The 144,179-nt window shown below is 42.7% G+C and overlaps 7 protein-coding genes, 1 long non-coding RNA gene and 2 pseudogenes across 9 annotated transcripts in view; 6 read left to right on the forward strand and 4 right to left on the reverse strand.

Moving 5' to 3' along the window:
* The window catches only part of LOC115143804 (haloacid dehalogenase-like hydrolase domain-containing protein 3), an 815-nt pseudogene extending 342 nt beyond the window's left edge, over positions 1-473 (forward strand).
* A 13,077-nt stretch (positions 474-13,550) lies between these two features.
* LOC115143670 (protransforming growth factor alpha-like) lies at positions 13,551-32,202 on the reverse strand. Its single transcript, XM_029684145.2, has 6 exons — positions 31,720-32,202; positions 26,165-26,320; positions 23,067-23,181; positions 22,149-22,298; positions 20,540-20,649; positions 13,551-19,115 (listed from the first exon to the last, which is right to left on the reverse strand). Exons 1-6 carry the CDS (start codon positions 31,760-31,762, stop codon positions 19,108-19,110), a joined length of 582 nt encoding a protein of 193 aa, XP_029540005.1. The 5' UTR covers positions 31,763-32,202; the 3' UTR covers positions 13,551-19,107.
* Positions 32,203-35,199: 2,997 nt separating this feature from the next.
* On the forward strand, positions 35,200-47,406 carry slc2a11a (solute carrier family 2 member 11a). The gene is made up of 12 exons (XM_029682902.2): positions 35,200-35,358; positions 35,799-35,897; positions 36,083-36,243; positions 37,298-37,422; positions 37,700-37,829; positions 38,034-38,182; positions 38,424-38,611; positions 41,331-41,441; positions 41,871-41,972; positions 44,884-44,959; positions 45,302-45,429; positions 46,238-47,406. The coding sequence occupies exons 1-12, from the start codon at positions 35,248-35,250 to the stop codon at positions 46,454-46,456; spliced, it is 1,599 nt and encodes a 532-aa protein (XP_029538762.1). The 5' UTR covers positions 35,200-35,247; the 3' UTR covers positions 46,457-47,406.
* Positions 47,407-48,801: 1,395 nt separating this feature from the next.
* Positions 48,802-74,816, forward strand: LOC115142975 (solute carrier family 2, facilitated glucose transporter member 11-like). The gene is made up of 12 exons (XM_029682903.2): positions 48,802-49,486; positions 65,419-65,517; positions 65,743-65,903; positions 65,999-66,123; positions 66,254-66,383; positions 68,290-68,438; positions 68,661-68,848; positions 70,196-70,306; positions 70,631-70,732; positions 72,327-72,402; positions 72,548-72,675; positions 73,279-74,816. The coding sequence occupies exons 1-12, from the start codon at positions 49,463-49,465 to the stop codon at positions 73,471-73,473; spliced, it is 1,488 nt and encodes a 495-aa protein (XP_029538763.1). The 5' UTR covers positions 48,802-49,462; the 3' UTR covers positions 73,474-74,816.
* On the reverse strand, positions 55,117-62,487 carry LOC135560284 (uncharacterized; annotated as a pseudogene).
* Positions 74,817-76,164: 1,348 nt separating the features above from the next.
* LOC115143671 (uncharacterized) lies at positions 76,165-81,438 on the forward strand. Its single transcript, XR_003865691.2, has 3 exons — positions 76,165-76,334; positions 79,670-79,819; positions 80,044-81,438. It is a non-coding gene; the product is annotated as an uncharacterized LOC115143671 (long non-coding RNA).
* A 2,497-nt stretch (positions 81,439-83,935) lies between these two features.
* LOC115142978 (POZ-, AT hook-, and zinc finger-containing protein 1-like) lies at positions 83,936-100,434 on the reverse strand. Of its 2 annotated transcripts, XM_065001755.1 has the most exons (6): positions 99,078-100,434; positions 98,833-98,896; positions 97,517-97,688; positions 95,861-96,013; positions 91,897-92,094; positions 83,936-87,378 (listed from the first exon to the last, which is right to left on the reverse strand). In XM_065001755.1, the coding sequence occupies exons 1-6, from the start codon at positions 100,295-100,297 to the stop codon at positions 86,858-86,860; spliced, it is 2,328 nt and encodes a 775-aa protein (XP_064857827.1). In that variant the 5' UTR covers positions 100,298-100,434; the 3' UTR covers positions 83,936-86,857. The 2 variants fall into 2 exon arrangements, with proteins under 2 accessions (XP_064857827.1, XP_029538769.1); XM_029682909.2 differs by lacking the exons at positions 91,897-92,094; positions 95,861-96,013.
* Positions 100,435-101,135: 701 nt separating this feature from the next.
* Positions 101,136-116,614, reverse strand: LOC115142977 (eukaryotic translation initiation factor 4E transporter-like). Its single transcript, XM_029682904.2, has 19 exons — positions 116,303-116,614; positions 115,253-115,430; positions 115,088-115,161; positions 114,831-114,958; positions 114,344-114,603; positions 111,195-111,387; positions 110,172-110,371; positions 109,150-109,288; positions 108,213-108,392; positions 107,674-107,999; positions 106,736-106,816; positions 106,360-106,543; positions 104,712-104,815; positions 104,219-104,358; positions 104,043-104,115; positions 103,609-103,723; positions 102,936-103,214; positions 102,545-102,700; positions 101,136-102,355 (listed from the first exon to the last, which is right to left on the reverse strand). Exons 2-19 carry the CDS (start codon positions 115,376-115,378, stop codon positions 102,156-102,158), a joined length of 2,958 nt encoding a protein of 985 aa, XP_029538764.2. The 5' UTR covers positions 115,379-115,430; positions 116,303-116,614; the 3' UTR covers positions 101,136-102,155.
* A 13,432-nt stretch (positions 116,615-130,046) lies between these two features.
* Positions 130,047-140,269, forward strand: sxph (saxiphilin). The gene is made up of 17 exons (XM_029682911.2): positions 130,047-130,382; positions 130,727-130,890; positions 131,043-131,142; positions 131,564-131,740; positions 132,297-132,459; positions 132,539-132,603; positions 132,744-132,901; positions 133,137-133,323; positions 133,443-133,591; positions 133,704-133,794; positions 133,899-133,958; positions 134,038-134,220; positions 136,226-136,373; positions 136,537-136,619; positions 136,805-136,989; positions 137,116-137,302; positions 137,411-140,269. The coding sequence occupies exons 1-17, from the start codon at positions 130,328-130,330 to the stop codon at positions 137,452-137,454; spliced, it is 2,199 nt and encodes a 732-aa protein (XP_029538771.1). The 5' UTR covers positions 130,047-130,327; the 3' UTR covers positions 137,455-140,269.
* The window catches only part of sirt4 (sirtuin 4), an 8,627-nt gene continuing 2,736 nt past the window's right edge, over positions 138,289-144,179 (forward strand). Inside the window, exons 1-3 of the mRNA XM_029682912.2 lie at positions 138,289-138,378; positions 143,348-143,838; positions 143,957-144,179. The exon at positions 143,957-144,179 is cut by the window's right edge and continues 72 nt beyond it. Of these exons, the coding sequence (XP_029538772.1) occupies positions 143,348-143,838; positions 143,957-144,179 (714 nt within the window). The 5' untranslated portion in view covers positions 138,289-138,378. The remainder of the gene's footprint in view (positions 138,379-143,347; positions 143,839-143,956) is intronic.

Raw genomic sequence — 144,179 nt, forward strand, 5'->3', positions numbered from 1 at the left:
CGTATACCTGCATGCATTAGACATGTTCTATTCTAAACCATTCTCAATATCTTACTATTGAACACCTGATTGGCATGGTTTTGTCCAGACTCAGGGAAGACCCTGGAGAGCATCTCCTCCCTGGGTCTGAAGCAGGGTTTGGTGTCCAAATTCGACAATCGTCTGGAGGGGATTCTAAGAGGCTGTGACCTGCTGTTTCACTTCAGCTTCCTGTTCACCTCAGAGGAGGCCCGGTATAGCCAAACCTGACCCAGCCATCTTCCGCCAGACACTAGAGAAAAGTGGTGTGCCAGCCGCCAGCGTAGCTCACATTGGGGACCACTATGTCTATGACTACCTGATCTCTCAGTTGCTAGGCCTCCATGGGTACTTGCTGGGCAGACAGGGCAGGGATAAATACCCTGATGCACCCCACAGCATCGATAAAGACATCGTAGGTGCTAACTGCACGTCTCCAGAAAGACATGGACTAAATGTTATTTATTACATTTACATTACATTTAAGTCATTTAGCAGACGCTCTTATCCAGAGCGACTTACAAATTGGTGCTTTCACCTTATGACATCCAGTGGAACAGCCACTTTACAATAGTGCATCTAGGTCTTTTAAGGGATTACCCAAGTAAACTCAGGCCGGGATTCAAACAAACCACACCAACATCGTCCTGCACTTGACTTTTAAAGGTCATTTTGTTTCAATCCCAGTTCGATTTTCAGAGTTGATTTACTAGTTTTTATTTAGTTTCAGTTTGATAAAAATGTTTCTATTTAAAAAATATATATTATTTAGTTTCAGGTTTAGTGTTAGGCACAGAAAGTAGCCTATGCGTGGGAGGCTAGGAGCCATTTCTGTGTTGTAGGCATATAGTTTGTGTCACGTCCTGACCATAGAGAGCCTTTATTTTCTATGGTGGAGTAGGTCAGGGCGTGACTGAGGGTTAGTCTAGTTTATTATTTCTATGTGGGGTTCTAGTTTTGTTTTTCTATGTTGGTGATTTTGTATGATTCCCAATTAGAGGCAGCTGGTAATCGTTGTCTCTAATTGAGGATCATATTTAGGTAGTCTTTTTTTCCCACCTGTGGTTTGTGGGATATTGTTTATGGGTAGTTGTATGTCAGCACTCCATTGTTGTCATGTTTCGTTCTTGCTTTATTGTTTTGTGCTTTTCACTAAATAAAGATGTGGAACCCAGATCACGCTGCACGTTGGTCCAAGTATGCTTCTAATGATCGTGACAGAATATCCCACCACAACAGGACCAAGCAGCGTGCCCAGGAGGAGAGGGTAACATGGACTTGGGAGGAGATTCTGGATGGGAAGGGATCCTGGACTTGGGAGGAAATCCTGATAGGACAGGATCGCCTTCCTTGGCGGGAGACGCAGGAAGAGAAGGGAAGACAGTGACGACGACGGGGTTCGCGACCACAGAGAAAGCCCAAAAGACAGCCCGAACATATTTGGGGGGGGGGGGTATATGGGGTGGTCGGCGGAATTGGAGAGTGAGCCTGAGCCTGTGTGGGAGTCGATAGAAGAAGGTAATGAGAGATACCGGAGAGAGGTTGTGGAAAGGAGTATGCTGCAGTGCAGGCGCGGCGCCTTCTCAGCCCGGCACAATCTGTGCCAGCTCTATGCCCCAAGTCTTTAGTACGCCTTCACAGCCCAGTACGTCCTGTGCCAACTCCTCGTACTCACCGTGCGAAGTGTGTTAAAGTTCTACAATTAATGCCGGCTATACGCACCAGGTCTTTAGTACGCCTTCACAGCCCAGTACGTCCTGTGCCAACTCCTCGTACTCACCGTGCGAGAAGTGTGTTAAAGTTCCGGTACAATTATCCAGTACGCCTCCCCAGCCCAGTACGCCCTGTGCCAGCTCCACGCACCAGGCCTCCAGTGCGCCTCCCCAGCCCAGTACGCCCTGTGCCAGCTCCACGCACCAGGCCTCCAGTGCACCTCCCCAGTCCGGTACGTCCTGTGCCTGCTCAATGCACTCGCCCTGAAGTGCGTGTCACCAGTCTGGCGCCACCTGTGCCGGCTCCACGCACTAGGCCTCCAGTGCGTCTTCCCAGTCCAGTGCGTCCTGTGACGGCTCCTAGCAGTCCGGTACCACTTGTGCCGGCTCCACGCATCAGGCCTCCAGTGCGCCTCCCCAGTCCAGAGCTTCAGGCGATGGTACCCGGTCCAGAGCTTCCTGCGACGGTCCACGGGCCGGAACCTCCTGCGACGGTCCACGGGCCGGAACCTCCAGCTCCAGGGCAGGAGCCTCCAGTGCATCTTCTTTCTTGCTTTATTGTTTTGTGCGTTTCACTAAATAAAGATGTGGAACCCAGATCACGCTGCACGTTGGTCCGAGTATCCTTCAAACAATCGTGACAGTTTGCTAGTTTGGGATGTCACTTCCTGCCACTGGGGAAGAAGTAATACATATGGTGATGGGCCAGGACATAGGTTTGGTTAGATTTAAATTATAAATCAATCCTATTGTGACTTGGATTTAAAAGAATAAGCACCTAGACTGGTGCAAGAAATAGGGTGGAAGGAAACTCTTGCCCATGTTTCCACCAATCCAATGTTTTTTAACTTCAGTAGTAGATGTAAGAAGAATCAAGTACCTTTATCTGACAGAAAGAGGAAAAACCTACAAATGAAGTCATGGCACATCTGGCATGTTATGCTTATGTATCACTGATTAACCCCTTCAAATAGGTTTAATAAAAACAGCCGCAACAACAACCATATAGCAGTTCCCAGCCAGCCAGATTGTGTGTGTGTGGTTTATCTTAAAGAAGATGGCGTTACAGAAAGGGGGTCTTTCGGTTTCTCTGTTTTCTCTCTAAGAACACTTGGGATGGAGTGGCAGAAACCAGATCTAGTGCCACATAGCGCAGCTTTGGATCAAATCAAAGGTAAGGTCTACACTTGTTGTATTTGGCGCATGTGACAAATAAAGTTTGATTTGATCAACAGCCATCCTTGCCTGCCAGAACTGGAGGTGACTCTGTAAACATGCCACCCTTTACCTATTCCAGGTATTTCCTCACCTCACACGGAGCACTTTAATGCTCTCTGCCAGGTTGACCCTCTGGCTGGACAGTGACCTCAGACACAATCTTCAATGTGAGGAAGCTATAAGTACAAAAGGCTCTGCTTCCCTCATCAGTGGCTCCATCTCTGTTGTGCGAGGTACCAGAGACACACTTGGGTCCATCAGCTAAGCTGCATGTGAGAAGTGCTCACACAGTGACTTCAGGAGGATCTGTGTCAACTGTTTTGTCAAGTGTGCCTCAAGTTTGAGAAGGCACGGCACCACATCAGACAGCGACTGTCAGTTTGAAGGTGGTCAGTGTGAATTTTGAATGGCTCCAGCAACGTCACAAGCTGCTCTAGCTTGGCCCAGCCAAGTTCTGTGCTCGCCCTCAGATTTCATCCCTGTTACCTAGTGATAGCTAGTGATAGTGATCCACAAACTAGGCCTCTTTGAAACATCGCCATCTACTGGCAGTATTAGAAAAAAAGCTTAAATCCCCAGAAATGTAGGAAAAAACTAACTAATCATAATCTATGTGGGTTTTTATTTTATATGAGTTCGTTTTGCAGCAAAAGGTAATAGTTTCAGTATAGTTTTAGTTTTCCAAATGTTTTTTGTTTTTATTTTTATTTCAGTTTACAAAATTGATTTTAAAATTGTAGTTTTTATTTTAGTTTCAGTTTTTGTTTTCTATAATAACCTTGCTTACTATCAATGTTAGTGAAACCAGCCACAAATTATTAACACATGACCACTTTTAGATTGTCTAAAACTGGACTCTCCCCTCCGTATGTATTTGGACAGTGAAGCAAAACTTTTAAATGTGGCTCTAAACACCAGTATTTTGGATTTGAGATGAAATGTTTTACATGAGGTGGCAGTAGGGTACAGTGGGGTAAATTGAGCCAAAGGGGTAAATTGAGCCATCCTTGTTTCTAGGAAACCATACAAAATGTTTATAATTTGACCAAAAAATCTGAATTTCTCAGAGTCTGGAAGGAAGAAATCACATGGAAAGTGTGATAAGCAAGTTAGATCCAAAAACAGATTTTCACCAAGTTATATAAATGTATTGCGTTAGAGGTTCCATGATGCTTGTATCTAAACCAAAGTAGATACTTTTAAGATTGTTCTATACATTGAACAATTGGGGTCTCTATAAGCTTCAATATAAGGTCCTAAACCTAACATGAAAGTGCATCATTGTAGCTTTATGGGCTAAATATAGTCAAAATGTTCACCTTGGGGTAAGTTGAGCCAATGGCAAGTTGAAAAATGTAAGTGTTTTCTTCCCAGGTGTAATGCATTATCGCTGTGATATGAGTTAAGAACAGGGATTGGTCTATGTTAACAGTGTTAAAAAAAACGTACTAAGTGTTTGTTATATGTTAAGCCTGTGCTAAGAGATGGTTAATATGATTAAAATGCAAAAAAATCTATTGTGATTGTGTTGAATTGTGTTTGGGAAATAAAGATAGACATGGTTTTTAAAAGGTGGTAATATTTATTTCAGTACAGAAATATGTAGGAGGTTTAGCTTACCATCAACTTAACCCAGAGTAAGCATACCCATAACATGATGCAGCCACCAGTATGGTTGAAAATATGAAGAGTGGTACTCAGTAATGTGTTCTATTGGATTTGACCCAAAGATAAACCTTTGTATTCACTATTATTGCACACAGAGTGAGTCCATTCAACATATGTGACTTGTTAGGCAAAGTTTTACTCCTGAACTTATTTAGGCTTGCCATAACAAAGTGGTTGAATACTTATTGACTCAAGACATTTCAGCTTTTCATATTTAATTCATTTGTAGAACATTAGAAAAAAAATATTTCACTGTAACATTATGGGTTATTGTGTGTTGGCCAGGCTGTAACACAACAAAATGTGGAAAAAGTCAACAGGTGTGAATCATTTCTGAAGGCACTAAATGTCTAGGGCTCCCGAGTGGCACAGCAATCTAAGGCACTGCATCTCAGTGCACGAGGCATCACTACAGTCCCCAGTTCGATTCCAGGTTGTATCACATCCGGCCATGATCGGGAGTCCCATAGGGCTGTGCACAATTGGCCCAGCATCACCGGGGTAGGTCTTCATTGTAAATAAGAATTTGCTCTTGCCTGGTTAAATTTAAAAAAGACAAACAACAATGATTGCAAACTTAAACAAACCATACACCTTGTTAATAGTGAGTGAGTAGATAAGATGCTGATAATGCCATGATTACGAAAAACAATGCATCATGAATAAAGTTACAACAAAACATGCTAACCTCTCACCAATACCAGTAACAAGGGAAGAGCGGGGGGGGGTTGTTATGATATATTTCCCTATTTCTCACTTTTTATCATTCACAATTCATTCATGATTATGCATAATAATGTTATCTTCCACATGAATTTATAGACATGTTCATAAACATTCTATTCTTACTTACAATAAAAGTGACTCCGAAAGGCCACACTACATTATTCACCATTCACTTCCTATTGGGCAAAACAGAATCTGAAACACAACCAAAACAAGCTGTGAATGCATCCAAACTGTTTGTAAAGTCACAAGCGTTATGTAGTCAATGTGTGCTAGGATTATGGGACCAAATACTAAACGTTTTACTACTTTAATACACTATAAGTGAATTTGTCCAAATACTTCAGTATTTTACATTTGAAGAAGTCATGAACCGTAAAACAGGCATGTATTTAAAAAAAAAAAAATTGAATAAAAGATGACATTCTGTAGTGTCGCCTCAAATGAAACATTTGATCTCAAACCCTAAATGCTGGAGAATAGAAACCAATTCAAGTGTTTAGCTTCACTGTCCAAATACATTCTGAATCATTTATCTAACATTTTCCGAATACACTTTCTGTCAAGTTGTTGTGACAGCCTTCAATAAATGGAGTATGTTCAATAAATACAAATGTCTGTCCTGCAGCCAGTCGTGCTTTCATCTACCACCGACGATATTTCATCAGTCGACCTCCTTTGTTAGTGCTCTGCAGCGGCATATTGGGACACTTCAGCTCATATCACATGTATCATCAATCATATATCCCAACTGCATTATGGGAAATAAGAACAGTCACCATTACGTTTGTGTTGACAATAAGAAAGACATCTCATATCATGCTTACAGGCTTGGCTACAGCCCAAGTGTCACACATGGAATGGATCAGAACTTACAAAACAGGCAAACCCCCTAAACCCTCTAATTCAATGCCCTGGACATGCTCCTTATCATTCCAATGCAGACTTGAAATCCAACCACAAAATGTGTGCCTGCAGTGTGTGTTAATTGGCATGTAAAGTGTGCCAAACTGCCTGACGAGAGGAGGGAGGAGTTTGACGTTATGACATTGTAAGAGGGATTGGATCATCACACAGCCCACTGGAGCACATGCATTATCATGAATCTGCTGTGAACCAACAGTACCATCATTGGTCAACGCTTACTGGGAAAGGAGTTAGTCTGTGGACTGGAATCCCTTCTCCCAGATTAGATTGCGTGAGATTCTTCCCTATACAACGAGCTTACAAAACACTAAGAATGCTTTCCTAATATTGAGTTGCACCCCCCCTTTTGCCCTCAGAACAGGCTCAATTCGTTGGGGCATAGACTCTAAATGGACACCGATGCTTCCCACAGTTGTGTCAAGTTAGCTGGATGTCCTTTGGGTGGTGGACATTAACTGGTCTCCTCCCCTTCACTGATTGAAGTGGATTTAACAAGTGACATCAATAAGGGATCATAGCTTTCACCTGGATTCACCTCGTCAGTCTATGTCATGGAAAGAGCAGGTGTCATTAATGTTTTGTACACTCAGCGTGTACTGCGTCAATGGAAGAGTTAAGCTGTTACTGCGAGAACAGTAGATCCATTTTTTTTTTTTTACAAAGAATATCCCATTAAAGACCATCTATGTTTATGTTGAGTGCAGATGTCATTGGGTGTTTTATTTAATGGTGATTGTGTTTGAGCAACCAAGATGTCCAAGGGGGAGAGAGGGAGCATGGGCCCAGGAGGCTGGGAAGCCAGTTGGGGAAGTAGGAGCTTGATCACTTAACCCTAATACCCAAATACTCTTACTTCTAGCCTAGCCATCTGCTCCGAGGCAGATAATGGGAATGTTGGGTTAGGATCAGAAAGGAGAGGACAGGGGAGCAAGCCAAAAATGAGAGAGGAGGGGGTCCAAATTATGACAATTGAAATCAGACTGTCCCGAGGGGTATACTACGATGCAAGCTAGTTCTACTCTGGGTTTTCTAATGCTAGCCAGCTTGTAGTTAGCTTCACATTCCAGCTTAGGCTTTTATCTATATTAAAACAGTGAATATTGCTAGTCCGCCTGCCGTTAACTCTAGGAGGCTTGAAACTGCACATGCATGTCGGACGCCAAACTCTTCACTGAGACAATGCTGAAACATCAATCAATGGTCGAGTGAATGCCACATTTCCATTTGTGCCGAAATCAAAATTGAAAGAAAAGTTGTCATGCAAATTCCGCAGGCCTATGGTGTGAAATAGGTTTGTAGGAGGGCTGTCTTTATTTGATCAGTTTATTGCAATCTCTGGTGTGCTATTGTAGGGTTGCCCAGCCCCCGAAGTGACTCATCAACACTATATGCAAAATCATTTGTCTTCTCAGGAATTCAGCATTCTCTACTATGCAGAGATGTTGGGATTTAGAGAGGGACTGACCGTCTCGAGTCTACTTGCAGCATAAAGTAGATTAGGAGCTTTCTCCTAAAATGTAGGATGTTGATGATGTGACGATGATTTGTTAATTATTTCGTCCCTTGCAACTCAATCATTTCTACATCCATTTGTGATGGAGATGTAGGTTACTTTTGAGAATGTGCTTTTTTTTATGTATACAGACTGCTAGACAAAAGGAACTGCCACCTGTTACTCACATAATATTTGCGAAGTGCATATGGCTAAGTCTTATCTGTATGTATAGATGTGCGTGTGCTATGAGTCAAGTCATTGCCTTGTTTCTAACAAAATGGCCGTAGAACCTTCACCACTGGTATGCTAATGTTGGGTGCTGTATACTGAGATGCTAATACATTTCATTTTCAGTTGCCCTGAAGTCCTGATTTAACTTCAGGAATTGTTCTTGATTATTTAAAAAGTCTGGTTCTTTTGTTTATTTTCTCATTTTCAAGGCTATTCCATTTTCTCTCAAAGGGAGGAGAGTTTTTAATTTCAAATATTCTTTCTTATATGATGCAGTGAGCTTTGATGTATTTTATATTAATCTGACTGTTTTGATAAAACTACGTCTGAAGTTGCTATTGATCAATCCAATCAGATAAACAGACTGTTTTATGTTCAGTGAAATGTGAATTAATCTGTGATTTTGCGATGCACCTTCAGTTCTGTGCTTTGATCTCAAGGGAAGAACAGAGCATTCCTTCTCTAGCTTGCTTGCAGAAAGGTGTTACCTAAGGACATTTGCATGTCTAAAGCAGAAGACAATGGTACCACGCAAATGGACACCACTGAAGTGATGCTGCTAAAACCATGACCTGCTGGTCTGAAGATTGTCTAGTGACTACAGGGCTGGCCGTCCAGTTTTTAACACTTTTATCTGATGCAGAATCAGATCTGTTCCAGGGAGGATTTTGTAGGGCAGCCTATCACCCGAAGTGACTTATCAACCCTCTATGCAAAAGGCGTAAAAAAAAGCCTTCACTGTGTTGATCTCACCATCCCCCATTCTGTAAAGGAGTAGGTGTTGTTGTCTATTCGTCCTGTACTATAAGGTCTAATATCTGATTGGAGGTTAACTTCACAGTAATGCTATTGGTCAACGACTCAGATTTTGAATCCAAACAACTCGGATGTTTAAAAGGGTCTTAGATTCATTGTCTCTTTCTATTTTTGTTCCTGACCTGTGCTGGTAAGATACCTACACCCTTGGGGGCATGGATACCTACACTTAGGGACTCTTTGGGCATGGCATTTCCGGCTATGACCTCCCTCTCGCCCTATTCCTCCCTTTCAAGGGCTTTATTGGCATTGGGAAACATATGTTAACATTGTCATTACAAGTGAAGTAGATTATAAACAAAAGTGAAATAAACAATACAAATTAACAGTAAACATTACACTCACAGAAGTTCCAAAAGAATAAATACATTTCAAATGTCATTATGTCTATATACAGTGTTGTAACGATGTGCAAATAGTTAAAAGTACAAAAGGGAAAATAAATAAACATGAGTTGTATTTACAATGGTGTTTCTTTACTGGTTGCCTTTTACTTGTGGCAACAGGTCACAAATATTTCTGCTGTGATGGCACACTGTGGTATTTCACACAGTAGATATGGGAGTTTATCAAAATTGGGTTGGTTTTCAAATTCTTTGTGGATCTGTGTAATCTGAGGGAAATATGCGTCTCTAATATAGTCATACATTTGGCAGGAGGTTAGGAAGTGCAGCTCAGTTTCCACATAATTTTGTGGTCCTCTCCACTCTTGAGAGCCAGGTCTGCATAAGACGGACTTTCTCAATAGCAATTCTACGCTCACCGAGTCTGTACATAGTCAAAGCTTTCCTTAAGTTTGGGTCAGTCACAGTGGTCAGGTAATCTGCCACTGTTTACTCTCTGTTTGAGGCCAGATAGCATTCTAGTTTGCTTTGTTTTTTTTGTTAATTCTTTCCAATGTGTCAAGTAGTTATCTTTTTTTTTCTCATGATTTGGTTGGGTCTAATTGTGTTCTTTTTCTCACTCTCCGATCATGCCTAGACTAATGCTTTGTAATGCTTTTTACTGTAGCTTAAGCGTATGTGAATCCATTCATTTAAACATTTTAATTAAATATTTTCTTAGTTCTTTCTAGACCTTTCTACTACTGTAACTAAACTATAGTCTCTTGCATATTGCTAAATAATCTTTATGGAGTCAGACAATTCATTTAATAGACTGTCAACATATTAATTTAATTGTCTTATGGGTCGCAGGTGAGGTATATATATACACACACACACACACCGTGCCAAACTATAGTATACCTTGCCAAAACTATAGTTTGCCAACAAGAAATTTGTGGAGTGGTTGAAAAACAGGTTTTAATGACTCCCACCTAAGTGTATGTAAGCTTCCGACACACACACACACACACACACACATATATACATATACACAGTTGAAGTTGGAAGTTTACATACACTTAGGTTGGTTTCAACCACTCCACAAATTTATTGTTAACAAACCATAGTTTTGGCAAGACGGTTAGGAATGTTCTTTGTGCATGACACAAGTAAACAGCACAAACTGGCTCTAACCAGAATAAAAAGAGGAGTGGAGGCCCCGGAGCACAATTGAGCAAGAGGACAAGTACATTAGAGTGTCTACGAGATCTGCCTAGAAGGCCAGCATCCCGGAGTCAACTCTTCACTGTTGACATTGAGACAGGTGTTTGTGGGTACTATTTAATTACGCTGCCAGTTGAGGACTTGTGAGGCTTGTCCTCTTGCTCAGTTTTGCACCGGGGCCTCCCACTCCTCTTTCTATTCTGGTTACAGCCAGTTTGCACTGTTCTGTGAAGGGAGTAGTACACAGCGTTGTATAAGATCTTCAGTTTCTTGGCAATTCCCTCGCACGGAATAGCCTTCATTTTTCAGAACAAGAACAGACTGACGAGTTTCAGAAGAAAGTTCTTTGTTTCTGGCCATTATTTGAGCCTGTAATCGAACCCACAAATGCTAATGCTCCAGATACTCAACTAGTCTAAAGAAGGACAGTTGTATTGCTTCTTTAATAAGCACAACAGTTTTTAGCTGTGCTAATATAATTGCAAAATGGTGTTCTAATGATCAATTCCACCATCGCTGAACCAGACAGGACTGGCAAAAAATGCTCTTCACTGATGAGTCGCAGTTTTGTCTCACAAGGGGTGATGGTCGGATTTGCGTTTATGGTCGAAGGAATGAGCGTTACACTGAGGCCTGTACTGTGGAGCGGGATTGATTTGGAGGTGGAGGGCCTGTCATGGTCTGGGGCGGTGTGTCACAGCATTATCGGTCTGAGCTTGTTGTCATTGCAGGCAATCTCAATGCTGTGCGTTACAGGGAAGACATCCTCCTCCCTCATGTGGTACCCTTCCAGGTACCCTTCCCCCCAGAAATGTCCGGGAACTTGCAGGTACCTTGGTGGAAGAGTGGGGTAACATCTCACAGCAATTACTGGCAAATCTGGTGCAGTCCATGAGGAGGAGATGCACTGCGGCACTTAATGCAGCTGGTAGCCACACCAGATACTGACTGTTACTTTTGATTATGACACCCCCTTTGTTCAAGGACACATTATTCCATTTCTTGTTCAGTTTATGTCTCAGTTGTTGAATTTTGTTATGTTCATACAAATATTTACACATGTTCATTTTGCTGAAAATAAACGCAGTTGACAGTGAGAGGATTTTTCTTTTTTTAGTTTATATATGTCGGCTGGATTTGACCTGGACTGTTTGGACTTAGCTGCTGGCGTTTAGACCAACACTACCGAGAACCCGATTCATGTACTGAACCCTGCTATCCTTGACCCCGGCTGCGGCCTGGGTGGACCAGGATGGAGGAACCAACACAGGTACTGTCCTGTTCAAAATAACTCTCATTCTGAGGTGATTTTGGTGATGGTCTCCCACTTCATTTGTGACAAACTCTCCTAACCTGAAGAGGTTTGTCACAATCCCCGTCCCCGCAGGAGGCCTTTTGGTCGGCCATCATTGTAAATAAGAATTTGTTAATTGACTTGCCTAGTTAAATCAAGGTTAAATAAATACAAAGAAATTAAAAGAAATTGTCTGTAGTGGAGCAGGTTGAGAGCTTAAGGTTCCTTGGTGTCCACATCACCAACAAACTATCATGGTCCAAACACACCAAGACAACACCTTTTCCCCCTCAGGAGACTGAAAAGATTTGGCATGGGTCCTCAGATCCTTAAAAAAGTTCTGCACCATCGAGAGCATCCTGCTCGGCCTCCGACCTCAAGGCACTACAGAGGGTCGTGCGTACGGCCCAGTACATCATTCGGGTCAAGCTTCCTGCCATCCAGGACCTCTATACCAGGCGGTGTCAGAGGAAGGCCCAAAGATTTACCAAGGACTCCAGCCACCCTTGTCAAAGACTGTTCTCTCTGCTACCACACGGCAAGCGGTACCGGAGCACCAATTCTAGGTCACAAAGGCTTCTTAACATCTTCTACCCCCCCCAAGCCATAAGACTCTTGAACAGTTCATCAAATAGCTACCCGCACTATTCGCAATGTCCCCACCCCACCCACCCATTTTTACACTGCTGCTACTCTGTTTATTATCCATGCATAGTCACTTTACCTCTACCTACATGTACACATTACCTCAACTAACCGGCTGCCCCGCATATTGACTCTGTACCGGAGCCCCCTGTATATAGCCTCGCTACTGTTATATTATTGTTGCTCCTTAATTATTTGATCTATTTCTATACATTTTTCTCTTAAAACTGCATTGTTGGTTGATGGCTTGTAAGTAAGCATTTCACTGTAAGGTCTACACCTGTTGTATTCGGAGCATAACATTTTGTTTGATTTGAGGGTCAGTTCGAAACAGACAAAGGGAGAAGGTGGGGATGAGAGAGGCTCCAAAGGGTTGGGGGAAAACTCCCCCTTATAGCACCCTAACAGGTGAGTTAGAGCTTCTCATTTTCCCCTCTCCAATCATCCATCACGCAGTAAGTCTTTTGTGTATCTTTAGGGAGGGATGCCACCAGAAGAGCTTAATTCAAAAGCTGGCTTTGGTAGCTTAGGCAGACGGCTCCACACAAATCCAATTGTTAACATAATGGGATTGGGAAAGAAAAACGCAGCACATGGAGGGAGAAAAAGAAAGGGTATAGCAAAGTGTAGATACGAGAGGAGGAGGAAGAGGTCAAGCAAAAACATCTACAGCGGGAAAGGAGAACAACATGGTGATGGATGGAATCAACTTCACGTCACCTACACTCATGCATTGAACAAAGTACACACGTATTTTGTTCTGCCCCGTGTTGGGAAATATACTCTCACTTAAAAGGGGACAAGCAAACAAACAAATATCTGTGAAAGTAAAACCTTTGCTTCCCTCAGCTAAAAAAAAAAAAGCACTCTAGACCGAGGCTCTTTGTTCAGTTGTGCCTGAGATTTGCGGTTTAGTTTTTCTGTTTGCATTCATTCTACCTCTAAAATATTCAGTAGAAGGAAAAAATAGATGGGCGGAGAGCTCTGAATAAAGAGTGTAACTGGTCTGTTAGAGGAGAGGCGGAAGAAGTGAGTGAAAAGGGTAGGCACGCAATGGAGGAAATATCTTTGAGGAGAGAGAAAGTCAACTGGGGAACAAAAAGTGGGTCAGAATGAAGGGTATAAGAGTACACTGCTTTCCTAACGATCAGCTTACTTCTCCTTCTTGGCCATTTCTCCTTTGTTAGCGAGTAGGAGTCCTAAGATGTTACTGGGCAACAGAAAACAGCAGGGAGACAGCCACCTTTGCAGATTTCAGTCTTCATTGAAAAAGAAATAAACATCCATACAAGTCAAGGACATTACATCATCATACAACTGGTTAGTTCACACGAGAATATCCAGAAACGTTGTACTGTTGATGAAGCTCCAAAAAGTTTATATTTGACAAGGTAAAGTCTGCAGTTAGACTCACATTGTCAATACTACTGTTATGTGCTGTACAGTCCATTATCCTTATTCTCTTCAAAATAAAAAGTGTACATGGATTACACACTACATGACCAAAAGTGTGTGGAGACCTGCTCGTCGAACATCACATTCCAAAATCACGTGCATTAATATGGAGTTGGTCCCCCCTTTGCTGCTATAACAGCCTCCACTCTTCTGGGAAGGCTTTCCACTAGATGTTGGAACATTGCTGAAGGGACTTGCTGAAGGGACTTGCTTCCATTCAGCCACAAGAGCATTAGGGAGGTCGGGCACGGATGTTGGGCGATTAGGCATGGCTCGCAGTCTGCATTCCAATTCATCTCAAAGGTGTTTGATGGGTTGAGGTCAGGGCTCTGTGCAGGCCAGTCAAGTTCTTCCACACCGATCTCAACAAACCATTTCTGTATGGACCTCACTTTCTGCAAGGGGGCAACCCGGATTTGTCTGTTGGACTGCCAGATGGTGAAGTGTGATTCATCACTCCAGAAAACGTGTTTCCTCTGCTCCAGAGTCCAATGGCGGCGAGCTCCAGCCAACGCTTGACATTGCTCATGGTGATCTTAGGTTTGTGTGCGGCTGCATGAATTTCCCGACGAACAGTTCTTGTGCTGAAGTTGCGTCCAGAGGCAGTTTGGAACTCGGCAGGGAATGTTGCAACCGAAGACAAGCACTCAGCGGTTCCATTCTGCGAGCTTGTTTTGGCCTACCACTTCACAACTGAGCCGTTGTTGCTCCTAGACGCGTCCACTTCACAATAACAGCACTTACAGTTGACTGGGGCAGCTCTAGAAGGGCAGAAATGTGATGAATTGACGTGTTGGAAAGGTGGCATCCTTTGACTGTGTCACATTGAAAGTCACTGAGCTCTTCAGTAAAGCCATTCTACTGGCAATGATTGTTATGTAGATTGCATGGCTGTGTCCGCAACAAGTGTGCCTGAAATAGCTGAATCCACTCATTTGAAGGGGTGTCCACATACTTTTGGCCCTGTAGTGTATTTCATTTGTATAGTTTACAACTTTACATTGTTCAGTATGTGTGTTGTCCATGCTTACCTACATGACCGTCAACTTTCACTGTATACACAGATATCGTTGCTTGAAATCTCATTTTCAGTTCATAACCAGATGTTGTTAACAGAAAAACAAGAGTAATATCTGGGACACAAACTGTTGTATTGAGGCTTCTAAACAAAATATTCACAATACAATGGAAAAAGAGTTCGCCCCTGTCTCAATCATACATTTTATTTCACCCCCTCTAACTTTCCCTCCTTATTCAATTCTCTTTTAGCATCTCTTGCACATTTTTCATGCACCTGAAAGTTCAAAATATTTATCTACTGATAAAAATGTGGTTTCTGACTGCTTTCATTTAATCAAATATAATTTTGTAGGCTTATGGAATAATAAGCATAGCCAAAATGTCTGAATTGAATACACACATTTACAAATAAATATAGAGCTGGTCTCCAACCCTACTTACTTTCCCTCAAAGTATTTGTATTTCAGCAATTCACAATTATTTTGTATGTTTATTTTTTCCCCCAGAACTGTACAAAAATCGCCATTCAGATGCTTCAGCTCTCTATTCCCATCATATGTTCTCTCCTCTTAAACCACAATTTACCGTTGTAAAACAACACATTGTAGCTAAAAGCTCTGTTTGTGCATATTTGTGGGGTGCAATAATATAAATACTGTGTTGTCATATTTGTTTCATATCTAGAAACAGTGTATTTTGTGTATGCACGCATAGGTGGATGTGCCCTATAGCATGTGTCTCTGCATGTGTAACTGAGCTCTATCAGACATGTAAGATCTTCAGGTGCATTTGGCATCTTTCACAAGTGAAGGGACTGCAACTTAAGTGCAGAAATGTGCTTCGAAGGAGTGAGCAGTCTTGCTATGTAGTGTACCCCAGGAAAACATTACTATACAATAAAGTGTATGTCTAGAAAAAGTCACGAGAAGAATCGCATGCATACAATGTTCTCAGTAACATGTATGCAGTGTTGAGATGTTAAAATGCAATATAGTACTTTAAGTAGATAGATCAACATGTACTTTACACTTTGTGTGGAAAGTAACACACTATATCAGTAGTTCTATAACTTTGTTAGTATCATGAAAAAAGATCTCATGAACTGTTGATCTCATGAACAAATGAACTGTTTGTTTGTCTGTCTGTCGGAGTGAGCAAGGTGAGCCGCACACGCTCTACCGAAGACAAACTACTTACTAACTCAGGTTTGATTACTAGTTTTCTCCTTTCATAGGTGGAGCTGCTTTCCTTTGCTAGTCTGAGCTATATATGAGCTGCTTAATTGGCCATATACAGTGCATTCATAAAGTATTCAAACTCCTGGACTTTTTCCACATTTTGTTACATTCCAGCCCTATTCTAAAATGTGTAAAAAAATGTCTCAGTCTACACACAATACACCATAATGACAAATCAAATACAGGTTCTTGGAAATAGCCATAAGTATTCAGACCCTTTTCTATGAGACTCAAAATTGTGCTCAGGTGCATCCTGTTTCCATTGATCATTCTTGAGGTGTTTCTACAACTTGGAGTCCACCTGTGGTAAATTCAATTGATTGGACATGATTTGGAAAGGTACACACCTGTCTATATAAAGGTCCCACAGTTGACAGTGCATGTCAGAACAAAAACCAAGCCATGAAGTCGAAGGAATTGTCCTTGGAGCTCCTAGACAGGAGTGTGTCGAGGCACAGATCTGGGGAAGGGTACCAAAACATTTCTGCAGCATTGAAGATCCCCAAGAACACAGTGGCCTCCATAATTATTTAATGGAAGAAGCTTGGAACTACCAAGACTCTTCCTAGAGCTGGCTGCCCGGTCAAACTGAGCAATCAGGGGAGAAGGGCCTTGGTGAAGGAGGTGACCAAGAACCCGATGGTCACTCTGACTGAGCTCCAGAGTTCCTCTGTGGAGATGGGAGAATCTTGCAGAAGGACAACCATCTTTGCAGCACTCCACCAATCAGGCCTTTATGGTAGTGGCCAGACGGAAGCCACTCCTCAGTAAAAAGGCACAACGGCCCGCTTGGAGTTTGCAAAAAGGCACCTAAAAGGACTCTCAGACCATGAGAAACAAGATTCTCTGGTCTGATGAAACCAAGATTGAACTCTTTGGCCTGAATGCCAAGCGTCACGTCTGAAGTAAACCTGGCGCCATCCCTATGGTAAATCATGGTGGTTGCAGCATCATGCTGTGGGGATGTTTTTCATTGGCAGGGACTGGGAGACTAGTCAGAATCAAGGGAAAGATGAACGAAGTATAGAAAGATTCTTGATGAAAACCTGCTGCAGAGCGCTCAGGACCTCAGACTGGGGGGCGAAGATTCACCTTCCAACAGGAACGACCCTAAGCACACAGCCAAGACAACACAGGTGTGGCTTCGGGAAAAGTCTCAATGTCCTTGAGTGGCCCAGCCAGAGCCCGGACTTGAACCCGATCTAACATCTCTGGAGAGACCTGAAAATAGCTGTGCAACGACGCTCCCCATCCTTCCTGACAGTTCTTGAGAGGATCTGCAGAGAAGAATGGGAGAAACTCCCCAAATAAAGGTGCGCCAAGCTAGTACCCAAGAAGACTTGAGGCTGTAATCGCTGCCAAAGGTGCTTCAACAAAGTACTGAGTAAAGGGTCTGAATACTTATGTAAATGTAATATTTCAGTTGTTTATTTGTAATAAATTATTGAACATTTCTTAAAGCCTGTTTTTGCTTTGTCATTATTGGGGTATTGTGTGTAGACTGATGGGAAAAAAAACAATTTAATGAATTTTAGAATAAGGCTGTAACATAACAAAATGTAGAAAAAGTCAAGGGTTCTGAATACTTTCTGAATGCATTGTAAGCCAAATATCTGTACATATTTCCTATATTTTCATTCAAAATCTTTCTCTCAGGCTGCCAGTTTTGGTTATACACCACATGCCGGCTACACAGACCCATGGAGATGTATAGAGGGCACACTTGTCACTAGACGGAAGAGATCAATGGCAAAGATCAGATGTGCACCCTCTATACATTTCTATGGACAGCAGCTGTCATGATTTCTCCAAACAGACTTTCTCCGCCTGTTCGAGAACTAAATGAAGAAATGAGCCGAGATCGGATCATGGAAACACGCGCCCGGTAGAGATGTTGATTCTGAAAGTAACTTATAATATTACCCAGTTTGAAAAAGTAACATTACTTAACTCCATTACTCATAAAATAATCGGATTACCTTGCATGTTACTCTTGTAACGCATTACCCCAACACTGCATGCATGTGCATAAAACAAGTGTTAGAACACAACAAAGTCTGTGCATCACTCACTTAGAAACCTAAATGTAATGCAGGTTTTGTGCAGGAATGGACAGAAACAACAAACTACATCTGAGGTGCAATGGAATTGCAAGACTCGTGTCAGGAATACTAATTTATGGTGTTATATTACTTGATTTACAAGTTACTAAGGACTATAGGTTGGCAATGCTTTGGATGCTTCACAGTCCTCTTAAAATCTACTCTTTTGCATGTATTTAATCCAAACATAATCTCTCCCATTACTATGTCCAAGTCCCACCATTGGTCCTTAATCCACAGTGGGGTTAAAAAGATATTGCTACTGGGACTCTCCCATTTTTGTCAGGTGAGGCATGTCAATATCCCTTGTTGAAAAACAGAAACGCAAACACTCTTGCTCCACCTTAAAAATCTCTGTGTGCTTTAAATTTGGATAATTATATATTGTGTTTAGCTTGTGTAGATTTTTAAAAGTGAGAAAAAAAGAGAGAGAATTGAGTTCCTCTGATTTCAAGTGAATTAAACAAAGTTATCCCTCAAATCCAAATCTGAAATAAATAGTTGCTCTCCTGCTCCAAAATCCTCAGAGGACTGCAAGTATTTTGTCTAGTTATGTCCAGCATGGGCTGTATGTTCCGACCATGTCCTTGGCATCATTATTATTACAGTCATTATGTCACACTGAGGGGGATCTCCTCACGTCAGGTTCCAGAGAGATCTTCCGGAGAGTTCAGTGTTTCTGAGAGGTCAGTTTCCCTCTCTTCTCTCCATGCATTACAACAGTAGTGAGATCACAGTATTCCAAGTGTGCTGAGGTTCTGTAAATCCCAGTCTGTGGAGAATATGACATCAAATATGACATTCAACTTCCCTTGGTCTGGTAATAAAGATACCCCTTTCAGTTTTGTGAGGATGTTATTAGCCAGGATGTCTGATGCCATCTTGTGTGTAGTCCATAGTAGTCCCAGTAGGCATTAGGGTTGAATGGACAGATGGGAAGAGAAGGCAGCCCATCGTGAAAATCCCTGGCGTTCCAAGCAGCGTTTTCTCTCTCAAACCACTGAGGGGAAACGATAAGATAAAAAAAGGTTTCAGAAAATAAGGAAATGAAATCAACCCATTTTGTAGAAACTTCCATGATGACAATGTGGTATGGAGACTTGGAAGTCAAGCACAAAGTCACTCTACATTCTACTCAATGCACATAAGGTTTGGGGATGATTCCATGACAATTGTCTGATCCCTCTTTTAAAACGAGAGATCAGTTTCCAGCAATTGTATGTATAACCTCAGATCAGGACTACACAAAAAACACACTATCCCACAAAACAGAGCTAGAGCCTATAGTCTAGACCATCTAAAATAGGATCGACAACAAAACAAAGCCCCAGTGGTACCTTCTGAATAAGGGACGTGATCTGACAGAGGACAAAGTAGAAAGAGAAAATGTCATTCAATTAAAATCAGAAAAGTACCTAATAATCTCAAATTTGTTTCAGAAGAAGTCCAAATTTCTACATGATATATGAAACTTACACGAGGGGGCAGACGTTAAGGAAATACTGGTCCTGGGTTTGCATAAGCATCGGATAGACCCATAGCATGCAACTGCTGGTTAAGAGAGAACACTGTATTTACTGAGTCTTTCAAGCATCTAACTACCGTATCTATCGAGGAAAGTAGTTTATCATTTGATTGACATTGCGGTCTGGGTGTGATCATCTTATTAGTGTGTACTTCACAAAAAGCACGAGCCAAGAGCATTCAAAGTTCATTTAGGGTGAGGTCGAGTACAGTAGTAAGCATATCTTTGAAAAGATTCACTGTAACTAATAGATCTATAGAGAATCCTGTTCTGATATGGTCAAGACTGTATTTTGCTCTCTTTATGATCTCAGTGTAGTGTTCTCATAACCCTTTAGAAGAGCTAGAGCGGCTCCCCAAGTGAGATCTACATGTCAATGGATGTTAAGGACAGGAAACATCAATTAGCGACAACAGTGTCAGCAACACCTCAATGGTTCCTATACATTAGTTCTGACAGCATGAGCCTCTAATAACGTCACGTTCAAACCAGATGGGTCCTAAATGCACAGCGAAAATCTTCAGTATGCTTCAGCAGCTAGGACACAGTAGGCCATTAAACCTACCTTAAGGGCTCATAGCTACCTTCTCCTGTCGATTACAAAAATACCCCTTACCGATTATCATAATTAGAACCCCTGGGGTGTATCCTTTGTACCGTTTCTGTTACAAAACGTTTTGCGACAGAAACAGTTTACTCCAAACAGAAAAAGTTTTGCAACAAAACTTCTGTTGGACAAATTCAGGTAGGTCCCTACCATTTGGTTCCACTTGCTTCCTTTTGGTTTCCCTTGCAAGATGTAATGAATACACCCCTGTAGTTTCCAATTTCAAACTTGATGAGAGTTTGGAATGTGAAACATAGACAAACTAGGCAAAAGTTAAAAAGGAAGTCTGTACCACTTTCAGAGTGACAGCAGGGACCTCGGCCCTTCAGCCTACTGTCTGGTTTCTCTGGGGCACAGTGGAGTCTGTGCCTCCGCCCCAAACCGTCCCGCCTCCACCAGCAACTGGGAGAGAGGACATGTTTCAATTACAGATGATTTCGGGTGAACACATTCATTAACCTTTAGAAAGACTATCAGTATAAGTGCAGGGTTTAATCTTACTTTATGAACAGAATCATGGTAGCATGGGCAGTAGGATTGGGTAATCAACTATGTGATTGACGCTGATGTCTACACAATCAAGTTTGTAGGTTCAGTGAACGGGCAGTGTCATGGTGACATTTCTGTTCACTTGTGTTCTTCCAATTGACCAGAATCAAGATATAACACCTTCTCCGAGTTGGGCATCTCCGGCGCGGCCCACGCTTGGATTGCGTCCTACCTGACAGGTCGCTCCTACCAGGTGGCGTGGCGAGAATCTGTCTCCTCACCACGCGCTCTCACCACTGGCGTCCCCCAGGGCTCTGTTCTAGGCCCTCTCCTATTCTCACTATACACCAAGTCACTTGGCTCTGTCATAACCTCACATGGTCTCTCCTATCATTGCTATGCAGACGACACACAATTAATCTTCTCCTTTCCCCCTTCTGATGACCAGGTGGCGAATCGCATCTCTGCATGTCTGGCAGACATATCAGTGTGGATGACGGATCACCACCTCAAGCTGAACCTCGGCAAGACGGAGCTGCTCTTCCTCCCGGGGAAGGACTGCCCGTTCCATGATCTCGCCATCACGGTTGACAACTCCATTGTGTCCTCCTCCCAGAGCGCTAAGAACCTTGGCGTGATCCTGGACAACACCCTGTCGTTCTCAACTAACATCAAGGCGGTGGCCCGTTCTTGTAGGTTCATGCTCTACAACATCCGCAGAGTACGACCCTGCCTCACACAGGAAGCAGCGCAGGTCCTAATCCAGGCACTTGTCATCTCCCGTCTGGATTACTGCAACTCACTGTTGGCTGGGCTCCCTGCCTGTGCCATTAAACCCCTACAACTCATCCAGAACGCCGCAGCCCGTCTGGTGTTCAACCTTCCCAAGTTCTCTCACGTCACCCCGCTCCTCCGCTCTCTCCACTGGCTTCCAGTTGAAGCTCGCATCCGCTACAAGACCATGGTGCTTGCCTACGGAGCTGTGAGGGGAACGGCACCTCAGTACCTCCAGGCTCTGATCAGGCCCTACACCCAAACAAGGGCACTGCGTTCATCCACCTCTGGCCTGCTGGCCTCCCTACCACTGAGGAAGTACAGTTCCCGTGCAGCCCAGTCAAAACTGTTCGCTGCTCTGGCCCCCCAATGGTGGAACAAACTCCCTCACGACGCCAGGACAGCGGAGTCAATCACCACCTTCCGGAGACACCTGAAACCCCACCTCTTTCAGGAATACCTAGGATAGGATAAAGTAATCCTTCTCACCCCCCCTTAAAAGATTTAGATGCACTATTGTAAAGTGGCTGTTCCACTGGATGTCTTAAGGTGAACGCACCAATTTGTAAGTCGCTCTGGATAAGAGCGTCTGCTAAATGACTTAAATGTAAATGTAAAATATAACATGATGTACTTACTGTAAAAGTGTACAGAGAAGCATCGTCAAGACACAGCCAATCACACACAGCACTAGCGCCGTGGCAACTGTCTGTTGCCTGTGATTGGTGGCCACCACGGCTAGCAGGTCGGCGTGCTCGCATCGCATCCCTACAAAGCCTTGGTGACACCTGTCCAACATGGAGAGGAGAAAGGACATCATACAGCAACGTGGACTTGTTCCTTCAGGGGTGTTTGACAAATTCACAGACACCATTTGCAATGGAGAGACCACAGCAAAAAAATAACAATCTATAAATATATCGTTGAAGTAGAATTAGTACACCTAAGTTTTAGGAATATTAGGTGGTAGTGAAGTTCAGTCTGCAAAACTATTTTGCATCAGATAAACAACCACACAATACCCTTCGTATTATGAACATGCCAAAAAAGGGTCTCAAGGATTCACTACTAAAAAGCTATTTAGTAAAGACCCTAATCCTGGAGGGAGTTCTCTACTCTGCTCAGTCAGATAGAAGTGGACTGCCGCTCTCTAATTCCAATTTGCATCATGCTTAGACCAGCTCTATGAACTGCAGCGAATCCGTGTACAAACAGAGCACTGGCAGAACAGATCCTAAACACATATTGTTCTGAGGAGCGTGAAAGAGCTGTTCAACCGTCAGTTACAGACATTAACACTGGGTGGGTTACCCAACAAATACTCTCGATAACTCAAAATATAATAATTAGGACATATGCTATGTTGTGACTGCACACCAGCAAGGACAGGTCACAAGTTCATGACTATCAAATAACAATTTCCCATACAGACAGAGTAACACAATGATTCATTGGATATTGAAATAATGACGACTGTGTAACGAGAGCGAGAGAGAGAGAGAGAGAGAGAGAGATCCTTGTATTTTCTGCACCACAGGACAGGAAGTTGAACTTACACACATGCAGGGGTCTCCTCCAGAATCAGGAAACGACAGGTGCCATGGAAACAGAAGTGGCTGTGCGAGTCAGGACAGTCATCGAAGTGTGATCGAACAGCTGCTGCCACAAACTCTGAGTCAGAGACAGGAGATACATATGGACATTTTTCAAGGCCCTGGGGCAGAGGAAACTTATAGTGCTTCAGAAAGTATTCACACCCTTTTTCCACATTTTGTTGCCTTACAGCCTGAATTTAAAATGGATGACATTTGTCACTGGCCTACAGACAATACCCCATAATGTCAAAGTAGAATTATGTTATAGACATTTTTACAAATTCATTTAAACTGAAAAGCTTGAGTCAGTAAGTATTCAACCCCTTTGTTATGGCGTAAACATGTAAAAATGTTCTTACCAAGTCACATAATAAGTTGCATGGACTCACTCTGTGTGCAATAATAGTGTTTAACATGATTTTTGAGTACCTCAGCCCTGTACCCCACACATACAATTATCTGTAAGATTCCTCAGTCGAGCAGTGAATTTCAAACACAGATTCAACCACAAAGACCAGGAAGGTTCTTCCAATGCCTTGCAAGGGCACCTTTTGGTTGATGGGTAAAAATAAAAAGCAAACAATGACTATCCCTCTGAGCATGGTGAAGTTATTAATTATACTTTGGATGGTGTATTAAAACACCAGGTCACTACAAAAATGTAGGCGTCCTTCCTAACTCAGTTGCCGGAGGGGAAGGAAACCTCTCAGGGATTTCACCATGATGCCAATAGTGACTTTAAAACATTTACAGAGTTTAACGGCTGTAATAGGAGCAAACTGAGGATGGAGCAACAACATTTGTAGTTACTCCACAATGTTAACTTAATTGACAGAGTGAAAAGAAGGAAGTACAAAATAAAAAATATTGCAAAACATGCATCCAGTTTGGAACAAGGCACTAAAGTAATACAAAAGCATTGACAAAGCAATTAACACTCTTTGTATTCAGGACAAAAAGTAATGTTTGAGGAAAATCCAATACAACACATTACTGAGTACCACTCTCCATATGTTCAAGCATAGTGGTGGCTGCATCATGTTATGGGTATGCTTGTAATCGTTAAAGACTGGGGAGTTTTTCATGATAAAATGTTTTACTGAAAAGAGCTAAAGGACAGGAAAACCTGTTTCAGTCTGCTTTCTACCAGACACAGAGATGAATTCACCTTTCAGAGGACAATACCCTAAAACGCAAGGTCAAATCGACACTGGAAGTTGATTACCAAGACACTGAATGTTCCTGAGAGTTTTGACTTAAATCTGCTTGAAAATCTATGGGAAGACTTGAAAATGGTCGTCTAGCAATGATCAACCAATTTGACAGAGCTTTAAGAATTAAAAATAATAATAAATGGGCAAATATTGTACAATCCAGATGTGCAATACTCCTAGAGACTTACCCAGAAAGACTCAGCTGGAATACTGCCAAAGGTGATTCTAACATGTATTGACTCAGGGGTGTGAATACTTATGTAAATAAGTTATTTTGGCATTTCATTTTCAATAAATTATCAACACTTTCTAAAAACCTATTTTCACTTTGTCATTATGGGGTAATGTGTGTAGATGGATTAAATAAATGTTTTTCTCATCCATTTTGAATTCAGGCTGTAACACAACAACAAACTATGGAATAAGTCAAGGGGAATGAATACTTTCTGAAGGCACTGTACTTCTTTTGTTACCTCTGAGTGACTTGGGGTTTGTCATGGCTTCATGTCAGGGACAAAGACCTCCGAGGGACAACCATGCATTAAGATGTGTCACATGCAAATGGACAAGTTAAACCCCAATCAAATCCCCAGTGCCACGACACAGCAAACAACAAGTCTGGCCATCATCAAACCCATTAGAAGTTTGGAGAAAGCACATCCCTGAAGCCAAGGAGTAAAATCCTCACTCTTTTCTTTCCAGGGCTTTGTCTGAAAAGATACCCGTCAAATCCTTGCTTCCTCCTTTGATTTCTGAATGACTCTCAAAGTGCATTTGAGGAGAAGATCAAAAAGGTCCCTTCTTCAGACCTCTCCTCCATTGAGCTTTGAGAGGACTTCAGGAAATAAGGACAGAGGAGGCAAGGATTTGACAGCAAGTAACCTTTTCAGACACAGCCCCCCATCCCTCTCCTGCCTCTTTCCTTCACATCCAATCAAACGTGATTTATTATGGCCAAACGATGCTGGAATAACAGAATGAATCTCCTGAAATAAATGAACATTGGAATGAGCTGAAGGGGTCAAGACTCAGGAGGAACACAGTAACCAAATTACAGAGTCTGGGCGAATTTCTTACTCATCAACTGTACAATGAGTTCCAAATTCCAACTGGACTGGCCCAAACAAAAGTTTGAGTATCTTTTCTCAGGCAGCCAAAACAGATGCCACAATGTGGCATTCAGAGAAAGAGGGAGTGAGTAAGAGAGAGAGAGGGAGGATGAACAGAGAGATAGACGGTTGCATTACAGCCGACCGTCACACACTCCATTCCATTGGTAAATGGCCGGTTGGATTCCAGCCTACATGCATTGTCCCTTCTCCTCTCTCTCTTTCAGAGCCTGTAAAAAGCTCTCTGTTCTCCCCTTAGGTATCTGCCCCAGCTACTCCTCAGCCCCTCTGGCAGCATCCCAAATGGTCCCCTATGGTCAAAATGCCATTAGGGCATTTCTGGATTTTGTGGTGACTCACAGATGATGACTGAAATGTGATCGGGGGTCGCCTGGGAATTAAGCTACAGGATTTTTATTTTAGCGTTGTTTGACGTCTGCCACACTGGCTACTTTCTATCCAAACAGAGGACTAGATTCATATAAAAAATTCAACTAATTCATTCATGTGCAGCACAGTGTCTGTATGTGTCCACTTTTGTAAGGCATTTTATGTTGCCATCTGACTCTTCACTAGAGAAGCCTTGAATTAACTTTGGCACCAGTCAATGAGTCTGAAGAGGTGAAAGATTCTCTGGAGCACCCTGTAGAGAGGTTTTATAGGGGCATTCATATTTAGACTGTCAGTCACCTGAAGAGAGACACATACACACACAAACACACACACACACACTTACTTTTAACTGGAAGGTTGGTTGTAGTAATGGTGCTGGTAGTGGTAGAAAATAGCATAATGTTTACAGTGGTAGTAGTCACAGGAGGGGTGGTGGTCATAGTAGAATTAGTAGCAATAGTAGAATTATCCTGTCCGGTTCCATAGGTAAAGAGTGACCCTGTTAAAAGAAACAGATGAAATGCTTAGGTATACAAATCGGTACTGATTTTAAATTATGATCAGATAAAGAAACTGTTGGGACATTGAAGAAGATCCCACTAGGCCTGGGGTTCCTAAACATTTCCACTCAGGCACCCCCTTCCAGTATTGTATTGGGGAACATCCCCCCTGCAATTCTATGAGTTTTGTCAATGTGCAGAGAAAATATTGCAGTTTTAAAGCTAATTTCTTTGCGATTCTATACATTTTGCCATGTCTAATGCATAGGAGTTTGGTGGCACCTTAATTAGGGAGGACAAGCTTGTTGTAATGGCTAGAGTGGAATAGTATCAAATACATGGGTTCCATCTAAAATGACGTTGGAGGTGGCTTAGAGTAGAGAAATGAACATAAAATTCTCTGGCAACACCTCTGGTGGACATTCCTGCAGTCAGCATGCCAATTGCACGCCCCCTCAAAACTTGAGACATCTGTGGCATTGTGCTGTGTGACAAAACACATTTTAGAGTGGCATTTTACTGTCCCCAGCACAAGGTGCACCTGTGTAATGATCATGCCGCTTAATCAGCTTCTTGATACACCTGTCAGATGAATGGATTATCTTGGCAAAGGAGAAATGCTCACTAAAAGGGATGCAAACAAATTTGTACAACATATGAGAGAAATGTGTTTTTTGTGCATATGGAAAATGTATGAGAAGTTTTATTTCAGCTCATGAAACATGGGACCAACACTTTACATGTTGCATTTATATTTTTATAAATTATTACATTTTTTGGGGTACCTAACAGCTCTCATCCGAAGTGACTTAGTTGACTGAATCAGAGAAACAAGCCATCTACAAATGACTTGTTGCTCTTAAAATAGAACTCATCTCCCAACTCACGGATCCCAGCAGAGCAAGGTGATATTAATTATGTCCCCACTGATCAACCAGAGTCCTATTCAGTAGAGAAAAGCTGACTGAAATTAAGGTACTACCTAAGAACACAGATTTTTGTTTTCCGTTGCCAAACCACTATATGTTAACATATCAGACTTACTTAACTTAAACCTCTTGGCCCCCTTGGGAGCATAGGGCGTCCATCTGACTCTTCTGTGTGAGGGCTTTTCCCTCCTGCCAGGAGATCTTAACCAAATATTGCACTGAAATGGTGTTATATCTTATTTCTAGTTCTTGCCCTTAATTAACCACTTTCCCTTTTTCTGTTGCATTGGGCCCATCGGGGGTTGAATCCCAAGGCATGTACAGTCCTCATAACTCTCACACAACTTTCCCATTTGTCATTATGTTTGGATTTCCTCTTACCAGCTTGTGTTGCGTATTTCAAGAATGACAATAGGATGAAAGGATGGACACACTACAATGGGTCTGTAATGGGACTAAGCTGGGATAGTCTTAATATAGACAGATCCCGGAGAGTGATCACACAATTAGAATTCTGTAAGGCAGCCAATGAGACACGAGATTCAGTGATGTGGAGATATCAGACAATGAAAGTGCTGAGTATCAAATTAGAGCTTCATTCTCCGGTTCAATTCAAATAATGGTTGAAAACACACTGCTCACATAACACAGGTTAATCCATATCAGTTGGTAATGAAGGAGAGGAGAACCACTGAGCATTTCATCAGTCAGTCAATCGTGACGTCCCTGATGTTGCTAAGGACAGTGTGACAAGGTACAAAGCCCAGAGAGAGAGACGTTGGATGAATCCTGTGTCAAGGCAGGCTGCGTCACAAATGGCACCCTATTCCGTGCATAGTGCACTACTTTTGACAAGAGGGTAAAATCAATTTGAATTTAATTACTTTTTGATTGAATTACTTTTTGACAGCACCCCTTTTGATTTGAATGAAACCTTCCGTACATATTTGCCCGTTGTAGAAGTGCTCAGAAAGTGACTTTTTGAACATGAATGAGAAAACATTCAAGGAGATAGAAGGTGCTCAAAGTTTACCCATGTTGCATACCCCACCATACCCTGAGACATCCATGTCTTCATCACTGGAAAATATCAAATGGTTGAGATTGATATCATTTAAAAGCTTGTCAACATATTTGATCATTTCTGTGAAAATGTTCTTTAATTTAAAAAAAAAATGTTTTTTTTATCTAAAAACGCCTAAACTCAGATGTTTTTCATATTCACATATGTTGTAGCTTAGACCCTATTTTTCGTAATCTATGGTTTTTGTGTTGTGCTGGCTTTCGTTTGAGACACCACAGTCTCTTGAATACAGGGTCAGTGTCATGTTATGGCTGATAAATGTACTAAAATGGGAATCAGATTGAAATGTCAACTTCCAAAGACATTTGGAGGTTCACCCATCAGAGAATATTGACTTGAATGGGAATATCTGTTGTTTTAAATTCAAACTCTCATGCCTCCATAGAAAACATATTGAAATCATAGAAATATAGATAGAATTAGACAAGACCATTTAAGTTGACATTTGACGGTGGGTGGACCGGCAGCCATCTTTGTGGTAGTAATTAGAAGTTATAATTTCAATTACATTTAAATGAAGTAGCCGTTAAATTGAAGTGATCTTTAGGGAAATACACTTTTTATGATTGAAATGACCCCCACCCTGTGTTCAAGAGCATGTTGTGTCTCAACCGATAGCGGGCACAACTCAAAAACCTCAGATGTTGTGAAATATGGTCTAAGCTGCGACATATGTGAACCTTTTTTTTTCTCAACAAATAATTAAATAGTTTGACAACACTGTTTGTAAGATTTTAAATGTATGCTTTTGTTAAGGTATCAAACTCAACCTTTAATCTTTCCCAGTGATGAAGACATGGATGTCTCAGGGTATGGTGGGGTAGGCAAAATGGGTCAACTTTGAACACCTTTATCTCTTGAATGTTTTGCCATTCAGGTCCAAAAAGTAACTTTCTGACCACGTCTTCCAAGGGCAATCATGTATGGAAGGTTTTGCTTAAATCAAAAAGAATGCTGTCAAACAGTGTCTGAATTCAAATGGATTTACCCCAGAGACCTACGAGCCCTGGTCAAAAGATGTGTACAATGCAGGACAGGGTTTCTCAAACTCGGTCCTGGGTGCCTCCACCCGAAAAAAACTACAGTCGTGGCCAAAAGTTTTGAGAATTACACAAATATTAATTTTCACAAAGTCTGCTTCCTCAGTGTCTTTAGATATTTTTTGTCAGGTGTTACTATGGAGTACTGAAGTATAATTACAAGCATTTCATAAGTGTCAAAGGCTTTTATTGACAATTACATGAAGTTGATGCAAAGAGTCAATATTTGCAGTGTTGACCCTTCTTTTTCAAGATCTCTGCAAACCGCCATGCATGCTGTCAATTAACTTCTGGGCCACATCCTGACTGATGGCAACCCATTCTTGCGTAATCAATGCTTGGAGTTTGTCAGAATTTGTGGGTTTTTGTTTGTCCACCCGCCTCTTGAAGATTGACCATAAGTTCTCAATGGGATTAAGGTTTGGGGAGTTTCCTGGCCATGGACCCAAAATATCTATGTTTTGTTCCCTGAGCCACTTAGTTATTACTTTTGCCTTATGGCAAGGTGCTCCATCATGCTGGAAAAGGCATTGTTCGTCACCAAACTGTTCCTGGATGGTTGGGTGCTCAGGATGCTTTACTGTTGGTATGACACAGGACTGATGGTAGCGCTCACCTTGTCTTCTCCGGACAAGCTTTTTCCGGATGCCCCAAACAATCGGAAAGGGGATTCATCAGAGAAAATGACTATCCCAGTCCTCAGCAGTCCAATCCCTGTACCATTTGCAGAATATCAGTCTGTCCCTGATGTTTTTCCTTGAGAGAAGTGGTTTCTTTGCTGCCCTTCTTGACACCAGGCCATCCTCCAAAAGTCTTCGCCTCACTGTGCGTGCAGATGCACTCACACCTGCCTGCTGCCATTCCTGAGCAAGCTCTGTACTGGTAGTGCCCCAATCCCACAGCTGAATCAACTTTAGGAGACGGTCCTGTCGCTTGCTGGACTTTCTTGGGCGCCCTGAAGCCTTCTTCACAACATTTAAACCACTCTCCTTGAAGTTCTTGATGGTCTGATAAATGGTTGATTAGGTGCAATCTTATTGGCAGCAGTATCCTTGCCTGTGAAGCCCTTTTTGTGCAAAGCAATGATGACGTCATGTGTTTCCTTGCAGGTAACCATGGTTGACAGAGGAAGAACAATGATTCCAAGCACCACCCTCCTTTTGAAGCTTCCAGTCTGTTATTCAAACTCAATCAGCATGACAGACTGATCTCCAGCCTTGTCCTCATCAACACTCACACCTGTGTTAACGAGAGAATAACTGACATGATGTCAGCTGGTCTTTTTGTGGCAGGGCTGAAATGCAGTGGAAATGTTTTGGGGGGATTCAGTTAATTTGCATGGAAAATAGGGACTTTGCAATTAATTGCAATTCATCTGATCACTCTTCATAACATTCTGGAGTATTTGCAAATTGCCAAACTGAGGCAGCAGACTTTGAAAATGTATATTTGTGTCATTCTCAAAACTTTTGGCCACGACTGTACACTTGACCTACACTTCCCGAGTTACGCTTACACACAGGTGTTTGCCGCATGCTTGATAGCACAGGCCTCTTTTCTTCCGTAAACAAACGCTGTGACATGGAGATAGGGTTAGTGCTTCCACACTGCCATATCAAGTTGTGTATCAATTTAACCTTTTTTAAACTATTATTATTTCTCGCTGATATGAAAGACAAAGGTCCTTAATGCTTCCATAATCATACTGTTGTTTTGATTAAGCGTCGGTGCTCTTAGCAAAACTCCCAATACAGAAGACCAATGACTTAGGCATAATGTAATGTAACAGTAAGTCGTGATCAAGGGAATAGGGTACCAGTTGGGACGTAGAAGAGTGACTGACCAGCCAATAACAGTAACAGGGTCAAGTATCCCCTGCTAAAAGGATGAGGCCATTAGAAACCTATGAATAGGTCTGCACTGGCAGCATACGCACGCCACATAAAATATCAATGATGGCTCATTGGTAGGTCTACCATCTTTGTTTCTCATAGAAATGTTAAAATATCACTGAGCCTGACAATGGTTATAATTCACAAACTGGAGTCAGATACAATCAAAACTGTAAACGGGACTTCCTGCTAAGAGTAGGGTAGGCTAGCCTATAGTCCTGGGGTTCTCAACTTTCTCCTTTCTGATGCTCACTAAAATAATACTCCTCCTTAAAATGTGATAAATTGAGGTTACTGATTACATTTTATAATTCAATTGTTCGTTTCCCCGCACGCCCCCCTCCCCTCCCCTCCATATAACATTTTACAATCATTCCCACTTTCTGCCACTTCGCTTGTAGTCTTTCAAATATTTTACCAACTGTGTTGTTTTTTCTTCTTCATAGAACTCACCAGTAATGAGAAAGATCACATCCCAGAATGCCCGATTCATCATGAAGGTTGTATGTTTGTCAATGTAATCCTCCGAAATGCTAGTGTTCTTTTCCCAAGTCCATAAACATTTGTATATGCTCGCATAGGTCAGTCAGGAGAGAGAAATGTGTTTGTATAAAATTAAGTAAATCCTTCTTCCATCACAAAACCCCTTCCGCGTATCTTAGACTATAGGCTACTGACAGTCTTCAAAAATGTTCCAAAAAATGCAAGTGCGTCGCTATTCGGCAACTTGATTAATTTCCAGTGCCATGTGCAAGCTGAGTTTCCTTGTCTGATATATCATTAATTTAACGTAACAACAAACAAGTCTTCAAATACTTTGTTTCGATTAATTTCTCTTCAATTTAAACGGATAAGTTTAGTCCAAGCGCTAAACAATTCCACCCTCCTCCACAGCCTAAATAAACGCTCTCACACATAATCCTTTCAATGGTTTCCCCTGAGGAGGGAGCGAGAGAGAAATCAATATTGCTCTCTCTCTGCCGGGCTCACTTATAGTTGCCTAAAATAACTTGTTTTTAGGGAATGTTGTAGAATTACTCTCATCACAAGAATCTCATTATGATAACTCAATCTTCAAGTTACCAGCTTTCATATTTCAATTTGTGGTAGCTTTTGTAGCATTTGTGGTAGCTTTCATATGAGCAGTGCCTGTATAGCCTAGGTCTAGTGCACCCATACGTGGGTGCATACTTCATATTGCTGAATTTTATTGGCCTGATTATGCCTTCCTAGGGCAAAAACAAATCAGCATAAAATATAAAAGGATGATGAGCAATCACTCCCTTTATGTTGAGCCAACAACACCCATGGATCTAATTCCAAAATCATCTCATTCCAAAATCATGGGCAATTATATGGAGTTGGTCCCCCTTTGCTGCTATAACAGCCTCCTCTCTTCTGGGAAGGCATTCCACTACACGTTGGAAAATTGCTGTGGAAATGTGCTTCCATTCAGCCACAAGAGCATTAGAGTTTGTGCTCTGATGTTGGGCGATTAGGCATGCCTTGCAGCCAGAGTTCCAATTCATCCCAAAGGTGTTTGATGGGGTTGAGGTCAGGGCTCTGTGCAGGCCAGTCAAGTTCTTCCACACCGATCTCGACAAAACATTTCTGTATGGACCTTGCTTTGTGCACGGGCATTGTCATGCTGAAACAGGAAAGGGCCTTCTCCAAACTGTTGCCACAAATTTGTAATCACAGAATCGTCTAGAATACCATTGTATGCTGTAGCATTAAGACTTCCCTTCACTGGAACTAAGTGGCCTAGCCTGACCCATTATTCCATCAAACTTTACCGTTGGCACTATGCATTGGGGCAGGTAGCATTCTCCTGGCATCCGCCAAACCCAGATTTGGACTGCCAGATGGTGAAGCGTGATTCATCACTCCAGAGAACGCGTTTTCACGGCTCCGGAGTACAATGGCGATGAGCTTTACACCACTGCAGCCGACGCTTGGCATTGCGCATGGTGATCTTAGGCTTGTGTGCGGCTGCTCGCCCATGGAAACCCATTTCATGAATCTCCAGACTAATAATTATTGTGCTGACGTTGCTTCCAGAGGTGGATTGGAACTTGGTAGTGAGTGTTGCAACCAAGGTCAGACCATTTTTATGCGCTACGTGCTTCAGCACTCGGTGGTCCCGTTCTGGGAGCTTGTGTGGCCTACCACTTCACGACTGAGCCATTGTTGCTCCTAGACATTTCCACTTCACAATAACAGCACTTCTAGTTGACCGGGGCAGCTCTAATAGGGCAAAAATGTGACGAACTGACTTGTTGGAAAGGTGGTATCCTATGACAGTGCCACATTGAAAGTCACTGAGCTCTTCAGTAAGGCCATTCTACTTCCAGTGTTTGTCTATGGAGATTGCATGGCTGTGTGTGTAGACTGAAGAAGGCTGTAAAGCCGAAACAGTCTGTGTACACTATCCCTGATGCAGTAAAAAAAATAATACATTGAATAATGAAGTACATTTTAGGCAACATATTTTTGACAGCAAACCCATTACAACTCTTCATTTTTCTAAATGTGTGGCTTTTATGCACGAGCCAAGCTTTTAGGAGAGCGCAATGGTTCTCTTTTGCTCGATTTTATCCACCTGTCAGCAATGGGTGTGGCTGGGGTGTCCACATACTTTTGTATATAAAGTGTACATTAGTTTACCACCAGGAAGTTAATGAGAGAACATCTAAAAGCCCATTCCGTCCATGATGGACTAATCAATTAAAAGTTGAATGTGTTCAAGGCAGGCAAGAATAAATAGTACACTATAGTGGCCAAGAGTGACAACAAACAATCATAGTGAAAATTAAACTTAAAATTAGATTAAGGGTTACATCTAACTATGACTAATTTCATACTAGATTTAAAGTTTTGTGCAACATGAATAATAGACAAACCTTGATTTAACACAGTTTAAGTGTTAATTCATGTTGGTGCAACCCACCCTGGTATTTTAGAACTGTGTTGTGCCTTGGAAGTATTGTATTGAAGACTCATCCTATGCAGTAATTTATAGGCTTACAATTCAGCACCATCTGCTGGCTAGACAGCGACATTTGAAGAGGCTGATCATGGTAGCCAGTGACAAATGATGATAGTATATGCCTCAATTCCATTTGGTGACGTACAGGCTACACAAACATCAACATGTTATACATTGATGTCAATTGGACATTTTCGCAAGGACGTGCGTTTGAAGTAAAGATGCAGCCCCATAATGAGAGTATAGGCTATAGGTCTGGTTTGAGCATAACTCCAGACATGGTCCAGCATTTGTAAATCGACAGGAAGCATGATTTATCGGACGTTGGCGACTGGACTAGAGCAAGCTGCACGCACCTGTAATGTTCGTTGTCGCGACACGGCATGAAAGTTGATTTCCAGAAAGACTGGGCAGATATTCTGCAAATGCGTTGCATATAATAATAAACTGCTATACAAACATTTGGTAGGCTTATGATGCCGCAATGTTTTGAGAACGATATGAGACAAATTCCACAGTATAGGTAAATGACTCGAGCGAGGTGACCGGTGAATAGCCTAGTGCGATTACATTTTTGATCTGAGGCAACAGCCCACTGGGCACACACTGGTTGATTCAACGTTGTTTCCACGTCAGTTGAACCAGCGTGGAGTACACGTTGAATTTACGTCTCTGCCCAGTGGGAGGCGATCCATATTCCATATCTGAGGTATTGTATAGAGAATAACAACGTATTGTATGAGACCTACAGTTGGATAACACCCACGTGAAGGTCAACGTTATAAACCTGACAGTTCATAAACCTGACAGTTCATATTCCCTTATGAACAGTTAAAAATTCCCTTAACATAACAGGAGTTGGGTGTCACACGAAACGTGACACACACACGTGCAGGGGGAGTGGATACTGTACTTATACAGTATTTCAGAAGGTTGGGGTTGGGGAGTTCGGTGATGTCCACAGTCCTGCGCTCTGCGTCCTGGCAACCTGTATGATTCAAGGATTTTGCAAAGACTTGAATAGGTCCGCTGTTATATTTCTACTTAAAAATACAAAATATAATTTTCGATTCGCTATGTCGCATGTTGGAGTGGATAAAAAGGTACAGTCATTTTGTTTTTATTTCGTAATAGGCTATATATTTTTTTATGGACCGTGTAATGTAGTGTGGTGTCGCGTTAAACTTATTTTAGCAAAATGCACCTTTTCCCCCATGTGAAAATAATGATAGTCACAAAAATGCATTAGAAAAATGTAATATGTGAACGTGTTTTTTTTGTTTATTGACATTTATCCAGTTAGTCAGACTATTCTGACTATTGGCATGTTCTTTTCGTGCACTGTTGTTCCCATTGCCTATTTTTCGAATAGGACCTGAAAATATAGGACTGGGGGCATAACACAGTGTTTCTCCTAATTCTCTTATGTAAATCAATACTCGGTGGCTAAGTACTGTGCACTATTGTACATCTCCAATATTTATTAAAGTGAACAACCTATCATTGTGGTTTCTTTTTTATTAATACTTGTTTGTACTGACAGGGCAATGATCTAAACTTGATGTTAATGGTGACGTCATGTGCCATTGGAGGCACTCTTCAGTATGGCTACAACCTTGCCATAATGAACGCACCCACCATAGTAAGGTTATTTTGACACACCTGTGTGTGTGTGTGTGTGTGTGTGTGTTTGGACCCCAGGAAGGGTACCTGCTGCTTCTTCTAAAGCTAATGGGTGTCCAAATAAACAAATACAATCTGTGTATGTATGTGTGTGTGCACATGCTCACTTGAGTGTATTTGACCACACTTGACCTTTCCTTTCAGTTCATTCAGAACTTTGTTAACGAGACATTTCGGGAGCGCTGGGACGTGCAGCTGAAGAACTACCAGGTCACTCTGGTCTGGACTTGCATTGTGTCCATCTACTCCCTGGGAGGGCTGGCCGGAGCTCTTATAGCTGGACCCATGAGCATAACCTTTGGAAGGTAATAATGTATTATTGTATATCTGGATCCATGATCATAACCATTGGAAGGTAATGTCATCAATGTCAAGGCGATGTCAATGTCAGATATTGACACAAGGATGTGCGGTAACCTTGATATGTGGCCCTCACTGAAAAGCTCACTATGTGCTTTAGCATTCAATATTACCTGGGATCTATCAGTGATATAATGTCTCAAAGAGAAATGTTTAGTGACTGATGAGAAGATTTTCATCTGTTTATGGGTCAGATGTAGAAGGGGGTTGCATCAAAGAGAGCATAGACACAGTGTCGCTGAAGACAGCAAGGCTACTTTATGATTTCTCTTCACAGTGGAGTCAGTTAATGAACAATGTGGTGGTGTTTATGTTTCTCAAGGCTGAAAGAGCACACTGAACCTTGCAGGCTGGCGCCAGGGCATATATGATATCTGGACAGATAGTAGTATTTGCATAAACGTAATTATAACATCATTACTACAGTATAAGTTAATTGATACTCAAGATTTACTTGGATCTACTCGTCTCCACTATATTCTACTCTATTCATCTCCACTTTACTCTATTCTTCTCCACTGTATTCTACTCTACTAGTCTCCACTACTTTATTAATCTCCACTCTATTCTACTATACTCACTTCCACATGTCTCCACTCTATTCTATTATACTCTACACTACACTACTAAATTCTACTCTACACTACTCTATTAAATTGTACTATACTCTACACTGCTCTACTATATTCTACTTTACTCTACACTCCACTGCTCTACTAAATTCTACTCTACTCATCTTCACTCTATTCGACTCGTCTCCACTCTACTTGTCTCTACTCTACTTTATTCTACTCTACAATATTCTACTAAATTCTACTCTACTCGTCTCTACTCTATTCTACTTGTCTCGACTCTATTCTGCTCTACTGTACTCTACTCTACTAAATTCTACTCTACAATACTCTACTAAATTCTACTCTATTCTTCTAAATTCGACTCTACTCTACACTACTCCACTATATTCTACTCTACTCTAACCCCCTTGTGTTGCTCCCACAGGAAGAAGACTATGCTGTTGAATAATATTTTCTTGATGCTGAGTTCACTCCTAGCGTTGACCAGCAGAGCTGCCAAGTCTTTTGAGATGATCATCATCTCCAGGGTCCTGGTTGGAATCAATGCTGGTATCTACTGTATATTCAACCAGAGGGTTCTCAAATGGGGGTTCTCATGTCATCAAACCATGCTCATTGTGCAACTGACTGCATTACTTGTACGTTGTGTATAGAGAAAAAAAGTGTAATACTGGTTGTATGTTTGTTGCTGTCTTAGGTCTTTAAATGTCAATGACATGTAAAGTGTAGATATAGATAAGACAAGCAGCTGTACAATTACAGTATTATGTTTGATGCAAGAAACTGAAACCACAGACAGTAGAGAAATGATCCACTCCTTTCACAGGGATCAGTATGAATGTGCAACCCATGTATTTTGGTGAGAGTGCTCCCAAGCACCTGCGAGGGGCTGCTTCCCTGTCATCAGCCATCTTCACAGCGTTTGGAGTGGTGTTAGGACAGGTCGTGGGCCTCAGGTAGGCAACATACAACACACCGACACATAAGACAAACATCCAAGCAAAGCATTCAGAGGCTACCAAATAAGCCTGCAATTTAGTGTTACTTACACATAAATCTAGCACTACAATGGATTGTGTGATTTGTTTGGGGAAATAATTGCAGTTGTAAACTTTGTTTTAATTAAGTCAGTATTTCATTTGATGGTGTCATGTTTCCAGGGAGATCTTGGGCAGTGAGCCCTGTTGGCAATACCTACTGGCCAGTAATGCCATCCCAGGCCTCATCCAGCTCCTCACTCTCCCCTGGTTCCCAGAAAGCCCTCGATACCTCCTCATAGACCGGGGGGACAAGGAAGCCTGTATCAATGGTAGGTAGGGGGAGAGCCAAATCATGGTCTATGTTGTTCTGTTCCTCTTGTATGTGAGTTAGGGAGATATGCAGTAAAAGCATGAGCAGGTTCTGTGGAGGTTCATTGTGCCGACCTCTGCGTCAGCAGGGAGGGGTAGTCTTTAAATCTTATATGTGCATCTGTGTACTTTGCCATCATTTGTATTTCCGAAATCCATGTTGCCCGTCCACGTGTATGTGTCTGTGTGTGCGTATGTTAGCTCTGAGGCGTCTGCGTGGCTGTGAGGTCCAGAGACCAGAGCTGGATGAGATCCTCCAGGAGCAGGCTGAGGCTAAAGGCCTGAGGCCCAGCAGACCCTGGGAGCTGTTCGCTGACCGTAATGTGCGCTGGCAGGTGATCTCTATCATCACTCTCAGCAGCGCCATGCAACTCTGTGGCAACGACTCCGTGAGTTACTAAAAAAACTTGTGAATTAGAACTAAAACGTAGAATTTTAAATAATTGTGTTTTTCAACAGGGAACTTAATTTCTAGTGGATTAAGTAGGCCACATGTGTCGCATAAAATCACAAATAATATCTGTGGTGAATGATGATGCAATGTCCTTTTATTATTAATTTACCCTCTTACAAATGATGTAAGAAGCAGACTCCTGCCAGCAGACTTCTATTGTTATTGTAAGCATGGTTTCTCCCCACAGTTACTGGGTTTCTCAGATGTTTGGTTTTGAGTAAGCAGGTCCTGGGGTTTCTGACTGAGAACTCTCTCTCTGGGATCAAAGTTACCTACCTCTAAAGAACACCATTGTTCTGACAGTAGAGCATACCCAGCTCAGACACAATTTTGGCCACAGTGTTGCTGACCCCTCCTTCTCACAGCAAACTTGATTAGAAATGTGATATCAGCTATCAATATTTCACACTGTGCTTAGACGGGTTTACATTTCCTTGTTAAAAATGCATGCTGGTGATGATGACATGTGGTTGTACTTTACAGTTGTAGTGCTGCGGGAGTTAGGGAGGAGTACATAACTTAAGGTTACTTTCGTAATGCCAGTTCTCTGATAATAGAGTGGGGTGTCTCACATTGGGATTCGCTGGGATAAGGGGTGTGCCAGCGCGTCCACCCCTGGTGGTGCGTCTCCTGCCAGCGCAAAGAACAGAGGGCAGTGTGCGTCTTTTGTGCAACGCCAAGAGATCTACGCTGGCTCCAACGTATCTCTCCCAGATCTGGTTCTCCACTGAGAAGAGGTGTGCGCTGCTCCACGTAATAATATTTGAAAAGGGAACCTGTATAGCTGCAGAGAGTGAGGGCCATACTGACGTTTTGATGTATGCTAGCACAGTGGTATTGTCTGTCCTGACTAGGATGTAACCATTTGGAAAGAGAAGGCAGAAAGTGTTTCGGAGATAGGAACATTGTCATCAGTTTCAGGGTAGTTTATGTGAGCGGGGCGGAGCTGTGGGGACCACAACCTGTTTAACCACTCTTATCTTTGTGATCTGTGCCCACCCCCCGTCCATCTGATAGTCTAGCCCGGAATGAGAGAGAATCCAGTCTGACACCCAGGTATCCTATTATATGTGTGCCCCCCCCCCCCCCCAATAAGTACAGGCAGTAGCAGCCGAGTTGCCCATTTATTGTATTTTTTAACTTACCAAAGACGCTTGGATGCAACGGAGACTTTTATTACAAAGGGAAGTGTTGAGACACTGGGTGGGGACTGAAAATGTGTCTTCTTACCTCAGCTACTAGAACCCTAGGTCGGTCGCCCCTTCTTCCCTCCAAGGGAATCAGCGGGGTGGGACTTTGTTGCGGCTGTGAGGAGCCCTGAAGAGGGGATGCTCTACATAGTTTTCGTCCTTGGCAACTCCTTACAATGAACGCACACAGGACTCGGGGTTAGTGAGCATGAACGTAGGTTTTACTGGACGAGAGGAGGAAGCTAGCAATTCTACCATTTGGGCAGGTATGAAGACCTAGTAGAGGTGAGCTGGATTTTCAGCGAGCTAACCAAGTAGCTTAGCTTTGCAGTGTAAGGGAAAAGGAAAGGGGGGTACCTAGTCAGTTGTACAACTGAAATGTATTTTCCGCATTTAACCCAACCCCTCTGAATCAGAGAGGTGCGGGGGGCTGCCTTAATCGACATCCATGTCTTTGACACCCGGGGAACAGTGGGTTAACTGCCTTGCTCATGGGCAGAACGACAGATTTCTGCCATGTCAGCTCGGGGATTTGATCCAGCAATCTTTTGGTTACTGGCCCAATGCTCTAACCAGTAGGCTACCTGCAGTAACTAGGTGTGTGACGCTAGCTACCACCGGATAGTTGGAGCAAGTATTCTACTCAAAGCAAAAACGTTACTTTTGGACAGTTCTCAAAACTAGAGACGAGAAGCTGAGGTCCTACGTCCGGCAGCGTAAAGCTCACGGTTCATTGGAGAACAGTTAACCAGGGAGACGGGGATCAAGTCGTGCTGAGGAGAGCTTAGAGGGGGTGAATGACCAGAGGGCGGGGCCATGGCAACGTATAATGAGTAGGGTCTCTCCTCATTCACTACGTGACCTGTCTGTCTGCGACAAACATCGTGAGATTGGACCTTCTGTAGTGATTTGCTTATCCAGCGAATCCCAATGTGAGACACCAAACGATTATTTGAAAGAGAGCGTGTTGTTTTGTATTTCAGATAGGGTTTAATGAAGAGGTGTAGTCAGTCCAAGGCCATGCCAAGTTAATAGTGCTGCTGCAGTCTCTTAGTTGCCTTCATGCTACGTCTCACAGTCCCTAACTGATGACTGTGTAATTACAGTACCTCTCTTTCTTCAGGGGATTATTTAGACCAGGGGGCTGGCAGCTGGAAGTCCTAGGGAGAGAGCTGACTGGGTATTAGAGCAGTAATATGCTAAATGCTTTGCGGCTGAATCAGCTTATCAACAACACAATTTCAATTTGGTCATTTGATGTAATGATTTGAAATGCTCAGTCAGTCTGTCAGTACTCTGTCAGTACATGATAAGGACGGGACTCATTTGATTTTTAAAAAACGATAGAAAAAAAGCATTGTTTTTATTCAAAAATCATCATAACTGAAACAGCAGCCACTGTACTCTGTCAGTGTGCTTACTGTGTGTACAGTGTATGTGATGTTCTCTTTTTCACTCCAACAGATCTACTTCTATGCATACTATGTGTTTAAAGAGTCCGGGATCTCTCCGGATATGATCCAGTATATCACCATATGCACTGGTACATGTGAATTCACAGCCTGTATAATATGTGTGAGTATTCCTGAGTAATAATGTGGCTGTTGTGTAACTATTGGTAACTAACTAACCACCCCAGAGGCAAGTAGGGATTGTTTTACCCCTGTCTCTCTCTCTCTTTCTCTCTCTCTCTCTCTCTTGTTATTGTTCTTGTTAAATCCTTAATCCAGACATTTGAAAAAGTTGCTCTGTAAGAAAAGTTACATTTTAAAATTGTTCCTGCATTCTGAGAGCTGTTAAAGTGCTTTTCTAGGCATTCTGTTTGGATTAGATTTTTTTTTTTTTAATGTTTTTTCACACCAAGGCTAAAAAATAAAATGCTCACCTCATGGTAACCAGAGACGTAAAAGAAAATGAAACACCTCTCTTTTGCGTCTACTGCTAACCTCAGGGCTGAAAATGACATGATTTTAATATACATTGTAATGTTTGCATCCTCCTCAGAACCTGCTGATTGAGCGACAGGGCAGGAAGATTCTTTTGATGGGAGGCTACGTTTTAATGACGGTCTGGGCCATTGTCTTCACTATAGCTCTGTGTTTTGAGGTATTCTATCTTCTTATGTCATCCTCTTCCCCTGTCAATGTACGAAAATAAAAGTGCGAGTGGAAATCAAAAGGTGATCTGAAACTAGATGATGGAGATACGTGGCTGAAATGCCATGTCCTAGTCATGTCCCAGTCTCTAATTTCATTGGTTTTATTGACCTTTGGGACTCTATTACTTCTGAAGTGCGAACGTACTCAACCTAATGGAAGGAGAGCAGTCTGACATGGTGCATCTGTGTCGTAGTCACGCTTGGGTTGCTGTGTACCAGGCAGAAAAGTAAACATACCCTTTTGAATCCCCTGTTCCTCTTCATGTTGTGACAACACATCACTCTATCCACTAGGAGGGGTGATTCTACTTTGTGCTTTGCATGTGTCGGTGCAGTGGGTGGTTGGATAGGTGTAGTCAGGTACAGTTGTAGGATCTTAATTTGATCACTCTTCTGTTGCTGAGAATTTTTCTGCACGGCTGAAAATGCAAACTTGTAGTGTATTCAAAGGTTTAAAAAGGCTTCGAGTTTGTAATTTCCACGTTAAAAGGTCAGACTTGATTTTCCCCCATGAAAAATGTATCAAATCCCTACAAAAAAATGATAATCCACATCATAATTCACATTTCCTCTTGCTGCAGTATTATTTCCCTGCTGTAGCAAACTGGCTCAATTCAGGTTCTAAATCTGTAAGGCGACAGGACACTCTTAAAAAGCCCACTCAATCAGTGGTATTATGTGGTGCTCATTTGAATTAATATCGATTTAGCTCAATTATTTTTGGACCTCAGCCTTTGGTCTGCAACAAAGTCAGATCTTTTCAATTTTACTGATATTGATTCAGCAAGATAGAACTGAGTTGTCAGGAAAATTACTTTATTTTTTATATATATTTTTTAACTTGGCGTTAGCATCGAATAGCCCCCGTGATATGCAACCTTTCAGGGAAGTTAGGAACCAATATACACAGGCAGTTAGGAAAGATAAGGCTAGCTTTTTCAAGCAGAAATTTGCATCCTGTAGCACAAAATCAAAAAGTTCTGGGACACTGTAAAGTTCATGGAGAATCTGACCACCTCCTCCCAGCTGCCCACTGCACTGAGGCTAGGAAACACTGTTACCACCGATAAATCCACTATAATTGAGAATTTCAATAAGCATCTTTCTACAGCTGGCCATGCTTTCCACCTGGCTACCCCTACCCCGATCAACAGCCCTGCGCCCCCCCCCCCACACACACACACACAAACACACAGAAACTCGCCCAAGCCTCCCCATTTCTCCTTCACCGAATCCACCGCACCTTCTCTGGTCCTGGGTGCTCCTCAGCCACGCTCAAGGTCCTAAACGATATCATAACCGCCATCGATAAGAGACATTACTGTGCAGCCGTATTCATTGACCTGGCCAAGGCTTCACCACATTCTTATCGGCAGACTCAACACCCTTGGTTTCTCAAATGATTGCCTCGCCTGGTTCACCAACTACTTCTCTGATAGAGTTCAGTGTGTCAAATCGGAGGGCCTGTTGTCCGGACCTCTGGCAGTTTCAATGGGAGTGCCACAGGGTTCAATTCTTGGGCTGACTCTCTTCTCTGTATACATCAATGACGTCGCTCTTGCTGCTGGTGATTCTCTGATCCACCTCTACGCAGACGACACCATTCTGTATACCTCTGGCCCTTCTTTGGACACTGTGTTAACTAACCTCCAGATGAGCTTCAATGCCATACAACTCTCCTTCCGTGGCCTCCAACTGCTCTTAAATGCAAGTAAAACTAAATGCATGCTCTTCGACCGATCGCTGCCAGCAACTGCTCGCCCATCCAGCATCACTACGCTGGACGGTTCTGACTTAGAATATGTGGACTACTACAAATACCTAGGTGTCTGGTTAGACTGTAAACTCTCCTTCCAGACTCACATTAAGCATCTCCAATCCAAAATTAAATCTAGAATCTGCTTCCTATTTCGCAACAACGCATCCTTCACTCATGTTGCCAAACATACCCTCGTAAAACTGACCATCCTACCGATCCTCGACTTCGCCGATGTCATTTACAAAATAGCCTCCAACACTCTACTCAACAAATTGGATGCAGTCTATCACAGTGCCATCCGTTTTGTCACCAAAACTACCCACCACTGCGATCTGTATGCTCTTGTTGGCTGGCCCTCGCTCCATACTCACCGCCAAACCCACTGGCTCCAGGTCATCTACAAGTCTCTGCTAGGTAAAGCCTTATCTCAGCTCACTGGTCACCACAGCAGCACCTACCCGTAGCACGCGCTCCAGCAGGTATATCTCACTGGTCACCCCCAAAGCCAATTCTTCCTTTGGCTGCCTTTCCTTCCAGTTCTCAGCTGCCAATGACTGGAACAAACTGCAAAAATCACTGAAGCTGGAGACTCATATCTTCCTCAGAACCAGCTGTCAGAGCAGCTCACAGATCACTGCACCTGTACATAGCCCATCTGTAAATAGCCCATCCAACTACCTCAGCCCCATACTGTATTTATTCATTTGTCTTGCTCCTTTGCACCCCAGTATCTCTACTTGCACATTCATCTTCTGCATATCTACCATTCCAGTGTTTAATTGCTATATTGTAATTACTTCGCCACCATGGCCTATTTATTGCATTACCTCCCTTATCCTACCTCATTTGCACACACTGCATATATACTTCTTCTACTGCATTATTGACTGTATGTTTGTTTATTCCATGTGTAACTCTGTGTTGTTGTATGTGTCGAACTGCTTTGCTTTAATTTGGCCAGGTCGCAGTTGTAAATGAGAACTTGTTCTCAACTAACCTACCTGGTTAAATAAAGGTGAAATAAAAAATAAAATACAAATAAACTTGTTAAATCATCTATTTTCGACTTGATAACTACGTTCTTTGTTTTACTGTAACAGCACAAGGTGGACTGGATGCCCTACTTGAGTATGGCCTGTATCTTCACCTATATACTCAGCTTTGGCATGGGCCCAGGTGAGCCAGTCTCTTCCTTTCAATAGCTTTAATATTCATATTTAGCGTTAATATTATTAGACCAGTCAGTTAGAAATACTAGCTAATATTGAAGGGAATTACATTGGCATTTAAGTATGTTATCCTACACACTACAGAGTATCCAACAGAGCTGCAGCTGACAGTTTGTTGATAGTTTGAGCATCTGTAGATCATATATAAGGGTCTGTGCAAATAAACTGTGATTTCATTTCAACAATGGCTGTAAGGATGACAAATGTATTTTTCCTTGGGGATGAATAAAGTACACTCATCTCATTATTGATCGGTATTGGTAAGGTCTGTGTTTATCTTTGCCTACAGCTGGAGTGACAGGGGTCCTCCCTACAGAGATCTTTAGCCAGACTGCCCGTCCAGCAGCCTACATGATAGCTGGCTCAATGATGTGGATCAACCTTTTCATTATGGGGATGATCTTTCCGTTCCTGGTGGTGGGTGAAAAACACACACACACAAACGGCTCCCGAGTGGCGCAGAGGTCTAAGGCACTGCATCTCAGTGCTAGAGGCGTCACTACAGACCCTGGTTCGATTCCAGGCTGTATCACAACCGGCCGTGATTGGGAGTTCCTTAGGGCGGCACACAATTGGACCAGCGTCGTCCGGGTTAGGGTTTGGCTGGGGTAGGCCGTCATTGTAAATAAGAATTTGTTTTTAACTGACTTCACTGGTTAAATAAATAAAAACGCTCACACAAACACAGGGTCATTCTACTAAACGAGTTCCTTTTGCGTCACTTTGATAGAAGTAGAAATTGTGTAAAAATATTGCATTTTAAAAGCTTGTTATATCAAATAAGTGCCGTTTCAAATAGACCACATGGAAAAATCTATACATTTACAAGACAGAAATGTTTTAACAATAAAAACATTTGGGTGAAGCTTGCATTCAATTGCCCCTCTCTGTTGCACACAACAAGCTTCCATTCCCCCTGTCACAAGGGGATTTATGTATGATTTAAGATGAAGTCGTCAACCCTGTTACGGTCAACCCTGTTACTTTAGTACGCACTTACTATAGTCATTTTGTAACTGAATCTCTTGAGATGGGAAAACATGTTTTTATTAAGTTGAACATTTTAACAAAATGTTAAAATTAGGTGAAATAAAACATTTTTTTCATCAAGTTCCAATACTCAAAAGGCAAGTAATTGGCGGAACGACCCACCCTCCACACACACACACACAAACGCATACAAACACACACACAGACTCGTTTTTGTTGTTCTTTCTCTCTGCAGAGTGAGCTGGGTGAGTTCTGCTTCGTCCCATTTGCTGCTGTCTGTTTCCTGTCTGCTCTGTACGTGGGCCTGGTTCTGCCTGAGACCAAAGGGAAGACCCTCTCAGCCATCGCCAACGAGTTCAACAAGCTCAACTACAGGGGCCAGGACAAGCAGGGTCTACCTGCCCCTCAGGCACAGTATCAGCTGGGAGAGGTCTGCCACTCCACTGCCCTGTAGGCCTACTGCTCTCCTACCTATGACCTACGACTTCTACCATTGACCACAGTACTATTTATGGTTAATTAATTAACCTTAATTAACCGGGAGATCCAATTGAGGTCAGAATACCTTTTTCCCACAGGAAACCAGGTTTTCCATCGTCTTGGGTTTGGAAAAAGCATGCAAAGATGGTGTATTCCCTTTCATTAAAATGAAAGTACAGTAAGTCCATTTTCGGCAATAAACTCTTGGAGAGAATAATTATTGTTTTGAGCACAGAGATCCCATTAAAGTTATAATATGTAATTATGTAGTATTGAGTGGCTTGAGTGAAAGCTTTATGTACAAAGGGTGCTAAGGGATGGACTGTCTTTACTTTGAAAGATGTTCATTTTAATAATGTGCCTTTGGCATCAAGTAGTGTGCACTTTTAGTCTACCAGTACAGAAGAAAATGCAATGTTGTGGGTCCCATATCTTGAAAGGGTGAATGTAATCCACATAAATATTTAATGGTGAATCCCATATACACTGATCAGTGAAGTTATGTTTTTATTTTTTTAGGACCAATATTTACAAATCCCTGTAAGCCTGTTTATGCCGTATCAATCACATATTGCCTTGTGATGAAAATGAAGAAAGTATATTCAAATCAAATTTGGATTATTTATTTATTTTTGCTGTCCAAATCAAATGCAAAGTTCAACTGCTGTTACATGTGTCATAGGGTTATCATACAGATATGGTGGATGATATTGTAACAAGGTAAAGCCAAAGATATCTAAGCTACTGTATGTTGTGAGAGTATTATACTGTATTTATAGATCATTTCATATCAAACTATATTATCAAATAATCAACTTGTTTTGAACAGCATGTCATATATTTCATTGTTTGGAATAGATTGTGATCATAAACAAATAAGACCATGTATTGTATCTATGTGAAATACAGTGCCTTCGGAAAGTATTCAGACCCCTTGACTTTTTCCACATTTTGTTATGTTACAGCCTTATTATAAAATGGATTAACAAAACAAAAAAATATCAGCAATCTACACACAATACCCCCATAATGACAAAGCGGGTTTTTCAAAAATGTTGTAAGTATATTAAAAATACCTTATTTACGTAAGTATTCAGACCCTTTGCTATGAGACCCGAAATTGAGCTCAGGTGCATCCTGTTTCCATTGATCATCCTTGAGATGTTTCTACAACTTGATTGGAGTCCACCTGTGGTAAATTCAATTGATTTGATCATGATTTGGAAAGGCACACTTCTGTCTATATAAGGTCCCACAGTTGACAGTGCATGTCAAAGCAAAAACCAAGCCATGAGGTCGAAGGAATTGTCCCTAGAGCTCCGATACAGGATTGTGTCGAGGCACACATCTGGGGAAGGGTACCAAAGAATTACTGCAGCATTGAAGGTCCCCAAGAACATAGTGGCCTCCATCATTCGTAAATGGAAGAAGTTTGGAACCACCAAGACTCTTCCTAGAGCTGGCAGCCTGGCCAAACTGAACAATCGGGGGAGAAGGGCCTTGGTCAGGGAGGTGACCAAGAACTCGATGGTCACTCTGAAAGAGCTTTAGAGTTCCTCTGTGGAGATGGGAGAAACTAGAAGGACAACCATCTCTGCAGCACTCCACTAATCAGGCCTTTATGGTAGAGTGGCCAGACAGAAGCCACTCCTCAGTATAAGGCACATGACAGCCCGCTTAGAGTTTGCCAAAAGGCACCTAAAGACTCCTAGACCATGAGCAACAAGATTCTCTGGTCTGATGAAACCAAGATTCAACTCTTTGGCCTGAATGCCAAGCGTCAAGTCTGGAGGAAACCTGGCACCATCCCTACGGTGAAGGATGGTGGTGGCAGCACCAAGCTGTGGGGGTGCTTTTCAGCAGCAGGGACAAGGAGACCCTAAGCACACAGCCAAGACAACGCAGAAGTGGCTTCATCAGTTCTCTGAATGTCCTTGAGTGGCCAGCCAGAGCCCAGACCGGATTGAATATCTCTGGAGAGACCTGAAAATAGCTGTGCAGCAACGCTCTCCATCCAGCCTGACAGAGCTTGAGAGGATCTGCAGAGAAAAATGGTAGAAACTCCCCAAATACAAGTGCGCCAAGCTTGTAGCGTCATACCCAAGACGACTTGAGGCTGTAATTTCTGCCAAAGGTGTTTCAACAATGTACTGAGTAAAGGGTCTGAATTCTTATCTAAATGTGATATTTCTGTTTTTTGTTTTTAATAAATTAATAGAAATGTCTAAAAACCAGTTTTTTCTTTGTCATTATGGGGTATTGTGTGTAGATTGATGAGGGGAAAAACAATGTAATAATTTTTCAAATAAGCTTGTAACCTAACAAAATTAGGAAAAAGTCAAGGGGTCTGAATACTTTCCGAAGGCACTGTACGTTTGGGAAATAAGTATAGAAGGACCAGCAGAGAAACTGAGTTAGATATCAACTAACTTATTACACAATTGAGACCCATGTCTGTTACTTCACAACACTAACAGGAAGTTGCATATCTTTATTTTGGCAGGAAAATATACCATCCGTCAGACCAAGTGCAGATAGTTCCTTAATCACTGACTACGTTGTTGTCCCAAAGGTTTTTGGAAACGAATGTATACCCATGCCAACAAAAATGATATCCTATGGAGCCATATAAAAACATACATATACAAGTTCAAACCAGCAAAAAGATTTGTGTGGCCATACTAAACAATTACCAAATGCAATACCTACAAACAGCTCTCAGGTAGAACACCTTTCTGCCTGCCCTCTCCCTCCTCCTGTCACTCTCTCTATCTTATACGCACTCTCTCTCTCTCCCTCTCTCATTCCTACCTTCCCTCCAACCTCCTTCTCCCATCTTACCTCCTCTCCACTATTAGGCTCAATGATCAACCCAGTTGGCGTAAATAGTAACTATTTCAGGGACAGGTTGGTCGTGGGGGATAAATGACCGCCTGCTCTCCTGTTCCAGTCAGCATCCCAGGGAGCCTCAAACAGAGAGATGAGAGAAGCACTCAAAAACCTGGTAGGAGCGCAGAACATCACTCACAAACTAACTGATCATGAGGCACTTGTGACAACTGCTGATGTTCAAAGAGCTTTACGAATACATTTGATTAACTGATGAGGCACACTTTGAAACGCCTCATCCTTTTGTTATGTGGCACTTAGCCTATGTCAATGTTACAAACAATGTAGGCATATGCATCCAATTTGACTGTTGACAGTAATATCAAACTTGAATCATGTCTGTGTACTGTATACCCTAATGTTGCCCTTTGTTTCAATGAGTTATGAGGTACAGTTTGGAGTGAACAGGGATTGACATTAAGGTCTGAAAGGCACTTCTCCATCGGACAAGTCAGCAGTATTTTGTTGGTCACTTCTCTCTTGCACGAAAATTTTATTTTCACACAACATTGTCAGAACCTGTTGGTCACTTAAGTAAACAACAGGGAGGAAGCAGAAACAAGTGTTTTACTGGCCTGCAGGGCTATGTCGAATGCACAACATTTGCATGAGTTATAAATGTATTTTCAAGATGTCGACACATTCTGCTCGCCCAGACCAAAAGTTATGCTTCCAGTGTTGCAGACTTTTAAAGCCAAAAGGTTCAAATCGTCTCACCACAAAAACAGGCTTTTGCTATTATACCGTAGAAAACAAGTGTATTGGTGTCAATTACAAGCGATGTGGTCGCCTGTTATTCCTCTACACGAGTTGAAAACTTGTGTAGTGTTACAGGAAAAGTTTGGCTCGTAAATCAGGCCATATTAACGCTTGTTATTATTATTTTCCACTTCATTTTTTAAACTGTCAAATCTATTTTTTAAACTTGATCTTCTCACATGTCCGTTGTGCATTTCTAGGTAACTATATCGCCTTTTTCAATTACTCTTGTTGTAAACCCCTGTTATGTATTTTGATACTTGATCTTTACACCTGTCCAGTGAGGATTTACAGGTGAATAGATCGCCTGTCTTCTGTACATGAAGATACATGTCCTTTCCTTTCCTAGCTCTCTTTCCTCCTTTCCTTTCCTAATTTTCTTTCCTAACAAATTATCTTCTTCCCATCCTTTCCTGAGCTTTCTTTCCTCATTTTCTAGCTCCCTTTTAGGGATGGGCATGAGTAATCGAGTAAACGGATGTCAAAGATCGATCTTTAACCAGAGGTTTTGTTTAATACTGTAAAACTATTTGGCGGAATGTGCTTTGTGGCTGCTTGAACGGACAAGTGAAATTTTGTCTTGAAGATAAAGTTAATTTGCTTTGACTCTGGGGTTCCATTTATACATGCACATTTGCAGACCCAACAAAAATTAAACCAAGCCACCTTAAATTAAATGGAAAATAGACGCAAAGCAATTATTCCAAATCTGCAGCTCGTTGTTGGAACACATATTTTCCTACTTCAATCAACCAGTCCATTTTTAATTTGTGATGAGACTGTCGTCATTTGTGTATCCCATTAGTTAGATGGGATACATCTAACTGATGTTTTTATAGGCATTTCTGTAGTCCTAACGGGAGCTTGTGTGCACACTCAGCATGCCTATGTGGAGGGAGCAGTCGGAACGCAATTGAGTGAATGGGACATGTAGGTAAAAGGGAATTTAGAACGGTGTGATGCTTGGCTTGAAGCTCCTTTGCGAACTGCTGGTGCCTTTTAGAATGGGTTAGCCTAGGCTATAACCCCCCTAAACGTAAACAGGATCCACACTGAAAATATGCAAACACATTAGTTTGATAAAGACAAAGAGTGTATTTTCATTAGAATCATTAAGCATATGCCTACTCGCCAAACGGATGTCCTGTCCGTAATTCATCTCCATGCAGTGTTCAATGCTGAATTCAAATTAAATGTTATAGTTCACATACACATATTTCGCAGATTATTGCTGGTGTAGCGAAATGCTTCTTCCTAGCTCCAACAGTGCAGTAATATCTAAAAATACACAAGTCTAAAAGTAAAATAATGCAATTCCAAAATATAGAATATATGTAAATATATGGATGGGATTGATAACCTTTATGGACAGTATGTGGATAGAATATGTAGTATATCTGAAGAATACATGTGACACGAGCCTAGGGTCTTGAGATCCTCAAAAGGTTCTACACCTGCAACATGAGAGCATCCTGACCGGTTGCATCACTGCCTGGTATGGCATTTGCCCGGCCTCCGACCGCAAGGCACTTCAGAGGGTAGAGCGTACGGACCAGTACATCACTGGGGCAAATCTGCCTGCCATCCAGGACCTCTACACCAGGCGGTGTCAGAGGAAGGCCCTAAAAATCGTCAAAGACCCCAGCCACCCCAGTCATAGACTGTTCTCTCTACTATCGCATGGCACGCGGTACCGGAGTGCCAAGTCTAGGACAAAAAGGCTTCTCAACAGTTTTTACCCCCAAGCCATAAGACTCCTGAACAGGTAACCGAATGGTTACCCGGACTATTTGCATTGTGTGCCCCACCTCCCCCCAACCCCTCTTTTACGCTGCTGCTACTCTCTGTTTATCATATATGCATAGTCACTTTAACTATACATTCATGTACATACTACCTCAATTGGCCCGACCAACCAGTGCTCCCACACATTGGCTAACCGGGCTATCTGCATTCAAATCAAATCAAATTTATTTATATAGCCCTTCGTACATCAGCTGATATCTCAAAGTGCTGTACAGAAACCCAGCCTAAAACCCCAAACAGCAAACAATGCAGGTGTAAAAGCAAGGTGGCTAGGAAAAACTCCCTAGAAAGGCCAAAACCTAGGAAGAAACCTGAAACTGGAGCAGCAGCACAGAGGAACCAGGCTATGTAGGGTGGCCATATGTGGGGGGTCCTCTTCTGGCTGTGCCAGGTAGAGATTATAACAGAACATGACCAAGATGTTCAAATGTTCATAAATGACCAGCATGGTCGAATAATAATAAGGCAGAACAGTTGAAACTGGAGCAGCAGCACAGTCAGGTGGACTGGGGACAGCAAGGAGTCATCATGTCAGGTAGTCCTGGGGCACGGTCTTAGGGCTCAGGTCCTCCGAGAGAGAGAAAGAAAGAGAGAAGGAGAGAATTAGAGAACGCACACTTAGATTCACACAGGACACCGAATAGGACAGGAGAAGTACTCCAGATATAACAAACTGACCCTAGCCCCCGACACAAACTACTGCAGCATAAATACTGGAGGCTGAGACAGGAGGGGTCAGGAGACACTGTGGCCCCATCCGAGGACACCCCCGGACAGGGCCAAACAGGAAGGATATAACCCCACCCACTTTGCCAATGCACAGCCCCCACACCACTAGAGGGATATCTTCAACCACCAACTTACCATCCTGAGACAAGGCCGAGTATAGCCCACAAAGATCTCCGCCACGGCACAACCCAAGGGGGGGGCGCCAACCCAGACAGGCTGACCACAACAGTGAATCAACCCACCCAGGTGACGCACCCCCCCCAGGGACGGCATGAGAGAGCCCCAGTAAGCCAGTGACTCAGCCCCCGTAACAGGGTTAGAGGCAGAGAATCCCAGTGGAAAGAGGGGAACCGGCCAGGCAGAGACAGCAAGGGCGGTTCGTTGCTCCAGAGCCTTTCCGTTCACCTTCCCACTCCTGGGCCAGACTACACTCAATCATATGACCCACTGAAGAGATGAGTCTTCAGTAAAGACTTAAAGGTTGAGACCGAGTTTGCGTCTCTGACATGGGTAGGCAGACCGTTCCATAAAAATGGAGCTCTATAGGAGAAAGCCCTGCCTCCAGCTGTTTGCTTAGAAATTCTAGGGACAATTAGGAGGCCTGCGTCTTGTGACCGTAGCGTACGTGTAGGTATGTACGGCAGGACCAAATCAGAGAGATAGGTAGGAGCAAGCCCATGTAATGCTTTGTAGGTTAGCAGTAAAACCTTGAAATCAGCCCTTGCTTTGACAGGAAGCCAGTGTAGAGAGGCTAGCACTGGAGTAATATGATCAATTCTTTTGGTTCTAGTCAGGATTCTAGCAGCCGTATTTAGCACTAACTGAAGTTTATTTAGTGCTTTATCCGGGTAGCCGGAAAATAGAGCATTGCAGTAGTCTAACCTAGAAGTGACAAAAGCATGGATTAATTTTTCTGCATCATTGTTGGACAGAAAGTTTCTGATTTTTGCAATGTTACGTAGATGGAAAAAAGCTGTCCTCGAAATGGTCTTGATATGTTCTTCAAAAGAGAGATCAGGGTCCAGAGTAACGCCGAGGTCCTTCACAGTTTTATTTGAGACGACTGTACAACCATTAAGATTAATTGTCAGATTCAACAGAAGATCTCTTTGTTTCTTGGGACCTAGAACAAGCATCTCTGTTTTGTCCGAGTTTAATAGTAGAAAGTTTGCAGCCATCCACTTCCTTATGTCTGAAACACGTGCTTCCAGCGAGGGCAATTTTGGGGCTTCACCATGTTTCATTGAAATGTACAGCTGTGTGTCATCCGCATAGCAGTGAAAGTTTACATTATGTTTTCGAATAACATCCCCAAGAGGTAAAATATATAGTGAAAACAATAGTGGTCCTAAAACAGAACCTTGAGGAACACCGAAATTTACAGTTGATTTGTCAGAGGACAAACCATTCACAGAGACAAACTGATATCTTTCCGACAGATAAGATCTAAACCAGGCCAGAACATGTCCGTGTAGACCAATTTGGGTTTCCAATCTCTCCAAAAGAATGTGGTGATCGATGGTATCAAAAGCAGCACTAAGGTCTAGGAGCACGAGGACAGATGCAGAGCCTCGGTCCGATGCCATTAAAATGTCATTTACCACCTTCACAAGTGCCGTCTCAGTGCTATGATGGGGTCTAAAACCAGACTGAAGCATTTCGTATACATTGTTTGTCTTCAGGAAGGCAGTGAGTTGCTGCGCAACAGCCTTCTCTAAAATTTTTGAGAGGAATGGAAGATTCGATATAGGCCGATAGTTTTTTATATTTTCTGGGTCAAGGTTTGGCTTTTTCAAGAGAGGCTTTATTACTGCCACTTTTAGTGAGTTTGGTACACATCCAGTGGATAGAGAGCCGTTTATTATGTTCAACATAGGAGGGCCAAGCACAGGAAGCAGCTCTTTCAGTAGTTTAGTTGGAATAGGGTCCAGTATGCAGCTTGAAGGTTTAGAGGCCATGATTATTTTCATCATTGTGTCAAGAGATATAGTACTAAAAGACTTGAGCGTCTCTCTTGATCCTAGGTCCTGGCAGAGTTGTGCAGACTCAGGACAACTGAGGTTTGGAGGAATACGCAGGTTTAAAGAGGAGTCCGTAATTTGCTTTCTAATAATCATAATCTTTTCCTCAAAGAAGTTCATGAATTTATCACTGCTAAAGTGAAAGTCATCCTCTCTTGGGGAATGCTGCTTTTTAGTTAGCTTTGCGACAGTATCAAAAAGGAATTTTGGATTGTTCTTATTTTCCTCAATTAAGTTAGAAAAAATAGGATGATCGAGCAGCAGTAAGGGCTCTTCGGTACTGCACGGTACCGTCCTTCCAAGCTAGTCGGAAGACTTCCAGTTTGGTGTGGCGCCATTTCCGTTCCAATTTTCTGGAAGCTTGCTTCAGAGCTCGGGTATTTTCTGTGTACCAGGGAGCTAGTTTCTTATGAGACATTTTTTTAGTTTTTAGGGGTGCAACTGCATCTAGGGCAGGGGTCCCCAAACTTTTTCCTGTGAGGGCCACATAACTTTTCCCTTCTCTGATGGGGGGCCGGTGTCAGTTTGTAACAGAAAAAGTGTGACGATCGTAGGGGAGCTTAAAAAAAATGTATTGTTTTCCAGAAAGCCACACATAACCAAATAACCCTTTCCAGGTTCTTTACAGAAAAAAAGTCAGGAAACAAATAATAACACTATTAATGAAATAAATAATAACTAAATAACCCTCTCTGAGTTCTTCACAGAACAAACAGGAAATAAATAATAACTAAATAACTCTCTCTGGGTTCTTCATAGAAAAAAAAGCCATGGAACATTAACTTTCTTTCGTGCCATGCACAATCTTAACAGATAAAAGTTCAGCTCAGTTGTCAGAGCAGAATCTCTCTGACACATATGAGCAGTCTCTTAAAGTTCTTGTGTTCCTTCCGTATAATCCTTTTTGTAGGTTCCAGTAGGCTTGTAGACACCGCTGTTTGCAGCTCTCTCTCATCAACTTCCCTGTGAAAACCACAAAAGAAGCAGGTTGAGAAACTGAACTAAGTGATACAGCACCTACACAGCACAATACATTTCACTACCAGTATGGTTGTAAAGATGGATTTTATCCCAGTAGATTTTATTATGATTATATTTGTTTATGCTCAGAATGACTCATTCAAGTCAGAAAAGTGAGCTTACCTATGTATGTTCATCAGTGTGAACTGTGGGCCTGCATCTGGCTGGTGAGAAGTTGAATATCAGGTTCCATTCTAGTTACAGCCAGTCTCAAGCACTGATGCAAATGTTCATCTGTCAATCTTGATCTCATCAGGGTTTTCAGCAGTTTCATGCGAGAAAAGGTTTTCTCGCAGATATACGTTGTGTCGTTTGGGAGGGCGGCATAGAAGTCAATGAGACTGTTGGGCTTGAATGCGTCTTTCAGAACATCACAGTTCTGTAACTCAGCCAACTCAAACTGATATGAAGGCTGGGCTTCATCAATGTCGGCAACAAAGGGGTTCTGAAAAAGACGGATTTCTTTTGCATGAACATGTAGTTCACTGAATCGCACACCGAACTCCGCCTTCAGCATTTCCAGTGCTTCCACACACTTTTCAGCTGGGAACGGGACCGCTGGGTTCTCTGTCGACAGGTTTTGGGTAGCAGGAAGATGGACGAAGTTGCGCTTTTTCACTTGTTCCAAAAGCAGCGCTAATTTCACCTCAAATGCTTTTATGTGTGAATACATGTCGCAAATGAGTTTCCCCTCGCCTTGTAGCTGCAAGTTAAGGCTGTTAAGTATTTCTGTCACGTCTGTTAAAAATGCGAGGTGCCATTTCCATTCTGGGTCGATCAGCTCTGGGACCGTTTTGTCTTTTAAATGAAGAAATGCGTTAATTTCGGGTAGCAGCTAGTAAAAACGCCTCAAAACTCTGCCCCGGCTCAGCCATCAGACCTCTGTGTAGTACAGCACATCTCCGTGCGTAGACTCCAGTTCAGACAGGAATTCTTGGAACTGCCTGTGTTTAAGTCCCTTTGCTCTGATGAAGTTTATGCACGACACCACAACCTTCATTACAGAATCCCACTTCAACACTTTGCAGCACAGTGCTTGCTGGTGAATTAGGCAGTGGACTCGTAGCGGGGCGGTGAGACCCCTTTTTTCCAACTCCCGGTTCATGCGTCCTATTAGACCGCGAGTTTCGCCCACCATGCTAGGAGCCCCGTCAGTCGTGATGCTAGCTAGCTTTGACCAGTCCAGGTCCAACTTCTCCATGGTTTGGCACACTTTGTCAAAAATATCCTCTCCCGTTGTAGTCCCTTTGAGACTTGAGGGCTGCCAGCTCCTCGCATATCTCAAAGTTTGCGCTAACTCCACGAATAAAAATGAGCAGTTGCGCTGTGTCTTGCACGTCCGTGCTCTCATCCAGTGCTAATGAAAAAAGTCAAATTCTTTCGTCTTCTGCTGCAGCTGGGCATATACATTACTCCCGATTTCTTCAACGCGTCTGGTGATTGTACTCGCCGACAGACTTACGGCATTAAATGCATCTTTCTTCTCGGGACACACCTCCTCCGCGACAGCATCCATACATTTCTTAACAAACTCTCCGTCAGTGAAAGGCTTACGCTTCTTGCTATCAGTTTAGCAACCCGAAAGCTGGCCCGAACGGATGCCTGGTTCAGCTGAGCTTGGCGTACAAATGTATTCTGCTGAGATAGTAGTCCACTTTTAGCTTTGAGAGTTTGTCTGCTCGTATTTGGCCTTGCAAGCTATCGTACTTGTCTTTGTGACGGGATTCATAGTGTCGGCGAAGATTGTATTCTTTGAATACCGCCACCGTCTCTTGACAGATGAGACAAACAGCCTTTTCTTTGCATTGAACAAAAAAAAAATTGTTTGTCCACTGCAGGTTAAATACCCTGCATTCTGAATCAATTTTTCTCTTACCTAACCTTTTCGCCATTATTCCGTTCTCTCTTTGACAGGGCCGGGCCTAGGATTTTTTTTCTGGAGGCCAAATAGGAAAAAAATTCGATAGCGTCTCTGGTATTGTTCAGAGGGCCGGGCCAAATGTGCTGACGGGCCGTATCCGGCCCGCGGGCCGGAGTTTGGTGACCACTGATCTAGGGTATTGCGCAAGGTTAAATTGAGATCCTCAGTTAGGTGGTTAACGGATTTTTGTCCTCTGGCGTCCTTGGGTAGGCAGAGGGAGTCTGGAAGGGCATCAAGGAATCTTTGTGTTGTCTGTGAATTTATAGCACGACTTTTGATGTTCCTTGGTTGGGGTCTGAGCAGATTATTTGTTGCAATTGCAAACGTAATAAAATGGTGGTCCGATAGTCCAGGATTATGAGGAAAAACATTAAGATCCACAACATTTATTCCATGGGACAAAACTAGGTCCAGCGTATGACTGTGACAGTGAGTGGGTCCAGAGACATGTTGGACAAAACCCACTGAGTCGATGATGGCTCCGAAAGCCTTTTGGAGTGGGTCTGTGGACTTTTCCATGTGAATATTAAAGTCACCAAAGATTAGAATATTATCTGCAATGACTACAAGGTCCGATAGGAATTCAGGGAACTCAGTGAGAAACGCTGTATATGGCCCAGGAGGCATGTAAACAGTAGCTATAAAAAGTGATTGAGTAGGCTGCATAGATTTCATGACTAGAAGCTCAAAAGACGAAAACGTCATTTTTTTTTGTAAATTGACATTTGCTATTGTAAATGTTAGCAACACCTCCGCCTTTGCGGGATGCACGGGGGATATGGTCACTAGTGTAGCCAGGAGGTGAGGCCTCATTTAACACAGTAAATTCATCAGGCTTAAGCCATGTTTCAGTCAGGCCAATCACATCAAGATTATGATCAGTGATTAGTTCATTGACTATAATTGCCTTTGAAGTAAGGGATCTAACATTAAGTAGCCCTATTTTGAGATGTGAGGTATCATGATCTCTTTCAGTAATGACAGGAATGGAGGTGGTCTTTATCCTAGTGAGATTGCTAAGGCGAACACCGCCATGTTTAGTTTTGCCCAACCTAGGTCGAGGCACAGACACTGTCTCAATGGTGATAGCTGAGCTGACTACACTGACTATGCTAGTGGCAGACTCCACTATGCTGGCAGGCTGGCTAATAAGCCTGCTGCCTGGCCTGCACCCTATTTCATTGTGGAGCTAGAGGAGTTAGAGCCCTGTCTATGTTGGTAGATAAGATGAGAGCACCCCTCCAGCTAGGATGGAGTCCGTCACTCCTCAGCAGGTCAGGCTTGGTCCTGTTTGTGGGCGAGTCCCAGAAAGAGGGCCAATTATCTACAAATTCTATCTTTTGGGAGGGGCAGAAAACAGTTTTCAACCAGCGATTGAGTTGTGAGACTCTGCTGTAGAGCTCATCACTCCCCCTAACTGGGAGGGGGCCAGAGACAATTACTCGATGCCGACACATCTTTCTAGCTGATATGCACGCAGAAGCTATGTTGCGCTTGGTGATCTCTGACTGTTTCATCCTAACATCGTTGGTGCCGACGTGGATAACAATATCTCTATACTCTCTACACTCGCCAGTTTTAGCTTTAGCCAGCACCATCTTCAGATTAGCTTTAACGTCGGTAGCCCTGCCCCCTGGTAAACAGTGTATGATCGCTGGATGATTCGCTTTAAGTCTAATACTGTGGGTAATGGAGTCGCCAATGACTAGAGTTTTCAATTTGTCAGAGCTAATGGTGGGAAGCTTCGGCGTCTCAGACCCCGTAACGGGAGGAGTAGAGACCAGAGAAGACTCGGCCTCTGACACCGACCCGCTGCTTAATGGGGAAAACCGGTTGAAAGTTTCTGTCGGCTGAATGAGCGACACCGGTTGAGCGTTCCTACAGCATTTCCTTCCAGAAACCGTGAGAAAATTGTCCGGCTGCGGGGACTGTGCCAGGGGATTTATACTACCATCTGTACTTACTGGTGGCACAGACGCTGTTTCATCCTTTCCTACACTGAAATTACCCTTGCCTAACGATTGCGTCTGAAGCTGGGCTTGCAGTACAGCTATCCTCGCCGTAAGGCGAGCACAGCGGCTGCAATTAGAAGGCATCATGTTAATGTTACTACTTAGCTTCGGCTGTTGGAGGTCCTGACGAATCGTGTCCAGATAAAGCGTCCGGAGTGAAAAAGTTGAGGAAAAAATAAATAAATATATGAACGGTAATTAAAAAGTGAAAACCGTAAAGTTGTCAGGTAGCAAAATAGGTTGGCAACAAAACGCACAGCAACTCGAAAACAAGCCTGCAAGTTGTGACCGGATATGACGTAGCGTGGAGGCTGCCAAAGCATTGTGTCCCACCACCCGCCAACCCCTCTTTTTACTCTACTGCTAATCTCTGTTCATCATATACAGTGGGGCAAAAAAAAGTACTGCATTTAGTCAGCCACCAATTGTGCAAGTTCTCCCACTTAAAAAGATGATAGAGGCCTGTAATCTTCATCATAGGTACACTTCAACTATGACAGACAAAATGGGGGGGAAAAATCCAGAAAATCACATTGTAGGATTTTTAATGAATTTATTTGCAAATTATGGTGGAAAATAAGTATTTGGTCAATAACAAAAGTTTATCTCAATACTTTGTTATATACCCTTTGTTGGCAATGACAGAGGTCAAACGTTTTCTGTAAGTCTTCACAAGGTTTTCACAAACTGTTGCTGGTATTTTGGCCCATTCCTCCATGCAGATCTCCTCTAGAGCAGTGATGTTTTGGGGTTGTTGCTGGGCAACACGGACGTTCAACTCCCTCCAAAGATTTTCTATGGGGTTGAGATCTGGAGACTGGCTAGGCCACTCCAGGACCTTGAAATGCTTCTTACGAAGCCACTCCTTCGTTGCCCGGGCAGTGTGTTTGGGATCATTGTCATGCTGAAAGACCCAGCCACGTTTCATCTTCAATGCCCTTGCTGATGGAAGGAGGTTTTCACTCAAAATCTCACGATACATGGCCCCATTCATTCTTTCCTTTACACGGATCAGTCGTCCTGGTCCCTTTGCAGAAAAACAGCCCCAAAGCATGATGTTTCCACCCCCATGCTTCACAGTAGTTATGGTGTTCTTTGGATGCAACTCGGCATTCTTTGTCCTCCAAACACGACAAGTTGAATTTTTACCAGAAAGTTCTATTTTGGTTTCATCTGACCATATGACATTCTCCCAATCTTCTTCTGGATCATCCAAATGCTCGCTAGCAAACTTCAGATGGGCCTGGACATGTATTGGTTTAAGCAGGGGGACACGTCTGGCACTGCAGGATTTGAGTCCCTGGCGGCGTAGTGTGTTACTGATGGTAGGCTTTGTTACTTTGGTCCCAGCTCTCTGCAGGTCATTCACTAGGTCCCCCCGTGTGGTTCTGGGATTTTTTCTCACCGTTCTTGTGATCATTTTGACCCCACAGGGTGAGATCTTGCGTGGAGCCCCAGATCGAGGGAGATTATCAGTGGTCTTGTATGTCTTCCATTTCTTAATAATTGCTCCCACAGTTGATTTCTTCAAACCAAGCTGCTTACCTATTGCAGATTCAGTCTTCCCAGCCTGGTGCAGGTCTACAATTTTGTTTCTGTTGTCCTTCGACAGCTCTTTGGTCTTGGCCATAGTGGAGTTTGGAGTGTGACTGTTTGAGGTTGTGGACAGGTGTCTTTTATACTGATAAGAAGTTCAAACAGGTGCCATTAATACAGGTAACGAGTGGAGGACAGAGGAGCCTCTTAAAGAAGAAGTTACAGGTCTGTGAGAGCCAGAAATCTTGCTTGTTTGTAGGTGACCAAATACTTATTTTCCACCATAATTTGCAAATAAATTCATTAAATTTTCTGGATTTTTTTTTCTCATTTTGTCTGTCGTAGTTGAAATGTACCTATGATGAAAATTACAGGCCTCAAGTTCTAGAACTTGCACAATTGGTGGCTGACTAAATACTTTTTTTGCCCCACTGTATGCATAGTCACTTTAACCATACCTACATGTGCATACTACCTCATTAAGCCTGTCTAACCGGTGTCTGTATATAGCCTTGCTACTGTTATTTTCAAATGTCTTTTTAGTGTTGTTTTATTTCTTTACTTACCTACATACACACACACAAACATACCTTTTTTTCCTTAAGAGCCTGTAAGTAAGCATTTCACTGTTATATTCGGCGCACGTGACAAATAAACTTTGATTTGAATACGTAGGACAGAATAGTATATATACAGCAAAAGTTGAATAGGATGGACCATAAGTAAACATTATAACATTTTTATTTTGGAAAAATGTTTGATCCTATTTTAAACTGATATATCATTGTTTATTTTTTTTACTATAAATTAGGTGTGTCTTGACTGTGACAACGGCTCGGGTAATAAGAGCGTCTTGTCTTCTAAAGTAACAAAGCAAGGCTATGCTATTGCACGGCCATAAGCTTCTACAAGCAAGCGCCACTGCTGAGGTTAGTGCCTTTTTTAACATGGTGTTCTGAGATATAATGTTGACATTATGTTTTCAATGAATTCATCTTAAACGCCACTTGCTTTTTTATTGACTGAATATATATGTGGAAATTTAGCAATTAGGATTTGTTGTCTGTAATGGTTATGATACATGTTGCATTGTTGCGACCTGTTGGCATATACTTGTAGATAAATACGCAAATATGTTTTTTCCATTTGAGTATTCCAGCACTCTAAAAAAAAAAATGTGAGTAGTTAGCAGTCAAAAAAATCCCTACTCCCTTTCCTCCTTTCCTTTCCTAGCTCCCTTTCTTTCCCTCCTTTCCTAGACCCCTTTTATCCTTTACTTTCCTACCTTCCTTTCCACCTTTCTTATCTCCATTTCTTCCTTTCCTTTCCTAGCTCTTTTGGGTAGTTTTGCTTCCTTGCTTCTTTCCTTCTTTCCTTTTCTTTCTAACCTTTCTGAGCTTCCTTGACTTGCTCCCTTTTTTTGTCTTCTAGATTCCTTTCCTTCTTTCCTATCCCCTTTCCTCCCCTCCTTTCCTAGCTCTTTTTCATCCTTTCCTTTTGTAGCTTAATTTCCTCCTTTCCTAGCTCACTTTCCTTATTTCCTTTCCTATCTCCTTTTCCTCTTCTCCTTTCCTACCTCAATTTCCTCATTTCCTATTCTTCCTCCTTTCCTTTCCTCCTAACCATTCTATGCTTCCTTTACAAGCCCCATTTCCTCCTTTCCTAGTTTGTTTTCTACATTTCCTAGCTCCCTTTCTTTGATCCTTTCCTCCCCTCCTTTGCTTTGCTAGCTCTGTTTCCTGCTATCCTTTCCTAACTCATTTTCCTTCCCTTGCTTCCTTTCCTTTCCTCCTTTTCCTAGCCCCCTTTCTGTTCCTCCTTACCTAGCTTAATTTCCTTGCTCTTGTCCTTTCCTCCCATCCTATCCTTTCCTAGCTCCCTTTCCTCCTATCCTGTCCTAGCTTCCTTTCCTCATTTCCTAGAATGGATTAAAGTGAGCTAGAAAAGGAGGAAAGGAAGCTCAGAAAGAATAGAAACTAGGAAAGGAGGAGAGGAAAGGAAGAAAATGGAAAAGCTAGGGAAGAAAAGGGAGCAAGGAAAGTATAGGAGGAAAGGAAAGTAGCTATGAGAGGAAATTAGATAATGAAAGGAAGCTAGGAAAAGGATGGAGGAAAGGGAGATTGGAAAGTAAAGGGAAGAAAGGGGAGCTAGAAAAAGAAATAAGGAAAGAGAGCTAAGAAAGGATGGGCGGAAATGGTGCTAGGAAAGGAAGTTAGGAAAGGAGGATAGGAAAGGAAAGGCAGAACGATTGCTAGGAAAGGACAGGAAATTAATCTCAGCATGGATAGGAGAAAAGGAAAGGAATCCCATACAAGTCATGGTATCGATATTAGCATTTTTTGCATTATGTTCTAATTAACCAATAAAGCACGAGGGGGTGTGGTATATGGCCAATATACCACTAAGGCCTGTTCTTTGAGCGACACAATGCGGAGTGCCTGGATACAGCCCTTAGCCGTGGTATATTGGCTATATACCACAAAGCCCAGAGGTGCCTTATTGCTATTATAAACTGGTTACCAACCTTATTAGAGCAGTAAAAATAAATGCTTTGTCATACCTGTTGTATACGGTCTAATATACCACAACTGTCAGCCAATCAGCATTCAGGGCTCGAACCACCCAGTTTGTAATCATCTATAAGTGACTTTGTCAGCTTTACATTCAATTTTAGAGCTTGGTGCTTCACAATAAATTTTAAATAGTTTTGGATGATTTGGACATCATGCACGAAATATGCTAATATCTACACCACTTAAATGGGATTTGTGCCACAAATGCTAAAATGTTAGCATTTGAAAACAGTGCCAGGGAAACTAAACCAAAGCATGGATTGCTGTCATCGCTCTGGATAAGAGCGTCTGCTAAATGACTTAAATGTAAATGTAATACCTTGTCCATAGATTGCTTACAAGGTAAAGAAACCAATGTGTCATTTTATAATTCCGGTGGACTATCCCTTTAATGTTAAATACAATACCTGAAACATGCACTATGCAGAAATAGCTCCTGCATTTTCTGGTTGCTAAAATTCTAATAGTTCACCTAATTTCAGTTTGTTTAAAAAAAATAGGCAAGTATAGTGTAGAGAGTCATTGTACCATCTAAATGCTGTGAAATATGTGTTTTCAGCTGTTTGAGACTGGTATACAAAACCGAAAGTAAAAGACACAAAAATAAATTTAAGAATAGGAAGCATAAAAATAGTGCACGTAGAATCGATCTACCGCTTCTTAGACTTGCTTTCAATGACAATGGCAGATCTATACCTCATATTTCTATATGAATTTGGTCAGGTTGCTCAAAAGGTTACATATTGCAGCTTTAAAGTGTACATTTAAAGCTGTGTGAACGCTATGTGAACACTATGATCCCTATGTCACTTGTTAAATCCACTTCAATCAGTGTAGTAGATGAAGGGTAGGAGGCAGGTTAAAGAAGGGTTGAAATGTTTGTTTTTGACAACTAAGACATGGATTGTGAATGTGTGGCCTTCATAGGGTGAATGGACAAGACAAAAGACTCAAGTGCCTTTGAAAGGGGTATGGTAGTAGATGCCAGGCGCACTGGTTTGTGTCAAGAACTGCAATGTTGTTGGGTTTTTTTCATGCTCAACAGTGTGTACCAAGAAAGGTCCACCACCCAAAGGACATCCAGCCAACTTCACATTGTGGGAAGCATTGGAGCATCTCTGTGGAACACTTTCGACACCTTGTAGATTCCATGCCCCAACGAATTGAGGCTGTTCTGAGGGCAAGGGGGCAGGGGACCACGACATTTAATCAGGGGAATATTTGTTTGAAAAGTTGTTTGATGTACAGAAGACAGGTGGTCTATTCACCTGTAAATGCACACTGGACATTCACAACACGTGTGTAGTTTAATACCAGGCGACAACACCGCTTGTAATAGATACCAATCCCATGCGTTTTCAAGGTGAGACGATTTCAACCTATTGGCTTTCCATACCCAGTGTAGCCCCAATGTTAGGCTACTGGAATTCAGTTGTGAAAAATCACCTGCCAAATTGGGAAGGAAACCACAGAACAGGCTCAACTTGCCCGCCTGCCATAAATGCCATAAATTGTCCGTCTTTTACTTCAACAATGGGGATTTTAGGCTTACTGGAATTCTTTGCAGTTTTGTTGTTTTCAGAAAAAGAAAACAGCCCAGTTCACTTGCCCCAGGTAATATGGCAACCATTAAGGTCAATCCCTGGTGTAGACATAATTTTGTATTCTAGGTGCGGTACTGGAGGCTTTACCTGTTGACGTTGGTATTGGGAATTGGGGGATCATTTCAATTGGGGATGCAAGTTTCCATCATGGCTTCTCCAGCTGAGGTAAGAAAGAATACTGACGGCCACAGCTCTGAGCTCTGTAGTGTTCTGTATTTGCTGTGAGGAGCTAAGGGATCAAAGTTAATGTACACAATGCATAATATGAGTAATAACATATGGATCACAACATCTGGCCATGCCATTGCCATCAGGAATAAACATATTATTCTTTGAGCCAAATCTCATTGTAGTAAAAACCAGTGTCTCTCCCTCTCTGTGCGTCTGTAGCACATCCAGAGCTTTGTGAACCAGACCTGGCTGAGGAGGTATGAAGTACCAGTAAGCGATTCAACCAACATGCTCATCTGGTCTTTCATAGTGTCTGTGTTCAGCCTGGGAGGATGGGTCGGGGCTATACACAGTGGCAGCCTCTCTGTCACCTACGGCAGGTCAGACACTGTACACGATACACACACCCAGGAAGTGTTGTTTTTATACTAACTAATGAGGATACTCCTAATGTCTCTCCTGTCTGGATTTGCAGGAAGAAAGTCCTGCTGTTCAACAACATAGTGGCCCTCGTAGCCGCTGTACTGATGGTCTTCAGTCCCATGGCCAAGTCCTTTGAGATGATCCTGCTGGGCAGATTTCTCTATGGATATAATGCTGGTATGTGTCTGTTTTGTCTCATGTGTGTGTACTTTATTGTGAGAATGTCGGGGCAGCCCGTGGTACTAGTGTTTGTAACATCTCTTGTGCCTTTCTACCTGGCCTCTCCCTCTCTTGCTTTCTTTCTCAGGCCTGGGGTGGAACGTGCAACTGATGTATCTGGGCGAGAGTTCACCCAAGAAGCTGAGAGGATTCCTGACCATCACCATCAACATCTTCAGTAGCCTGGGGAAAGTCATGGGTCAGATTGTTGGAATCAAGTCAGTACCATCAATGTTATTATTTTTTTATTTTTTTATTTAACCTTTATTTAACTAGGCAAGAACAAATTCTTATTTACAATGACGGACAGTGGGTTAACTGCCTTGTCATCTCGGGGATTCGATCTAGCAACCTTTCGGTTACTGGCCCAATACTCTAACCACTAGGCTACCTGCCACCCTGAGTACCTACCATCCTGAGTCTTCTCCACTTTAGATCGAATCTACTCACTCTCACATGTCCCTGTCCTGGCCATTGGCATGTATTCATGATGCCAGGGGAAGCCAGGCTTCACCAAAAAATTTAACAAGAAAAAAACATAAAATAATGGTCAAAAAGAGTATGATACTGTTGCCACCCATAGCATTGAATGCAAGGGAAGCCTGCAAGCATTTGGCCTCCCTTGATATTTTTTTTTAATACAATAATAGCGTTCAGCTAAACTGAGTGAGCTCATCTGTGAATGGTCCTGGAGCACAAAAAAAAGTATGAAGGGAAGCCAGTTTGGATTTGGCTTCACACCAATCACATCACATCAAGTCCAATGTTATTGACAGAAAAAAAACAGTTGTTGCTTGTTGTGTTGTTATCCTCTAGTGCCTAGCTAGCCAGCTAAAATTGTCCCTTTCCTAAATTAGCCATGGATGGAGATAAGGATTTGGACTTGTCATTTTACTTAATTCTAAGTACTGGCCAATGATTATAACGGCAATTCTGATCCAACCACAAATTCATACATTGTGCCTCTGGCCTGAGAGGATGGAAGTTTAATATGTAGCTAAATGTAGTAGGCTAATGTTAAATAGCTGGCTAAGCGTTTGCCAATGAAAGGAAGTTAGGCTAGTGAGCAAGCATTTTAACCAGGTAGCCTAGGACAACAAAAACTAAAATAGTGTACTGTATGACAGTTTCGTCAACATGAAAGAGAGGAGGATGGCATTGGCGTTTCTCTACAAGTAGGGTGAGTCTACACACACACACACACACACACACACACACACACACACACACACACACACACACACACACACACACACACACACACACACACACACACACACACACACAGACATCCGCACCATGGACTGCCACATGATATTTAGCTTATGTTGATTGGACTAAATAGTTTTGGGAATCTTTTAGTTGTCACTGTACTAGACTAAGCATAGGTGATTTGATGATGTTGAAATGGTGCTGGAATAGTGAAGGCAGCTCCTGTTTTCTTTGCGACTCTCCACTCTGTGGTTTTAAATCAATAGTTGTTTAGTAGTCAGAAAATGTCGGAAACATTAACTTGCTTGTAATGGTTTGTTACATGCAATATGCTTTGTGGACTTCACCGGACAGAGGTTGCTCTCCGGTTTTGTGATGAAACAAAGGTGTGGTTTAATTTATTCTGCCACTGTGTCTTCTTATTGTCTCGGCCTTAAGCCTATACTGTATATAACTGTGGCAAGGCGTGTAGGTTATAGAGCAAACAATGCAATTATCACAACACATAGGTTGTATTATGGCTTTTTCCCCCTGGTTTACCTTTCCCAGTGATTCTACCCACGCACCATTACTGGTCCTTGCCAAACTGAAATACAAGATTCTGATTATTCAAAATGTCATCATTTTGTGAGCACGACGTGCAAATTGTGTGAGACAATTGTGTGAAACACCAATAATATATTCGAATTAAGTTGCAGAACTTTGGCTAGAAAGTTCAATTATCAAAAGATGTAAATATTGGAATCAAACTATAGGAGGAAAACACTCAGTATATTGGAATGGGTCAAGTCTCCCACTCACACGCGCGCACACACGCACACGCGCACACGCGCACGCACACGCACCCACACACACACACTATCTCACCCTCTCTCTGTCTCACTCTCTCTTTCTCTCTCTCTCTCTCTGCAGGGAGCTGATGGGTACCGAAGACATGTGGCCCTGGCTCATGGCCCTTGGTGGCCTCCCTGCCATCCTCCAATTTGTGACCTTGTTGTTCTTCCCTGAGGCTCCCCGCTACCTATACATCGACAAGGGAGACACTGAGGGATGCAGAAAAGGTATACGTCCAGTCCAGGCATGGTCTATAACATTACATTACAGTCATACACATCACAGGGAGGGGGGAGGGCTTGTCATGTTCTTGTTGTATTTATCATTTAATTACTTAATTTTAGATAATCAAGTATTTTAAGGCAATCAGAGAGAGTAGGTTTTCTATTGCTTTTATTGATCAGCAAATTATGAATCTTTGTGTGTGTGTGTGTGTGTGTGTTTAATAGCCCTGCACTGGCTGTGGCAGGAGGATGACCTGCAGATGGAGATGGATGAAATGGGGAAGGAGAGAGCGAGCATACAGGGCCAGAATGTTAAGACCATTTGGGATGTGCTGACTTCTCGCTGTGTCAGGTGGCAGCTGCTGGTTCTGGTCATCCCCTGTGCCGGCGTTCAATTCTGTGGGTTTAACGCGGTGTGGCCAATACCCTTTTCAAACTATTATGCAGACTGAAATCATTATGTGCTTGCTCAGATATTTTCTTTTCACATTGTCCTCTCCAGCACGGTTCCAGCAACAACGTGGTGGTGTAACCAGGCCAGCGCAGTACAATTCAGCTCGGTCCAAAAGGGCAAAATATTGATCTACGTTGATGGCAATTATACGCTACCGTTCAAACGTTTGGGGTCACTTAGAAAACTCATTTTTTTTAAAAGAAAAGCACATTTTTTGTCCATTAAAATAACATCAAATTAATCAGAAATACAGTGTATACATTGTTAACGTTGTAAATGACTATTGTAGCTGGAAACGGCTGATTTTTTTATGGAATATCTACATATCTGGAATATCTAGGCGTACGGAGGCCCATTATCAGCAACCATCACTCCTGTGTTCCAATGGCACATTGTGTTAGCTAATCCAAGTTTAGCATTTTAAAAGGCTAATTAATCATTAGAAAACCCTTTTGCAATTATGTTAACACAGCTGAAAACTGTTGTGCTGACTAAGAAGCAATAAAACTGGCCTTCTTTAGACTAGTTGAGTATCTGGAGCATCAGCATTTGTGTGTTCGATTACAGGATCAAAATGGCCAGAAACAAATAACTTTCTTCTGAAACTCGTCAGTCTGTTCTTTTTCTGAGAAATTAAGGCTATTCCATGTGAGAAATTGCCAAGAAACTAAAGCTCTGGTACAACGCTGTGTACTACTCCCTTCACTGAACAGCCCAAACTGTTTCTAACCAGAATAGGAAAAGGAGTGGGAGGCCCCGGTGCACAACTGAACAAGAGGACAAGTACATTAGAGTGTCTAGTTTGAGAAACAAGACGTCTCACATGTCCTCAACTGGCAGCTTCATTAAATATAAACACCAGTGTGAAGGTCAACTGTTAAGAGGCGATTCTGGGATGCTGGCCTTCTAGGCAGAGTTGCAAAGAAAAAGCGTGCCATTGGAAAACAGGAGTGATGGTTTCTATGTAGATATTCCATTAAAAATCTGCTGTTTCGAGCTACAATAGTAATTTACAACATTAACGATGTCTACACTATATTTCTGATCGTTTTGATGTTATTTTAATAGACAAAAAAATACATTTCCTTTCAAAAACAAGGACATTTCTAAGTGAGCCCAAACTTTTGAACGGTAGTGTACATTTAATGTAAATGCATTATAATTGACTGATAATGTCATTCTGTATTCTTAATCAAACTTAAGAACTGTTCCAATTTTCCAGCTAAGCCCCCTTCTTGCTCTATATTTTCTCGTCGTTCTCCTTTCATCTCATCGTCTCCACAATGACCCAAAATGTGTTCTATAGATTTATTTCTACGCTTTTGACATCTTCCGTGAAGCTGGAGTAGCAGAGGACAAGATGCATTACCTGTCCATTGGCATCGGAACAATAGATCTCATCACCATCATTCTCTGTGTAAGTACCATACCATAGGTCATATAGCAGAGAATAACATTACAGTCTGTATCTGAGCCGAGTCCTAAAAAGTGTTTCAAATTGAGAATCTTGTTTGAACATGCTTTTTAGTCCAGGTCTAGGCTTAATCTGTGTCCGGATGACTTCCTTTCCCTTGACCTTTTCCCTTGATCAAGCCTTGTTGTCCCACGATCAGTCTTTTTGTGTCCATAGATATACTCACAAATGTTAATAATATAAATGACATTGTTTTGTTTATGTAATTTATATTGTTTCGTTTCTATAATGTGTTTACAATACATTACGGGTTGTGTCGTGGGCCAGTCTCTGTTGATCGACCGCGCGGGCAGGAAGATGCTGATGGGCTATGGCTACCTGTTGATGGGAGTCATCATGTCCATCCTGATTGTTATGCTGTCTATCAAGGTAACTAACAGGTCAAATCCTCAGGGCTTTTCTGGGTTGTTCTTTCAAATTATAATAATATATGCCACCTAGCTGACATTTACTCACCAAGCTAAAAACCCCAAATCAACTTACAGTGGCAAGAAAAAGTATGTGAATTTCTGCATAAATTGGTCATAACATAACATCTTCATCTACAGTATGTCACAACAATAGACAAACACAGTCTGCTTAAACTAATAACACACAGAAAATTATACATTTTCATGTCTTTATTGAACACACCGTGTAAACATTCATATTGCAGGGTGGGAAAAGTATGTGAACCCTTGAATTTAGTAACTGTTTGACCCTCCTTTGGCAGCAATAACCTCAAGCAAACGTTTTCTGTAGTTGCGGATCAGACCTGCACAGCGGTCAGGAGGAATTTTGGACCATTCCTCTTTACAAAACTGTTTCAGTTCAGCAATATTCGTGGGATATCTGGTGTGAACTGCTCTCTTGAGGTCATGCCACAGCATCTCAATCTGTTTGAGGTCAGGACTCTGACTGGGCCAGTCCAGAAGGTGTATTTTCTTCTGTTGAAGCCATTCTGTTGTTGATTTATTTCTGTGTTTTGGGTCATTGTCCCGTTGCTTCACCCGACTTCTGTTGAGCTTCAATTGGCGGACAGATAGCCTAACATTCTCCTGCAAAATATCTTGATAAACTTGGGAATTTGTTTTTCCGTCGATGATAGCAAGCTGTCCAGGCCCTGAGGCAGCAAAGCAGCCCCAAACCATGATGCTCCCTCCACCATACTTTACAGTTGGGATGAGATTTTGATTTTGGTGTGACTCTTCAACAGAGATGTTGGCATGTTCCAGAGATTTCTGTAAGTCTTTAGCTGACACTGGGATTCTTCTTAACCTTATTGAGCATTCTGCGCTGTGCTCTTGCAATCATCTTTGCAGGACGGCCACTCATAGGGAGAGTAGCAACAGTGCTAAACTTTCTCCATTTATAAACATTTGTCTTAGCGTGGACTGATGAACATCAAGGCTTTTAGAGATACTTTTGTAACCCTTTCCAGCTTTATGCAAGTCAACAATTCTTAATCTTAGGTCTTCTGAGATCTCTTTAGTTCGAGGCATGCTTCACATCAGGCAATGCTTCTTGTGAATAGCAAACGCACATTTTGTAAGTGTTTTTTTTATAGGGCAAGGCAGCTCTAACCAACATCTCCAATCTCGTCTCATTGATTGGACTCCAGGTTAGCTGACTCCTGACTCCAATTAGCCTAGTGGTTCACATACGTTTTCCAACCCACACTGTGAATGTTTAAATGATGTATTCAATATAGACAAGAAAAATACAATAATGTGTGTTATTAGTTAAAGCACACTATGTTTGTCTATTGTTGTGACTTAGATGAAGATCAGATCAAATTTGATGACCAATTTCTGCAGAAATCCAGGTAAATTTAAAAGGGTTCACATACTTTTTCTTGCCACTGTATACATGTACATGATGTGATTCCTGATGAAATTGAACCCACAGCTTTGATGTTGCTGATGCCATGCCATAGAAGAAGGGCCAAGCATGAGATCCAATACAGTTCTTTGTCTCTCAACAGGACCTGTACTCATGGGTCCCGTATGCTAACATCGCCCTCATCTTCTCTGTCGTCTGCGTTTATGGACTAGGACCTTGTGAGTTCTCAAAAAATGATTAATCCCCTCATGAGTCATATTTCACAAGTCTACACCTGTGGTCTGAGTGGTTTGTGGTTGTGGCTAGCTAAGTGAGCAAACCCCAGACGGAGTTATTTGTCATGGTACTAAATTCTCTTCCTAGCTGGAATAGCCAGCATCCTCCCTGCAGATATCTTCCTGCAGGCCTGGAGACCGTCCGCTTACGTCATTAGCGGCTCCATCAACTGGTTAAGCCTGTTCTTGATTGGAATGTTCTACCCCTTCCTAGTGGTGAGATACTTACTGGTCTAAGTCTTCAATGCACACACTTGATGATTGAAACATACCCTTTTTTCACAATGGAAACAAATCGAGCCAAGTCAAACTGTACTGGGCTGGCCTGGTTACATATCCACCATAATTGCTCGGACTGTGCTGGAAAGGACAGTGTAAAAAGAAAACATTCAAACGAGCATAGTATGGTTCAGGTCACCCCCTATAGTGTGATTCAAGCATTAGAACACACTTGACATACTGTAGCAAGCAATAAGCCTGCATTTTACTGAAAAGAAAAGAAATAAGATAAATGCTCATGGATTGTGGTAGACGGTTTCTGAAAGTCTTTCTTTTTTTCTGTCATATGCAGACTAATGGGCTATAGTGTCCCCTGACAGAGGGTCAGTGAGTTACTGTAGATCCTGGTCCCGGGGACCCGAAGGGGTGCACATTTTAGCTCTTGCCCGAGCACTACACCCCTGATTCCACTTGTCAACTCATCATCAAACTGTTGATTAGTTGAATCGAGTGTGCTTGGGCTTATCAGCGGCTCCATCAAGAAACACTGCTGTAGATCTATGGATCTGTTTAACGTTGGTATTTGTGTGCCCCATGTAGGATGGACTGGGCCAGTTCTGCTTCCTGATCTTTATAGCATACTGCCTCTTCAGCGCAGTGTTTGTGCTCTACTTCATCCCAGAGACCAAAGGCAAGGGCATGGTGGAGATCATGGAGGACTTTAACAAACTCAACTACAAGAACAGGGGAACAGACACGGAAAAGGCTGACTTTGTTATGGCAACGAAATTTTAAAGAAATGTATTGAGTGGCTTGAGCGATATTGGTACACTCTTTCCAAAAGGGTTCTTCGGTTATCTCCATAGGAGCACCCTTTTTGGTTCCAGGTAGAACCCTCTGTGGAAAGGGTTATGTTTGGATAGAAGTGTTAAGAGATGTACTTTGTTTAGTTGTTATTTTGAATGTGGCTTTACAGCAAAAAAAATCTGTCATAATGCTGTTCTTACATTCTAGTCAGGGGTCCTATATAGGGCTGTGGTGGTCATGAAATTTTGTCAGCAGATGATTGTCAAGCAAATAACTACCGGTCTCAGGGTAATTGACCGTTAATGAACATAAATACATTTAGCATCTCCTGGCTTCCACTCATAGCCTACAAGCCTAATGCAAACCTTTAGAACATCTACATTTAATCAAGTCTAATAAATCCATGTAATATTGCCCACACCATCACAATAAATAGAAAATGTAGTCTATTTCAGAAGAACAGAATAGCATACTCTGAGTTGTCCTTTTGTTAGGCCCTGATCTGGCTATGCCATTATTGCTGTGGGTTACACTAGTTCATTTAGCAGACAAGATTTGCTCAGAATTCCTTATTCTATATTAATTTCATAGTATGAAGAATAAAATTGAACATAGCTGAATAAAATAGAAATTATATTTTCTCCAAATGATTTGAGGGAGTGTGCACATGTGGCTATTCTGTGTTGAGTGCTTAAGGAAACAGCTACTCCTATATGCTTACTTTAGAGTTATTTATGTTGAACTATTTTGTGCGAGTTATAAATATTCCAAACATAGTCTGAGACAGTTGTGGGATACGATAGATCCCAAATGAATACAACCACTATCATAAAAAAAACTGTTTTAAGCTACAGATGAGAACGTTAAGTTTAAAAGGTTGATAAACGATTGGGTTATTTCTTCACATTATAAGCGCAGCAATGCGCACACTATACAACGGATTTTGTAAAGCTGTATCAATTACATAATACCTTGTAATGAACATTTTAAAAAGTATATTCATATCAAATCAAATTTGGAATGTTAAATGTTTTTGCTATCCAGGTCAAAGGGGAAAGTCCGATTTCTGCTACGTGTGTCATAGGGTTATCAAACATATATGGTGGATGATATTGTAAATATAAATCATCTATAGCTACTGTATGTTGAGAGAGTATTCTACTGTATTTCTATATAATTTCATAAAGCTATATTGGAAAATGATCCAACTGTTGTTTTGAATGGTGTGTAATATTGAATTGTTTAGAACAGATTGTGATAATAAATGATGTATCATTTTGTTAGATTGGAAAATCAATGATCGAAGTTAATAAATGTCTACAGGCTTTCAACTTTGGTCCCGTGCGGTCTATCATTCCATAGACATCCTTCATCAAAACCTTTGTTACAGCAAGAACATGACAACCTAAGATTTGTCCGAATAAACAAGACCATTCAAGCCATCTGTCTATGTGAACCACATTAATAAGTGTACTGTAGAGCCAGGTGGAGGACCAGCAGAGAACAGTGAGTAAGATAAACTAACCGAATACACAGTATGATAAACATTACACGTAAAGGGAGACCCCATGTCGTTGCATATTCTTTATTATGGCGGCAAAGTTTACGTTCAGTACAGATCGTTGTTTTATCAGTTAAATTGGCACCCCCATGGTTTTTCATAAATAGTGCATTGAAATACCAATTAGACAAATGATCTAATTTGGAGAAAGCAGTCATCAAATACATACGATAATGCTAGACATTTCATTTATGAAAATCTAACTGCTATATTTATCTGCCATATGCGCATGAAAATTAATGTTAATTCATGTTTTATTCTCAATTTGCGTTAGGAAATCAGTTCAGAAGTTCAGTAGAAAAAAATGCAGTTACACCTTTGTCTGTTTCTTTATTCTTTTTAGAGATCAATTCTCTTTTAGTTTTTTTGTTGTTGCCAATAACAATCACCAGTACGGTGATGCTCAGTCATCAAAACACAAACAAACAGGGAAAAAGGAAGGCAACTTAAATACAATAGTAGAACAACAAAAACATGATGACGTAACACCCAGAAACATTATTTTGTGTGGAGGTGCTGACTAATGGCGAATAAACTAAACCAAAAAATAAATAAAGAGATTCGCACACTCCATATATAAACTCCCAGTAATTTATTTGGTAAATCACCAATGTTTCGGCATTCCATGTGCCTTCTTCAGGGTGAGGCGTTGGTGATTTGCCCAGTAAATTACTGGAAGTTTATATATGGAGTGTGCAACTATCTTTATAGTTTATAACTTTCAAATAATGCACAATACTTTTCCAATACATAACTTACAGTATCAAACCAAGTCGGAAATGACTGTTTTATTTATTCCTTATAATGTGCTCAATGTGAAACTGGGCTTTGGGCAGCACCTATACTGTCCAGTTTACAGATGGACATGTTCAGACAGTGTCTCACGGAACAATTGGTAAGTTATTTCTGTTGTATCAAGACACTTCCCTAAACGTCTATCCCTTACAAAAAAAATAAACCTAATGCCAAACAGGACACAAGCGAACATTATGTAACTTAGTTTTGGCTGAAATGCTCGATATCGGTGGGAAGGAACCTGGTGAGATCCAGTTTGGACCAGGAAGATGTTAATTCTCTCGCTTCCCCCAATGTCAAGGTTACCTTCCACTATTCGGCTGAATGATCAACCCATACGGTGTGATGAGTAACAGGGACAGGGGGAGAGGGTGGCGATTGTTAGCCCATGGGTCAGCATCATGTGATCGACCCACTGTCTACCTCCTCTCCTGTTCCAACCAGCAACCAGGGAGCCTCAAACAGAAAGATAGGAGAAGCACTCAACGACCTGGTAAGACAATAGAACATCAGATACACAATCGCTGATGGAATTGTTCAGTAAATAGTATAAAGAAATATTTATACTGCACACTTATACTGCACACATCCTGAAATTACAATTTCATACAAATATCTATTGTTGAGTCAAAACTTTACACAAAACTTAAGCATCTTATTTGACTGATCTATCAAATTTGAATAATGTCTTTGATATTAGCGTTTGTTTCTGTCACGATCTTTGAAATGAGCGGACCAATGCGCAGCGTGCATAGAGTTCCACATGTTTATTAAAATGAAACTCAACAACAAACAGCAAACGAGACGTAACTACTGGAGTGCTCACAGGCACTACACAAAAACAAGATCCCACAAACTAAAGTTGGAAAAAAAGGCTGTCTAAGTGTGATCCCCAATCAGAGACAACGATAGACAGCTGCCTCTGACTGGGAACCATACCTGGCCAACAAAGAAATAGAAAAACTAGAATGCCCACCCAAATCACACCCTGACCTAACCAAATAGAGAAATAAAAAGGCTCTCTAAGGTCATGGCGTGACAGTTTCATTGAGAAGTTTAGAATTTGTAGTTACTCTAAGACATCCTTCTTTATATTCTGGTTGCAGTACTGGATGCCTTGCCTGTTGAAGTTGGTATTGGGAATCGGGGGATCAGCATGGGATGCATGCAAGCAGAGAGAAAAAAACATGGTGGGGTTGAGGTTACAGGAATCCTGTTGGCATATGTTTGCACTGTATATGATAGGCAATGCATATTATGCCTGATACTATTTGAAGTATAGCCAACATAAGCAGGGTTGTCTACTAACCATGGGTTGATCAGTCAACAGAGCTTCATCCTGTTCACTTCCTAAGCACTGGGATGACACACATGATAAATCAGCTGCTTACTCAGCTAAACCTCTAGTTTAAGTGGAAATTAATACACTAATATCTAACAGAGATCTACGCGTTTTTGCTCAATTAGAATAGTCTACATTCAAAGTACTTGCACAAGTGATCATCCAACCTGGTCGTGTGGCGCCAGGACAACAACCTCTCCCTCAATGTGATCAAGACAAAGGAGATGATTGTGGACTACAGGAAAAGGAGGACCGAGCACGCCCCCATTCTCATCGACGGGGCTGTAGTGGAGCAGGTTAAGAGCTTCAAGTTCCTTGGAGTCCACATCACCAACAAACTAACATAGTCCAAAGACCATCAAGACAGTCGTGAAGAGGGCACGACAAAACCTATTCCCCAGCAGGAGACTGAAAACATTTGGCATTGGGTCCTCAGATCCTCAAAAGGTTCTACAGCTGCACCATCGAGAGTATCCTGACTGGTTGCATGATTGCCTGGTATGGCAACTGCTCGGTCTCTGACCACAAGGAACTACAGAGGGTAGTGCGTACGGCCCAGTACATCACTGGGGCCAAGCTTTCTGCCATCCAGGACCTCTATACCAGGTGGTGTCAGAGGGAGGCCCTAAAAATTGTCAAAGACTCCAGGCACCCTAGACATAGACTGTTCTCTCTGCTACCGCACGGCAAGCAGTACCAGAGCACCAAGTCTAGGTCCAAAGGGCTTCTAAACAGCTTCTAACCCCAAGCCATAAGACTCCTGAACATCTAATCAAATGGCTTCCCAGACTACTTGCATTGTCCCACCCCCTCTTTTACGCCGCCGCTACTCTGTTATTATCTCAAATCAAATAAATGTTATTAGTCACATGCTCCGAATACAACAGGTGGACCTGACAGTGAAATGCTTACACACAAGCTCCTAACCAACAATGCAGTTTCAAAAAATACAAATAAGAATAAGAAATAAAAGTAAGAAGTCATTAAGAGCAGCAGTAAAATAACAATAGCGAGACTATATACGGGGGGGTACCGGTACAGAGTCAATGGGCGGGGGCACCGATTAGTTGAGGTAATATGTACATGTAGGTAGAGTTATTAAAGTGACTATGCATCGATGATAACAATAGAGAGTAGAAGCTTTATATCTGGTCATCATATCTGGTCATCATCTGGTCATCATCTCATCTTTCATCATCTGGTCTTTCATCGTGTCTGTGTTCAGCCTGGGAGGATGGGTCGGGCTATAGACAGTGGACAGTGGCAGCTTCTCTGTCACCCACGGTCGGTTAGGCACTGTTCACAACAACACACACACACTGAATGTACAAAACATCTCCATGACGTAGACTGACCTGGTGAATCCAGGTGGAAGCTATGATCCCTTATTGACGTCTTGTGCTAAATCCACTTCAATCAGTGTAGATGAAGGGGAGGAGACAGGTTAAAGAAGGATTTTTATGCCTTGAGACAATTGAGACATGGATTGTGTATGTGTGCCATTCATGGGGATGACAAAAGATTTAAGTATGGTAGTAGGTGCCAGTCGCACCGGTTTGAGTGTGTCAAGAATTGCAATGATGCTGGGTTTTTCATGCTCAACAGTTTTCTATGTGTATCAAGAAACAGATTCATATTGCCATTGAGAAAATTCAAAACAAAACGAGACATGACCTTTTTCAAGGTCAGTCTCGCAAAAAGACGCATTCTTGCGTTCTAACTACCCGCTATTCAAAGTGCTCTGAACAAATTAAGGGAATTGTTCACAAACATTGCCACATCCTAAAATCCGATGATAGTCTCGGTAATGTGTTTTCGGACCTTCCCTTGGTCGTATCCTCGCGGGGCAGAAATCTCAGAGACCAATTGGTAAACTCTGATTTAGAAACCAGATTGCATCCATAGAGTCAAAGAGGGCAACATACAGGTTAGCTCGGCCACAGTGACAGTCTCATTCTGTAAAAGATGAAGCCAACTCTCTTGCCATCTATCTCACTTAGAGAAAGAGGAGAACTTTCAAGGTTCACACCATTCAGTCAAATCCCCTTCTGAATGTTCCAGTTGACCGCCCTGAGTCTTCTCCACTCCAAATCGGACCAGCTCAACCTCACCATCATGTGCCCTGGATTACCCTGTCCTGGTCCGGCTGGGCTGAAGAACAAGATTCTGAACAACTCATCGGACAAATTACTTGAAATGGAATCCCTTTGTAGCATGATGTTGTACACATTTATGGCAAAGTTCTCAAAATAAATATGTGAAATAAATTCTAATAGGAGAATTTTAGCAAGTTTGGAGGTTGATGTTCAAGTATCAAACATAGAATTAGGATGGAAGGAAGACACAGTGTGGTTGAAATAGTCACGCACGCACGCACACGTGTATGCGCACACACACACACACACACACACACACACACACACACACTATCTCACACTCTCTCTCTCTCCCACTCTCTCTCTCACTGTCTCTCTCTCTCTCTGCAGGGAGCTGATGGGTACCGATAACATGTGGCCCTGGCTCATGGCCCTTGGTGGCCTCTCTGCTATCCTCCAGTTTGTGACCTTTCTCTTTTACCCTGAGGCTCCCCGCTACCTATACATCGACAAGGGAGACACTGAGGGCTGCAAAAAAAGGTATACGTCCAGGCATGGTCTATAACATTACATTACAGTCAAACACATAACAGGGAGGGGGAGGGCTTGTCATGTTCTTGTTGTATTTATCATTTAATTACATGATTTTAGATAATCAAGTATTTTAAGGCAATCAGAGAGAGTAAGTTTTCTATTGCTTTGATTGATCAACAAATTATGAATCTTTGTGTGTGTGTGTGTGTGTGTGTGTGTGTGTTTAATAGCCCTGCACTGGCTGTGGCAGGAAGATGGAGATGGATGAAATGGGGAAGGAGAGAGCGAGTATGCGCTCAGTCCAGGGCTATATCATCAAATCAAATCAAATTTATTTATATAGCCCTTCGTACATCAGCTGATATCTCAAAGTGCTGTACAGAAACCAGTCCTCTTCTGGCTGTGCCGGGTGGAGATTATAACAGAACATGGCCAAGATGTTCAAATGTTCATAAATGACATTTACATTTACATTTAAGTCATTTAGCAGACGCTTATGACCAGCATGGTCCAATAATAATAAGGCAGAACAGTTGAAACTGGAGCAGCAGCACGGCCAGGTGGACACATAAACTACATAAACTACTGCAGCATAAATACTGGAGGCTGAGACAGGAGGGGTCAGGAGACACTGTGGCCCCATCCGAGGACACCCCGGACAGGGCCAAACTGGAAGGATATAACCCCACCCACTTTGCCAAAGCACAGCCCCCACACCACTAGAGGGATATCTTCAACCACCAACTTACCATCCTGAGACAAGGCCGAGTATAGCCCACAAAGATCTCCGGCACAACTCAAGGGGGGGGGGGGGGGGGCGCCAACCCAGACAGGAAGATCACATCAGTGACTCAACCCACTCAAGTGACGCACCCCTCCCAAGGATGGTATGAAAGAGCCCCAGTAAGCCAGTGACTCAGCCCCTGTAATAGGGTTTTAGGAGGCAGAGAATCCCAGTGGAAAGACCGGCCAGGCAGAGACAGCAAGGGCGGTTCGTTGCTCCAGAGCCTTTCCGTTCACCTTCCCACTCCTGGGCCAGACTACACTCAATCATATGACCCACTGAAGAGATGATAATGTGAATCTTTTATTTTGACATCTTATGCTGGGTTTTGGAAGAAGGATGTTCCTTGATTATCTAGACCTTACAATAGTCAAACATAGAATTACGTTCCATAACGTACAACATAACAATTCACATATAACATATATCAGTACACATCATATCATCCGATATGGTGAGCTGAGGCGTGTATATGATGCCTCTGTTGTATAAAATATGATTTATGCGTATGTAGGAGGATGACCTGTAGATGGATGACATGGGGAAGGAGAGGCATGCAGGGCTCGAAGGTTAAGACCATGTGGGACGCTCTGACTTCTCGCTGTGTCAGGTGGCAGCTGCTGGCTCTGGTCATCCCTTGTGCCGGTATTCAGTTTTGTGGTAATAACGCAGTGTCTGTTTTAACCGTATCTACCTTTACTGCAACTTTACTGCATTTACCATTAGTCACAAGTATGAATCCAATGTCAATACTTTATTTTTTCCCTGATTAGGTTATTCTGTAAAGTGAAGAGCTGCTCCATTCCCTTCCCTTTTCATAATTAAACACCTACAAATAGGAGCCCTCGCTTGCTCTACCTTTCTCTTTTCATCTCATCGTCTCCACAATTACCCAAAATGACCCAAAATGTGTTCTATAGATTTATTTCTACACTTTCGACATCTTCGGTGAAGCTGGAGTAGCAGAGGACAAGATGCATTACCTGTCCATTGGCATCGGAACAACAGATCTCATCACCATCACTCTCTGTGTAAGTGTAGCCGATGTGAAATGGCTAGCTAGTTAGCGGTGGTGCGCGCTAGTGGCGTTTCAATTGGTGAGTCACTTGCTCTGAGACCTTGAAGTAGTGGTTCCCCTTGTGGAGTGATGGGTAATGATGCTTCGAGGGTGACTGTTGACGTGTGCAGAGCGTCCCTGGTTCGCGCCCAGGTCGGGGCGAGGGGGCGGATGTAAAGTCTATACTGTTACATTGGTGCCGTGATCCGGATCACTGGTTGTTGCGGAAAGAGGAGGAGGTCAAAAGGGGGCTGAGTGTAGCTGATGTGAAATGGCTAGGTGGTGCGCGCTAGTGGCGTTTCAATCGGTGACGTCACTTGCTCTGAGACCTTGAAGTAGTGGTTCCCCTTGTGGCTTTTGTGGCGCGATGGGTAAAGATGCTTCGAGGGTGACTGCTGACGTGTGCAGAGCGTCCCTGGTTTGCGCCCAGGTCGGGGCGAGGGGACGGACGTAAAGTCTATACTGTTACATAAGTACTATACCATAGGTCATATAGCAGAGAGGACCTGTACTCATGGTTTCCCTATGTTAACATCACCCTCATCTTCTTTGTCATCTGTATTTATGGACTAGGACCTTGTGAGTACATCATTTCTTATGTATTATGCATGTCTTATTTTCACAAGTCTACAGCTGTAGGCTAAGTGGTGTGTACGATTCCAGATCTGAGTATTGGGAGTCGAGTGAGCTATGTAGTGGTCAAATGCTGCTCCAAGTCAACATACACACAGAACCGCAAAGTTGCAAACATTTCAGTGATCAAAAAGACTGCCATTCTTGACAGTTGCATATCTCTGAGGTCCTACTGTCTGTCTGTACCCTTGTCTTTTATCCGGGAAACTGTCAAAAAATGTGTTTAAGTAAGGACTACTTGATATAACTTAGGTCCGATTCAAAATTGTATATTACCATTGATTAACCAACAAGACACTACATTTGGGCCCTCTGTTTTCATTTGACAGTCAATCGACTAAATCTATACCATGAGCCCCAATGATATGACACTGAAAACAAAATAGCCCATCAAAACAATGTTGCTGGGCAAGAAATGTCATGACTGTCTTTCCTTTTCAAAACCTAAATGTCACCACTTTGGAGCCGATGTCTATGCAGATTGGTTGTCTGGAAGTGAGTAGAAATATATACTGAACAAAAATCGAAACGCAACATTCAACAATTTCAATGATTATACTGAGCTACAGTTCATATAGGGAAATCAGTCCATTGAAATGTAACTAGGCACAAATGTATGGAATTCTCATGAGCAGGGGCGCAGCCATGCGTGGGATTGGGAGGGCATAGGCCCACCTACTTGGGAGCCAGGCCCAGCCAAGAATGAGTTTTCCCCCACAAAAGTACTTTATTACAGATATAAATACTCCTCAGACAGCCAGACCCCCCACACACACACACAGTCAGACAATCCTGCAGGTGAAGAAGCCGGATTACACACGGCCTGCAGTTGTGAGGCCGGTTGGAGGTACTGCTAAATTCTCTAAAATGACATTGGAGGCAGATTATGGTAGAGCAATTAATATTCAACATCTGGCAACAGCTCTGGTGGGTGGACATTCCAGAAGTCAGCATACCAATTGCATGCTCCCTTAACATTTGAGACATCTGTGGCATTGTGTTGTGTGTCAAAATGGCCTTTTATTGTCCCCAGCACAAGGTGCACCTGTGTAATGATCATGCTGTTTAATCAGCTTCTTGATATACCACACCTGTCTGGTGGATGGATTATCTTGGCAAAGGATAAACGCTCACTAACAGGGACGTAAACAAATTTGTGCACAAAATTTGAGAGAAATACGCTTTTTGTGCATACTCAACATTTCTGGGATCTTTTATTTCAGCTCATGAATCATGGGACCAACACTTTACATGTTGCATTTATTTTTTGTTCAGTATATACACACACACACATATATATATATATATATTAGACTAAATTATGTTTGTCATCAATGATGTAGCGTTTATGCTACCATGTTTTATTCAGGACCTATATTTTAGGCAAGTCAGTTAAGAACAAGTTCTTATTTTCAATGACGGCCCAGGAACAATGGGTTAACTGCCTTGTTCAGGGGCAGAACATTTCATAATCTATTCTGCACAGTGACATCTTTATTTTCTACTTATGGCCTCATGAAAAGTTTGAATCCAGTCATGGTGGCGTGACTAAAGTGACCCGTGATGCGTCATGCTCAGGAGGAAATCAAAGTCAACTCATCCTAAACTTAAGCACAATAATAAACACACCAAAGATAACACACTCAGGAACAGTTTCAGATACATCTTTATTGAATCCCCATCTCTGTATCAATTAGACAGAGATGACAGACTCAAAAACAGTGTACAAAAACAGACATCTATAGAAAAGTATGCTTATATTGAAATATGTCCAAAGGTTTTATAACAAAACATGTAACTCCAATTTTTTTTTAAATTTTTTTTTTTAAGTTCAACGATCTTGCAGAGTACAGAGATAAAATACCAAGGTAACATACATATACAAATGTACATCTTCTGTGTGTGCATGTTTTTATGCGTACAAAAGTGTCATTGCAAGTCAATCTGCGCATGATTCACCATTTCAAGAGAAAGGTCCTTTTTTTATCTCGCGTTTCAAATCCACTGCCGTGCACAATCAGTATTGGGAAGGCACTTTGCAACAGACCAACAGAATAAGACAAGAAAACAGCAAAGGTAAGTATCCAAGCAATCAATCAAAACATCTATAAATTGAAGTACCAAAGCAGATGAGATAAATAAAACAATACCACCAGATGATTTGATTAGCATGTATGGGCGATCCCAAGTGTTGCCACAACCACCAATTATATAAGGGCATATTTCTAAACAGCATCGTCTCTCACTTATCCAATAAATAACACTAAACAGGCCTTTATAAATGATTTTTTTACTCCATTCGCTGTGTGAAAAGCATCACTATTTAGTGGGGATATAAAAAGAGCTTAATATGACCTAAACAGACTGATTGATCAAAGCCATGGGTCCAATCACTAAACTGGTAGTGTACACTACCAGAGCCAGGTAACAGCGCCGTGAACTAGACCTGGGTTCAAATAGTACTTGATTTAGCTTGCCTGGCACAATAGAAGAGTCCCAAAAGTGCAAACCCACCCATCAGTCACTCCAGCCAGACTCAAGCAAATGCTTTTCGAGTACTTTTTGAACCCATGTCTTCAGTCAACAGCGAAACCTCCGTCACCATCCACACCCCCAAAAAACATTTATATCCAGAACAGTACACAGCAGACCATGGGTGTGCACTGTGAGGAAAACCTTTCAAATCAAACCACCACCACCAAAACCTACACACCTCTTTCCATCATTGGCAAGGAAGGAAAAAAACATTTATTTATATATATATATATATATATATACATACATACATACATACATACATACACACACACACACACACACACACACAGGATCCCCATTAATTGACAAACTATTAAAATCAATCATTAGGTTTGATCACATATATACGCATTTCATATATATACATATATATGAATGTTATATACACTCATTACAATCACAATATAACTATAAATAAAAGCAGGAATGTACTGAAAGTAATAGAGCAAAATTATCTGAAACAAATTAAAGATCAAAAGCCTTCTGGTTGATTACATTCTGAGGACAAAAGCACACATATCAGAGCACCAAACACGCACACACACAGATATTTCAGCATACATACTATTTTTGTCGCTCCCTAGTAGGCCTCCCGTATCTAGCATAACTTAAAGAGTAAAATCAGCACAGCACATCGACATCTCAAACGTTGATTTATAAAAAATAAAACAACTTTGTGCACAACACGGACAGGGCAATCAATAAGTTAATAAAATATATATTCTACATTTCTCACGATTTCTAATAGTCAAACCTGAACTTGGTCCCTGTTGAATATCCAGAACTGATTTCACAAGTATGTGACTAACAAATACATTGGTTCTTTAAAATGTCATAATAAGAGAATACAACATGATCAAATGTAACAGCCATACTGAGGCATAAGGTTATATTCTTGCCCTGCAGAAACTGGTAGAATTGACTGATTATATTCAGTTGAATGCATTCGGTCGTACAACTGACTAGGTATCTCCCTTTCCTTTATATTCGGAGTTGGACTAGATGTCCATCTGCAGCCTCTAACCATCAGAGGCTCTGTCTGAAGTAAGGGGGAACCTTGGGTTAGAAGGCGTCACTGCAGCTGTGAAAACCATGTAGATAACAAAGCATTTCAAAATGGCCCAGTCAACATATGTACTAACCCACAGATTACCAATATGACTAGGACCTCAGGGTTTTTCTGCATAGAAAAGTCTTGGCCGGGCCGCCTAAATCCAAACAGTGAAAACGTTTTCAGTGTAAACGGCTAAAACCAGATATAACGTATGTTGAAAAGATAATGGACCTAGGCATATTTATTTTTCAAACAGATCCTCTTTGGATCTAAATAAAAAAAAACTAGACAGTCGGGGAGAAACTAAAATGTAAAAAAAAAAAAAAAAAAAATGTCCCCCATCGATTTTGTTTTAATGTTTGAGTCACTCAGCTAGCATAAGAATGCGCATAATCCATGGTAAAGTGTGTACAATCGCAGGAAATCCCCCCCCCCCCGGCGCCATGATAAAATGTGTAGAACTGCAAGAAATTAGCTTGGTGAAATTGCAGGAAATTCTCTCGGTGCCCAATCGGGACTCCATGGCCACACCCACTGCCACATCCACCACCTAAGCCCCATTTTAATTGAGAAAAAACCCTGGACCAGACATAACAACAATAACAGCATTGACTAATATATGTTTCTTATATGTGCATGTGTTTGGTAATGGATCATAAGCGGATGGTCATGTCGTAAACAATACAAATACAATAAAGACAAAAACATGACTGACGGTAGACTTCAAAGACAGACAGCAGATTCAAAAAAGCTTTTGAAGTTGATTAATGTTAAAATGATTCACGTTTATGTACATTTTATATATTGCTATGAAATGGAACATTTATATTGATAGTAATAGCGAGGTCCATGACACAGAAAGGTAACAGAAGGTGATAAACAACGACAGTGAGAGATGATGCAATGAACAGCAAAGTAGTCTAAAGACAACATCATTCCCTTCCATCTGATAGGCTGAACAGACCTAAGGCGTACGGGTCACTTCCCCCCCAGGTCCATTCCACTATGCCCTGCCTCAGAGTCCACCAGCGACGAGGCAAAGGCAGACTGGACAATCTGGAAGCCAAACGACTCCAGCAGAGACATGTTCTGTTGTGGGGAGAAGGGCGAGCCCAGCGAAGGACCCAGCTCCCCCAGACCTGACCCAGACCCTGCAGCCACCACCAGACTCTTCTGGACCCCATGATGATGCACTCTGTTGACGTGCTTGTTGAGGTAGGATTTTGTTCGGAAGGTCTGGGTGCACTCACTGCAGGGGAACTTTTTCTCTGGAGAGTCCTGGCTGGTCTTGGCTTTAGCGTCACCTGGTGGCGACCCCGGCACTGTCCCAGTACCAGCAGAGGCTCCGTTGCAGGCGAATGGTGTCGGAGACCCAAGCTCCTCCCCCTCAGACTTATGTGGAGATTTCATCTCGTCGCCATTGGACAGCTCCCTGAAAGACGGCTCGTCTCCCTCAGATTCTCCCTGATGGGGACATTTCCCGACATTCTCTTGCCCGTCTGAGGTAAAGACAAAGGGGGAGAGGGACAGGAGGTGGGAGTTGGGATAGTTGGTGGGATGGGGAGTGTACAGAGTGGGTTGGGGAGAGGGGAAGGTCACAGGGAGAGTCAGGAAGCAGGGGAAGGATAAGGGGAGAAAGAAAAACATGAAAATTAGGCCATGCACACAACACAAAATCTGGCTAGACCTCGAGGCAGCACTGCTCTTCACCACCATCACCTGCAACATGAACAGGACAGTTTAATGCTTTGTGTACTAACCATCTACTCCCATCTGCAGTATTCTTATAGTATTGCTTTTAAGTAGAATTTTACTGCAATTCTTAGAAGACATGGTGGTCATTCATATCAAATCAAAGTTTATTGGTCACATACATAGATTTGTAGATGTTACCGCAGCCAAATGCTTGTGTTTCTAACTCCAACTGTGCAGTAATACCTAGCAATAATAATAAAATATATATACATAAATACAAAAAAATGAGTTATATAGGCTGAGCCATGACTAGAATACACTATATACATATAAAGTGGGTAAAACAGTATGTAAACATTATTAAAAAGTGACCAAGGCAGCAGTCTCTAAGGTGCAGGGTAGAGTACCGGGCGGAGGCCGGCTAGTGACGACTGTTCAACAGTCTGATGGCCTGGAGAGAAACAGCTTCTATCAGTCTCTCAGTCCCAGCTTTGATACACCTATACCTCTTTCTAGATGGTAGCAGGGTGAACAGGACGTGGCTCGGGTGGCTGAGGTCATTGATGATTTTCTTGGCCTTCCTTAGACACCGGGTGCTTTAGATGTCCTGGAAGGCAGGCAGTGTGCTCCCGGTGAAAAGTTGGGCTGACCGCACCACTGTCTAGAGAGCCCTGCAGTTGGGGACGGTGCAATTGCCGTACCAGGCGGTGATACAGCCCGACAGGATGCTTCAATGGTGCATCTGTATAAGTTTGTGAGGGTCTTAGGGGCCATTTCAGCCAACAATTTCAGGTTGTCAGTGAAGTGTACACCGGGGAACTTGAAGCTTTTGACTCTCTCCACTGCGGCCCCATCGATGTGTATGGGGGCATGCTATCTCTGCGGTCTCCTGTAGTCCACGATCAGCTCCTTCATTTTGTTGACGCTGAGGGAGAGGTTATTTTCCTGGCACCACTCTACCAGGGCTCTCACCTCCTCCCTGTAGGCTGTCTTATTGTTGTTGGTAATCAGACCTACCACTGTTGTGTCATCAGCTAACTTGATTGAGTTGGAGGCTTGCATGGCCATGCAGTCATGGGTGAACAGGGAGTATAGGAGGGGGCGGAGAACGCACCCCTGTGGGGCCCCGTGTTGAGGATCAGGGTGGCAGAGGTGTTATTGCCACTTGGGGTCGGCTCGTCAGGAAGTCCAGGACTCAGTTGCACAGGGAGGGGTTCAGACCCAGGGCCCTGAACTTAGTGATGAGCTTGGAGCGCACAATGGTGTTGAAAGCTGAGCTGTAGCCGATGAACAGCATTCTTACATAGGAATTAGTCTTGTAGAGGTGGGATAAGGCAATGGCGAATGCATTGTCCGTGGATCTGTTGGGGCAATATGTGAATTGTACTGGATCTAAGGTGTTGTGTAAGGTGGAGGTGATATGGTCCTTAACTTGCCTGTCAAAGAACTTCATCACGACAGAAGTGAGTGCTACAGGGCGAAAGTAATTTAGTTTAGTTACCTTCGCTTTCTTGGGTACAGGAACAATGGACATCTTAAATCAAGTGGGGACAACAGACAGGAATATGGAGAGAATGAATATGTCCGTAAAGACTCCAGCCAGCTGGTCTGCCCATGCTCTGTGGGCGCGGTTTGGGCGCTATTTCTATGCTTCTATGTTTAGTTTTTGCATCTTTTACTTTCTATTTAGTACACCAGCTTCATATCGGCTGAAAATACATAATTTTTGGTTATTGAAAAGATATGTCTTAGTAGTTTAGATAGTACAATGACTCTCTACACTATGCATTGCTTGTTTTGTCACAAACTGAATTTAGGCAAACTATTAGAATTTTTACAACCAGGAAGGCGGATCGATTTCTGCATATTGCACATTTAACATGTTTAAAAGACTTACGTCGGCCGTGGAGAATGAGAGAACACAGTCCTCGTGAGTGTTGGGGGCCCGCGTCTCAATGTTGTTTTCATCGAAGTGAGCAAAGAAAGTCTTTAGCTCATCAGGGAACGAGGTGTCGGCGACATGGCTGGTTTTCCCTTTGTAATTTGTGATTGTCTGGAGTCTCTGCCACATATGTCTCGTGTCTGAGCCGTTGAATTGCGACTCCACTTTGTCCCTGTACTATCGTTTTGCCTCTTGATTGCCTTACGGAGGTCGTACCTGGTCTGTTTGTAGTCGTCTATGTTCCCAGACATCTTACCATGGTTAAATGCAGTGGTTCTGGATTTCAGTTTTGCGTGAATGCAGCCATCTATCCATTGTTTTTGGTTTGGATAAGTTCTATATCGTCACAGTGGGAAACACATCCTCTATGCACTCCATGATGAACTCAGTCACAGAGTCAGTGTATACGTCAATACTATTTTCAGAGACGACCCAGAACATTTACCAGTCCGCGTGATCAAAACAATCTTAAAGCATAGACTCCGATTGGTCAGACCAACGTTGAACAGTCCTTATCATGGGAGCTTCCTGTTTAGGTTTCTGCCTATAGGTGGGAAGGAACAGAAAGGAGGCGTGATCTGATTTGCCGAAGGGGGGTGGGGGAGGGCAGTCCCGGTAGGGAGAGTAGCAATAATCCAGGGTCTGTGTTGGGCGTCTAGCACAGCAGATGTGTCGATAGAATTTGAGTAGCGTTTTCCTTAAATTTCCTTTATTAAATCCCCAACTACAATAAATGCAGCCTTATGATATGCGGTTTCCAGTTTGCACATAGTCCACCAATTACCACAATCACATCATGAATCATTAATCATGAAACAAACCCCTGCACCTTTATTTTTCCCGGAGAGTTATTTTTTCCTGTCCTCGCAATGGATGGAGAACCCCGCTGGCTGAATGGACAAGAACAACATATTTGGAGAGAGAGCCATTATTCTCTCGAAGGAACTCCTCAACCTGAGCTCATCTACTTTATTTTCCAGGGACTGAACGTTAGCGAATAATATACTTATAGGAACAGAGGGCACATTTGTTCAGATTATGCGGTAAACAAACATTCCGCAGTTTCATTCCTTTACCCAATAGATAATATGCTTTCATTGAGAGCAAAAAGTATGTTTCTTCCTTGTGAGTTTCAGGCAAAAAAAACACAATTCTACACAACTGCTTTGTTGGCATTTCCTTACACTTAAGAGTTTCACCTGGAAACAAGTGTTGGTTGGTAGCAAGCCATGGCAGATTATTTTAGCTCTGATTGTACAATATCAGCCCAGAATATCTGATATGAAAAAGGCCAGGTTTAGGCAACTTTGATGGGGGTGTGAGCCACAAAAAAACTGAACTCATTATGAGGGAGCAGCAGTGGTTCGCGGGTCTGCGTATCCACATCCATACCCACACATGCAGTCAGAGGCGGCCCTAGCCTTTTGGAGGCCCTAAGTGAAATTTAGTTTCCTTCCCCCACCTTGCGAGCAAAACATTTTAGCAGCCCCCCCTCTTGACAGTGGAGAGAAACAAATGAACTTTTAGAGTTCATTTCCTGCAATTATACATATTTTTGCCATGGGGCAGAGAGAAAATGCAGCAGTTTTAAAGCAATTTGCTGCAATTCTACACATTTTGCCATGGGGCGGAGAGAAGATTTAGCCATTTTTAACAAATTGAATGTAATTCTACTCATTTTGCCATGGGGCAGATACATAAATGACCAGTTTTACAGTGGATTTCCTGCAGTTCTACACACTTTGCCATAGGGTGGAGTTAAATGTTTGCAGTTTTTTATATGATATCTGAGTGAGAGACTAAAATAAAATATATGGGGCATCCCCGGTCGGTAATTCGACCATGATTACTTCAAGTTTAGATCGCTGGCTAGAGTAATTTACCAATCCAAAAAATGTTTGCTGACATGGGTTAATTGAGTGACTGTCGGTGACTGACATAAGAGAAACTGCTGATGCAAAACCAAATTTTGAAATTGTACCGTGTGTATTCTATTATTCTAACTCAACAGTAAGTTGAGTCCCCGAGTGAATACCTAAAAAAAAGGGCCTACAAAAGGGGGGGGGTCACCAGTTGCCCATCCCTAAAATAGTCTATCGTATCAGTTTTTTTCACGATACCAAAACCACATCGGAACTACTGCTGCGACATCTCATGTCTCCACATCCGCTAACCTCTAGCGCTTATTTCCAGGAAAACTTACTCATGCATCCTGTCAACCAAATTTCCTTGACTCTTTATACCCATACACCCCTAAAGGTTGGAATCTCCTCATCCAACCAACCCTTTACAGTGGAACCCTTGTTACCCGTCCAATCAGTGGGCCTTGTTAGCGCCCAGGCACGGCCCAGCCCCCACCCTCCGGCTGGCCCGTACTGACCTGGCAGAGGCCCGTGGAGGGGTTGGAACCCAGGCGGGCCGGCAGAGCATTCCCAGAAATACGGAGCCCCCCCAAGACCTGGTTTCCCCAGTAGCAGCTCGGGCTGCAGGCCCAGGAAGGGAGGGCCGGGCTGGGGGAGAAAGCAGTGACCCTCTGCCTCTTGAAAGGTGACCAGCAGCCGGCGACTGGTGCACAGGTCTACACCACCGACAGACAAACACCAGGCCACCAACAGAAAGTAGAGTGGGGACAGCAGAGACAACAGACAAGGCCAGCGGAAACCATACAGTCAACGTAGTCCGAATGTTATCCAGACCTCACGAAGTCTTTCATTTAGTAGTTTTACTTTGTCCAGTGGAATGAAACTTTTTCCTGTATTACTTGCCAAGCCAGCAGACTGCTAGTCTGTTCTAGAGAATTGAGTGTTTGCAATGGTATTTATTCTCTGTCAAATAACTTTTTCCTTTAGGAAGTTTACAGCTATTCTTTATGCTATTTCTTTCTATTTCCTTTATAAAATATATTTTCTCTTCATGAAGCATTTTTCCATTCTTCAATCCATACTCTTTATCAGCTCCTCCAGGTCGCTTTAACCCTACTACTCACTCCTCTCAAATGGGGTTCTGTCTGCAGCACAGGCCCCTCATCTCATGCCAATCAGGCCAAAACAGTTGACCAATGGTGCTGAATGAAGATGCTATTAAAAGTGTCATGATCAGAGTCACACTACAATGGCATTCTACAGTTATTTATTCTAAATAAAAGCAGTTGGTCAATAAATTTTAAATTCTGGCATTCTGTCACATTTTTTCATTGATTTTAGATTGGAGATATGTTTTTGCGCAGCATCTAAACTTCTCTCCACACTGCTTTGGCTCTCTCTCGGGAGTCGGACATACTGTACAGCAAAATCCATAGGCTGCTGCTGGTTGCCATGGCAATAATATAGTTGAAAAAAGCTCCATTGAATCCAGAGGAACATTGCACAGTACAGTATGACTCAATAGACATGCAACAACATTGGTGCATTGTTTGACCAATGGCCACATGGCGATGGAGATGACAGCAAGCGACAAACAGCGTTTTCAGACAGAGTTCACATTGCCATGCTGAACAGACAGAGATGGGTGTGGCACTAAGGCTATTAGGCTTAACAGTCTATATGTCTGAGCCTTGATTTGGAAAATGGGGTGGCATACATACATACACCTCTTCGTTGTAGATACTGCAGTGACCCATTAAAAAAGACACCAAAGGCTACAATTTAAAATGTTCCTTTCACCTTGATTAAGTAATCTTTTAACTTCAAGAAATAGGCCTATACAAATTCTAACCTATTGAGCAAAGTTATCCTTATTAAAAGATTCATTCACATGATCTAAAAAATCTAAACGTGATGTTCCCCATTCAACTTCTCACTTTCCTCACCCTCTCTTCGCCATAAAGCCATGCAGAAGAGCACCCTATTTAAAATGTTTGCGTTGTGCTCACCATCGTTGAGACACAGCATACAGGCTGGGTGTCATGTTTTGGCTGATAAATGTACTAAAATGTGAATACAATTGAAATGTCAACTTTCTCAAATGAAACCACAAAGATGGAAACCAGACAATGTCGTATTGAATGGGAATATACACTGTTTTAAATTATACTGTCAATATTCCATAGGAAACCTATTGAACTAGAAATATGCATAATAGAATAGACATTCAAATTGGTATTTGACGGTGGGTGGACCAGCCACCATCATTCTGTAGTAATTGAAGTTAATGTTTCAATGGTGTACCAGATAAATTGCAGTGGTCTGAAGGGATAGGTCCATTCTATGAATTAGATTTCTATGATCGAAATGATGCCCACCCTGTATTCAAGAGTATGCGGTGTCTCAACCGATGACGGGCACAACAAACACCTCAGGTGATGTAAAATAGGGCCTAAGCTTGAGGTCTTCACGGGTCAACCTGAACCGAATACCCGAGACCTGAGCGGGTCCAGGTCCAAAATTCTAACTATTCCCTTGGGTCCAGGTCAGGTCCTGTTTCATTGTCATTGGGTCTATATAACTACAGGTGATATACATATTGTACATATATACAGTACAAGTCAAATGTTTGGACATGTCTACTCATTGAAGGGTTTTTCTTTATTTATACTATTTTCTACATTGTAGAATAATAGTGAATACGTCAAAACTATGAAATAACACATACGGAATCATGTAGTATTCAAAAAGTGCTAAACATACCAAAATATATTTTAGTTTGACCGCAGAATGAAGGAAAAGCAGCCAACAAGTGCTCAGAATATTTGGGAACTCCTTCAAGACTATTGGAAAATAATTCCTCATGAAGCTGGTTGAGAGAATGCCAAGAGTGTGCAAAGCTGTCATCAAGGCAAAGGGTGGCTCCTTTGAAGAATCTCAAAAATAAAATATACTTGGATTTGTTTAACACTTTTGTTTACTACATGATTCCATAGGTGTTATTTCATAGTGTCTTGACTATTATTCTACAAGGTAGAAAAAAGTAAAAAATTAAGAAAAAACGTGAAAAGAGAAGGTGTGCCCAAACTTTTGACTGGTACTGAATATGTATGTATATATATTTTGGGGGGAGGAACTCAGTCGGGATTTTACTGTTGAGAGTTAGAATAGTAGAATACACAAGGTGCAACGTGGAGTAATCATGGTCGAATTACCGACCGGGGGGGAACCCCATTGATTTTGTTAGTCACCCTCACTCAGATATCATATTAAAAACTGCTAACATTTATCTTACCCTATGGCAAAATGTGTAGAATTGCAGAAAATGAGCTATAAACTAAAAATTTTTATTATTTTTTGTCCCATGGCAAAATAAGTAGAATTTAATGAAATTAGATCAAATAAATGCTAAATCGTCTCTCCGCCTCATGCTTAAATGTAGAATTAGAGCAAACTTGGTTTAAAAGTGCAACATTTTCTCCTCGCCCCATAGAACATTTAGTAGAATTTCAGGAAACTAACTCTAAAACTTCAATTTTCTCTCCACTTTCAAGAGGCTAGGGCCAGCTCTGTGTAGGTATGGATGTGGTTATGCAGACCTGCCAGCCACTGTGACCCCTAATGATATTTGCAGATTTGTTTTGTGCCCACCACCCCCATTAAAGTTGCCCATCCCTTCTATAGCATATTTATTTTATGCTAATAAGGTGAATTTATTAACTTATAGAAGGCCTAGCCAACATATAAAGACCTATTAGTTAACCGGAAGAGCAACATGGCTGATAAACATACTTTTTTTGTCACTCGGGTCTAGTCTAAATCCAAACCCGTTAGGGTACGGGTAGAGTCTAGGTCTGGCTGTTGTCCGGTCCATTCGTGTTCGAGTCTGATTATTCTCGGGTCTGGGTCCAACGTTTTGGAACAAAGAAGAACATATGTTTACGTGTTTTTGAGATAATTGACATTAAAAGGTTAAAAGAAAATGGCACAAACAGTTTAACAACCCTGTTTGTACACTTTCAAATCATATCAAACTCAACCGTTTTACTTTTTCAGTGATGAAGACATGGATGTCTACCATGGGCAAGAAGGTTCAGTTCAAATCAAATGGGGTGCAGTCAGAAAGTGCATTAATACAGAACGACCCTATACACAATATCAGCCAGAACAGCTATTTCATCCAGCTTTGTAAGTATGGCGCTTCTTCTGAAGACAGTGTCCCTACCGTTAGCTGATGGAGGCGCAGAGAGCGGATAGATCCTTTGGCGTTAGCATTACTGCACAGGCATAGACAAGCATGCCTATATATTTTATGTGCGTATGTGTTTGTGTATGCTTGTGTTTTTGGTCAGGCTTTAAAAAGACAGACAGAGCAGGTTTTCCCCACAAGCAGCAGCAGAGCAGATTATGATCCATACAAAGCAATAAAGAGACATATGCTGGGGGGGGGGGCAAGGTGGAGCAGGGTGGGCGGCTGCTTGCCTTCCACTGCGCACTGGCGTCCCGTGTGGTAGAGGGCACCGCCGTGGTTCTGCGGCTCGGGGAAGGCACCGTGTGCTGGGGCGGTAGCGGGGAGCAATGGCGAGCCGTGGTGCGTTTTTACGTGCACCTTAAGGTAGGATGCAGTGGAGAAACCTGGAGACCAGGAGAAGAACACAGAACAAAAGGGCAGTGGCACTACACATCCAGCTGGGAGAGAATGGATGCTCCCTGTTGTCATGTACCCAAAGATGACTGTGGGACAACAACAAAAACTTGTTCCCACGTCCACCTTTCGTGAAACTGTTTTATATTTTCATGCAGACAAGCATAAGAGCTGGTACCAGGGATAATAATATGATTTTGTTGAATTGAGCTGAGCTTTTGGATGATGTAACAACCCCTCAAAAATAAATATGAAGCGCATCTAACTTCAGAAGGAAAGGGAGAATGTGAACCTGCAAAAGGAAGGGTAACCTCAAGCAAGAGTCAAAAAATATTTAACCACTGTTCTCTCTTATCTAAGCTATTAGGCTTACCACAAGAATGACACCATCTCTAGCCAGGTAACTCAAGAAGACAAAAGAAGCCCAATAAAGTATTTTGGGGCAAAATTTCAGACCATAGGTCTAAAGACAAACGGCACCGGGGGGAGGCTCAGTAATTTAAATTACTGAGCTATATTGTAATGCGCCAAAAAATGGGGAAATTATATTATTTTATACATTCAATTGCTCAAAGAGAACCACATAAAAACTGTAAAACATGGTGGTGGATCTTTCATGTTAAGGGGATATTTTGCTTCCACTGGTCCTGGGGCGCTTGTTAAGGTCAACGGCATCATGAACTTTACCCAGTTCCAGGACATTTTAAACAAAACCTGGTTGTTTCTGGCAGGAGGCTGAAACTTGGCCACAAGTGGATCATATGAAAATCCACAAAGAAAATGGTTAATTGGCCACAAAATATGCATTTTACAATGGCCATCTCAAGTCTATGGATGTGAAACCCATTGAAAAGCTGTGGTTTGAATTGAATAGGGCAGTCCATAAGTGCAGATGACGGATACCGAGGATCTAGAAGGATTCTGTATGGAGGAATGATCTAAGATCCCTCCTAATGTGTTCTCCAACTCATAAAACATTTTAGAAAAAGGCTGAGGTGAGGTTTTGAAAACAGGGGTGTCAATTCTACCCCTACCTTTGAGAAAAAAAAAACATTACTTGTTAAACAAAATCTCTTTCTTTCAGCAATTGTTTTAGTATAAAATCATTTCAATTTTCTTTGGCACATACAATATAGCTCAGTATTTGAATTATTTATTTTATACACACATTTTTGCTCATCTTTATCAAGAGTGTAAATTATTTCAGACCCCACTGTATGTACTACCTTGCAGGTCACACATGTAGAAAGCAACCCAAGTTCTTTGCACCAGCTGAGGTAGTTACTTACATTATTAGATTTGAATAGTAAAAATATTGGTAGATCATCCTTGTGGCAAGATGGAAATACCATTCTGGAAAAAAGGCAGGTTAACAACAACAACAAAAAACATACAAATTTAAGAAACAAGACACAGTTATAGAACGGAAGCTGCCATCCTGATTCTCCTGACATGTATGAGGAGATGATGCTGCACACTAGGTCTGAGGTTACCTTTGTTGCATATGCTACAGTAGTTGTGAGGTCCTTCACTGTGTTTCTTGAGGTGGTCGGTCATGTACGCAGCCCGGAGGTACTTCCCACATACCTGGCACGGGATCTTGTCCTCGTGGCAAGCCAGGTGGGACCGCAGACGATCTCTCGTAGCAAAGGAGGCATTACAAATCTGAAGAGGAAAATGCAGGTAAAGAGCATGCCCTCATACGTTACCTACAGAAACAGTATTCATTTACCGTCAACCATATTCTAAATCGACAAGAATGAGTATGTTTACATGCAACCAAATAATTCCATATTTAACTGATTATGGCAGTAGGCCGCATATGGCAATAGCCATAAACACTTTACTCTGCTTATTTTAAAGATGCACTATGCAAAAATCGCTCTGCCATTTCCTGGTTGCCAAAATTCAGTCCTCGTTTTTAGTTTATGTGACAAAACATGCAAGTATTGTGTAGAGAGTCACGGTAGTATCTAAACCACTGTGAAATATATTTTCCATAAACCAAAATATAGTACTTTCAGCTGTTTGAAGCTGGTGTAGAAAACCGAAAGTAAAAGATGAAAAAAACTAAACTTAAGAACGGGAAACAAAGAAATAGCTTTTATGGATCTGTGGGCTTGGCGACGAATATGAAGCGAGGGCCAGCTAACGAGGGCATACAGGTAGCAGTGGTGGGTAGTATATGGGGCTTTGGTGACAAAACGTATGGCACTGTGATAGATAACATCCAATTTTCTGAGTAGAGTGTTAGAGGCTATTTTGTAAATGATGTAGATTAAGGCAGCCCCCCGCACCTCTGATTCAGAGGGGTTGGGTTAAACGCGGAAGACCCATTTCAGTTGAAGGCATTCAGTTGTACAACTGACTAGGTATCCCCCTTTCCCTAGTCAAGTGAGTAAAACAAAACTGAAAGTAAGCATCTTAAAAAAAAGTTCACACATAAAAACGTTGTATGTCTCAACTCAGAATCAAATAGTCTTTGCAAAAATAACATGGTATGTTGGTAGAATGTTTATTTTGATTGGCGATTCTCGCCATTTATTTCAGTCCCATCAGGTAGCCTGATTTCAGATGTGTCCATGTAAACTGGATAATTAGAGAAATAGTTTATTTTGCAAAGCACGTAAACGTTTTAAACAAACTATTATATTAGTTTGTGTTGTCATTGAGTAACCATATCCAATGACAATTCAATCACTAAAACAAACACCACACTGACTGCTTTGAAGTGTTGTTCATTCATTGTGACAAATATTGCATCCACATCAACTCTCCTAAGAGAATCCAGTTGTTACTATTGTCTCACCTGACACTTATGGGGTCTCTCTGTTGTGTGAACCTGCTTGATGTGTCCATTAAGATGGTCTGGCCTGAATAAAACAAACATAGGCATGTTGAGACAGATGCAGACAGTACAAGAATGATTCTGAGTAGGAAGACCATTTGTCTATATTTTCCCTCCGAACACAGAATGCTTTGAATAGAATAGGGAATGCCCCTGGAAGTAGTGATGGTAATGTAGGTCTACCATAATAACTGTCCATAGCTCACCTTGAAAACCCCTTTCCACAGCTTTGACAGACGTAAGGTTTGCCCACAGATCCATCGTGTGACCGCACATGGTATGACATCCTATCCTTGCGCTTGAATCGCAGGCCACAGACATGGCACGCATATGGCTTTTCCCCGGAATGAGACAATTTGTGTCGGTTCAGGTGGTAGACATCCCGGAACACCTTTCCACAAATGTCACAGCCAACGTGACGTCTCGTCCTCTCTCGTTTACGGCTGATATCCACTGTTCCATGCAAGGGCATGCCATTCTCCAACAGACCGGGCTGACCAGAGTGCGTTATCAAGGTAGGGCCGCCTCCGCTACTCGCGCCATGGCTGGACGCTCCATGCTGCGCTTCGTGATTTCTCAACCGCACAGCCTCTGTAAATGCTTTGCCACATATTCCACAAGGAAATAGCTGCTCAATGTCTTTAACGTCAGAGGTGCTGTGGTTATAATGTATATGCTCTATGGCTGTCGCTTTCTTTGGTCGTCCCCTGCCTCTCTTAGAACCCGGAGATCCCTCTTCTTGGAAAGGGTTGCCCGTCTTCTCTGATGGAGACACGGGCTGCAGAACTGGAATAGTGGACTGGGGGCTGCTATCCGAAACAAGAGTGTCATTGGCATGACTTCCGTCCACATTATGTGTGTGCCCATTGTTGCTATTTTCCAACAAGCCATTCCCATTTGACATGTCTACCGCTAATTTGAAACCCAATTCAGAGCCCCCCGTGGCACGGAACAAACTGACGTCGCCTCCTCGAGAGGGTGGTATAAGGATTTGTACATTGGACTGTTTTATTACTTCTTGGCATATCTCGATGACAGAACGCATTAACAGAAACTTAGCAGCTGTCATCAACTCGGGGAAACATTCCAATCGTACCACAATCCTAGAGGTGTAGACAAAGTCCAAAATGTCTTTAAAAACTTTGGGGCTTATCGTATGCATCTCGAGTTCTTTTGCCTCCCCGTCGCCCTCCGGTTGACAACCAAAAACGGACTCGAAGTACTCGCTGCACGCCGCCAGTACCGCCTTGTGGGCAGGGAAGCTCTCTTCGCCAACACGCAAGATCACATCGCAAAACCTGCCTCCATCTTTCCTCTGAATGTTGAGGTTGTGTAGCATCTCCGCGCTATGATTGCTCACCTGATAGGTGTATGAAGAATTCCACGACTGCTCCGCTATTCTCTCCATGCCGAATTCATTCAACATCAATTTAGGTTAGCGACTAGGGGTGGCGAAACAAATGGTGTATAAAGCTCAATAGTCCGAGTAAATTAAATTAAAAAACACGACGACCACCCTTCCCTGTTTAGCATCTAAAATGTTAGCAGGGAAAAATGGCAGCCCCCCAGCTTCCTGTGAACTTTAACCTTTTTCGTTTCAAATGGGGGGGTAATCGTTCTATATTTCCACGTCGCTTTTAGATACTCGACAAAGTGTGTGTGTCATGTAAAATGTATTATTCTGATACTACAGCCATTTAGCCGACAAGAGGTTGGGTTGAAGTTGTCAAATACATTCATAATATTTCTCTTCCTGGTTTCTCCCTTCATCTTTTTTTTTCTCCAACAAGCCCCCTCCCCCAGCCGCCGCTGAGAAAAGGCTGACCGTCTAGCTTTCAGAACAAAAAAAAAGGGTGCGACCGTGCGCATGTTAGAATATAACAAAAACATTGAAGTTGAACTATACAGACGACTCCAATCATAACTTTGATGCGGCAATATTTGTTATGACCCATCCAATTCTGACACTACACATTAGTCTATAACACATGTATATGGCTTGCTGCCATTCACACATTGCAGATGCCTTGGAGAATTGCCCAATTTGAAAAGGCGCTACTCGCATATGCAAATAACCAGCTCATGACAGTAAGGCAAAGAAATTACGAGAACCGAAACACCATTTGAAATGTAAAATTCCATGTTTATCGTCAGTTGCCACCCCAAAAGCAGAAAGGTAAACCAACTATGACATTCAGCAATCTTAGTAAACCAACCATGGCTTCAGCAATCTTAGTTCAAGACGCACAAAGAGAACAAAGCCATTGTGATACATTTTTTATTTAACATTTTATTTATTCTGTGCTTTTATAACTTAATAGCACATTAACAAACTGAATCTCTACCACCTACCCCCAAATATGTGATAACGTGATTCAGAAGTGCTTCTCTGTTCCAGTGACTGGCAGAGGGGGAGGGACGCAGTAAAGAAAAAAAAAAGCTGTGGGCTCTCAAATCTTACCTTAATTCCTTGCATCATTTCACCTTCTCAAAAAACGCATTGGAGAAGGTGCGACAGAAGGGACCTCATGCCTTCTCAAATACTGTTGAAAAGGAGGCAGGCGAGCCGATGGGATGCAAATAATCATGGAAAGATGAATTGAGAGTCAGAAAGGCACACCCAGCACTTGCTGTTCCCCCTGTAACACTCCAGTCACCTTTCCAGACAGGGCAGGTAGTGCCACCGACTGACCAAGCCGTAGGGAGGACATCGTTTGAGGGTACACGCAGGGCAACTCCACAAGCAAACATTGAACTTGTCACCCCTTTCTCAGTGCAGTTCAAATCCATGGGGGGGGGTAAAACTACCAGGACACGACAAAGACGCGCCATTACCCTCGCTTCACAGCTCTACTACGTCTGACTGCGGCAGTCCGCACTTAAACATCAAGATACAACCTTCCCCTTACCAAGAAAACAAAATCATATTTATGTACAGGTAGAAGAATCAGATCCATTCCTACAAGTCTGTACAATGTTGGGCCTATAAATTATTTACTTCATCTTTACTGCAAAAAAAGATAGAAAAACATATCCCAAAACATGCTGCAAAAAAGAAAAAAATCTAATAGAACTCAGTCTTTCCCTTAAATTGAGGCCTCTTCAAAACTCTTAACAGTGACTTCAAGGTTTAAGACAACACATGGACACACTCCTCGTTCTCCAGGATCTGTGCTTAGTCTTAAATTAAAGTCCACATTTTTTGTTAATGGGGAGGTGGAGAAAGGAGGGGGGAAAAAATGAAGTCTTCCATTATCCAGCATTCTGGTTGTATGAAACTCTCCTCAGGGCTTGAACTCCAGTTCATCTACACTTATGACCTTAGCAGGCATGGAAGGAAGGGGCTGCTGCAGCACATCTGAGCCAAACCACTTAGACAGACCAGCTCCCCCCACACCAGTGGGGCTACCCCCATGTTGCTGGGAGTGGCTCGTCCGGTCAGGGCCGAGGTTCTGCGACTGGTGGCCTGGGACTGATGGATGCACTGGGAGGAGAGAGAGAATGAAATTCATCAGTAAAGGCCATTCGAACATTGGGAAACTAATGTCATTAAAAAAGGGATCTACTGTGCCAAGATTGTGGTGCCCTCATCTCTGCATAAACACTAGTAAAACAAATGCAAAACAGGTGTTCATGTTGAACAACGGCAGACTGAACAGAAAATGTCACTCACTTGGTCTCGGTTGCTGCTGCATTAGCTGCATGTGATTGCTGGCTCGGGGAGGTAAGAGGGGGTGTCCTGTCGCCCCTAGGGGGTAGAGGGGTTGTCCTAGCAGGGCAGGGGGCAAACCCTGAAGCTGATTGAGGTCAACGTGCTGTGGAAATATGCCTAGGATGGAAAATGAAATGTCAGTGAGCTCCTCAGTAGTTCCCCACACACCTCAACCATACACTGCAGGTAAACTCATCCTGAAAACAAACTCCAACTATAGTTTTTCTAAATACCCCTGGTAATATAGGCATGAGTGTCATTTTCAATAAGCCAACTCATGTTGGCACTATAAAACCTGTCATGTGATGGCTTAGAATAGCTAGGTACTGTAAACAGGTAGACCAGTACTAACCTGCCTGCATCAGAGCAGGGCCTAGCTGCTGTGGCTGGATGCCCTGGGACAGCATCCTCTGCACAAGGCTGGGATGGAGCTGGGGCGGAGGGGGGCGCACCATGGGCACATGTCCGTGGGATAGCAGTGGTATCGGGTAGATGGGGCAGGGGTGCCCGGCAGAGCCTGGCCTGGGGCGGTCCTGGGAGTGCTGGCGAGCCTGGGAGGCGGCCTTCACCCCTCCCAACTGAGAACCACTACTGCCCATCGCATCCAGAAAAGAGCTGGGAGAGCGCCTGTCTATAACACAGGCGCACAAATGCTACATTAGACAAGACAGTAGCAGAAACAACATTGCACAAGTAAGGAGCAGAGACATGGGAAGTCATCCACCTGATTAGACACCTGTGACTTTTGACACTATATAAACGAGTCATCCCGCAGTGGTTGTGAATATACCCTGATGAAGACAGCTTGGCTGTCGAAACGTTGGTATTACATTTTTGCATCTGAGCTCCTAGGGTGTGCGGCTTTTATTTTCAAGTTTCTACTCCGCTAGCCAGCACGTCGTCTTAATAGGTGTGCGTTTCTTTTTCTTCTAGATCATCCACCCGGTTTTTCCGGAGGTTGCATTCAATGCATGTCCCAAACAATGTCATTACTGACATGCAAAAACAGCCGTTGATGAACGTACCCTCTTGGGAGTGGCCTTCCTTGCTGTCTGGACGACTACCTGGCTCATCTCGACTCTTCTCTTTCGTCTCGTACATCTTACGGATCACAGACGTGGGCACGAAAGATGGTGACAGCTGTACAACACACAAGCATCAGTAGTTAAGTTATTTTACTTACATAGGAGGGCATTAAAATAAAAAATAAAAAGCTACTTAAACCAGACAGTTGATCAATACTGAGCAGATGGGAAATGTCCACCTTAACAGACAAGTGCTTATTTATCAAACTGTTTCCTGAAACCACTATGGGTTTGAGTCAGTGGAGGGATTGAACAAGGTTACAATGTTTTCACTGGAAAAATGGAATGAGTGTTTCTTATTGGACAAGTTCAGGTAGTCCCGCCCCATTTTGGTTCTCTGGTTGGCGACTAATGAATACAACCTTTCGACGTACCATGCTGGTGACTGTGTTGCCAGGAGAGTGTCTGCCTGCAGGATGAGTGCCTGGACCAGGGGATCGGTTCATCCTGGGTTGCCGGATAACACGCGTCAATGTAAAATGTCACCCCCATAAATTGTGAAAGATGTCAAATTTTAACCCTACTTCAAAAGCGACAAAAACTCAGTCACCTGTTGTGTTGGTAGACCTTGTTCGGAGGCAGTTTGTTGTAACCGGGCTGGAAGGCGTTGTGGGTATGGAGAGCAAGGTCCTGCTGGTTAATCAGAGCCTCCAGGTCAGCCTGGTCCACAGCCATGGACAGCGCCCTCATCTGGAGGCAAAGTCATAAACCACCAGTTTTTACTTACACCACAAGTCAAACGCATTCCACAGAGGGCTGAGTGTCTGCAGGTTTTCACTCCTCCCTTGTACTTGATGAATTAAGGTCTAATTGGTAAAGAACTCTCCTCACCTGGTTGTCTAGGTCTTAATTGAAAGGGAAAACCAAAACCTGCAGACATTTGGCCCTCCATGGAATGAATGACACCCCATCTCGGGTTTCAGTTTGCATGCCATAATAGTTTGGTTACCAAGACAGCGCAAGATCTAACAAAGGGTGTTGCACCATAAAGAATTATAGATTTGATGTGCTTCAGATAAGGTTTACTGTAAACAACATCTAACCTGTTGCTGGTGTAGGGTGGGTCCATGTCCAGGGCTGAGGGATCTATGCATATCTGGGAACTGCTCCCCCATCATGGGTGCCGCACCAACAGGGTACCCTGAAACTAGATCAATCAGACAAATCACTTAAAAGTGAAGGAGCACAATGAAAATAAGAGGGAAGAGTGTTTATGATAAATTACTAAGTTAATGAATAAAACAATATTGGAGTGTTCCATGCTCAATAAAGTACAACGTACCCTCAAATAGTCACTTAGGTGAGACAAATGTTCAGCTGCCCCTTTAAGGGGTGGGCCATCACTGTGGCAACAGAGGGACTCAAACATCTGAGATCAGCAGTGTTGGAAACTTAGTGACTGTCGCTATATTTTGTGAGTTATCAGACTGCACCAGCCACTTAACGGTCAAATATTCAAGAGACAAATTCAGCTACTTCTCAGGCTGCTTTTAGGGTAGTTTAGAAATAGCATTTAGCGATTTTTCACACAATTCTTCAGCAAACGAGAGTGGGAGAAGATGTCTGGAGAAGTCAAAGCAACTGTGCACGTACAGGAAGGAAACAAGGGTATGGGGGGGGGGCGAAAACGCTATGTCGGGGACCGCAGCAAGGCAAATGGGTGCTGTGACATCGTCACGGCAAAACGTCACCTAATCAAGGAGCCAGGAGACAATTTTGCTGAAAAATATTTGGTAATATTGGAGATTAGATGCACCGACGTCTCTTTCCTAGCAGTTGAGAAAGGTCGAACAAAGATTGACAAACAATTTAACGTTAGCGTGTGAAGAAAACGATGTAAACTGCCAAGAAACACTAAAGTCACTAATAGACTTTCAAATAAATTCAAACTTCATGCCTGTGAGCTTCTAAAAATGAATCTTTCAGGAGAACAGGTTGCTGCACGAGGTGGGATGAGACTAGACAGACCAAAAACAAAACGCAACATGTCGTGTTGGTGGTCCCACGTTTCATGAGCAGAAATCATCCATACACACAAAGCTTGATTCTCAAATTTTGTGCACAAATGTGTTTACATCCCTGTTAGTGAGTACATCTCCTTTGCCAAAATAATCCATCCAAAACATATCAAGAAACTGATTAAACAGCTTGATCATTACGCAGGTGCACCTTGCACTGTTCTGCGGGATCATCTAAATGGGGGGTGCTGAGGAGTATTTCTGTCTGTAATAAAGCCCTTTTGTGGGAAAAAACTAATTCTGATTGGAGAGCCAGGCCCAGCCAGTGGGTGGGCCTATGCCCTTCAAGGCCCACCCACTGGCTGCACCCCTTCCCAGTCATGTGAAAAGCATAGATAAAGGCCTAATACATTTAAATTGACCGTTTTCCTTATTAGGAACTGTAACTCAGTTAAATCTTTGAAACTATTGTTTATTTTTGTTCAGTATAGTTCTGTGATTAGCTACCCGCAATGAAACAAAACCGCAGAATTAGTTTGAAAATAGTCAAGGCAGCAATTTCGTTGCTATAAATCACAACCTCCACGTGCTCATACTTGACTTGTTCAGTTCTCACATCTATTTTTAGGCGCAAATTCAAAAGTGGTCGCACTGTAGTGCCCAGTTTTATCTGTAGCTACAGTGTGCCCTAAATGAACACCACCCTTTGCTTCCATATTGATGTAATGTTTACCAGTGGGTGGCCGCATGCGTCCATGGAAGTAGTCAGGCAAAGGTGCCCTCTGTAGGAAGAGTGGAGGCGAGGGCCCCCTGTGCTGAAGACCAGGCCCAGGGGGTGGAGGGGCGTCAGTGCTGCCTAGCACGCTGTGGAGGGTAGGGGAGCCGCTACGGGGAGGGCCCTGGGCACCTAGAAGCTCCTGTAGCAATTATACACACTGCTCAGACAGGACCAACTGAGCCACACAACATAACACCAGCCCCTTATTCCTTAGAAAGCACCCCAACCAGAATGCTACAGCCGATCAAACTCAACAGCTTATAATAAGTACTATTTTAACAGAGATCCACACACCCACCCTGATAACACGAGCTAGCCCCAAACTACACACCTGGAATACGTTCCTCTGCGATGGGGCAGGCACTGTGGCTTCAGGCAGGGGCACTATAGCAGGATCCGTGGGCTGATTGAGCTGTAACGGGTGGAAGAATGTGGAATCAGACAGCAGTCTTGGTTGTGGACACCTTTAAAACCAATCCCTCTGGGCATTTTTCACTTGCATAAATGTTTTGCATCAGACCAATTAACATTGTTAGACATTGCATTGCTACAATGTTGTCAAATGTCCAAATACAAGTTACTTAGACATCATCCAATGGAAAATTGAGATTGTAATGACGTATATGTAACAACTTATGACTAAATTCTAACGTTGCAGCAGAGTACCAAAATGCAACATTAATTGATCATCAGATATGAAAAGCCCATTGGGATGGAGAAGAGCATAGCATGGCTCAGCCAGAGGCAATGAAATGGTCTTGAATGTAGATATCCCTCCATGCCCAGAGACCAAAGTGACAGACCCCGACAAATTCACCAAGGCACAACCCCCCCCCCCCAAATGTCACAGGACATAAGGGTAATCCAGTCTAATTTGATAAAGGATAACATTAAGGTTAAATATAAACAAATCTTCCGTATGCTATCAATTGATTGACATGTTAGTTCATAGGGGTTCATGTGAATCCAGAACTCTTGGGAGGAACTCAAACTATGCAAATTTATGCCCATCATTTTCCAGACCTGACAACTATTAGTCTAGAAGTTCAGTTATGGTTAAGACGCTAGCTTGCATGCATCATTTGGTTTTGAGAACCTACATGTGATGTAAGAGGCCAAACGTTCAGCAGCACACACGCAAGGGTCAGTTTACCTGAAGCAGCATGCAGCTCAAAGCCGTTATGGTTTACACATCCAGCGTTACCCGAGGCAGCTTGCCGACAGGACAGTCGGTGCTTTCTAAACATCATCCGAGAGCGGCACACTTACGTTGCTGTTCACTTGGTTGGCTTTGGGGTGGGTAGGCAGAGTTCCACTTGCCTTCATGCTGCTGACCAGCTTGTTGAAGGCTGACATGTCAGGGTCTCTGGCCTGTGACCTAGGCAGCTCTGCACTGGGGCCTACACCGCATGTTAGAGCCTGCTCCAAGTGCTCAGCCATGAAGGGTGTGCCACTGCTGGTGCTGCCTCTGATTCCTCCCCGATGCGGATTCTGGTGCAGTTTCCGATGAGACTGGTGGTTCTGCTCAGAGCCCACCTTTAGCCCCTTCAGGCCTCCCTCCACCTCCTCCAGAGAGAGCACTACACCAGAGTTAGCTAGGGGACAAGATGATGGCTTTACAAGTGTTGGAAAAGCGTACATGTCTTAGTGCAAATTCACCATATGACATTAGGCAGCATGGAAACACGGAACTGCCTGGAACTGTTTAATAAGAAACAATTGTTTTCCCATTACAAAATGTTTTAGTGCTCGAATTAAACGACCCCAATGGAAATTAAGTACTGGTCACATGAACAATTGCTACTTACTGCTCTGCTGTAGCCGTTGTTTGTTGACGTTGAGGCTTGAGAGGAGAGGCTTCAGGTCTATCTTGGCCTTGTGTAACAGCTCCAGAATGTCCACCTTGTCCCGGTGCTCCACTGACTGGATGGGGGTGAAGTAGGGGACAGGGCCCATCTGGCTGGGGGAGGTACAGCGGGGGTCCTGTCCTGAGAAACAGTTTCCAAAAACCTCATTAGAAAACATGCGCAGTCATCAAAACAGAAAGCATCATGGAGTCCTTAGAGGGGTTTGTATGTCATTTCAGAAATTGTGGCTATCAAAAAAAATATGAACAGTCATATCAAAACAGAAACGTTGTGGCTTTATGATTATAATATGAAAAATGTTTCAGGGTGGTCCTCCATATGCAAAAGACTGCATATAATGTCACATGTAAAAAATAAATAAAAATTATGGTTAACTAAAGGAGGGCCAATGTTTGCTAGGATGTGTTCCACAGGTTGCTTAGCAACCGCTGTACCAATATGCATTTCCCTTACTTGAATTCCATGCTGGGTTACAAAAAACGTAAAAATACAATGTGCCATTTCTCTTGCAAAATCAACAATAACTGCTATTTTTCCACATAAAGTAGTAAAATAATGGCAGTATTATATAAAAAAATATATATTTAAAAAAAAACTCATGGCAGTACAAAAGAGGGCTCGCAATTTCAACCAATCACTACATATTTACTGCATTATATGGCTCAATCAAGCCACATGTCAAACTCTCCCTCGTCAGCGCATTTTTCCCAACAAATATCCCACATTGCCATGCAAAACAGTAGAAATACAAAAAGGTGCATTTTTGTACGCAATTATCACGAAACCTCCCTACAAAGTCCTGGAGGGACTGTTGAATCCTTGAGGGCAACACATTTGTATTAATCAAAAACATTTATTTCAGAAGCAGCCCTCTTACCAGCCAGTCTCTCCAGCTCCTCATGGGGGGTGGAGCGCAGGCTGGAAGAGCGGCTGCCCGAGGGACTCAGGTTGCTGGAGAACCACCGGCTGAAACGGCTGGCCGAAACAGGGCCCTCCCCCAGAACATCCTCTATCATCTGCAACACAGAACCAGAGGCCAGTCAGATGCAAGCTGCTGGTCCAGAGTGGCAGACTGCTAAAGGGTGGGTGTGAGCAAAGGTTGCACTTACGTTTACGGCGCTGTCCATCTGCACACTTTTGGGCTTTTTTTGGATGCATTTTGTCAGTGCTTTTTGATGGTATTGTATTCTTTCTTCATTGAATCTGTACTTTATTTCCCCATCCCATAGCTAATTTCCTTTTTTATAGATTCCTTCGCAAGGTATTGTAATGGGTGCTGAATAAACTGGAACAGATGGGCATAAATTTGCATTGACTGAAACCTAACAAAACCACCCTACTGGAGGTAAAAACCTGTTGCCTTACGACGTTTCACTGGAAAATGACAATACGTCAAGAAAACCTTCGAAAGAAACGTTGTCCTGGCCAGGGTGACAATACTGCCGGTACCACCACCCATACAAACAGGCAAAGGACAGTACCACGTGATAAAACCATGGAACTAACCAGTGTAGGTTAAAGGGATAGTTCACCCAAATTACAATATAATAGTGGTTTCCTTACTCTGTAAGCATTTTGTGGACACGGTATGACAGCAATCTATGCTTTGGTTTGATTTCCATGGCACAGTTTCCACATGCTAACAAATGCTAAAAAATGTGCATGTGGAAACAGTGCCAGGGAAAATAAAGCACGGACTGCCAAAACACTTGGTCCACACACTGCTTACATGTTAAGGAAACAAGTGTAATTTTAGTTAACTATCCCTTTAAACTACACTGAACACTTAAAAGTGAAAGGACCATGTGTAGCCAACTACAACCCAGTGTGTGATGCACTTAGAACACATTACTGTGGATATTAGCCCAGAGAGCACAACTTCTAGCACCCAAAACACACCTTAAACATGCAGTGCTCCCCAGGACTTACAGAGGCCAGTCCTGGCATGGTCTTCTCCAGATTGAAAAACTCATTGAAGTCAAAGTCTCCAGATGTCTGCTCTGGGAGGACCACTGGGTGTGGGACCTCCTGGTCTGCTGTAGAGTGGGAGTCTTTTACTACCTGCTCCGGCTCCTCCGCAAGCCCACCATTACATTCCACTGCAATAGACAGAGTGCAAATTAACATTCAGGGTAGCTTCTTTCCGTAAACAATCAGATGGCATACAGTAACATCATACAGAAAGTACTCTACTGATAATTTGGTGTCTGGAACCCCCCCCCCCTTAAAAAAAAACCCACCTAGGACATACCTGTACATTGTAAAGGTAGAAACATTACTATGCTCATGACCCAAACATTGACCCTCACATCAGTGTGGTCATAATTCGAAAATAAATGCACCACAAGTCATCAAGGAGCCTATTCAGACTTGCGATAAGTTAAGTTAAGTTTTGTATGCTTTTAAGCCAGTAGTTCTGAAAGTAGCGCCCACGAGCCAACTGTCCCAGAAAATTGCCTACTACGTCAAAATGTACAGATATGTGCACCACGTTAAGGCTCCCCTCGCTCTACTACGTGTTCATTCAATGGCTGACACTCAAATTGCTGGGGGGCTGGCTCACTCAAATTGTGCTGCACATCTTCTAGGAAAACATTTGCTTTCAAACTAGGGATTTCATGGCTAATTGAGGTAAGACTGTAATTCTGCTCAGACTACGCATGTATGAACTACACATTCACAAACAGCTCAAGGTGGGAGGTCAAAAAAATAAATACAAGTCCAAGTACCAGTGCATGTCTTTAACATAGACGTCAGTAAAAATTTATTTATAATAAGTGTTTACTTGAGCCCATGTTGTCTACTTATATCAAGCCTGAACCAAACCCAAGAAAATAAAACATGGCATCCATAACACTGCAAAGCCAATCCTTTTGGGGGACAATCCAAAAGTTAAAGTATGAAGAACCCAGCATGACATGCCTTCTCTCACAGAGTCAGTCCTCTTCCTGGACCGTTTGGGTCTGCGCTTGTCCTCCTCTAGGATCTTGTCATCAAAGCCAATGAGCTCTATAGTTTCGGATTGGCTGGTTGGGCCCCCTGAGAACCACTCCGGCTCCTCTTCCGCTTCGTTCCTTCTCCTCTCACTGAACACACGCTTGTCCCCAAAGTCTCGCTGCAGAAAAAAAAATATATATATATATATGACACACAAGTTTGGGGTCATATGGAAAGGGGCATTTCTATAAAAACATGAAATTAGTTTCCTATTTCCTATTCATTTTCACAAGACATTGACAAGGTTATAAATAATGGTTAATTGAAAATGTCCTTCAAACTTAGCTTTCACCAAAGAATCCTCAATTTGCAGCAATTACAGCTTTGCAGACCTTTGGCATTCTAGTTGTCAATTAGTTGAGGTAATCTGAAGAGATTCCCCCCCCCATGCTTCCTGAAGCACCTACCACAAGTCAGATTTCCTTGATGGGCACTTACGTACCACATGGTCAAGGTGCTCCCACAGGCGACTGTGCTGGCCACTCCATTATATAGACAGAATACCAGCTGACTGCTTCTTACCCAAATAGTTATTGCATAGTTTGGAGCTGTGCTTTGAGTCTTTGTCCTGTTGTAGGAGGAAATTGGCTCCAATTAAGCGCCGTCCACAGGGTATGGCATGGCTTTGCAAAATGGACTGATAGATTTCCTTCAAGATCACTTGAATCCTGTACAAATCTTCCACTTTACCACCACCAAAGCACCCCAAGACCATCACATTGCCTCCACCATGCTTGACAGATGGCGTCAAGCACTCCGCCGGCATCTTTAAAATAATTTATGAGTCTCACGAATGTTCTTCTTTGTGATCTGAACATCTCAATCTTCCTCTGTCCCGTGTGTGTTCCTTTGCCCATCTTAATCGCTTCTTTTTATTGGCCAGTCTGACATATGGCTTTTCTTTGCAACTCTGCCTAGAAGGCCAGCATCCCGGAGTCGCCTCTTCACTGTTGACATTGAGACTGGTGTTTTGCAGGTACTATTTAATGAAGCTGCCAGTTGAGGGCTTGTGAGGCATCGGTTTCTCAAACTAGACACTAATGTACTTGTCCTCTTGCTCAGTTGTGCACCGGGGCCTCCCACTCCTCTTCCTAATCTGTTTAGAGCCAGTTTGCACTATTCAGTGAAGGGAGTAGTACACAGCGTTGTACGAGATCTTCAGTTTCTTGGCAATTTCTCGCATGGAATAGCCTTCATTTCTCAGAACAAGAATATACTGACGAGTTTCAGAAGAAAGCTCTTTGTTTCTGGCCATTATTTGAGCCTGTATTCGAACCCACAAATGCTGATTCTCCAGATTCTCAAATAGTCTAAAAGCCAGTTTTATAGCTTATTTAATAAGCACAGCCATTCTCAGCTGTGCTAACAATTTCAAAAGGGTTTTCAAATGATCAATTAGGTTTTTTAAATTATAAACTTAGATTAGCTAACACAGCATGCCATTGGAACCCCAGGAATGATGGTTGCTGATAAAAATTAAAATAGAAAGCAGTTTCCAGCTATAATAGTCACTTACAACATTAACAATGTATTTGATGTTATGTTAATGGACAAAAAAACAGTTTCTTTCAAAAACACGGACATTTCTAAGTGACTCCAAACGTTTGAACGGTAGTGTAAATACATTTAAAAAAAACACTTGAGTCACTGGTAAACATTGAATCTAACACACTGCTAAATACCATGGGATATTTAAAGACTGAGACGGCAAGACGGAGCTGCTCTTCCTCCCGGGGAAGGACTGCCCGTTCCATGATCTCGCCATCACGGTTGACAACTCCATTGTGTCCTCCTCCCAGAGCGCTAAGAACCTTGGCGTGATCCTGGACAACACCCTGTCGTTCTCAACTAACATCAAGGCGGTGGCCCGTTCTTGTAGGTTCATGCTCTACAACAGCCGCAGAGTACGACCCTGCCTCACACAGGAAGCAGCGCAGGTCCTAATCCAGGCACTTGTCATCTCCCGTCTGGATTACTGCAACTCGCTGTTGGCTGGGCTCCCTGCCTGTGCCATTAAACCCCTACAACTCATCCAGAACGCCGCAGCCCGTCTGGTGTTCAACCTTCCCAAGTTCTCTCACGTCACCCCGCTCCTCCGCTCTCTCCACTGGCTTCCAGTTGAAGCTCGCATCCGCTACAAGACCATGGTGCTTGCCTACGGAGCTGTGAGGGGAACGGCACCTCAGTACCTCCAGGCTCTGATCAGGCCCTACACCCAAACAAGGGCACTGCGTTCATCCACCCCTGGCCTGCTCGCCTCCCTACCACTGAGGAAGTACAGTTCCCGCGCAGCCCAGTCAAAACTGTTCGCTGCTCTGGCCCCCCAATGGTGGAACAAACTCCCTCACGACGCCAGGACAGCGGAGTCAATCACCACCTTCCGGAGACACCTGAAACCCCACCTCTTTCAGGAATACCTAGGATAGGATAAAGTAATCCTTCTCACCCCCCTTAAAAGATTTAGATGCACTATTGTAAAGTGGCTGTTCCACTGGATGTCTTAAGGTGAACGCACCAATTTGTAAGTCGCTCTGGATAAGAGCGTCTGCTAAATGACTTAAATGTAAATGTAATATTTTAAAAGGTGCAATATGCAGAAATCGCACAGCCATTTCCTTTTGCTTAAAAGTCAACAGTTCCCCTAATTTCCGCTTGTGACAAAACAAGAAATGTATAGTTTTGAGAACCATTGTACCATCTAAACTGCTGTGAAAAATCCGTAACCAAAAATATTTTATTTTCAGCTGGTGTACAAAACCGAAAGTAAAACGCACAAGAAAATAAACTTCAGAACAGTAAACAGAAATAGCCCACAGACCAGATCGCTTTCTTTTTTTACCTTTATTTTAGAGTCTTAGAGTTGCTTTCAATGAGAACTATAACTCACATTTCTACCCAAATTTGGTCAGGTTACATATTGCAGCTTTAAAGAAGAAATAATGGAGTGTACACAGCTCCTGATGATTGTCATTTAGATAACCGCAGAACATATATGCCTCCCCTTGAGGCACAAGTATCCCTAAAAGGATAAATAGTTTCAATTGAATGCAGATCAGGAAGCAACAGACACTAACCCTGAACCTCTTATCTTTGAAGTCCCGTTCCTTCTCCATGCGGGGTTCCCTCTCGAAGCCTCGCGCCGCCATGATGCGGCCACTGCCAATGCGCCGCGCACCACCCAGCCTGAGACTCTCGTTCTCCTTATTCTCCAGGGGGCTGATGGGGCGGCGGGTGGGTGCAGGCAAAGCATTGCCAACACAGCCCCCTCCAAAGCTACGACGCTGGGGGCTGAGCACCACGTCCAGGTCATCCTCCTTTAGTCGCTCGCGGGGATCTGACGACAGCGTCACAAGGAACAAACATAACATCCACTATAATGCTTCATGTTGTATTTTACAAAGCATATAAGTGTAAGCAATATGGCACTTGTAAGGGTAGCCAAATTAATTTGAGCTTAAAACCACTCAACCCTTAATGAATATGCAATAGATGATTTTAAAATGTATGCCATAGGGATTTGAAAATTAGCTTTGAATATAATATACCACACGACTTATTTACCTGCAATTCTACGTTTTAGAGGGACCCTATCATCCACAAAGTCCTTCTTATATCCATCCACAGGAGAGCTGCACTCTGAGGTGGGGTACAGCGAGGCATGCCACTTCTCGGGGTCCCAAACACAATCACTGTAGCCAAATGTAAGACCAAACCAGAGGGACAAACTCAACAATTAGCATAGAACCAACATGATTGGCTAAGACTAAGCTTTGTAGGGTGTCAAGTTAATCCAAAGTGTGACAAAGTAAAACACTCACCTGTCATATTTTTCAGAAAGACAGTCTGGCCTTTCATTAGAAATTGGGAAATCTTTTATCTCCAAAAGCTGCTCCTGTAAGAACACATTATGTGAACCTAAGTCCATGAAGCAATCCAATAACTTGCACACCTAGCAACTTATACTAGCCATATCTCCCAAATACCTTGGTGTATCTGTAAGGGGATGGTCCTGTTGATTCCTTGACCACTTGGTCTTTCACCACCACTGTGTCACCATTCTCCTGCTCCTCTACACAAGCATCCTCCTCTACACAAGCATCCTTTTCCATGACTCTTTTAGGGGGCTATACCAATGTATAGCTTCTGAGACTAGTTGTTGACCTGTTGAAAAACGACATGCTGTTATGACATAACCCTCACAGGCTTAACAAAAGTAATTACAATTCATAAACAAAGTAATTCTATATTGATCAGGAAGACAACTGCTGATAAAGTACGTGCAAAGACATTAAAACAACGTATTGGCACACTTTTAAAATGTAGTTTGTGTAGTAATATCGACACAATAGTAAAACGCAACAAGCTTAGATCAATGAAATTAGTCGAAAAATCTATACCATAGCACATTAAGCACCGAGGTATATTAACGACATTAGCGCAAGGGCTTCGACGTGGACTGGTGATAAAATCCGACTCAACCAATTCGCCAAAGGAAGCTGGCCTGGCAACATGTCATCCATACCGGAGCAGCACAGGCAAACTAAATCATAGCAATAGAGTAGCCAAATTGGCTACCATTAACATGCTAGGAAACTGGCCAGAATTAATTAGCAAGCTGTCAATCTACTGGTAGTAGGTTAAGTTAGCTAGCATATTTGCGTAGTTAACTAGCTAATTGGCAAAACTGCATTGGCATATGTAGCTAATGCCTATGTTGATGCCAATTTACAAGACCGGCGTCAAATATTTGATGGACGGCTGACAATTAGCTAAATTACACGACCGTCGTGTTTGGTTTACTGGTAACTAATTAGCGAATATTAGCTAGTTAGCTGCCAAAACTTGAGTTTAGCTAGTTAGCCTGAAAGGCGACTTTTCGGCTAATCCGATAGCTAGTTAACGTGTGTGTTCGGCTACTCAATTGATAAACGCCGAGCGCATATGTAACGTTAACAAAGAAAACAAACAGGCCATCATATCACTCTGGATAAATTGCAGATACTTATACATGTAGAAGGTAACCATTAACTTACAATGCTGTTTAGAAAACGTTTGAAGCCGAATCAGAAGCTAGCTACGTTTGCTAGCTAAACTAACTCTATGGCTAGTTAGCCAGCTAGCTTGCTGGAGATAAAGCCTTCCAATAAGTGCGATACGTTTTTCTAAACAGCTAGGGTTGTTATTTTGACAAACAGCCAACGCCCGTGATATTTCTACGAACTGAAATCCGAACGTACACTAGCGTCTTCCTGGGATTGTATTCGAATGTCGAAAAATACTTCTCTTTGGTCTCTTCTCTCAGTCGTAGCAGTGATTTTTCTCCGATCACCGCTTCTGAATGAGGGTCCTTCGTAGGATTATATAGTGTCCATCACTAGTGCCTTACTCAAACATATAAAATAGTATAAATCATTCATTTAAACCATTACTGTCTTTGACATAGTCTCTTTTGACTACGAAATGACTATATATTAATTTAGATGAAATATCAACGACTGCTTGTATTTTACGATTGAGTAATTTCATATCAGGCATTATGTATGGACAGCTAATTGTTGACATTACAAAGCGGATCGATCGTTGTCATACTTTCAATTTACTTTTTTAAACAAACTAGCCCTTTCATTAATTAATGATTTGACGTATAGGCCAACCAAATGGCACGCAACACATCCACCTTTTTAAATGATTTGTAAATGGTACCATATCCTGTCATTTTAGGGTAAAATTCGATGTACATCACGCTCATCAGTTCAGTATTTGTACAGATGGTTGCTACAGTAACGTTTGCAAGACAACACGCGGTCACTGTGAGTGGTAGTAACTTCACCGTTATTGGTTCCATCATAAAGATTCGCATGTTTATTAATTTCACTGGGTATGACACAAAGATAGCTTATTTAGCAGGTGTGGTGATACTGATGATTTTGGGCACAGATGGTTTGTTTACATAGCAGTCTGGATAATTAACGTCGCATGTTAGGATAATTAACGTGGCAGGTTACGAGAACTAACGCAGCAGGATATGTGAATTAATGTAGCAGGTTATGAGAATGAGGTTAAGGTTATGAAAAGGAGGATAGGATTAGTTAATGCTTCGGTTGTCAACAGCTGTTTTCCCCGACGCGACCACTGGATAGAGATGTAGGCCTACCCCATCTAACCCCAACAGAGGAAACGTAAACAAACCATATGTGGCGACAGATCACAGAGGAAAAGGCTAAACGAGAGGGTTTACTCAGCCCAAAAAAATGTAAGCGAAAATAAAACCGTGAGAGTGTCGAATTTGTTAAACGAAAATGTAATGTCTTATTTTCTACCTGAGGTTTATTTGATTGAATAGAAGTTTCGTAATGCTTAAATTGTTACGCGTATGCTGATATAAATTGGACATGACATCCCAGCAACTTTGAGAAAAAAACACTTTATATTGGAGTTGTCTCGAGATTGTTTAACGTCGTATTAATGTAATGTGGCTGTAGCATATAATCTCTCGTCATTGAATATGGGCGGTTGAAGTTAACCACCCTCATCGAATATTAAAAACAAATCACAATAAATAGATGTATCCACCAATCCAAAGAATAGGCGGGAACTAGACAGCCAGCCGTGCCACTTTGTGAACAACGACTCCCATTGTTAGGGCGGAGAGTCATGTAAAGTCTTGTCAGTTTTACATAATCTTTGGTTTGATGAAAACATCTCTGGTGGGGAAATGAATATTGTTTTAGGCAGATAAGGTTATTCGCATGAAAATCTGCCCCAAAATGGTTGGAAACCTAGCTATAGACGTGAAACTAGTTAGGGAATTAAGAAAATGTAATGGTAGCTAAGTTATTCATATGAAGATAATGAAAGGGTGATTTCTGTTCGGCTAGTTGAAGAAGTCAGTTATCTGATTGACAGCCAGTAGTACGAGCTAGTGAGTAACGTTAGTGTTCTCGGGTTGTTAGCTAGGCAACTGTTGTGGCAATGACTTCTAGAGGTAGGGGAACCCAAAAACCAAACATATCTGATACAAAAGGAACTCCACGCATTGCTATATCCAGTTATAAAATCGGATACACCTGGAACCAGGGTGGAAGACAAGGCGCCGAGAATAAGGTGAGAAGTACTCCCTTCAAATAAATTGCATTTTCTATCTGGAATCCCTGGGACGTCCCTACCCCATTTTAAGTTGACATTTTAAAATGGTTAGGGTAGGTGTAGCTCTCAAACTCTAGGCGATGTTCTGCCTTCGATCTACAGTTTCCGGCTGACGTTAATTAGCTTCGCCCACGCCTACCTCACCTGAACTAGCTACAATCCCGACGCGTTGTTTTAGAAACGTCAATAATCATCGCTTGCGATACGGCTTTCGAAACATATGGCCCTTATCTTTCATCAACGAGAAAGAATCCTTCAAATAAAAAAATATAAAAGTCCAATGACTCTTATGTGTTATGTAACGGAACTGAGAGTCACGATCAAGGGCTAGGACGTCCCAACGATTCGAAATGGCACTAACCACAAATACTTGACCTATCCACATGGGGGTACTTGAGACTACTCATGAGACCATAAACCTACGGGTAAAATGTATACGAGGACGTATTTCAGGGGTACCCGTACCCCCTGACCAGAGCAAACTTCAGTTGGTGGTACAGTAACCGAAAAACGTTGGGAACCACTGATTTAAGGTACTGTATGTTTAGTGACTGGAGTTGGCCATCCCTGAAATCGGTCTTTCTTCCAGGCAACTTGCATGGAGTTCCTCAAACTATGGATACAGAAGACTTTTGGATGGGTTCATCCTTACAATGCCAGGTGCACTTTCTCAGGAATAGCCTACAGACAGATTACAGACAGAATACATCACTGCTTGAATTTATAATGCATTGCAATGTCAATTCCAAATGGTGGGGAAATAACATTGGTAAAGCTCTTGATACTATGCTGTTAATATATCCACTGTGTGTAGCCTGAGTTCGCTAACTGGAAGAATGTTACCTTGTCCAATCTGTAGGTCTCACATCACAGAGTGGGGCTGGAAGGATGAGTGGTGGACAGCTAGGAGGGAGTTGAGGCTCACAGTGAGGGCAGAGTGCCATTACAGGTCAGTGTTCGGCTCTACCCTCTACCTGCTTTTCAGCTATTGGGTGACCATACATGCCCATCAGTACTTACGGAGAAAGTCTGTTTGTGGAAATGATATTATTACAAAAAGCAGTAACAAGAGTTGCTCCTGTATGCCAGCTGAGAGGCTGTGTCTGCGTGTGGCTTGGGACAGCTGGGAAGTGTACATGAGGATGAAACACAGGATGCAAGAATCTGCTCTTCAGTTCCAGAAACTCACAGCTCTATGGTGAGGCATTGTGACTGATAGATGCTATTTTTGTTCATTTTATATGAAATTACTTTGAATTAGGAACAATACACTGCCTCTGGGAGGTTAGTGAGCTTCCTACATACAGTCATTGCGTGAGTGATTATATATGTGTGTTGACAAGATAATAATTTGTGAGTAAAAGGGGAGGAGGCAGCCTGTGTTAGTGCTGATGTGTGTTTCCCCCAATACAGTTGGGTGTGGACTATGTGGCAGACTAGGATGTGGAGGAGGTATGATGCATGTGATATGGAGGACCAAGCACTGGGCTCTGTGACTCTACAGACTAAGGTGAGTTGATTACATCAATATTTATGTGGCTCTTTTTCAATAAATCTTTCCTTGATTCCTCACATCCTCATCGCCCCTCAAAAAAACACAATGGAGAGGAAGGTCAATTCACTACCTTGTTGTCTGTGAATGACAATTTGCAATGAATGTCCATTCGCAGAATTGTATGATTTATGCATGTTGTTATTCTGTCATAGGCACTACGTTCATGCCTGTATAAGCTATGTTCCTGGTGGGGACATTCAGAGGAGAGAAAGGATCAGAGGCTGGCTGAGAGGATGGTAAAACAGCTGTCCCGACACACACACACACCATCACGGTACAGCCATACACCCAGACAGAGCCCAGCTGTCCTGCCCTTTGGGCCTTGCTGCATGAAGAGAGGTTGTGTTTAAGTAGAGCCTGGCACCACTGGCAGTGGAGGGTGGGTAGGAGAAGGAGAAACGGAGAGCCTCTGACATACTGGACCACCATACTGTAGTCCACAACACACTGAGCCAGTGGAAGGACAACGTCACCATGATCCGGGACAGGTACTGTACGACTGACTGTAAAATATCAGTGAGGATCAGGATGATATTTTTCTTGATGTTATAATGCACGTTAATGACCTGCTACTTACGCTGACTGTTGGGGACCAACTGGTTCAGAAAGACGTAGACTGGTGTGTGTTCTTAACAGGATTTGATTAGACCTTTTTGAGATTTTGGTTAATCCTTCAAGTGTGTTTTTTTTTTTGTTAATGTATCTCTTAAGGCGAAACCGAGAGGCGCAGGCAGGTCGACATGGGGATGTGTCTTGTGTGCGACGCGCCCTGAGTGGCTGGAGTGAGGTACAGCATCTTACCATATACAGTATAGTTTACCATTAGCCTTGCTCTGTTTGGTTTCTCCAGTGTAATCCTACATTATTTGATGTCAGTGTGTCCAGCACAGAGGAGAGAAGAACAGCAGGCTGGATCAGTTTGTCTTCATGGCATGAGTCAGATTCTCAAACACACCTTTACAGGCCTGGAAGGCACAACAGAGCTCACATCCTATACATCACGGATGGGCAATATATATATATATTTTTTTTTTTCTTTCTTTCGGTATTCCGGGTCTGAATTTTTGACAGTTAGAATAGTAGAATACACAAGGTGCAGCTTCGAAATTTGGTTGTGCATCATCACTTTATCTTCTGTCACTGACAGTCACTCAATTAGCCCATGTCAACTAAAATGTATTAGATTGATAAGTTAGTCTAGCGGTGTGCTGTCTAAACTTGTATTTATCATGGTAGAACTACCAACCAGGGGGGCCCCCATTGATTTTGGGAGTCACTCACTCAGATATCATATTAAAAACTGCTAACATTTCTCTCTGCCCCATGTCAAAATCTGTAGCTTTGCAGGAAATTAACTTTAAAACTTAAACAACAACAAAAAATTGCTCCTCTGTCAAGACAGGGGGGCCCCGCCAAAAGGCTAGGACTGGCTCTGACTGCATGTGTGGGTATGGATGTGCGTATGCACCCCTCAAAGTTGCCCATCCCTATTTATACGTTAACTGTTCTGAATGTTGTTAGTTAACACTTCTATTGTTCATTCATTTGGTCATCATGTGTCGTCTGACCTGACTGATGCTCCTTGCAGAATAGGCTCCACCCTGCCTTGTATGTTTGTGTCCGAGGGGACGTGCTGTAATCTCTGCCTATGATCCCCTGTGGTGGCATCACTTCCAGACAGAGCAGGTCGATGAGCTTGTCGAGGAGCGCTACAGCCTGCATCAGCATGACTTCCTCCAGCATCAACCCAAATGGATCCACCGTCTCAATCTCTTTATCCAGCGTCTCTTACTTGGAATGTTGATTTTGGTCATCTTTCTGACTGACACTTGTATTACTTTCTTCCCAGGAGGGTTCTGCGTGTGTGGAAGGAGACTGCAGCAGCCAGGAGCAGTGAGAAGAGGGCAGAGAACCACTACCGGCTCTGTTTAGGCTAAGGTGTTAGAGCAGCTCTATTTGTTACCTATGATAAAGTCTCAGGCTTCATTGAAAGTTTTGTAGAAGCTCAATGACTTAGCTTCTAATTTATTTCTACAGCTTCGTATGTTATCAGTACTGTTACCACAACTGATTCTGGGTGCAACTACTGCTCAAGTCAGTGTGAAATACTCACCAACAAATATCTTCTTTTTTTTCCCTATAGGTGCTGTTGGCATGGAGGAAAGCCACAGCCTGTGTCAAACTGTCACCGGCAGTGAGCAGGGCTCCGAGTTGCATGGATAAAGGTAAAGAGATACTAAGATGAAGACAAATTGTTCATTATTCAATGCTATTTTCTGTTAGATCAGTCTCCTGGCACATTGAATGAAGCCTCCACTGAAATGTGAAGCCTACTGACACCATTTTGTATGTCTCAGTGAGGCAGCGGTGGACTTTCAGGAGATGGTGGGAGCGAAGCAGAGCGGTTGTGGAGGAGAGAACCAAAAGGCACCACCACCACTCTTCTTTGCAGTATGTTCAGATTGGGGACTATGTACCGGCAGCATCAGCAGAGCTATAAGGTAGATGGATACTGCGTTCGGTCCTGTGTTCGAGTCTGTTGTGTGGTGTTTGATCCATTCTGATCCTATGTTAGTCTGTGTTTAATATTGTGTTTTTCATGTCCTTATTTAGGTGATGCATGAAACGGGACACTCAATGTTGAGACGGGCCGCCCCCAGGTGGTAAGGGGAGGTAACAACACAGCCGCCATGCTTATCTTCAACACGGGGGCCCCTCCTGTACCCCCTGTTCACTCATGACTGCACGGCCAGGCACAACTCCAACACCATCATTAAGTTTGCCGATGACACAACAGAGGTAGGCCTGATCACTGACAAGGATGAGAAAGCCTATAGGGAGGAGTTCAGAGACCTGACCGTGTGGTGCAAGGACAACAACCTCTCCCTCAACGTGATGAAGACAGAGGAGATGATTGTGGACAACAGGAAAAGGAGGACCAAGCACTCCCCCATTCTCATCGACAGGGCTGTAGTGGAGCAGGTTGAGAGCTTCAAGTTCCTTGGCGTCCACATCAACAACAAACTAACATGGGCCAAGCACACCAAGACAGTCGTGAAGAGGGCACGACAAAACCTATTCCCCCTCAGGAGACTGAAAAGATTTGGCATGGGTCTTCAGATCCTCAAAAGGTTCTACAGCTGCACCATCGAGAACATCCTGACGGGTTGCATCACTGCCTGGTATGGCAACTGCTCGGCCTCCGACCACAAGGCACAACAGAGGGTAGTGCGTACGGCCCAGTACATCACCGGGCCAAGCTTCCTGCCACCCAGGACTTCTGTACCTGGCGGTGTCAGAGGAAGGCAGTAAAAATTGTCAGACTCCAGCCACCCTAGTCATGGACTGTTCTCTCTCATAAGACTCCTGAACAGCTAATCAAAGGGCTACCTATACTATTTGCACCCCCCGCGCTGCTGCTACTGTCTTTTTCTATGCATAGCCACTTTAACAACCCTGCCTGCATGTACATAATTGTTAATTACCTCAACACCAGTTCCCCGCACATTGACTCTGTATCGGTACCCCCTGTATATAGCCCCGCTATTGTTATTCACTGCTGCTCTTAATTATTTGTTTTTCTTATCTCTTACTACTTTCACTGTAACCTGTTGTATTTGGCGCATGTGACAAATAAAAATTTATTTGAAACAATACATGCCAGCTCTTTTTTCTTTTTTTGCACGCTGGAACATTGTGGTAAGGTTATTGCTGTTTTAACATGGTTATTTCAAATATTAAAGGTCAACTTACCAAGACTTGTGTGAGAAATTGTGTTACTTTAAAATACAATGATTTCATTGAAAAAAAATACAATGATTTAATAGAAAAATAGTGTTTTTGGATGTTTCTTGGCTTTAATGTTCTCTTCTTTCTATGATCCATCTGTGAGCTTCTGAGTGTCGGGGTGAACTCCTGGCTGTTATGTAACTCAGTGTTTTTCTTCCCTGGCCTGCACAGCTGCAGCACAGAAGGGGAGAGAGGCTGAGCAGACAGAACTGGCCCTCTGGCATTGGTCCCTCAGTCTGCAGGCCAAGGTAACACCTGGACACATACTTCACTGGCAGCTGGCCTTCAGCCTAACTAAAACATGAAATATTATCCCTGTCTCTGTTTGTCTGTAGTGGAGGACGTCTCTCCTGTATGATTACCACTGCTGACCCTGTTAATGTACATGGCCCAGATCTGTTTGTGCTGTCTTTCCAATGACCATAGGAGTTAGCAAGACCGCAGAAACGGCTCTGTGACCAGGCTAATGGGTGTAACGTCAGAGACCTATTTTCCTCATTGATGATATCCAGGCCACAGCTGGAATAAGGATATGAAAGGGCATAGACATAATGAATGAGACATCCCCTGGTGAATAGAGTGGAAATGTATTGAATAGTGTATACTCCTCAGACACACTGGATGAGACGGAAGATCCCCTGGTGTGTTCTGTTCCAGGTGCTGGAGGCTATGGGTCGCGGAGCAGCACCAGAAGCAGGAGAGGCTGGCCCAGGCTGCCCAGTTCTATAGAGACCAGCTTCTGAGGAAAGGGGTGGCCCACGCCGCTCACATGGGCAGCTTCTGCACCAACATAGCACTTCACAGCCAGGAGCAGGTGTGTGTGAGCAGATGCTGTGTTTTATTATTCTAGTGTGTCTTGTCTGTGTGGAACTGTATCAAGCCTGTCTTTTTTTGTGCTTTACAGAGTTCTTCGCGGTGTCTCCAAGGGGTGGTGTTGCAGTGGAAACAGAGAGCAGTGAGGTTTTAAAAAATTAAATATTATTTGACCTTTATTTAACCAGGTAGGCCAGTTGAGAACAAGTTCTCATTTACAACTGCAACCTGGCCAAGATGAAGCAAAGCAGTGCGACAAAAACAACACAGAGTTACACATGGGATAAACAAACGTTAAGTCAATAACACAATACAAAAATCTGTATACAGTGTGTGCAAAATGAAGTAAGGAGGTTAGGCAATAAATAGGCCAATAGTGGCGAAGTAATTACAATTTAGCAATTAACACTGGAGTGATATACGTGCAGATGAGGATGTGCAAGTAGAAATACTGGTGTGCAAAATAAAATAAAAACAAACTTTGGGATGAGGTAGATGGTTGGTAGGATGGGCTATTTACAGATGGGCTGTGTACAGCTGCAGCGATTGGCAAGCTGCTTTGACAGCTGACACTTAAAGTTAGTGAGGGAGATATGTCTCCAGCTTCAGTGATTTTTGAAATTCGTTCCAGTCATTGGCAGCAGGGGACTGGAAGGAAAGGCGGCCAAAGTAGGTGTTGGCTTTGGGGATGACCAGAGAAATATACCTGCTGGAGCGTGTGCTACGAGTGGGTGTTGCTATGGTGACCAGTGAGCTGAGATAAGGCGGAGCTTTAGAAAGACAGGGCAGGATGGATGTAGGTCTGTAACAGTTTGGGACAAGAGTATCTCCCCTTTTGAAGAGGGGGATAACCGCGTTCCAGTCTAGGAATCTCAGATGGTACGAGAGGTTGAACAGACTAGTAATAGGTGTTGCAACAATGGCGGCGGATCATTTTAGGGAGAGAGGGGCCAGATTTTCTAGCCCAGCTGATTTGTAGGGATCCAGATTTTGCAGCTCTGTCAGAACATCAGTTGTCTGGATTTGGGTGAAGGAGAAGTGTGGGGGCTTGGGCAAGTTGCTGCGGGGGGTGCAGAACTGTTGGCCCAGGGTTGGGGTAGCTAGGTGGAAAGCATGGCCAGCTGTAGAGACATGCTAAAGAGAGTGACTGAAATTCTGGATTTTTGTGGATTTATCAGTGGTGACAGTGTTTCCTAGTCTCAGTGCAGTGGGCAGCTGGGAGGAGGTACTCTTATTCTCAATGGACTTTACAGTGTCTCAAAGCTTTTTGGAATTAGTGCTGCAGGATGCAAAATTCTGTTTTAAAAAGCTAGCCTTTGCTTTCCTATCTGACTGTATATTGGTTCCTGACTTCCCTGAAAAGTTGCATATCGCGGGGAATATTTGATGCTAGTGCAGTACACCACAGGGTGTTTTTGTGGTGGTCAAGGGCAGTCAAGTCTGGAGTGAACCAAGGGCTAATCTGTTCTTAGTTCTACATTTCTTGACTGGGGCATGCTTATTTAAGATGTGAGGGAGATATGTCTCCAGCTTCAGTGATTTTTGCTATTCGTTCCAGTCGTTGGCAGCAGGGAACTGGAAGGAAAGGTGGCCAATTGTTTTGGAATTAGTGCTGCAAGGTGCAAAATTCTGTTTGAAAAAGCCATCCTTTGCTATCCTAACTGACTGTGTGTATTGGTTCCGGACTTCCCTGAAAAGTTTCATATCACGGGGACTATTCCCAACAACCAGACATCCTCTACTGATGGGATGAGGTCAATATCCTTCCAGGATACCCGGGCCAGGTCAATTAGAAAGGCCTGCTCGCAGAAGCGTTTTAGGGAGCGCTTGACAGTGATGAGGCGTGGTCGTTTGACCTCAGATCCATTAAGGACGCAGGCAATGAGGGAGTGATCGCTGAGATCCTGGTTGAAGACAGCAGAGGTGTATTTAGAGGGCAAGTCGGTCAGGATGATATCTATGAGGGTGCCCGTGCTTACGGATTTGGGGCTGTACCTGGTAGTTCCTTGACAACTTGTGTGAGATTGAGGGCATATAGCATAGATTGTAGGATGCACATCAGCCTAATTATGTCAGCAGACCAGTCGTGATGGATCGGCGGGGCTCCGTGTCGACAAAGGGTCCAGGGTAATTGTCAAGAGAGGTATTGTAGTTGGTGTACTTTGTTTGCTAGCAGGGAGATGGGCCTAGCTTGAGGCTAATTGGTGCATGCTTCTGGACAAGGGTGTTAGCCACAACAGCCACTCGGTAGCAGCTAGCTAGCTGCGAAGATCCGGTGTAATGGTCCAGAGCGTGACCTGTTTGCCCAGCCTTGGTGCAGGGAGCGGGAGACCGCACACTCAACTACCTGTACTGGTGGCCACTATGTCAACATCAGACCCTAAACCTTACGGGGAGGGTTTTCCGAATACATGGAGAATCTCAATTCAAATCCCTTTTTACCCCCCCCCCCCTCCCTCCTCCCACCTTAGCCTGGACCATAGAGCTACTCAATATCCACCTGGACATGCAGCGCTTCCAACAGGACTGCAAGCAACTTCAGTAAGGACCCACAGGTCTGTGATTAACATTACTGTTGGACCTTGTTTATACATTCTGGTGGATTTGTGTGTGTGTTTGTAGGGCGTACAGTACCTTGCAAAAATATTCATCCCTCTTGGTGTTTTTTCATATTTTGTTGCATTACAACCTGTAATTTAAATAGATTTCATGTAATGGACAAATACAAAATAGTCCAAATTGGTGAAGTAAAATTTTTAAAAATGTATTGTTTGAAAAAATGTGATAATATAAAAACCGCAAAAGTGATGCGTGCATATGTGTTCACCCCCTTTGCTATGAAGCCCCTAAATAAGATCTGGTGCAACCAATTACTTTCAGAAGTCACATAATTTGTTAGATTGCACACAGGTGGACTTTAAGTGTCACATGATCTCAGTATATCTACACCTGCTCTGAAAGGCCCCAGAGTCTGCAACACCACTTAACAAGGGGCAACACCAAGCTTAAGAACACCACCAAAAATTCTGAAATTTCCATCCCCAAGCAAGCGGCACCATGAAGACCAAGGAGCGCTCCAAACAGGTCAGGGACAAAGTTGTGGAGTAGTACAGATCAGGGTTGGGTTATAAAAAAAATATCTGAAACTTTGAACATCCCACGGAGCACCATTAAATCCATTATTAAAAAATGAAAAGAATATGGCACCACAACAAACCTGCCAAGAGAGGGCCGCCCACCAAAACTCACAGACAAGGCAAGGAGGCCATTAATCAGAGAGGCAACAAAGAGACCAAAGATAACCCTGAAGGAGCTGCATTCTCCACAGCGGAGATTGGAGTATCTGTTCATAGGACCACTTTAAGCCATACACTCCACAGAGCTGAGCTTTACAAAGAGTGGCCTGAAAAGGCCGTTGCTTAAAGAAAAAAATAAGAAACACTTTGTGTTTGCCAAAAGGCATGTGGGAGACTCCCCAAACATATGGAAGAAGGTACTCTGGTCAGATGAGACTAAAATTGAGCTTTTTGGCCATCAAGGAAAACGCTATGTCTGGTGCAAACCCAACACCTCACATCACCCCGAGAACACCATCACCACAGTGAAGCATGGTGGTGGCAGCATCATGCTGTAGGGATGTTTTTCATCGGCAGGGACTGGGAAACTAATCAGAATTGAAGGAATGATTGATAGCGCTAAATACAGGGAAATTCCTGAGGGAAACCTATTTCAGTCTTCCAGAGATTTGAGACTGGGACAGAGGTTCATCTTCCAGCAGGACAATGACCCTAAGCATACTGCTGAAGCAAGACTCGAGTGGTTAAAGGGGAAACATTTAAATGTCTTGGAATGGCCTCGTCAAAGCCCAGACCTCAATCCAATTGAGCATCTGTGGTATGACTTAACGATTGCTGTACACTAGCGGAACCCATCCAACTTGAAGGAGCTGGAGCAGTTTTGCCTTGAAAAATCCCAGTGGCTAGATGTGCCAAGCTTATAGAGTCACTCCAAGAGACTTGCAGCTGTAATTGCTGCAAAAGGTGGCTCTACAAAGTATTTACTTTGGGGAGTGAATAGTCATGCACACTCAAGTTCTTTTTTTTCTTTTCTTCTTCACAATAAAAAATATGTTGCATCTTCAAAGTGGTTGTGTAAATCAAATGTTAAAAACCACCCCCAAAAATCAGTTTTAATTTCAGGTTGTAAGGCAACAAAATAGGAAAAATGCCAGGGGGGTGAATACTTTCGAAAGCCACTGTAGCTAAGACTTGAAGAGTGTTGAGAAGCTGGCTGCAGACGAGTAGAAGTGAGGGAGGGACTGCGGAGAGGAACACAATCAGCCAAGGGCTGGATGAGGTAAGACATGAAGGGAAGATGCTGCGGTCATTGGTGTATGTAAGGGCCACAATGTCTTCAAGGCAGAGTAATTAAGGATTTATAAACAAACAATGGTGACTATGAAAAGAAAAATGGAGAGAAAAAAAAAAGTATACCGGCTATTCACCAGTCCATAAAGAACCAGAACCAATCATTGAAGTAATACTTTTTTCATTGGTTTCCTATCCACTTATAAATGAATAACTAAACTGATGGCTTTGATTTAGCATGCATTCCTCTGGAGGTGTCATTTTCATGTGAGCCATAAATCTTCAGCTATGAAAACGGAGCAGTCAGAATTTACAGCAAGTCAAGTATATAATAACCATGCCATATTGTGCAACGATTTTTCCCATTTTGGGGTCATTCCAGATTCATTTCCAGCTCTTTGTATTGTTATTGAGAGATTGAGTGTATTGGCAGACTGTCAGCTGAGCTGGCAGAGCAGAAGCCTGTAAATATCTTGCATGCTGCCAGGATCCACAGGATATAGAGTGTTCTCCACAGCAGCACAGCCACAGGACAGCGACTGGGACTGGGACAGGCGGTTCTCAGCAGGCCTCCAGAGCATGGGGCTACTGATCATTACTCTGTCCACCACACTAGATGACAAACCGGACCATGGTCGCCCCAGTGGTGTAAGAGAATGACATGTTGCCATTCTCCACTGGTTGTTTTTTATAGTATAAAAACATCATTATTCAAAATAGAGGGAGATGTATGGAAATTGTTCAATTGAAGCTTTTGAATTAAAAACCCTGATCTTGGTGATAATCGGTTGGACTGAAAAAGAATGGCATATGGCAAGGCAGCTGTTTGATTTATGTTTGACTTGACTATACTGTAATGTTTTTTTTATATGTATAATGTTTTGGTGTTTGTACATTTTAATAAAATATTGGCTACATGCCTAATTATGTTGGTATTTTCTGCATTAAACTTTGCAGTGCTGGTCTGTTTTTCACAAAACTGTTACCAAAATAAATATAACACTCGATTTTTTATTATTACATAATCATGCATTCAATGTGTTCACCGCGATTAGCCAAACAAACTGGAGGTGTGAGATACTGGCAACTGTTCTACAGATCTCAAACGCGTAAAAGTGCTTGGATGCGGGTCGTCCGCGTGACGTTACATGGAAATATTTTCCAGATGCGCGCAGAGCAGTGGCGCAGAATCCCCTATTTTTTGGCTATTTCGGAAGTTCTACGCTTGCACAATAGTTTGATTTCTTTAGGTCGCCTGTAGTAATAAGAAATCATGTTGAATTATGAAGACGTATTTCAGGACGAATTGGAAGGGGTCCACCAACCTCGCTGCGTAAAGTAAACTGCGTTTGGTTTGTTCAGCTCTTCAGTCCTTTTCAGAGACCAAAATGAGGGCAATGCATGCCATTCTAATAATTTTCATCTGCCTTCACTATAGTTGGGGTAAGTGTTCATCTAATCTAGTTTAGTTTTGGGTGGAGGTACTCAAAATTCCAATTGTTAATCGTTTGGTTAGCCTTGCTGGATAATGTTGCCTTTTTCAAATATATTCTTGCTTTTGTGGTTTCACCTCATTTCAGGGATTGTTCTGAAAATGTTGTGGTCCTATACATTTTAATTAATCTTATACAGTATTGTAACAATGTATTCTCCCTCTACAGCAGTTGTTTATTTATTTCCCATTGGAAAGGAAATAGTGAGTTATGCATGCAGGTTAATATTGCTGCTATTTCTTAGGTCCTAATATTACTATCCTTAACCCCAGTTTTATTTCCCTTTTGTTTTAGGTAAGAAGATACGCTGGTGCACGGTGTCTGAGCAGGAGCAGAAGAAGTGTGCTGAGCTGGCCAAGGCCCTGGTGGCAGTGTTGCCTCCTGCTGCTGTGGCAGCATTCGCAAGGCTCTCCTGTGTCCTTGCCTTCAGCACCACCGACTGCATCAACAAGATCAGGGTCAGAAAATACCTGCTCTCTCCAGATACCAGAAAGACTCACTATTTGCCCTAACCACTCATGTTGTTAATGCTGATACTGATTTCAGACAGGGCAGGTTTACCATACAGATGCTCCTTCATAGCCAACTGTATCTGATGCTTTTCCTCCAGGCTAACCGTGCTGACATAGTAACATTGGATGCAGGGGAAGTCTACACTGCAGTGAAGCAGTTTGGCCTCACTGCCATTGCCAAGGAGATCTACAGTGACGGTTGGTTAACGACACTTAAGATTTGGATCCTTTTAGTCCAGAACTAGGCGCAATCTGTGTACGGGAAACATTTAAGCAATAAGGTACGAGGAGGTGTGGTATATGGCCACTATACCACGGCTAAGGGCAGTTCTTATGCACGACGCAACGCGGAGTACCTGGATATACAGCCCTTAGCTGTGGTATATTGTCCATACACCACAAACTCTCGAAGGTGCCGTATTGCTATTATAAACTGGTTACCAATGTAATTAGAGCAGTAAAAATAAATGTTTTGTCATACCTGTGATATACGGTTTGATATAGCACAGCTTTCATCCAATCAGCATTCAGGGTTCGAACCACCCAGTTTCTAATTTTGTTTATGACATTTTGTGTGCCTGTGTCCAGTTTATTGCATGTCTGTCACCTGTTTGCCCAGGAGGCTGTATTCTGTCGGTGGCGGTGGTGAGGAACCGCACCCTGGATGTGCGCTCCCTGCAGGGCCAGAGAAGCTGTCATACTGGGGCCCGCTGGACGGCAGGCTGGAGTCTACCCTTGGGCTTCCTGCTGTCCCGCAACTACCTGACCTGGGCAGAGGAGCAGCCACTCAGTCAGGGTAAGAACATAGACCGACATATCCATCCAAATTGTTGAATCATAATTTTATTAAGTGTAATCCCGGTTACCCAAAAGATTGTCATTTTCTGTTTTACTTCTGGGGGATGCCGTTAACAATTGCTCACTTCGGAAGAAAAGGAAGTGAGCCTTGACAAGTTCTCGCCGTTTCATCTGTCCATGAGAATCTGTCCACGAGAGTTTGTTACATTTTAAACTGCGTTTCCAAAACTCAGTCCTGGGGACCCCAAGGGGCACACATTTTATTTTGATGACTAGTTCATTATTTAAATCAGCTGTGTAGTGTTAGGGCAAAAACCAAAATGTGCACCCCTTGGGGTCCCCAGGACAGAGTTTAGGAAACGCTGGTGTTTCTGGTGGCATTAGAACCCGGGACTCCCGCTCGCTAATCCAACTTCTTAGAGGACATGCTCAAGGTCAGAGGCTGACAATAGGGCTTCCAAGTCTCAGGCAGGCCTAACTTATCACGAGAGCGTGATTCCAAATCACCTCCGCTACAAAGGAATGGTCTCTATCCCCACTCTTCTCTTTGGCAGCGGTCAGTGCCTTCTTCAATGCCAGTTGTGTTCCTGGGGCGGCTGCCATAGCACCCGTCCTGTGTACCCTGTGTCAGGGTCAGAAGTCCTACATCGCCCAGCGCAACTTCCACTGTGAGACGGCACATGGCGAACCTTTCTACAACAGCCAGGGGGCGCTCAGGTCAGATGGGAGGGTCATATCAGGACAGACACAATGATAATGATGTGGTCATTTAAAAATGATTCTCGTTGTCTATCAGGTGTCTCAAGACTGGGGCAGGGGATGTTGCTTTTGTGGACCATACAGCCCTGGAGGGTATTGAAGGTACACAAAAAATATAGATATTCTGGAACAATACACAACTACCATTCAAGTACTTCAGAGTTCTTTCTCAAGACTAGTCAAATAGCTGTTGAAACATCCCCCTCCGCTCTATCTCTATCCCTGTTTTTTTTCTCTTCCAGAGAGTGAGAGGGAGGATTACCAACTGCTGTGTACTGATGGTACCCGTGCGCCACTAAGCCACTATGGGAGCTGCAACCTGGGAAGGGGACCAGGACAGGGAATGGTCACTCGACTCAGTGTTCGTAAGATCGCACGCAAGTTCCTGGCGGCAGCACAGGTAGTAACCCATTCTGTCTTCAACCACTTCTAGAAGCAGCAGATGTGGGACTTGTCTAGGGCTTCAGGATGACCACTTGTGAAACAGGGTTGGGTTTGCAAGAGAAAGCGTGTCCACTGTATTTGACATCAGTGTATATCACATTTGTATCCATCCACCTGTATGTGTCATCTATAGTATGTCCCTTGTTTGTATTTTTGTTGCTGAGAAAATGTCCGATGGATTTCCTAATCAGATGGCGTTTGGCCGGCGGGGTCGAGAGAGGCAACGTTTCCAGCTCTTTAACTCTGCTCCGTTCGGCGCCGCTGATCTGCTCTTCAAGGATGTCACAGAGAAGCTGTCCATTCTAGAGGATAACAAGGACATCAGTCAGGTGCTGGGGCTGGACTATGTGGCTCTCCTCAAAGGCCTTGGACACGAAGGTGCCTACCTACTCACATGGGCAGTGGGGGTGTGTGTAGGCTGCTCATTGGGAAAACTAATTTGCTGCTAACATTATGCATCATAACTAAATATTTTTTCTTCTGTTGTGTATCTATAGGAAGCTCATTGGAGGACAGTGTTGTGCGTTGGTGCTGCATTAGCCATGCAGAACAGAAGAAATGTGAGCAGTGGGCTCTCAGCATTAAGTCAGACCCATTGGTGTGTGTTAGAGCCATCTCCATGAGCGACTGTGTCGAGAAGATTAAGGTAAGCAGACTAAGATAAAACTACAGGGTGTGGAAAATCATAACCCTATCCATAACCTACTGTCATTCTATGCAGCCCTACATCTTGATCTCCACTTACTGTGTTGTCACAGAGAGATGAGGTGGATGCGGTCTCGCTGGACGCCACACACGCATTCATCGCTGGGAAATGTGGCCTTGTCCCCGTGGTAACAGAGTATTATGGTATGCCTGATAATGATGTAATGGTTACGGAACAAGTTATTTATCATGGACGCTCACTGCAGTCAGTGTCTGTCGTCGACTCTTTCTCTCTCCGCTTCTCTCAGGGAAGACGTGCGTACCGGCTGAGGGAGGAGCTGAAAAAGCAGGCCATTTAGAGACTGATGGTGAGTTGAACAGAAGGGAAGTCCATTCATCTGTAAATGTACCTGATTTTATTCTAAGCCGCTCCTTGTGTCCCCACAGTGTTGCCGTCCGTCGTTGGTGTGGCGGTCGTGAAGCGCTCCACCAGGGGTGTGTTCTTTGGGAACTTTGGGGGCAGGCGCTCCTGCCACGGCCACATGTACAGCCCTGCAGGCTGGCTTCTGCCCTTTAGACACACCCTCAGCCTGGAACACAACAACACCTCTCCCTGCGAACCAAACCAAGGTACCATTCCTGCCTGACAGTTGCATCTCCCTTTCCTGTGTGTGTGTGTTTTATATTTATATGTATGTACCAGTCAAAAGTTTGGACACACCTACTCATTCAAGGCTTTTTCTTTATTTTGACTATTTTCTACATTGTATAATAATAGTGAAAACATCAAAACTATGAAATAACACATAAGGAATCATGTAGTAACCAAAAAAGTGTTGTAAAATATATTTTGATTTGTTTATTTGAGATTCTTCCAAGTAGCCACCCTTTGCATTGATGATAGCTTTGCACACTCTTGGCATTATCTCAACCAGCTTCATGAGGCAGTCACCTGGAATGCATTTCAATTAACAGGTGTGCCTTGTTAAAAGTGAATTTGTGGAATGTATTTCCTTCATGCATTTGAGCTAATCATTTGTGTTGTTACAAGGTAGGGGTAGTATACAAAAGATGGCCCTATTTGGTAAAAGACTAAGCAAAGAGCAAAGAGAAACGACAGTCCATCATTCCTCTTAAGACACGAAGGTCAGTTAATACGAACAATTTCAAGAGCTTTGAATGTTACTTCAAGTGCAGTCGCAAAGAATCATCAAGAGCTATGATGAAACTGGCTCTCATGAGGACCGCCACAGGAAAGGAAGACCCAGAGTTATCTCTAATGCAGAGGATAAGTTCATTAGAATAACTGCACTTCAGATTGCAGCCCAAATAGATGTTTCACAGAGTTCAAGTAACAGACACTTCTCAACTGTTCAGAGGAGACTGTGTGAATCAGACCTTCATAGTCAAATTGATGCAAAGAAACCATTAGGACACAAATAAGAAGAATCTCCTTGCTTGGGCCAAGAAATACGACCGGTGGAAATCTGTCCTTTGGCCTGATGAGTCCAAATTTGGGATTTTTGGTTCCAATGCAGAGTAGTTGAACGGATCTCTGCATGTGTATTTCCACCATAAAGCATGGAGGAGGAGGTGTTATGTTATGGGGGTGCTTTGCTGATGACACTGTCTGTGATTGATTTCATTTAGAATTCAAGGCACACTAAACCAGCATGGCTACCACAGCATTCTGCAGCAATACACCATCCCATCTGGTTTGGGCGTAGTGGGACAGTCATTTGTTTTTCAACAGGACAATGACCCAACACACCTCCAGGCTGTGTTAGGGCTATTTTACCAAGAAAGAGAGTGATGGAGTGCTGCATCAGATGACCTGGCCTCCACAATCCACCGACCTCAACCAAATTGAGTCAGACTGCAGAGTGAAGGAAAAGCGGGCCAGCAAGTGCTCAGCATATGTGGCAAATCCATCAAGACTGTTGGTGAAGCTTTTTGAGAGAATGCCAAGAGTGTTTAAAGCTGTCATCAAGGCAAAGGGTGGCTATTTGATATTTGATCAAAATATATTTAGATTTGTTTCGCTTTGTTTACTAAATTTACTACATAATCCCATATGTGTTATTTCATAGTTTTGATGGCTTCACTATTATTCTACAATGTAGAAAATAGTACAAATAAAGAAAAACCCTTGAATGAGTTGATGTTCTAAAACGTTTGACCAGTAGTGTATATAAGGTCCCACAGTTGACAGTGCATGTCAGCAAAAACCAAGCCATGAGGTCGAAGGAATTGTCTGTAGAGCCCCGAGACAGGATTGGGTCAATGCACCGGTCTGGAGAAGGGTACCAAATCTGGGCCTGACTCCCAAGTGGGTGGGCCTATGTCCTCCTAGGCCCACCCATGGCCGCTTCCCTGCTCAATCATGTGAAATCCATAGTGTAGGGCCTAATGAATTTATTTCAATTGACTGATTTCCTTATATTAACTGTAAATCGTTTAAATTGTTGCGTTTATATTGTGTGTGTGTGTGTACTAGTATGCAGATAACTAGCTCGGGTATACTGCAATTCACAATTTTATCCTCGTGTAGACTACAACATGAAATGACCCAAAATTCTTACAGCAAAATAGGCTGATATTTGGTGAGGATGTGTATTCTGCTCATCTCTTCTAGTGTACAACGAGGTGTTCTGGAAGGGCTGTCTCCCTGGTTCTCAGGGAAACCTCTGTAAAGTGTGTATGGGGGGCACTGGGGAGGCTGCCACCAAACGCTGTGCAGACAACCACAACGAGCGTTACTACGGCAACATGGGGGCTTTGAGGTGAGTGGTGGCTCTCTTGTAGCATGTTCTTATTCATTGTTCATGGATAAAAAATGCAGTCATTCAATCTTACATCAAGTTGTCACAGTGCTTTACAGAAACCTGGCAATGTGAAAGATTTGTTGTGATTGTTATGACGTTTCCCCCATGGTTATTTGTGCAGGTGCCTGGTAGGAGATGCCAGTGGGAAGAGCTATGGAGATGTGGCCTTTGTTGAGCAGCACAATCTAGAGAGCAACATCCTCAGTGAGAACCTCATACAACTCTTATACATAGTTAGGCTACATATGGCCACCACATTCACACACCATGAAGTAATAATGGTATATGTTCAGGCAAACAGTTACAGGTTATAATAATGTTCTTGTTTTTCCTCATTTGGTTTGTGATACTTTTGATATTACATTTAGTTTTTTTGTGTTGTGCTCCAGGTCTGAGCCCCAGTGGGTGGGCGGATGGGTGGCTGTCCTGGGACTTTGAGCTTTTGTGTGGGGATGGCCGGCGGGAACCTTTATCTGAATGGGAGAACTGTAACCTAGGAGCCATCCCACCCAACATCATCATGACAAGACCTGTGCTCACTTCTCGCGTCTACGACTTCCTCATGAAGTCACAGGTGAGACTGCGGAGTCAGACAAACAGGAATCTAAACCAACCTAATTATTCTGGCAACACTGTATTCATTTCATACTATTTTTTTCTTCTTCTAACAAGCCATTCCAAATGTTCCCATCCCTTGAAGGAGACTCTGGCATCCAACCCAGACACAGAATTCCGTCTGTTTCAGTCCCAGCAGTATGGAGAGAGTGATCTGCTGTTTAAAGACGCCACTCAGTGCCTCATCCACACCAGTCACCTGGACTACCGCACCATACTTGGAGATGAGTTCTACAGACTAGCAGAGACTGTCTTCAACTGCACACACTCAGGTGGAAATTGATACTTTATCATGTGCATGTTTATACTGAAACTGTGTACTGTTGAAATGTTATTGACTATAAAGTAGCCAATGTATGTATTAATTTTCTCTCTGACAGACATCTTGGAATTTTGCAATCAGGACGTGTGCAGCATATTTTGAGCAACAGAGAGAAGAGAAATCACATGTTTCACATTGACCTATTGTGGAGGCCCTAACCAAAATGTCAAAATGTTTGCCAAAATTTAATATTGTTTCTTGTAATTCCTCAGTCCACACCCGCCTGAATGTTAAAAATATATATAGAGTTGTCAGATACATTTCAATGAAAGCTTCTGTTTCTTTTCAGCAATGTGTCATTTTTCAAACATTTGGTAATGTGTGCAGGGGTTCCAAAAGTAGGGTCTGTAGCAAAATCTCTAAATATTAAAACAAATATTTTAATTTAATTTTAGAAAAATTACTAGCAACAACAAATTAAAAGGATTTTGGACAAGGGATCTGTGGAAAAAGTTGAAGTTACAATACAATGTCATATTCATGTTCTTAGCCCTTATATGCACAACATGGGCCTGTGAGGCTCACAGATTGGTCTTCACAATACTCCATCAATGATCTTGTTCAACAGAATTCTTCTTCTTTTCCCCAAAAATTTGGTTTTGAACACAGTGCATTATTTTAATATTGCAAAATGTGTAGAATTGCAAGAAATTAGCTTTAAAACGGTATGGTATTGCCAAGGTCTGGACATGCACTGTTTTAGTCAACGTAAAACTGCTTGTATGCTATTTTTAATGCCGTCTACAGTAGGAGTTGTATTCTGATGAGAGCGACTGATGCATTTGCTGACACGAAATGGGTCCCCGACGCAAACAAAGTTTGTGAACCCCCTTGTGTACCACACACTGAGCTATGAACGTTAGTACCTTGGTAAATTCCACCGGACTACAAGTCCCAGCGTGCATAGCGGCGGTTGCCGTTCTTCCTTACACTGGTATTTCCTGTCGCTCTTTTTCGTAAGAGTTGGCTGCCTGCTACATTGTCCGCTGTTTATTCAATCAAACGTGTACCTCGTGCCATTGTAAGGTACGTTACATGACGCTGAATTGTATTACTACTTACAATGTCTAATTCATGCCTTTTTTTTGTGGTTCTATGCTTCTTTATCGTATTTACTCCACGTAACCTTGTTACTGATGACAGGAGTTCAAATGATGAGCCAGAACTTGTAAACATACACAAATCAGCCTTGACAAAAAGTCGAATACCGTAAAAGACTAAATGAACAATGACTGTGTCAGATAAAGCTAGATACATATAATTATTGCTTGGTGACCATAATTATATTATTTTTAATAAAAGATGTGACAAGCTTGCGAGGAGGCATCAGGGCATGTCCATGTTTTCTTGAATTGACATAAGAGAAATCTAAATAATTTACAGCTCGCGTCCTCTCTCTCCTCGTTACCTCCTTCTCGAAACCCATTGGATGAGAGAGCCAGAGGTCCCGCCTTTCTGACCTTTTCTTCCAATGAGTTTTGAGAAGGAATGGAGATTCTCCCATCAACAGATGAGATTAGTAGTAGACCGTCCTATACCCTCAGCCATTGAATGAAATGTTACATCGTCACATCTGCGTCTTTGATCATCTCTCGCTTGGTACACTCAATTTTCCTTTATGGAAATCTTGAAGTTGCGCTAATAAACAACCAACCTAAAGCAATTAATGTACCTAGCAAGCTAACAGTTACCCATAGCTGGCTAGCTAGTTTTATAGTTGTGATTTTATTCCAATACATTACAGAATTCCCCAAAAATATTTTTATGAAGCTAGGTACTTTTTAAAGGCTCCTCACTATGAGACTAAGACTATTGGCAAACGCTGAAATCAATGTCATATCTGTTGAGCGAACTCGAGTCATAATTTTGTCTGACATGCCAAAAGTGCCGCCGTGTTGAATGAATGTAACACTTCGCGCCCACTGAGTATGACACGTGACTACAGTTTTGCTTTACATTGTGGGCCAAATCAACCCCACAAGTGAACGTGACAACCATGGAGTTTATTACCCAGTGAAACACTTGATCCCAACAGGTTCCTTTTTGATAAGTGTATAAGAAAACAACAGCATGCAACAGTCGTTCCATGTCACTGCAGCAAGCTATGACACCCGCGATCTCAGATTGTTCTTAAATCGTTTGTGGTTGAAACACGTTATATTATTTTGTTGACATTTTAATTTGATCTATGCGAAATTAAGCGAATTTATTGCACGCAAATTGGCCATTTTAATAAATAGGATTCAGATATTCAATAAATATAGTACTTCTTCCTTCACCCCTCCCCCACCTATACATGCCCAATGATCCGTGAACCGTACATGATACAGACAACACCGTGGTGTCATTGTACTCCTTAGTGTGGTTTAAAACATGGAGTATCGCTACATTCTGGAATACAATTTTACACATGCATTTAATTTTAAAGCTATTAATATTGATCTAAAAATACATCACATTTCAAGACAGGGTTCCCTGCTCATTTTAAAGTTACGATAAATGTTATGAGCACCACCAACACAGGGCATGGATTCAAAGGGAACTCCCTCTGCTGGTGATTTGTTGAATGGGCAATCCTACAGGAGGGCTGTGATTGGTTAATGACCTATACATGTTATTTTCTATGTATATCGTTTAGTTTTTTCAAGTAGCAGAGAGCCCACTGGAAATTGTATATTGTTCCAAACAATGTCTAAATTAATCAAACATGAATACATTAATGTGAAAAATGTTATTTCAGAATACAGTGCCTTCAGAAATTATTCACACCCCTATACTTTTTCCACATTTTGTTGTTAGTGTCTGAATTTAAAATGGATTAAATGTATATGTTTGTCACTGGCCTACACAGAATACTCCATAATGTCAAAGTGCAATTGTTTTAAGAAAATTAATAAATTAAAATGTTTTGACTCAAGTATTCAAACCCTTTTGTTATGGCAAACCTAAATAAGTTCAGAAGTAAAAATGAGTTTAACAAGTCACATAAGTTGCATGGACTCACACTGTGTGCAAAAGTGTTTCAACATGATTTTTTGAATGACTACATCATCTCTGTACCCCACAAATACAATTATCTGTAAGGTCCCTCAGTCGAGCAGTGCATTTTAAACACAGATTCAACCGCAAAGACCAGGGAGGTTTTCCAATGCCTCACAAAGATGGATTGTGCATCAATACACCAAGTCACTACAAAGATACAGGTGTTCATACTGCTGGAGAGGAAGGAAACCGCTCAGGGATTTCTCCATGAGGCCAATGGTGACTTTAAAACAGAATTTAATGGCTGTGATAGTAGATAACTGGGAATGGGTCAACAACATTTTAGTTACTCCACTATACTAACCTAATTGACAGAGTGAAAAGGAAGCTTGTACAGAAAACATGCATCCTGTTTGCAACAAGGCACTGAAGTAATACTTTAATGCAAAAAAAATGGCCAAAAATGTACTTTTTGTTCTGAATAGAAAGTGTTATCTTTGCGGCAAATCTAATACAATACATTACTGAGTACCACTCCATATTTTCAAGCATAGCATATTATTTGTACTATTTTCTACATTGTAGAATAATAGTGAAGACAACCCAAAAAGTGTATGTTAGATTCTTCAAATTAGCCACCCTTTGCCTTGATGACAGCTTTGCACACTTGGCATTCTCTCAAGCAGCTTCATGAGGAATGCTTTTCCAACCATCAAGGAATTCCCACATATGCTTAGCACTTGTTGGCTGCTTTTCCTTTACTCTGCAGGCCAACTCATCCCAAACCATCTCAATTGGGTTGAGGTCGGGTGATTGTGGAGGCCAGGTCACCTGATGCAGCCCTCCATCACTCTTCTTGGTCAAATAGCCATTACACAGCCTGGAGGTGTGTTTTGGGTCATTGTCCTGAAGAAAAACAAATTATTGTCCCACTAAGCGCAAACAAGATGGGATGGCATATCACTGCAGAATGCTGTGGTGGCCATGCTGGTTAAGTGTGCCTTAAGTTCTAAATATATCACAGACAGTGTCACCAGCAAAGCACACCCACACCACCTCCTCCATGCTTCACGGTCAGAACCACACATGCAGAGATCATCCATTCACCTACTCTGCGTCTCACAAAGACACAGCGGTTGGAACCAAAAATCTCATTTGGACTCATCAGACCAAAGGACAGATTTCCACCCATGTCCATTGCTTATGTTTCTTGGCCCAAGCAAGTCTCTTATTATTGGTGTCCTTTAGTAGTGGTTTCTTTGCAGCAATTCAACCATGAAGGCCTGATTCACTCTCCTCTGAACAGTAGATGTTGAGATGTGACTTACTTGAACTCTGTAAAGCAGAGTTCAAGTAACTGCTGAGGTGCAGTTATTTCTAATAAACATGTCGTCTGCAGCAGAGGTAACTCTAGGTCTTCCTTTCCTGTGGCGGTCTTCATGAGAGCCAGTTTCATCATAGCGCTTAAAAGTTCTTGAAATGTTCAGTTTTGACTGACTTTCATGCCTTAGAGTAATGATGGACTGTCATTTCTCTTTGCTTATTTGAGCTGTTCTTGCCATAATATGGACTTGGTCTTTCACCAAATAGGGCTATCTTCTCAAACGCATTACGAATGAAAAAAATCCACACATTTACTTTTAACAAGGCACACCTGTTAATTGAAATGCATTCCTGGTGACTACCTCATGAAGCTGTTTGAGATAATGCCAATAGTGGGCAAAGCTGTTAGCAAGGCAAAGGGTGGCTACTTTGAAGAATCTCAAATATAAAATATATTTAGATTTGTTTAACACTTTGTTGGTTACTACATGATTCCATATGTGTTATTCCATAGTGTTGATGTCTTCACTATTATTATACAATGTAGAAAATAGTCTAAATAAAGAAAAACCCTTGAAAGAGTAGGTGTGTCCAAACTTTTGACTGGTACTGAATCTAACTAGACATGTTCATATATAAGGCTGAAATATTAACGTTTCAGGGGAGGTCTATGCACAGCAAGTTATGTCAATTAGGCTATTCTTAGAATATTTTTTAACATTATCGCAATTAACGTTACATGGCTACTGTTTAATAGAGGTAAATCCCAGCTTTCTAACGGTGCAGATTTCTTCAGGCTCTACAGTGCGACAACGAAATGAATGCTTAGTTAGCTATAGTTAACTAGTGAGAACTGCTACAAGTTGTGTTTCTAAATGGTGATCTAGTTCGTCTGTCATTATTTTATACCTGCTGCTGAAATGTCGTCGTCTATCTCCTCCGGCACTGGCACACACTGAAGGGTCATTCCGATAATGGCGGATATGTTGTTTTATTGATTGATCATATTTAAGTGTGCTTTCATGAATTACAGTATCAACAATTATTAAACTAATTTCCATGACCTGACAAACCCTAATTGGACAACTTGGATAAGCACATCATGCTATTCAGGCTGGCGCATTTTCAATCTGCGCAATCTCGGAACAGTTTACTGTCAACACAGACTAGTAGCAAATACATTTGAACAAAGCAGAATCAGGAATTTAATGCGGACTCTCTATTGCTATTCAATGAAGATCCCGACTTCGTTCAGCATTAATCAACCTGTTTTGCCTTGGTGTGTGAATCTGGGCCAGCGATAGGGTACTTTGTTTTTATAGAGGAGCTGGTACGCAATTCCCCAAAAATTAGAAGTGCCGGTAAGGCGTTCAGGACAGTTTCGTCCCAAATCAAGCACTGTGGGCATAACACTGAATGGAGCTAAGCACAGGCAATATCCTAGAGGACAACCTGGTTAAATCTGATTCCCACGACATTAAGAGATGAATTCACCTTTCAGCAGGACAATAACTTAAACTACAAGGCCAAATCAACACTGGAGTGTAATGTTTCATGAATGCTAATCGTATCTGTTACAAACTACAGAAACTATTTCAGAACAATCTGAGATAGTGGGTCGAAATCCTCAAGTGCTTTTTGAGGTGGATCGACCTATATGCATCAATCTTACACTGTACTCTGTATGCAGATGCGGTTCCCATGGAGACCCTTGGCACTGTGTTGCGCAGCCCCTGGGAGACGGGCATCATCATCAGTTCCCGAGGGCATCCAGAGCTTTGTGCCCGCCAGCAGCACCATCGATGCCCACACCCTGGAGCAGCTACAGGCCTTCTTGTCCCGTGCCACGCGCCTCTTCGTCATCACTGGGGCGGGTCTCTCCACAGAGTCTGGCATTCCAGACTACCGCTCAGAGGGGGTGGGTCTCTATGCCCGCACAGACAGGCGACCTATGCAGTATGCAGAGTATATACGCAGCGCCAAGTCTCGTCAGCGCTATTGGGCTAGGAACTATATGGGCTGGCCACAGTTCTCCTCTCATCAGCCGAACTCTGCCCACCTGGCTCTGCAGCAGTGGGAGGAGCAGGGAAAGGTACACTGGCTGGTAACTCAGAATGTGGACGCGCTTCATTCCAAGGCAGGCCATCAAGGACTGACTGAACTGCACGGCTGCGCACACAGGTAGTGAGGTAGAAATGTACTGTGTCACACATACAATACAGACTGACTTCTTCTTCAAGGACATTGGCTCAGACAAAACACTCAGCTTTTTACCTTTGCGTGTGTGTGTCCCTCTCAGGGTGTTGTGTCTGGGCTGTGGTGCCGTGTCTCCAAGGGAGGACCTCCAGAAGCGGTTCAAAGCACTGAACCCTAGCTGGGGTGCACAGGCAGGAGGTGTGGCTCCCGATGGTGATGTCTTCATTGAGGACGAGCAGGTCCTCCACTTCAGAGTGCCTTCATGTAAGGATTGTGGGGGCATATTGAAGCCAGAGGTGACATTCTTTGGGGACACAGTGAACCGA

This window comes from Oncorhynchus nerka, linkage group LG15 (genome assembly GCF_034236695.1).
Source record: "Oncorhynchus nerka isolate Pitt River linkage group LG15, Oner_Uvic_2.0, whole genome shotgun sequence".
Lineage (NCBI taxonomy): Eukaryota > Metazoa > Chordata > Actinopteri > Salmoniformes > Salmonidae > Oncorhynchus > Oncorhynchus nerka.

Bases quoted from the DNA above. Each gene is read 5' to 3' on its own strand.
- slc2a11a (XM_029682902.2), top strand. From the start codon at position 35,248: ATGATTCAAGGATTTTGCAAAGACTTGAATAGGTCCGCTGTTATATTT. The intron at 35,359-35,798 runs GTACAGTCATTT...TTGTACTGACAG, and splicing joins ATGTTGGAGTGGATAAAAAG to GGCAATGATCTAAACTTGAT. The intron at 41,442-41,870 runs GTGAGTATTCCT...CATCCTCCTCAG, and splicing joins TCACAGCCTGTATAATATGT to AACCTGCTGATTGAGCGACA.
- sxph (XM_029682911.2), top strand. From the start codon at position 130,328: ATGAGGGCAATGCATGCCATTCTAATAATTTTCATCTGCCTTCACTAT. The intron at 132,902-133,136 runs GTAGTAACCCAT...TTTCCTAATCAG, and splicing joins AGTTCCTGGCGGCAGCACAG to ATGGCGTTTGGCCGGCGGGG. The intron at 134,221-136,225 runs GTACCATTCCTG...CATCTCTTCTAG, and splicing joins TCCCTGCGAACCAAACCAAG to TGTACAACGAGGTGTTCTGG.
- LOC115142975 (XM_029682903.2), top strand. From the start codon at position 49,463: ATGAGAGAAGCACTCAAAAACCTG. The intron at 65,518-65,742 runs GTAAGAAAGAAT...GTGCGTCTGTAG, and splicing joins TCATGGCTTCTCCAGCTGAG to CACATCCAGAGCTTTGTGAA. The intron at 66,384-68,289 runs GTCAGTACCATC...CTCTCTCTGCAG, and splicing joins GGTCAGATTGTTGGAATCAA to GGAGCTGATGGGTACCGAAG.
- LOC115143670 (XM_029684145.2), bottom strand. From the start codon at position 31,762: ATGATGAATCGGGCATTCTGGGATGTGATCTTTCTCATTACTG. The intron at 26,321-31,719 runs GTGAGTTCTATG...TTCTTTTAACAG, and splicing joins TGTGATCTTTCTCATTACTG to GGTCACTCTTTACCTATGGA. The intron at 20,650-22,148 runs GTAAGTACATCA...CCTCTCTCCCAG, and splicing joins CTTCTCTGTACACTTTTACA to TTGCTGGTGGAGGCGGGACG.
- LOC115142977 (XM_029682904.2), bottom strand. From the start codon at position 115,378: ATGGAAAAGGATGCTTGTGTAGAGGAGGATGCTTGTGTAGAGGAGCAG. The intron at 111,388-114,343 runs GTTAGTGTCTGT...TTTTTTCTGCAG, and splicing joins TCAAAGATAAGAGGTTCAGG to CGAGACTTTGGGGACAAGCG. The intron at 102,701-102,935 runs GTTAGTACTGGT...TTTCCATCCTAG, and splicing joins CCCTGCTCTGATGCAGGCAG to GCATATTTCCACAGCACGTT.
- LOC115142978 (XM_065001755.1), bottom strand. From the start codon at position 100,297: ATGTTGAATGAATTCGGCATGGAGAGAATAGCGGAGCAGTCGTGGAAT. The intron at 98,897-99,077 runs GTGAGCTATGGA...TGTTTTATTCAG, and splicing joins TGTGGAAAGGGGTTTTCAAG to GCCAGACCATCTTAATGGAC. The intron at 92,095-95,860 runs GCAAGCAGCCGC...TCGGTGGTGTAG, and splicing joins ACGCCAGTGCGCAGTGGAAG to ACCTGTGCACCAGTCGCCGG.